The sequence below is a fragment of the Zosterops lateralis genome, assembly GCF_965231275.1.
Source record: "Zosterops lateralis genome assembly, chromosome: 13".
NCBI lineage: Eukaryota > Metazoa > Chordata > Aves > Passeriformes > Zosteropidae > Zosterops > Zosterops lateralis.
The window spans coordinates 1,834,597-1,967,420 of NC_139773.1; the positions used below are offsets into that span (position 1 = coordinate 1,834,597).

At 55.0% G+C, this 132,824-nt stretch overlaps 14 protein-coding genes, 1 long non-coding RNA gene and 1 pseudogene across 29 annotated transcripts in view; 8 read left to right on the forward strand and 8 right to left on the reverse strand.

Moving 5' to 3' along the window:
• PPCDC (phosphopantothenoylcysteine decarboxylase) overlaps window positions 1-4,256 on the reverse strand; it is a 16,954-nt gene extending 12,698 nt beyond the window's left edge. For all 3 annotated transcript variants that reach the window (XM_083871004.1, XM_083871006.1, XM_083871005.1), the window contains exons 1-2: window positions 4,049-4,256; window positions 2,304-2,468 (exon numbers count right to left, since the gene is read on the reverse strand). In XM_083871004.1, coding sequence (XP_083727130.1) covers window positions 2,304-2,456 — 153 coding nt within the window. In that variant the 5' untranslated portion in view covers window positions 2,457-2,468; window positions 4,049-4,256. The remainder of the gene's footprint in view (window positions 1-2,303; window positions 2,469-4,048) is intronic.
• A 957-nt stretch (window positions 4,257-5,213) lies between these two features.
• Window positions 5,214-12,708, reverse strand: SCAMP5 (secretory carrier membrane protein 5). 2 transcript variants are annotated; one of them, XM_083871131.1, is made up of 7 exons: window positions 12,620-12,708; window positions 10,974-11,050; window positions 10,582-10,710; window positions 8,728-8,884; window positions 7,974-8,075; window positions 7,696-7,813; window positions 5,214-7,583 (listed from the first exon to the last, which is right to left on the reverse strand). In XM_083871131.1, exons 2-7 carry the CDS (start codon window positions 10,978-10,980, stop codon window positions 7,389-7,391), a joined length of 708 nt encoding a protein of 235 aa, XP_083727257.1. In that variant the 5' UTR covers window positions 10,981-11,050; window positions 12,620-12,708; the 3' UTR covers window positions 5,214-7,388. The 2 variants fall into 2 exon arrangements, with proteins under 2 accessions (XP_083727257.1, XP_083727258.1); XM_083871132.1 differs by having other exon boundaries at window positions 10,974-11,039; window positions 12,607-12,667.
• A 5,782-nt stretch (window positions 12,709-18,490) lies between these two features.
• Window positions 18,491-19,202, forward strand: RPP25 (ribonuclease P/MRP subunit p25; the record flags this gene model as incomplete). Its single annotated transcript, XM_083870594.1, has 2 exons — window positions 18,491-19,054; window positions 19,143-19,202. The coding sequence occupies 2 exons, from the start codon at window positions 18,491-18,493 to the stop codon at window positions 19,200-19,202; spliced, it is 624 nt and encodes a 207-aa protein (XP_083726720.1).
• A 1,684-nt stretch (window positions 19,203-20,886) lies between these two features.
• On the reverse strand, window positions 20,887-21,664 carry LOC310914814. Its single transcript, XR_014591104.1, has 2 exons — window positions 21,562-21,664; window positions 20,887-21,019 (listed from the first exon to the last, which is right to left on the reverse strand). It is a non-coding gene; the product is annotated as an uncharacterized lncRNA (long non-coding RNA).
• Window positions 21,590-26,503, forward strand: COX5A (cytochrome c oxidase subunit 5A). Its single transcript, XM_083871233.1, has 5 exons — window positions 21,590-21,758; window positions 24,550-24,666; window positions 25,240-25,361; window positions 25,730-25,852; window positions 26,347-26,503. The coding sequence occupies exons 1-4, from the start codon at window positions 21,674-21,676 to the stop codon at window positions 25,841-25,843; spliced, it is 438 nt and encodes a 145-aa protein (XP_083727359.1). The 5' UTR covers window positions 21,590-21,673; the 3' UTR covers window positions 25,844-25,852; window positions 26,347-26,503.
• Window positions 26,504-27,173: 670 nt separating this feature from the next.
• Window positions 27,174-30,679, forward strand: FAM219B (family with sequence similarity 219 member B; the record flags this gene model as incomplete). Its single annotated transcript, XM_083871013.1, has 6 exons — window positions 27,174-27,263; window positions 28,578-28,680; window positions 28,942-29,026; window positions 29,375-29,452; window positions 29,724-29,772; window positions 29,919-30,679. The coding sequence occupies 6 exons, from the start codon at window positions 27,174-27,176 to the stop codon at window positions 30,075-30,077; spliced, it is 564 nt and encodes a 187-aa protein (XP_083727139.1). The 3' UTR covers window positions 30,078-30,679.
• Window positions 30,093-36,693, reverse strand: MPI (mannose phosphate isomerase). Of its 4 annotated transcripts, XM_083871010.1 has the most exons (9): window positions 36,179-36,693; window positions 34,687-35,736; window positions 33,548-33,675; window positions 33,059-33,259; window positions 32,837-32,978; window positions 32,420-32,602; window positions 32,137-32,310; window positions 31,745-31,953; window positions 30,093-31,381 (listed from the first exon to the last, which is right to left on the reverse strand). In XM_083871010.1, exons 4-9 carry the CDS (start codon window positions 33,251-33,253, stop codon window positions 31,163-31,165), a joined length of 1,122 nt encoding a protein of 373 aa, XP_083727136.1. In that variant the 5' UTR covers window positions 33,254-33,259; window positions 33,548-33,675; window positions 34,687-35,736; window positions 36,179-36,693; the 3' UTR covers window positions 30,093-31,162. The 4 variants fall into 4 exon arrangements, with proteins under 4 accessions (XP_083727136.1, XP_083727137.1, XP_083727135.1 ...); XM_083871011.1 differs by lacking the exon at window positions 34,687-35,736; XM_083871009.1 differs by having other exon boundaries at window positions 34,687-36,693.
• On the forward strand, window positions 34,099-47,242 carry SCAMP2 (secretory carrier membrane protein 2). Its single transcript, XM_083871012.1, has 9 exons — window positions 34,099-34,215; window positions 39,066-39,146; window positions 39,650-39,736; window positions 40,733-40,850; window positions 41,499-41,627; window positions 42,058-42,217; window positions 42,700-42,801; window positions 44,755-44,872; window positions 45,923-47,242. Exons 1-9 carry the CDS (start codon window positions 34,159-34,161, stop codon window positions 46,067-46,069), a joined length of 999 nt encoding a protein of 332 aa, XP_083727138.1. The 5' UTR covers window positions 34,099-34,158; the 3' UTR covers window positions 46,070-47,242.
• A 291-nt stretch (window positions 47,243-47,533) lies between these two features.
• ULK3 (unc-51 like kinase 3) lies at window positions 47,534-50,758 on the forward strand. The gene is made up of 16 exons (XM_083870621.1): window positions 47,534-47,660; window positions 47,897-48,037; window positions 48,219-48,339; window positions 48,443-48,547; window positions 48,627-48,770; window positions 48,861-48,943; window positions 49,012-49,167; window positions 49,242-49,347; window positions 49,462-49,502; window positions 49,592-49,694; window positions 49,806-49,870; window positions 49,992-50,070; window positions 50,155-50,195; window positions 50,277-50,324; window positions 50,400-50,454; window positions 50,622-50,758. The coding sequence occupies exons 1-16, from the start codon at window positions 47,559-47,561 to the stop codon at window positions 50,636-50,638; spliced, it is 1,407 nt and encodes a 468-aa protein (XP_083726747.1). The 5' UTR covers window positions 47,534-47,558; the 3' UTR covers window positions 50,639-50,758.
• LOC310914483 lies at window positions 50,648-51,472 on the forward strand (annotated as a pseudogene). The gene has a single exon. The product of its transcript is annotated as an uncharacterized misc_RNA (transcript).
• Window positions 51,473-55,835: 4,363 nt separating this feature from the next.
• On the reverse strand, window positions 55,836-57,894 carry CPLX3 (complexin 3; the record flags this gene model as incomplete). Its single annotated transcript, XM_083870847.1, has 3 exons — window positions 55,836-56,089; window positions 57,317-57,404; window positions 57,734-57,894. 3 exons carry the CDS (start codon window positions 57,892-57,894, stop codon window positions 55,865-55,867), a joined length of 474 nt encoding a protein of 157 aa, XP_083726973.1. The 3' UTR covers window positions 55,836-55,864.
• An 8,537-nt stretch (window positions 57,895-66,431) lies between these two features.
• Window positions 66,432-76,462, reverse strand: CSK (C-terminal Src kinase). The gene is made up of 13 exons (XM_083871263.1): window positions 76,388-76,462; window positions 71,779-71,855; window positions 71,435-71,548; window positions 70,861-70,973; window positions 70,043-70,262; window positions 69,602-69,695; window positions 69,459-69,524; window positions 69,231-69,330; window positions 68,998-69,088; window positions 68,313-68,386; window positions 68,021-68,216; window positions 67,162-67,248; window positions 66,432-67,065 (listed from the first exon to the last, which is right to left on the reverse strand). Exons 2-13 carry the CDS (start codon window positions 71,791-71,793, stop codon window positions 66,883-66,885), a joined length of 1,353 nt encoding a protein of 450 aa, XP_083727389.1. The 5' UTR covers window positions 71,794-71,855; window positions 76,388-76,462; the 3' UTR covers window positions 66,432-66,882.
• Window positions 76,463-83,541: 7,079 nt separating this feature from the next.
• LOC310914720 (cytochrome P450 1A5-like) lies at window positions 83,542-87,772 on the reverse strand. The gene is made up of 7 exons (XM_083871076.1): window positions 87,598-87,772; window positions 86,125-87,000; window positions 85,287-85,413; window positions 84,665-84,754; window positions 84,454-84,577; window positions 84,185-84,271; window positions 83,542-84,043 (listed from the first exon to the last, which is right to left on the reverse strand). The coding sequence occupies exons 2-7, from the start codon at window positions 86,977-86,979 to the stop codon at window positions 83,737-83,739; spliced, it is 1,590 nt and encodes a 529-aa protein (XP_083727202.1). The 5' UTR covers window positions 86,980-87,000; window positions 87,598-87,772; the 3' UTR covers window positions 83,542-83,736.
• A 3,695-nt stretch (window positions 87,773-91,467) lies between these two features.
• On the forward strand, window positions 91,468-97,607 carry LOC310914706 (cytochrome P450 1A4-like). Its single transcript, XM_083871062.1, has 7 exons — window positions 91,468-91,488; window positions 92,635-93,510; window positions 93,693-93,819; window positions 94,080-94,169; window positions 94,257-94,380; window positions 94,844-94,930; window positions 96,434-97,607. Exons 2-7 carry the CDS (start codon window positions 92,656-92,658, stop codon window positions 96,735-96,737), a joined length of 1,587 nt encoding a protein of 528 aa, XP_083727188.1. The 5' UTR covers window positions 91,468-91,488; window positions 92,635-92,655; the 3' UTR covers window positions 96,738-97,607.
• A 767-nt stretch (window positions 97,608-98,374) lies between these two features.
• On the forward strand, window positions 98,375-120,991 carry EDC3 (enhancer of mRNA decapping 3). 6 transcript variants are annotated; one of them, XM_083871081.1, is made up of 7 exons: window positions 98,375-98,404; window positions 101,831-102,033; window positions 103,216-103,529; window positions 107,716-108,051; window positions 113,880-114,033; window positions 115,836-116,053; window positions 117,729-120,991. In XM_083871081.1, exons 2-7 carry the CDS (start codon window positions 101,870-101,872, stop codon window positions 118,061-118,063), a joined length of 1,521 nt encoding a protein of 506 aa, XP_083727207.1. In that variant the 5' UTR covers window positions 98,375-98,404; window positions 101,831-101,869; the 3' UTR covers window positions 118,064-120,991. The 6 variants fall into 6 exon arrangements, with proteins under 6 accessions (XP_083727207.1, XP_083727203.1, XP_083727204.1 ...); XM_083871077.1 differs by lacking the exon at window positions 98,375-98,404 and adding an exon at window positions 98,734-98,797; XM_083871078.1 differs by lacking the exon at window positions 98,375-98,404 and adding an exon at window positions 98,734-98,773.
• A 175-nt stretch (window positions 120,992-121,166) lies between these two features.
• Window positions 121,167-130,089, reverse strand: CLK3 (CDC like kinase 3). 3 transcript variants are annotated; one of them, XM_083871234.1, is made up of 13 exons: window positions 130,034-130,089; window positions 129,636-129,784; window positions 127,221-127,428; window positions 125,217-125,310; window positions 124,885-124,951; window positions 123,882-123,998; window positions 123,428-123,594; window positions 123,218-123,312; window positions 122,763-122,892; window positions 122,472-122,554; window positions 122,096-122,175; window positions 121,919-122,009; window positions 121,167-121,575 (listed from the first exon to the last, which is right to left on the reverse strand). In XM_083871234.1, the coding sequence occupies exons 2-13, from the start codon at window positions 129,782-129,784 to the stop codon at window positions 121,390-121,392; spliced, it is 1,467 nt and encodes a 488-aa protein (XP_083727360.1). In that variant the 5' UTR covers window positions 130,034-130,089; the 3' UTR covers window positions 121,167-121,389. The 3 variants fall into 3 exon arrangements, with proteins under 3 accessions (XP_083727360.1, XP_083727361.1, XP_083727362.1); XM_083871235.1 differs by lacking the exon at window positions 130,034-130,089 and having other exon boundaries at window positions 127,221-127,502; window positions 129,636-129,743; XM_083871236.1 differs by lacking the exon at window positions 130,034-130,089 and having other exon boundaries at window positions 127,221-127,457; window positions 129,636-129,696.
• Between the last annotated feature and the right edge of the window lie 2,735 nt (window positions 130,090-132,824).

A 132,824-nucleotide genomic window follows, 5' to 3' on the forward strand; every position in this document is an offset into this window, starting at 1 on the left:
CTCGTTCTCAGCAAGTCCTTCAAGTCCCCCCAGCTCCACTCGGACGAGGTCAGTGCTCTCAAGATCACTTTAGCCTACACGGTTTATCCTATTTACCTGGCACACCCTCTGTTTGCCTGTGCATATCTCCAACAGCAAAGGCAGTCTGGCCACACTCAAACTCCCTCACTGGAGACAGTTTAGATTAGTTAGAGGTCTTTGGTTTAAGCCAAATCTCCAAAACAAACTTTACCACAAAACTGCTCTCCTGTCTTCAGGCAACACTGCTGGTCTCTGATAGAGGATTCTCCTGGCACAGCCCTTTCTGCTTGGGTAAGGAGGTGCATGTGATTATTTTTTAATGGTTTTCTCAGTTCTGACAGCAAAATCTTTCCAGATAGCCTGAGCACACGAGAATGAGCAGCTCCTCTGTTAAATGGCACCTACAAGCTGAGGCAGAGGCTGCCTGGCAGGCGCACAATGAAGTGACAGGGTGTGATTTAAACCTGAAATCCAGGTGACATCCTAGAGCTCCAAGAGCAAAACATTTTGCCCACCAGAAAGTCTGTCCTCGCCTTTCTTTATCCTAGGATCACAGACTGGTTTGGATTGGAAAGGAAATCAAAGGTGCTCCAGTTCCACCCCCTGCCACAGGCAGGGACACTATCCCAGGGCGCTCCAAGCCGTGTCCAAGGCTGGTCTTGGACACTGCCAGGACAAGTCAAGCAGAAGGCAGTGAGCTGTCACATCCACTGGCACCCTCCAGGAGGTGTTAAACTTTAATGAGCAGCAAAACCACTCTGCCAAGTCATTCACCACAGACCATTTCAGGCAAAACATCAATTTGAACTAACCACTCTGGCTTCAAGCCTGTGACCACATCTCCTCTGGTATCAAAGCCTTTCCTCTGCTCCTGCCCTGCCTCCTTCTTGAAGTTCTGCTCCAGCAGTAAAGAAATCGATGCAACAGCCTGGTGCACGACTCAACAAACTCCATGGGAAAGTTACATCGACTCAGCAGGCCTTGAAATCACAACAGAAATGAGCAAATAACTTTGATTAATAAACTTTTATAAACACCTGGATGTCCCACTTTTGCTTTTTCTGCCTTAAAACCAGTGGCCACAAAGTCTGCAGTGGACGTCACAGACCTCTGGGGCTGTACAGAGAGTTTGAGTCCAGCTGTCTGCAGCTTTTAATTATGAAACAAACACTCGAAGAGAGGCAAAGGGTTTAGGCCACATTCCTACCACAGGTCATCTGCATTCTGCTTGTCACCTGCACAGAAGGATGTCTCAAGCTCCAGAAGCAAAGGAAAATGGACAATAGCCAAGCTAATCCAAGAGGGAGAGGATTAGAAGATCTCTATCTCTGACTCTGGGCTGGTCACACCATTCCTTCATGTCATTTTTCTTTGTCTTTCTTATTTCAGGCTGGGACCTTTGACCTCACTAATCACTTCAGGTCAAGTCATAAATTAACTGAGGCCTCACTTTGCCACACATGCCTCACCTCCAGCACCCTTTCCAGCTTGGCTATCAACACCAACCACATAAATCAGCACCTCCTCTGCCTCTGCTCAATGTACCCACAAGGCACAGCCTCCCAAGTCATCCCAAAGGATATTCATGCAGCAATCTAATCAATAAATCTGCAGATATCAGTACACCCTCTTGCCCCTGCCACTTTTTTCTTTCACTGCTCCAAAATATTTCCTCCATTTCTAAAAACCTAAAAGTTTTCTAGGTTTAACTTCATCCTACAGCAGAAGAGAGCACATTTCCCTCCCTGATCAATCACCAGTGGCCTCTACTGGGCAACTCTGTTACTCCAGACAACAAATAGTAAAAAAATACTACACAAAAACATATAGGAGCTTGTGTTTTCCATTTCTGGTTTTACAAGGTCTGTTTTCCCTTTCTGGATCACATTTGGAAAAGCCACATCCCACCCAGGGAAAACTGCAATAGCCTGGAGATTTCAAGTTTCAGAAGCATCACCCCCTGTCTTCAACCACATCTGAGACTTTGAGTGACAAGGACAAACTCCAGAAAAAAAAACCAAAAAAACCAAAAAAAACCCCAAAAAAACCACACAAAACCAAAAAAAAAAACACACTCAAAGCAAAGACCGTTTCAAGTATGAAATGATAAGGGGAAAAAAAAAAAAAAAACAAAACTAAAAACAGGTGGACTCCTCCTCACAGAAACCTCTGAACTAAAGGGCCCCAAGGAGGAACTTGAAATTTCAGCAGAAGCCACGTGTTCTCTCCTCAAAACAAGGGTAACTCCAACGTGACAAAGCTCCACCACCAGCTTCACTCACCCCAGGGATTTTCAGCAATTCTGCAACGAGCAGGGGTAGCTTGAGGGCAGCCACGCTTCCAGTCACTCCCACCAGCACACGGAACTTTTCCTGGGCCACAGATGAGCTGTTTCCTGCAGGAATGCCTGGATCTGGCAGGGAGTTGGGCTCCATGCTCCAGTTCAACTGTGCAGGCACAGGTAAACGAAGACACTGGGCTAACAGAGCCTCCAAGCACAGCTCCAACCCCACCACATTCCCCAGGGCACGGGTCTATCCTGGACCCTGCAGGGCCCAGAGTCATCCAGAAAGTTGGGATGGCTCTGGGTCCTCCCACAAATGTCACTCATCCCATAAGGATTTCAAGCACCAGCAGAACTTTAGGGGCAGCTTGATGTTTAATTAATTTTTCTGTCGAAGACTGGGAAACAGACTCCTAAAACTTTAGCAGAGAAGCCACAGAAGTGCTCTGGTAAAGTTCATGCCCCCCCAAAATTAAGACTCCCACATGTTGAACACAGTCCAGAATTTAGGACAGATAAATAAATCAGTTTGGGATAAAATTTTACAGCAAGTTCTCTAAAGGCAAACAAACCCCTGCTGAGCTGCTTTCCCTTTGCACTCTCTGGTGATTAATAAATGCACAGAGATGTCTTAATAATTAAAAATGTGGGGCCTCACTTAATGCACAACCATCTTGTTTCTTATTGTGCTCCTAAACATTTACAGCAGCACTAGAAATTATTCCCTAGCAGCTCTAATTCAGGTCTGCTGCTTCCCCCGGCCTCCCTATGCTGCTGCCACACGGATAAAAACCAGAAATTAATGTTTTGGTGGGGAAATTGACACAAGTATCTCAAATATAATCAATTAATTATTAAGTTGCAAAAAGAAAATTCAGTTCTTGAAAAATCACTGCATCAAGTAAAGCTGGTTCCATTTTAGTGATGTCCTTGTTGTTAAAACTCAGCTGCTTAGAATCACTTTGGGTGGAAAAAAGAAGGACACAGGCTGCTCTGATTTTTGGGAGCAACTCAAGAGGTTGGAGAGAGGAATTTCCCAGGATCGCAGCCTGGTTTGGGTTGAAAGGGAAATTAAAGCGACCAAGTCCCACCCCCACCATGGGCAGGGACACCTCCCACTAAAAGCTCAATTTCAGCTTTGCTGATTAGCAAAGGTAATTAAGAGGTGAGGAAATGGAGCAGGACATTGGCTGAGAGATTTTAATGCTACCACCACGATTCACATATTTATCTAATTAAAACCAGATTATTATTAAGTAAAATTATTATCTATTTAAAGCATCCTCAGGAAGTTTCCAATGCACCCACAATTAATTCCACCTAAGCATTCACAAATTAACACCTGGGTATTAAAACGTAAGTTTTTAAGAAGGAAATTTTCAAAATGCTTATAAAATAATGATAAAAATATTAAAATTATAAAACAATGACTAAAATGGTAAAATAATGGTAAATACGGTAAAACAAGGGTAAAAAGGTAAAAAAATTAAATGGTACAAATTTTAAAATAACGGCAAAAATAGCAATATAGTGCTATTTTAAATATAATTTAAATAAAATAATTTTAATAAAATTAACGAAAATAAGTTTATATTTTGAGGTTTTACTAAAAAAAATAAATTTAATCAAACCTTTAATAGTTTTAATAAAATAATGGCAAAGGGTTCTAAAAAAAAAAGCTGTATGGAAAATAATATACGTAGTGTAACGATAACGAAGTGCTGGGCCGCGCTTTCCTCTTACCCAAACACAGCTGTGGGGAAGCAGCCACTAGAAAACAAGCAATTTACCCCTAAAGCCCCTAAGGGTTAATGAAATCGACTATTAATGCGGTAGCGATGCTGAAAACGGCTCCAAGAGGCTGCTCAACAGCAGCGAGAAGCCCCGGGGGCCCCCGGAAGGGAACAAACACCGCTCGGTACCACTCGGGGCACGGCCGGGGGCCTGAGGGGTGCCGGGAACAGGCGCAGAGATGGTGTTGATTGGTGTGTACTGCTCCCGCCCACGACGCTGATTGGTGCGTATTGCTCTCGCCCACAGTGATGATTGGTGCGGCCAGCGCGCGCGGCCGGCGGGAGGAAGGGGTGTCATGGCGGCCCCTCATGGCCCCGTCCCGGTTGATGGCGGCTGTGCCGCCACCCCGGAGGGCTCTGTGCCCTTTTGTGCCCCAGTCGTGCCCACGCGAGGGATCTCGCCACGGGTGGCTTCAGGCTGCTCGGCCCGAATGCTCGTTTCTGGCTCGTGGCAAGGTTTTGGAACGTAACAAAGGCCAAAAAAACTCGGCGTGTGGGAACGGGGCAAGGAGAGTGTCTGAGGGCCCCTCAAGTGACAGGGGTCATATCTGAGCCTAGAAAGTGTTAGAGACCAGGAGTGAAACCTTTCCTACGAGATCCACGGCACCCACACAGAGTTGGCAGGGAAAATGGGTTAAAGGACTATTTATTGTCTGAGGCACAGAGGAGGGGGAATAGCTTCCCGTGCCAGAGGGTAGGGTTAGGGGGATACTGGGAAGGAATTGTGCCCTGGCACAGAGTGCCCAGAGAAGCTGTGGCTACCCCTGTATCCGTGGAAATGTCCAAGGCCAGGTTGGACATTGGGGCTTGGAGCACCCTGGGATAGTGGAAGGTCCCTTCCCACCCAAACCATTCCATGATTATGCCGGCACAGCAGATCTGGGGCAGCAGGTGGTGCCCAGCCCTCTGCAGATCCCATTCAAAAGCAGCAGTTATTTGGACATCCCTCTGATATGGGCTATAATCAAGAGGCAAGGACAGCAAGAGGCAGAGAGCTCTGCCTTTCTGACTGCAGGACAAGGAAGGTGACAGGGAGAGCTCAGGAGAGCACCAGGCGTGTTCTACCCGAGAGGTCTCTTGCCCAGCAGCAGGAGCAGCCCGCCCCCCAGTCTCTCCCACCCCGTGGGCTTCAGGAGCACCACGCTTTGATCACACCCTCATCAGCCCCACCCGCTGAGGGCAGCTCACAAACAACCGAGGTGAGAACAAGGGGTCGGGTTTCCCACCTGGCTGGAGCCACGGGGGCAACATTTCACACAGTCAGGAGACACATCGGAGAGGAGGGTTTGGTGCTGAAGCAATGTCTGTTAGTTACAGCTCGTTACAGTTATAATTATTATTATTATTGATGCATCTTATTGTCAACGCAAGAGGTGAAGTCACTTAATTCATCATTTCTCAGACACGGATGACAGAGCACGTGGTTTGGCAGAGTCAGTTTTAGGCGAGCTAGAAATGGATTGCACAATATTTAAACCTGATTAAGTACATAATAGGCTTAGCAAAGGATTACTTTTCTCCTGACATTTTATACATAAATATATACACACACACACACAGACAGGCATCTTATCAGTAGCTGCATTTTAGTCTGGTCAAGAGACAACTGCCTATTGCAGAATGACTGGAGTGATACCCTTAAAAAGGAAACTAGTCTTGGTGTGCTTTGCTGGAGAAGAGAAGGTCTTTTTTTTTGAGTGATTCTCAGGGGTAGGGGTCACATCCAAGCATCACTGGAGGAATGGAGGGGAGAGGTAAGGGGCTGGGGATTTGCACAGTCCTAGCTGGTGGCACACTGAGCTCCCTCCCTGTGCCAGGCAGGAGATACTGGAGCCAAGGGGATGGATTGGATTCTGTTTGGGCTGCTTTTCGAGGACTTGGAGAAAAAATTGGCTTATTTAAAGTGCATTTAGAGTTGAAAAGCATCTTGGAGAAGTAGCTTTCCCTACTCCTGCCCTGCAGCATCCATCCCATTTATGCTCCCACTCATAATTTTTTCCAGGGTGTGTCAGTCACCTTCCCCAAGAAGTGTTGGTCTGAGCTCAGCTGCCTCCTACTAGGGTGCAGGATCATTATTTAATGTCCAACATCCCCAAACAGGGCAGGGATTTGGGCCTGACAGGGCTTTCTGCACCAGGAAATCACATGGCCACACCTCACCACGCCTTTTAGGGGCGCAGGTGAGCAGCAGTCCTTCCCTCCAGCCTGGAGATTTCCTTAAGAGACTTAAATTAGCACAAACCTCCAAAGCTAACGGGGCCAAATCTTGGCCTGGCTGTTTCCATGAGCAGGGAGACTGCTTGGATGTGCTGGGATACGGGGTGGCAAGATTTGGCCTGCAGCCTTGCCCAAGCGTTGGGCCTCTGAGGAACCCTCTGTCGCTTTTACAGCTGCTTTTTAAAACAGAAGCCTTTAAAAGAACCAGATTCAGGATGCAGAATCTGGAATGGGATGGTTGTATCCCGCAGGGAAAACCTGTCCTTGCTTCCCAACACACACACATGCATACACACACACTGGTCCTCCACGTCAAAGTGTAAACTACTCACTTACAACACCACACACTAAGAGAAGTTGTAGATCCTGAGCCAGGGTGTAGATTAGGAATCTCTTGGCTTCCAGCATATCAACAGCAGGATTGAGGGTTTCTTATATTTTTTCCCTTTTTTTTCTTTTCTTTTCTTTTTTTAATGCTAATTCAGTCAGCCACCTGCTAGTTAAAAAGCAAAAGAAAAAAGGAGAATTCCCAGGATTGCTTGCCCTTGCTGAGACAGTGGCAAGTGGCTGGACACTACCAACTGAAAGAGAAAACTCACACACGTCAAAAACCCGTGGTTCAGGCTTATTCCAAGAGGGAAGATAGATGCTGGTTGCTCTTTTTCCCTTTTTGGGGGCATGGGGGGGCTTTTGGCTGATGAGGTTCTAACGTACACCTATCACCACAGTAATTAAAAAACCACCACTGTACACTATTCCACTGGGAAGAAGAAGACACGTGAATGGACACTGACTATCACGCACAACAAGAGCCCTGCAGGTCAACTCACGGCCTCTTCAGAATGGAAAAAAAAAGGAGAAAAGAAGAGCTCAAGACAAGAAAAACAGAAAAAAAAAAAAAAAAAAGAAAAAAAAGAAAAAAAATCCCAAAGGATCTCGTTACAAATACGGGAAAAGAACCACCATTATGGTACACTCTGACTTTCTGAGACAGCTGCAGAAACTCAGCTCAGGCTTCCTCCTCCCTTTCCCCCCCCCAGCTCTTCCTCCCGAGGACAGAGTCCTGCTGCTGCTCACATCTCATTGGAGTAGGTGTAGTTGGGGGTGGCCGAGTACTGCGTCTCGTGCTGCATCATGGCGCCCTGCGCCGCCCCCATGGCCGCGTTCTGGGCCGCCTGCTGCACGTGGGGATTCTTCCAGGCCCCTGTGGTCCACTCCTCCTGCGCTTTGCTGAAGCTCCCGCCGCTGCCCCGGTAAAACTTGTGCACCTGCGGGGAAAATCCAGAGGGGCTGAGCACCTGTGGCCGGCATGGAGCTCCCGGGGTGGCAGCAAGGGCCACCCAAAGCAGTGTTCTGGAACCTCTGTTTGTCCTGCCCTACCATGGTGAGAGCAATGAAGGAGAAGACTGCCATGGCCGTGAAGAGCACTGTGGGGATCAGCATCACCACAGCTGAGCCCACGTTCGTCCCGAAGAAGGAAATCGCTGCAATCCAGCCACTGCAAGGAGATGGAAACAACTGGTTCATTCACCAGCTCTCCCAAACTGCCAGCAGCCCTCCCAGCTCCTCAAACTGTATTCCCCAAGGAGAGAACCAATAAGGATGCTAAAACACCACAGTGACCACCCCTCTACCCAGCACAGCAGCATTTTCCTTACCAGACCCCCCATCCAGGGATCCCCACTGCCTGGATAATGCTGATCACCAGCTGGGCCATGAAGGTGAAGAAGAAGGCCATGAAGCTGAAGGAACTGTCTGTCCTGCAAGAGAAGGCTCAGTCATACCTGCACCTCCATCCCTCCTGCACTCCAAGGGAAGAGAGATGGTCCTACATATCAGACCTGGCTGTGGTTTAGCAGGAGAGTGATGAAAAACAAAATTAAAGGCAAAAGAGAAACTGTAAAAGGCTGGAGGGTGGTCAAGGGGCACCTGGGAAAGCCACGGGGCCCAGACCCTCCCTATGGCTCAGTCATCTGGGCTTGAGGACATCTGTGTTGGGACACGGCTCTCAGCTCACACCACCCCACATGGGGAATAAATACACCTCTAGTTCTCTAGATTTGGGGACTGACCTCAGCACCATGGGTAATCCATACAAATACCTCAAGGATTTGTGGAAAAATATAAAAAGATGCTTCAGGGATGAGAGAGAAAGTGGCAGCCCAGCTGCATCCTCACCACTGTCCCCCACTGCTGCACAGAGGCACAGGGAAAGTGTCCTTACATCGCCTGATGGGGGGTTTGGCCCCCAGGAAATCCCAAACACTCTGTTTCTGAAGGTTAGAAAGTAAAGCTAAAGGGCTGCACAGAAAGGAATTCCCCCAGTTAGTCAGGCAGTGCCCCAAGCTAAACACTGACCATTTCCAAAGGAAAACAAGGCAAAATAAGCCAGGCTCAGGTGCGACCACTTACTTGAAAGCTTTGTAAATAGGTCTAAACCAGCAGACATAGGAGCAGGGCGTAAAGAGAATGAGCCAGAGAATTGCCAGTCCAAAATTTACAGCTCCGCCGCCTCCAATGAGCCACGCGAGGCAGCCCACAAGGTTCACCGCCAAGGTGATGCTGTTCACTGCAAACACACACACACACAGAGCAGAGTAGCACGGACGCAAGGGGGGCACTGAGACACCAAGGACCCCAACCCCACGGATGTGGCCTCCGAGTCCTGCCCTAGTTGGACTTCCCTTAAATTAAGCTGGGAGCACTTTCCCAGGCTGGCTGGGCCGAAGGGGGTCAGGCCTCAGCTGAGTGTAACAGGAGGAAAATCAATGTATCATTCAGAGCTGTAATTCCCTAAGCAGTTTCAGGGCTCTAAAGATTGGCAGGAGTCACATCCTCCCACTCCTATGGAGCCGGGACACATTTCCACTAACAGAAGGAAACTGGAGGAACTAAGGTGAAGTTTTTTGCTTGCTCCAGATATATCTTTGCTGAAGGAGCTTGTGCAGGAGCTCCCCGAGCACCACGGAGAGCCAAAATCCTGAACTCCTGACCCCGGCCTCACCAGTTCAGGGGGTGACACATTTCCCTCGCCCACCCCTGCTTGGGATCAGGCCACACAAGGGCTCTGACTATGAATCCCAGCTCAGCAGACACAGGACAAAGCAGAGAAGGCTCAGCTGCGTTCTGACGCCTCCGAGTTTGGAGAATGATTCATTATTTCGATGAGAACGAAAGCCCTCCCACTGCCGCTTGCCTGAGAGCTGCAGCTGGCAAGGGAAGGAGCTCAGCTGCCTGGGCTGCCCTAAAGGACATGAAGAGACCTTCCAGCCACTCTGTGCTGGGTGTCTGAGGGGCTGGTGGGGAGAAAATGACCACAGAGGAGCTCCAGAGGCAAAACCCAAGGGACAACAACTGGCTCTGAGAGCTGGTGCTTGTGCTGAGGAGCAAGGACCAAGCTCTGTTACATTAAAAGGAAGAACATCATGGTTGGGATGAGGAGGGAGTTGAACACCTCCAAGACAGCTTCCCCAAGGAAATACAGCTTTTTTCCTCCCATGCCTTAAACAAGCAAACCCTCCTGACATGATGACCCCAGGGTCACTTTCCTGATGGGACACAGCCCCAGGGATGCCAGCCTGGTGCCATGCCAAAAGCAGGAACACACAACCTCTGTGGTGTTTGCTCAGCTCTTCCTAACCTGCCCCTACAACACAAGGCACTCCCTGGGCATTGCTGCTTCCAAAGTTCAGGGGAAATGCCTGATAAGGGAACTAAGTCCTTCTAAAAAGAAATTAAATGCTGGCGCCAGCCTGCCCTGAGCTGTGCACGTTTCCACCTATGTTGGGTGTGACCTGTCTCTCTGGCTCTGCTCCCTGCCCAGGGTTGGTGAAGAAGAGAGATCCAGGATAGTTGGAAGAGCTGGAAGCTGGTGACAGCTCTGTTAGCACAGCACGGCACACAAGAGGCATGCAAGAGGAACAGGCAAGCTCCAGGAAGACTCAAGCTCCGGTTTTGGGGAGCAAACACACCAGCCCTCCAGTCTGAGCGGTCTCCTCCTTACAGCAGGACATCAACATCACCACCAATGACCCTGGGACACTGAGCCAGCTCCACAGCTCCATCCTGGAGGCTGGAAGGGCTGGGATCCATGAGATGCTGCAGCCCACCTCTCATTCCTGAGTATTGACAGGAGACACCAAGGCCTGGAGGGGGAGAAGGGCTTCCCCTGACCTTGCCCTGCCCTTTCAGCTGGCAGCTCCCTGAGGAGCAGCCTTTGGAGAGGCAAACAAATCCTAGTGGAGCCATTTCCACACAGCCACTCACGCATCCAGAGGTAGTAAAGCCGCTTGGCCATGGTCCGGTGCTGCGGCGGGATCTCCGCATCGAAGTCCTGGTAGAAACATGGCTTCAGGGGGATGAATTTGGGCAGGGGAGGGAAGTTGTTCACCTTTTCTGCAAGGAAAAGTTTCACTGGTGTCAGGCACTGCCCAGAGCTCAACAAAAACAGGAGGCTTCCTATATTTAGGAAGAACTGACAAGTTTTACACAGGAGTTAAGGATTTCTCATGGAGACCACCACTAACCCAAAAGGATCAAATTCAGCCCTCACTGGCCACATGGATCCTGCAGCCATGGTCACCCACCACCCCACTGGTGACTAACGAGGTGACATTATGGCCAATAGAGCCCACCATGATCTCCAGAGCCCCTCGTACCTGCCATGCTGACACACGTTCACCCTCTCTGCTCTTCAGGAAAAACACTTGGGAAAAACGTGGGAGCTTTAGCAAAGCTGGAGGAGAATGAGAGAAATAGTTGATTGAAGTGGTCAGGGACCTCTGCAGAAGCCTTTACCTTCCCCCCATTCCAAAACAACTCAAGGACAGCAGTTTGCTTCACTTCTGTGATACTCTGGACTATCACACATCCAGGCTGGCACTTGGCTGGCAGTGTGATAAATCCCAGCTCCTCTGGCTCAGGCTTATGTACCAGTTAAGATAGAAGATTACGAGAGGATCCAGTAATGTGGGGCCTCCCACTCCCAACTGACCTACATCCAGGAGAGGGCCAGGTAGGGCAGCAGGGAAAGGAGGTGGCTGTGGGCAGTTTGAAACCCTCACGTTCATGACCTGGCCCCAAAATGATTCTTTAAAAAAATGTATTATTGTTATTTTTGCTGAATTCCAGCACAGAGGACTACCTGGCTGCCTCGTAGCTGCCATCTCTGCAAGCCCAAGCCAAAAACAAGGCCAAAAAAGGAGCAGGGAAATCAGAGCAGAGAAATCAGCTGGAAAAAAAAATAAATCAGTGGCGATTGTCAATAATGAGTCACTTGAGTGCCTGGCTTAACAGTTACTCATGTCATTTGGCACCTCATTCCAGAGCATGCAGGTGGGAAATTGGGGAGCTCGGCATCCCAGGACCATCCCAGACCATTCCATGCTCAGCTCTATGCCAGGAGGGAAAATTACGACTAATTAAAGTAAAAAATTAAGACCTGAGGTTTTAAATAAAAGCGTGAAGATGGCGTATCCCCCACCTGCCTGCAGGTTTTGGCCTTTCGGAGCTATAGAGGCAGAGCTGGCAGCGGCGAGCACATTTCGAAGGACACGGGGTCCCGGCAGTTGGTGCCTGGCGCTCCCGGGAGGATTCGGGGCGCTCTCTCCAGGGGTCTTTTCGCACCCTCCAGGGCCAAAGACACAGTGAACCCCCAGGGCTCGCCGTCTCCCGACATCGCCGGCAGCCCCCGGATGTGTCCATCCCGCCAGGGCTATAAATACGAGCTCCTCGGGCGCGGTGACGTCCGCCCGGCCGCCCCGACCCACGTGTGCCGGGAGCGGGGACACACAGCCAGGCACCTCCCGGCCCCACACCTGCGCCACCGTGGGGCGAAAACACCGGGACAGCCATAAATCCGGGTGGGGTTTCTTTGCAAAATTAGGACTATGGTGGAGTGGATGGAAAAAGGAGGGGGATCAAATAGGTGAAGGCACCGAAAAGAAACCCCTCTGGTGCGTGGGGTGGGTATGGGGAGGGCAGGCAGGGCTCGGCCTCGCCGTGGATCGCTGCCCGTGCGTTTTCCACGCGTGAAGGGCTGCGTGCCCCACGCATCCCCACCTCAAAGCCGGCGCAGCCTCCCAGCAGCGGCCTTGATCGAGGAGAAGGGCGGCCCCATCCCCGCACGGTCCCCGGTGCACCCACGCGTGTGCAGGGTCACCGCGGCTGCCCCACGCCGCGCATCCCCCCCCGCAAGTGGGATGCAGAGCAGGAGGTCGGTGCAAAGGGCGGTCAGCCCCCTCGGGGGGAGCATCCAGCGCCCTCACCCCGAGGCGTTTCCCCTCTCCACACTCCCGGGACTCACCACGTATCGTGACCCGTGCCGTCCCCTCCGGTTCCCGGCGGGTGGCGGCGGCCGCCCGCCCGCCCGGTGCTGCTCCTGCCGCAGCGACCGCGCTCTCGCGAGACTGAGGCGCCGCCGCGGCCCGGGCTATGGGCAGCGCCGGGATCTCGCGAGAGCGCCCGCCGCTGTCCAGGGTCCTGATGCCGCCGGATGGAGGGGCGGAGCCGAGGGGAAGGGGCGGGGCCATGGAGAAGAGGCGGGGCCTTTACTGGGGGCTCTAAGGGGCTGGGGGTCCCAGGGGGCTGGGAGTGCTCTGTGGGGCTTGGGGGGCTCTGTAAGGCTGGGGGCGCTCTGTGGGACTTGGGGGGCTCTGTAGGGCTGGGGGTTCCATGGGGCTAGGAGTGCTCTGTGGGGCTTGGGGGGCTCTATAGGGCTGGGAGTGCTCTGTGGGGCTTGGGGGGCTCTAAAGGGTTGGGAGTGCTCTGGGTGATGGGGGGGTCTATGGGGCTGGGAGTACTCTGTGGGGCTTGGGGTGCTCTGTAGGGCTGGGAATGCTCTGTGGGGCTTGGGGGGCTCTGTAGGGCTGGGAGTGCTCTGTGGGGCTTGGGGGGCTTTACAGGAATGGGAGCTCTATAGGGCTGGGAGTGCTCTATGGGGCTGGGAGGCTTTACGGGAATAGAGGCTCTGTGGGGCTGCTCTATGGGGCTTGGGAAGCTTTATGGGGATGGAGGTTCTGTGGGGCAGGTGTGCAGTGACTCCTACCCAGGCCATGGCAAGTACTATGTGGGTAGAAGACCACCCTTGGTAGGGCAGAGGCTCTGGGGGACAGCCCCTGGCAGGGCACACAGGCTCCCTCTGTGTCCAGTAGGTAATGGGAAATCAGTGGGTCTCACCAGCAGGGCCAAATTTGGTGTACTTCATGTCCACACCCTGATGTGCTTCATTCTGGGGGCAGTAATTAATTAAGGGCTTGCATGAAGGGCAGAGGATATGTTGATTACTTTTGCCAGCTATGCCAAGGTTGGGATGTAGAGGGCAGGGTAAGTGACTGGACTGATTCACAGACTGGGTTCAAAAGCTCCTAAAAGGCATATAAATCCCAAATCAGCCTAAGAGATCCATAGGCTGTGTCGCTTGTTCTCTGTGTCATCACACAGAGTGCTGTGCACACCAGTTAGTGCTTGAGAGAACATCAGTGAAATGTTGTGAAAATTACTTTATTGGACAACTAAATCCTCCCTTCCCGGGGTCCAGCCTCGAGGGTCATGGAGGGGCAGCAAGGACAACATCCCACTATGGGAAGATGAGAACAGCTGGGCAAGGAAGCAGCAAAATATTGTTACACCAGTGAGCCTCAGTGGCCAAACCGCTTTGGCAGGGGAAGTAAGTGGGGATGTAAGGAAAGAAACCTGGCAGAAATAGGGAAAATGCCTGCTTCACAGATGGTAAAATAAAGGGAAGCAGAAAAACCAGCATGCTGCAGATGACCCATAGCAGGGGGCCCAGCTGTCCACTCCAACCCCTTTCTGGGTGTTGGACCCTGAGCTCTTCCCCACAGACAGCAGGGACCCCTGCACATCCAGCTCCATGCCCTGCCCAGGAGCAGGATGGGCTCATGGATTCCCACTCCTGCCAAGCACTGGGGATGCTCAGTGCCACAGAGAGCTGCTCTGGCTCTGCCTGTGGGCACTGAACACACTGGAGATTTGGGGCTGATTTCTTGTCCTTTATTTCTTACCTTTCCAGCTTTCTCTCACCTAAATTTCCTCCCCACCTGCATCTCTGCTGCCTCAGCACCTTCCCATGCCACTGAGGCTTTGGGAATGGTCACCTACAGGGCTGATCCTTGCCCTCAGCACTACCACATTCCTGACTGTCGGCAGGTGTTCCAATCAGGGATGGTCAGGAATCAAATGGATGCGTGCTCCCCTGCTTCACATGGAATGCCTGGAAAGCCAAGGGATAACAGAGGGAAGAGCCTCACTGCCCACCCCACACTCCCTAAGCAGGGCAGGTTGGGGAGGATGGGCAGGTCCAAAGAAAAGGCTGGATCAAGCAGTAAATTCCCAGCAGGCAATCAGGTTCAAAACCAAGGCAATCAATCCACAGGTCCAGTTTAGTGTCAATCTGTAGGTTAGAGTCCAGACCGGCTGCAGCTGACCCAGAGACCAGTCCTGCAATAGCTGAGACTAGGAGTGAGACCCCTGAATTGAGCTTAAAAAGGGCTCCTGGGCCATGGGGAGGGATGGGTTGGGGTCCCAGGTGGGGTTGGTGAGGAACATTCAGGTTTATTAATGCCCTCAGGGTCCTTACAACACCCTTTGCTTATCATGCCGGAGCTCTGCAAAGGGATTTGTCTTATGAAAGGGATTTTTCCCTTTTTTTCACTGTCAGGCTATTCAAAATGAGGATTATCTTGAGCTCTGTAATTTTCTGCTTACGGGAGGGATAAGAACTCAGCAGAGAGCTGGTACCACCCTAGGATGCTCTGAGGGTTCCTCTGGCTTCCTGACACAGACCCTGCAGCCTGGGCTGCATCCTCAGGGGGCTGTTCCTGGGAAGCAGCAGCTCAAGGACCCTGAAAAGGATGTGGGCAGGGGCTCCCTACAGCTATGGCACCCTGAGGGTCCCTCTGCACCCCTTTTGCCAGGGTTACAATCACCCCTGGCATCATCCCACTGCAACGTGATGAGAGGCTGAGACCTGAGCCGGGCCGATGTGACGCAGAGATGGGCGATGGCACCGACACTTTCCTTGTATCGGATGCTCCCACTTTCCGTCCCCTTCCTGAGCAGGGCTACCTTGGATGTAAGAAAATATGGAGAGGGCAGGTGGAGGACAGGAGCTCAGGTTACTGCTCCTCTCCAGCTGCCCCGATCTCCGTTAGGAATATGTTTCTGGGTTTTTTTCCCCACTTGTCCAGGTTTGGCTGGGCTCTGTGCTGTGTCCAGCAGCCTTCTCCATTCTTGCCACCACCAGCTCTCCTCCTGGCTGCTCTCCCAAATAGCTCTTCCAAGCTCACGCCTCCTGTGGGGTTGGGACCAGGCAAGAGGGTCCCGCAGGGATTTGGAACTACTCTGGCATGGGGTTGGGATGGCACTGGAATGCTCAGAGAGAAACTGTAATGGGAAAAGAGAAGAAGAAACCACTCCTGGGTCCCACCGTAACCAGAGTGGGTGCTCAGGGAGGACAGATGGACAGTACTCAGAGTGTAATTCCTTTACTGTTATTTTTTCATCACTCCTGCCTTTCCCATTTGCTGCTTCTCCATTTTAAAGGACTCTCCATCCTCTTTTCCAGTTTTTGTTTCCCTGATCCCCCATGGCTGGAGCTGTCTATGCCTTTGTCCCCCCATCCCTGCTTTTCCTCTCCCACCCTGCTGAGCTCATTTCAGCTATTCCTTGGCTTGGAGTAACCCATGCACTCTGTTGTCCTCCAACAAATAAGCTGACAGGCTAATGAATAGCTTCAGATGGTAATTAGCAACGGAGTTGCTAATAATGAAGTTCATTTACATTTTAAGCGCTGCAGAGGGAAAATAAGCCCCTGTCATTAATGCCCCCTCTGCTCCCAGCACAGCCTTGGCCTTGGGGGGAACGCACCCTCTGGAAGCCTTTCTATGATTGCACCTCTCCCGCCTCCATTTCGGAGGCTGCGATAAGCAGAGTTCATTAAGCAGCAATGAGAGATGGAGGGGGAGAAGCCGCTGCTGCTTCCATTCATCTGATGGTGGGGAAGCACCACAACGCCATGGAAAATGGGCCACGGGAGGCAGGAGCTGGTTCTGGGTCAGGAAAGAAGGTCTGGATGGCTCAGCCAGCACCAGGGATTCACATGGCTTGCCCAGAGTCCTGGAGCTGTCAGCCTTCTGTGTCCATGTAACCCTCCCAGGCTACCTGGATAATGACCCTGAGGGATTTCTCAGTCACTAAAATCCTTCCCGATTATTTCCCCAGGGGTTTAGCACATTTTGAAGGCAGTAATTTTCCTGAGGGGTTTAATCCATCCCTGTCTGCCCAAGGAAGGAGCCAAGTCCTTCTGCGAGGACTCCACGAAGTGTTATCAAATGGAAAGATGGAGAAATGTCATTGTTTTGTCTTAGAGTGATGAGGAATCCAAGGTGGGAGCATAGGGAATAGGTTTGCTCACTACTGCAGAGCACCAGAAGGGACTTGGGAATGCTCAAAGCCTGGATTTGGTGCTGGGGGTGGGTCTGGGAGCATTGCCTGCCCTGCCTCAGTTTCCTTCTCTGTTTCCAAGGAGCCTCAGGGAGGGTTAGATGGGAAACAATGCTCCCCATCTCCAGGGATCCACTGCTTGTGGATAGAGGGTCCCATCCAACTGCCCACAGACCCACTCAGATCCCAATCCAGTGTCTAGATCAGCGGTGTTACATATCCACTCCCATTTAGGCAGTGGCACCCACAGAAAGCTGCTTTGGGGGACTACAGGGATGTGGAATCCTCCTTGGACAGGAGGTGACAGCCACAGCCTGCCTTCACCTCCATGGACATGACATCGATTTATGTATTTTTTCAAGCCCTGCTAGGAGTGAAACCAATCCAGGGGCCTCCAGAGGCCGATAAGATTTGACTGCAAGTCAATACTCTCATGTCTTTCCACTGTGCAATGATCCCCTGGCCAGCAGGGCGGGAGGGGACAGGCAGGTGACAGGAGCGGGCAGAGGGCCAGCCTGGGGCAGGGACGTCTCCTCTGCTCCGTGACGGGATTGGGGGCAGGAAGGGGACATCTCCTGGCCTGCAGCAGGGATTTCCTGGGATTTGTTGCCAGTACCTGTAATGGTGAGCCCACAGTGGGCAGCTCCACATTGGGGATGTAAAGATGCATCAGGGACAGGGACTGGGAGAGCAGTAGGGAGAGGGAGGGATGGAGAAGGAGGATGAGCAGGAGAGAGAGAAATTGCCCATGAAAACCAGATCTGCCATGGCATCTGCTCCTAGGAGTTTTGGGAATTGAGAGGTTTTCCTGCCGGCAGAGCCGGGGCTGAGGATGTGGGGTGCTGGGGGGAGCAGAGCCCTGGCACACTCAAGGCATGTTCGCCTGCGATGCCATCTGCCAGCCTTGCTCCTGGCTGCGGGTTCCACTGGCTTCTCTCGTAGCTAATAAAGGTCGAGCTCAGAGTCCAAAGTACTTCCCGAAGTACCTGCTGCATCTTTGTGCCATCTCTGAATACAACGTGGCTGGGATTCCGCATCCCTCTGGGAATGCTGCAGGACAGGCAGGCAGGGTGACATTCGCAGTTAGCAGTGGATGTCCTTGGGAGGAACGAGCGCCGACAGAAGGGACCAGGTTCTCTTTAAGGGGGCAGGACTTTGGGAACATTATGAAGGCAAGAGTGAGCTTCTCCCTCTGCCTTCCACTCTCCCCTCCTTCCCTGTTCCGGGACAGAGACCTGGGTTCCTTGCCCTCCCCTTTGCCTGGCAGGGATGCAGGCAGGAGCTGGGTGCTGGGATGGGCGGCTGAGCAGGGGAGGAGGAGGAGGAGGAGGAGGGGAGGAAGGGGAGGGAGAGGGGGAGGATCTGCTAATTACACAGAACAGCTCTGGGGGCTGCTGAAGTCCAGAATGAAGCAAAGAGCAGCAGAAGCGAGTGCTGCAGTGGGAGCGGAGGAGCCCAAGCATCACGGAGAGCTGGAGCCGGCTGTTATCCCTGCTGAGAGCAACTGGGAGCACCCAGGGGATCCTGCAGCTTTGTCTCCCATAGGAGACAGCCTCTGGCACTGCCACCAAGCCCACTGCCAGCCCCCGGAGAGCCGAGGGGAAGAGGCTGGTGGTTGCAGGACACAGGGCTGGGCTGGAGGGCAGCAAGGTCAGCCCTGTTATGGTCTCGAGGGGCTAGGAGCCCGTGTGGATACACCGGGAAGAGGTGAAGGATGGCTGCCAAAGGAGGGAGAGCCAAGCCCGTTGCTCAGTCGAGGATGGAGAACTTCCGAAAGGTGAGGACCTCGGAGGAGGAGATGCCATTGCCCTTCCCAGACCTGCCCCCAGATGTGGTGGAGATGAAAGTGAAGGAGGGCAGCAAGATCAGGAACCTGATGAACTTTGCCATGGCCCAGATGGAGCTAAAGGGCAGGCGACAGATTGTGTTCAGCGGCTGCGGCAGGGGGGTCACCAAGACCATCACCTGCGTGGAGATCATGAAGCGCAAGCTGGGAGGGCTCCACCAGGTCACCAAGGTATGCTACAAAACTGTGCTGGAGGTTTGGGAGAACAAGGACCCACCGCCCGATGGCCCCCCACAGAACCTGACTGTCCACAAGAACATCCCCTCCATCTGCATCCTGCTCTCCCGAGACCCTCTGGATCCCAATCAGACAGGATACCAGCCCCCAGAGCCCCGGCATGAGGCGGGAGAAGACACATCGGGATGCTCCACCAAGGGGCTGAAGCGGTCGCTGCCACCCCCCTGCGAGGAGCTGCTGCCCAAGAAGCTACAGGTACAGGTGTCTGACAGCCCCAGGGGCTCAGGGACCACCACTGGCCAGCTGGACCACTGACCCCAATGTCTCTCACCCCACAGGCCAGGTATTGAGGCAAGAACATCCACTCATTCCAGGGTCACTGGTGGGCTGCAGCCTCCCCTGACCTGTCCCTATTTGCTGCTCCTTGACCCCTGTGGATGGGGGTCCCCAGATTTGGCGAGAGGGTTAAATGGTTAAATCCACCATTTCTTGGTTATGGATTGAAGCAGGTGAGGATGTGGGAGACGGAGCTGGTGACCTCTAATTCAGCCACCCAGGGACACTGTGACCACCAGCCACATCCTGCAGCGACTCCCACGGAGCCAGAGCAGCCGAGGGGTGCCCAGACCACCACCACTGCTCTCCACTGCAATGCCTCATCCATCAGGAGAGATGGGTTTGCCCCAAGCTTGTTGGAATAAAACCTTCGTTATCAAACCCGCTGCTGAGGAGCTGTCAGAGTTATTAATGCCAGGCTCAGCATCCTGTGGGGCTGTGATTCATCCCAAAAAAACACCCAAACAAGCACGGGGGTTGCTCCCTCCCCACACCCACAGAGGCAAGCACTGCACTGTGCTGCCTGCCTGTGGGACAGCACAAGGAAATAAAACAACCTGCATCGGATACTCTGGTCTGGAGTCGGGGGAAACCATGGTGTGGGGAGCTGGGGGCAATGGAAGTGTTGGGCAGGGGGTTATTGTGACTGGATGCAGTGCCCAGCACAGGATGAGGAGGTTTTGGGGTCATGCCTTGGCTGCAGAGTGCTTTGGACCAAAACCCCTGCTACTTCCAGGGGGTAAAGAGAAATGAATGGAAAATAAAAGCTCTCTAGAAATAGTTGAGATAGATCTGTGGGAAAATGGGGGGATTATCTTGGCTGCTGGTGATGGCGAGGAGCAGCACAGTGAAGGCTGCTGCCAACTCAGAACAAGGGGATCCCAGCCAAATTCTGTCCCTTGGAAGAACGGGATTGGGGTCTCCTGTGCTGGCACAGCAGCACCTGGCAAAGCCCCAGTTCCAGTGGGGACAGCGGAGATTTGAGGGATGGGTTATGGGATCCCAAACCCTGGTTCCCTCTGCCCAGCGCCAGGGGCACTGCGGGATGACATAATTGGTATTAAGGAGCAAACCCTTCCCAAAATCCACGTGTGAGGGATTTTCTGGCTGCAGCTGCCTTATCTCCCTGCTCACTCCTGCTCTACAGGGACAGTCAGCATTCCCTCTTTGTCAAGGACTTGCTTGGCTGCGAGCAGGAATGAAAGGAGAGGAGGAGGAGGAATGGGAAGCAGGGTCTGTTTTGTGAGGCAGTGACCTTGTTATCTCTCTCAGCAGGCAGCTGCTCCTCGGGCCAGAGGCTTGTCTTTATCTGCCCTGATGCAGATTGATTCCCTTCACTTGAACATTAATTTCCAACTGTTTCTTTTATGTTAATTTTTTTTTTTTTTTTTTTGCGGATTTGGGGCTGGGAAAGCTTTGGCCTCTGTCCCATCCAGCTCTTCCCAGTTCCTTTCTCCAGTGCAGACCCCATTCAGGATCAACCTCCATCCCACACAGGAGCATCAGGTACAGGCACTTACCCCAAATGCATTTAAAATCACTAATAAAATTAATGAATAAACTCGTATTTAATAAATTTTATTTATTAATAAACACTCTGATCAAAGCCTGAATAAATCACTCTGATTTATTAATAAACACTCTGATCAGAGCCTGAAGACTGTGGGAGCCACACAGTAGAACACCAATAGCCCTTCACCTTCATGACTGCTACTTCACATTTCTCTGAGCAAGGAAAAAAAGAATAAAAATAACCTCTTTCTCCTTCTTTTATTAACTTGCAACATCTTTTTAATTGATCTCATAGGCAGGTAGTTTCTAATCAGAGAGGCAGCACTGGGGATTTTACCCTCCTTGCTTTGCTGGCTGTGGACTGATGGCTTCCTGCATGAGAAAATAATAAAAAATACTGTAACAACAACAAAAAAATTAAGTATTTAGAACAGGACAATGATACCAGGGGACACGGTGAGTGGAATAATCACGACAGTTTTGTGCGGCCCTGCTGAGACACAGCCCCAGAGACGAGTTTTGGGGCGATTTCGTGCCTGGGTCGGTGCGATGGGGGCTGAGGGCAGCACCCCGCGGTGTGGGGACAGAGAACTTGGGGAGCAGGCGGAGGCGGCAGCTGAGCCGGTCTGAAACCATCCCCCTCACAGTGACCGAGTCGAGCGGGTGCCCATTGACAGGGACGGGGAAGCTGCACTGGGGCTGCAGCAGCCCGAACCCCTCCAAGCCGAATCCAAACCCTCCCGAGGAGCGGCCCGGTGAGCGGAGGAACCGCCACAGCCGCTCCCCTCACGCACAAAATGGCGCCCGGCCCCGCCCCAAGATGGCGGCGGCCCCGCCCCGCCGCGCCCCCAGCCCGTCCTCGCGGCCGCGCCGCCCTCCCGCGCTCTCGGTGCGTTCCCGCCGCGCCGCCGTACCCGCCTGCACGCCCCCGGCCCGCACTTCCGTCCCTCCCTCCCGGTGCGGTGTGGGAGCCAGCGGCGCGCCCCCGGTGCCCGGTGCCGTCTCCCTCATTCACAGCCCACCGCCATGCTTGCCGCCAGCGCCTCTCTCCTCCGCCGCTGCGCCGTCTCCGGCCTCCGCGCTGCCGTCCGCCGGCCCGCCGGCCCAGCAGGTGAGCGGCCGCGCTCGTCTCCGTCCCTCCCGCCGCAGTCCCGCCGCGGTTCGCGCCCGGGTTCCCGGCCCGGCGCGCAGTGAGGCGGCGGGGCCCGGGCCCGGCGCGTCCTTGCGGTGACCCCGCGGCCTACCGCGGGCCGCCCCTGCCGCTCCCGCCGCCGGCATCGGGACCCCCCGCCGGCACCGCCTCGGAGGGCGCCGGGCACCTCCCGGGGGCTGCAGCGGGCGGCGGCGGCGCTTTCCCCGCGGCCCCGCCAAGGTGACATTGAGGGAGGGCGGCGGTGACCTCCGCAGCATCGGGGCGCCCGCAGCCCCCGGCTTCTCCCCTGCTCCGCGCCGGCCCTCGCGCTCCTCATTAACATATAAATTAATTTTATTTATAATATTAACACCTTGTTAACGCTGCAGTTAATAAGGAGAGGAGAAGGACTAGCCCCAGGCAGCGTGGTGTGATGGTGGCCAAGGTGGCAGGGCTGGAAGGCAGAGACTGCAGAGAATGCACTGCCCGTGCATCGCAATGAATGCCTAATTAACTTCTGCACTGCAATTAATACCTAATTAACGGACATTAATAATGCTCGGAGACTTGTGTGTGCCTCTGCTGCGGCATGTGTGAGTTAAACAGCTGCCTTATGGAGCCTGTCTGCGTCTTTTTAAATAATAAGCACAGGATTACTTTGCTGCTGCTCAACACTCTTGGTCTTTTGTTATTTTAAATCCACTAAAAGTCTTCGCTCGCTGTTCCTTTGAGCTGCTGAACCCCGGGTGCTACTGGGCCTCATTTCCCATATGCTCTGTGTTCTTTTCCATGTTCTTCTTTTCCACGGTCTTGTGTTACAAACGCCCCACCTAACGCTGCTGCGACCCCTTTGCAGGGGGTTCTGTCGCTGCAGAACCTTCCCTGTGTAATCCTGGGCTCCTCGTTCTCTGTTTTTCAGTAAATTAATGTTTTTCTTCGTGTGTGTTTTTCTTCTGTGCCTGTTACCGCAGAAAACTGACCAATTCCGGCCCTCATTGAGAAGCTTTCACGTATTTTTGTGTCATATTAGGTGATTTTAGGTTTCTCAGGCTCTTAAAGTGAACGGTTGAGTTCACTTCAAAGCAAAGGTACTTGCCCTTTGGTTCTTTAGTTGGGAATCTCTGCCTGGTTATGTTGGCGTGGCTTGGCTGTCACACACACACGTCATGAGTGTGACAGTGACCTTGATGGACCCCGCTGAAACTCAGAGTCCAATCTGCACATACAGATAGAAACATTAACGTGGACAAGAAACAGAGCAGCAATTGAGAAACACACCCTGGAAATCCAGAGTTTTAATTCTTATGGTCTGTATTTGCCTCCTGAAAAGACTTTAAATTTTGACTTGAAATAGCACTTGAGCTCTTCAATTTAGGCTTTTCTCCAGCTGAGATTTGTGTTTTCTCTGCAGGTTTTTGTTTTTGTTTTTTTTTTTTCCTCCCAGGAAAAATAAGGATTCTCCTTTAATGAGCTGCAACCTGAAGGGTTTTCAGCGTTGTCCTGGGAGCAGGAGCATTTACAGAGCCCTGCTCTTGCTCTCAGCTCAGCTGTGCAGGTGATTCCCTGCAGAAAGCAGGGTCAAAGGTCTGCTCAGGAGCTGGGGAAAGGAGAGGGAATTTCCCTACAGAAGCCAAAAGAGCATTTTAATCCAGTCTTGGCCTGTTGTTTACTTTTCTATAGCTAAAATAAATAAAGCTATTTTCATGCTGCCATTGCATAAACCAGTATTGCAGCTGAAATGTCGGACCAGGTTTAATTCTGTTGAAAAAGCAAATGGCCTGCTAATTGGACTGTCATTAATGAGACCAAAGAGAAGTATATCAGCAAAAATACAACCCAGTTCTGTTGGTTGGTTTGTTTGTTTGCTTTCTTTTAAATAAAACCCTAAAGTTGATCACTGTGAATGGTTCATGCTGTGTTTAAGAAAGAAAAAGTCAGGAGCTAAATTTGACTTCCGTGAAGCAGAGCTTTGATCTCCAAGGTCGTATGGGGTGTGTGACCTCTGCAAATATTACTGGAGTAAGATTAGCAGTGGGGAAAGGAAGCTCCAGGCTTGTGATTCTTCAGTTTAATTCCCTTGGAAAACTGTTCCAACCTTTATGGGGCAAAAAAGACAAGTTCATCCAAAAAAACACAAGCAATTTGTGATAGTGCTGAATAAAGAAATGAATTAATGATCATATCAGACTAATTTATGAATTAACATACAATCTGTTTTTGTGATTAGTTATCAATTATTAATGCAATTGCAAACTTGAGATCCAGGAGTTTTCTCTTGAATAGACTCAGACTGATTATTTTTTTGTAACTCCTCCAACCCTTCCATTGGAAGGAATATCTCTCACACTTTTGCTTTTCAGACCCTCTGTAGGAATTGCATGGAATTTTGTTGGTGAAGGAGGTGCATGTTAAAGCTTTTCAGTCTCACTTGGCTGTAGGAAGAGGGAGCATTCCTGTATTTTACAGAATAGGGAACACCAGAAAACCTCTTAAGGGCTGGTATTCAGAGCTGGTTTTTGTGTGTCTTTCCCCTGCTCTGACCAGTGCTCTGGGATCACTTTGAATTCTGATATGGAAAAAAAGTAGACACTTTGCCACAACATAAACCATGGTTTAATAAGTTATATCCACCCAGGGCTCATCCAGGACTGATCCAGAGTGACTGTAATAAGGGAAATCCATATTTTATGGCTCCTGGCCTCTTGGTCAGGACTAAAGTAATGTTATCTTGCTTTTGCTCCAAGTTTGTTCCTTTTTTTCCTCGATTCAGTTGTGCTTCCTGCCCGCTGCTCCTCTCATGGGTCACAAGAGTCAGATGAAGAATTCGATGCTCGCTGGGTGACGTATTTCAACAAGCCAGATATCGATGCCTGGGAGCTCAGGAAAGGTATGTTAAAGGACAGGGAAACACAACCTGGAGTAAATGGAAGTTTTGTGACAAATAACTTTATTTGGTTTTATGGACTCCCCATCCCTGTAAGTGTCCAAGGCCAAGTTGGACAGGACTTGGAGTGACCTGGTCTAGTGGAAGGTGTCCCTGCCCGTGACAGAATAGTGAGCTAGATGATTTTTGAGGTCCCTTCCAACCCAAACTATTCTATGATTTTAACACCTGGATTGGAGGAAGAGTAACATTTACTCCAAGGAAAGTGTGTCTGAGCTCTACTAAGCTCATTTTTCTTTAGACTTTGGCTTGTCCATAACTCCCTCCAGACTGTTTCTTTGGCTGTCTCCAGTTTGCTGTGGAGTTGCCAAGTTTTATTCAACTTCCCCAATTAGGCCTTAAAAATGTGATTGCATAAGCAGGTAATTGCAGCCAGAGGGATCATTCCAGCAGCACCTGGCTGACAAGGTGCTGGGTTTTTCTGCTGGAGAGGAAGGGAGCAGACAGCAAGGGGTTCCTTTTGAGAGCATGGCAAGCTGGTTCCAAGTTCCCCTTGGTGTTTCCTTGTCTCCACAGGCATAAACACACTGGTGGGCTACGACCTGGTCCCGGAGCCCAAAATCATCGACGCGGCTCTGAGGGCCTGCAGACGGTTAAACGACTTTGCCAGCGCTGTCCGCATCCTGGAGGTTGTAAAGGTGGGTGGGACTGCTCTGTTCCCACTGCTAGAGCCTGGCAGCAGGGCAGTTTCCCCTGGCTTTTTCCTGCTGCAAAGGGAAAGCACACTTCCCTGCTGCCAGCATCGATGGCTCTGTGATGAGCACGAAGCTTCCTGGCTTCTTGAGGGACTGAGAGAAGTCAGTCAGAAAGCTCTCTTGGAAAACACCTGAAACCAGCTCCTTGAAACCTGAAGCCAGCCTTGCCAGGGAGTTAAGAGAAGCCAGGACTTTTATTTCAGCCCTAGAGATCAAGAGCTCTGTTCTGCCACAAGCAAGGGCTGAGGTGGGAGGTTTTGGAGACGTGCGTTGAAGTAACTTCATTCTTTGTTTTTTGGGTTTTTTTTCAGGACAAGGCAGGACCTCACAAGGAAATTTATCCTTACGTTATCCAGGAGCTTAGACCAACTTTGAGTGAACTTGGAATCTCCACTCCAGAGGAACTGGGCCTGGACAAAGCATAAACCTTGTTGGTAAGGTTTGATGTTGCTTCCCAGACTCTTGGCATGGGACTCCTGTATCCCAAACCCCCTGGCAAAGACAGTATAGGCAAGACCTAATGTGCTTTAATCCCAGACTAAAATAAAGTCCTAAATAAAAATCCTTGTGGAAGTGAAGCCTCGTAACTCAGTTTCCTCAGGAGATAACCAGTGTCATATTCTTTTTTAAAATACTATGCTGAGAATAGAGATACTATGTGTCAAACAGCTGCAAATAGTGCTTGATTCTCAATCTTTTAAGTCCCTTTCCTCCTCCTTGCCCTGGGATACAATATCTTGGTGCCAGGGGTCCTCAATCAGCTGTGCTGGAAATGTAGTACCTGCATTTTTGAACTGAGGATGGTTAAACAAGGCTTTGAAGGTAAAAGGAATGAAAATAACTCATTTGGGACCTCATGGAAACTTTGTGGAGGTTCTAGGCTGCTGCTTTAATGGCTTTTTCCCCCACTTGTTATTTTCTATTCCAGGTGCATTACTCAAGCATTTCACTGATGCTACCTGATTGCACATGGTCACCTGGAGAGACAAAGTTTAAATCTTATCTGAAATAACTTCTTCCTTTATTGAGTCACAATGGAAGTGCTGTGAAGTTGGGCCTAATAAAGGAAAAACTGGTTTGACTGATGTAGTACCAGTGCCTCGTGTGGTTATTTCCTGTTACTTTTGTAGGGAAAAAGAAGGAGCAAACCATGAATGTGCTCTTAGTTGTTACTTACTCTGCAAAGCCCGTGTCCAGACTTCCCAAGCACCTGGCTCTGGGAGAGGAAGAGAAGGAGAGCATGAGGATGGTTCGCACAGCTTTGGGGGAGGAGGAGAACGGGGCCTGGGAGGAGGCATTTCTCTGGGGTGATGTCTGGGGGCTCCTGTTTGCAAGGGTCCTGTCCTCACCAGAAGGGGATCTGTTCTGGGGTAGATCCTGTCCCTGTTTTCCGCTCAGCTCTGGCCCAGGCAAGGGTGTGAGAAAGAAAAAACAAACAAACAAACAAAAAAAAACCCCAACAACAACCAGAAGTGGGTGGGAGGAGAAGGGCAATATCTTAATTTTGTTGTTGTTTTCCTCCTAGAAGAGGGGAATTTTCTGGGAAAACGGGAATTTTTCTCCAAAGTGGGCTCAGGGCAGGAGCCGTGCGGGGCAACCCCTGCTGTTGTGTCCCGCGGTCCCGTCCCCGCGGTCCCGTCCCACCGCGCATGCGCGGCAGAGGCGCGCGCCTTTTCCCCGCCTCCTATTGGCTGAGCCCCGGCAGCTCCGCGCTGCCATTGGCGGGCGGACCATGGGGCGGGGCCAGGGGCGGCCATGGCGACGGGCGGCGGCGGAGCCGGGGCAGGTCCCGGTCCCGCTCCCGGTCCCTCTGCGAGCGGAGCCGGCGGCCGGCGGGGCCCGAGGGTACGTGCGATGTACGGGCGTGCTGGGGGCGCGGGGCTGGGCCGTGAGCGTGGGGCTGCGTGGGGTATGTGCATGGGGGTTATGGGGCTGAGGAGAGCGTGAGGCAGTGTGGGGTGGGATAGCGCTGGGGTATGTCCATGGGCGTGTGCACAAGAGTTATGGGGTTGGGGATGTCTGTAGGGCAGTCTGGGATGTGTGCACAGGGGTTATGGGGTTGGGGATGTCTGTAGGGCAGTCTGGGGTGTGTGCACAGGGGTTATGGGGTTGGGGATATCCATGGGGCAGTGTGGGGTGTGTGCACAGGAGTTATGGGGTTGGGGATATCCATGGGGCAGTGTGGGGTGTGTGCACAGGAGTTATGGGGTTGGGGATATCCATGGGGCAGTGTGGGGTGTGTGCACAGGAGTTATGGGGCTGAGGGTTTCCATGGGGCAGTGTGGGGTGTGTGCACAGGGGTTATGGGGCTGAAGGTTTCCATGGGGCAGTATAAGGGCCGTGTGTAGGGCAGTATAGGAGCAATACAGTGGGAGAGTTCATCTTTCAGAGTTGCAGACATGGAGGCAGAGTACTGTATACATTGTATAAATATATAAATAAATGTATGTACACACACACAGAGGTGTATCAGCACAGCATCAGCTGGGCAGGAAGGGGTATGGCACATCTAAGGGGATCTGGGAGGCCACTGCCTGCCTGGTTATTCCCAGGTTAAAGATCTGTCCTGCTAATTCTGGTTTAAGACAGTGAGGCTAATCCTGGCTGTGCTCTCCAATCACTGTCCCAAGTGCTCTGCCTTGTTCCTTTAATTCCATGTCCCTCCTGTGCCAACTCTCTGATTTTCCTTCTTTTCTTCATTATTTCTTGTGTTTGTGGAGGTTTTTTCCTCCCCTTTGCCCTTAGGAGTGTTGGTTCTCCTTCACAATTGGATAAAAGGAGAAACTTGAAAGGCTCAAACTCCAAAAGTAAAATATGCAGTCCTTACATTTGTGTTTGATTAACCTCCCGTAAATCTCCTCCACCACCTTTTCCCAAGTATTACTGCAGCCAGGCTTGCACAGGACCTGATGGTGACTACCTGTGCTTTTTAGCATCACCATTCCCAAATAATCCTTTCATCTGCTAACAGATCTGCTTATCCCTTTTCCTCTCCCTCCTCCTGGGCTGGGGAGGAGGAGCTCTCCCTCCCCAGCTGTCCTGGGGACAGATTTCCCTGCTGACCTTGAGCTCTCAGGAACGATCAGATGCCCTGAGATGACTCTGCTTTACTTCATCCCCATGGAGAGATGCTAAATGCTTCTTTCTACTCTTTTTTAGCTGATTTGGGCTGAAAAGAAGAGGCTGAACAAAGGGACAGATGTGGTGGAGAAAAGGGGTCCATACATCATGAGCAAACCTCCCTCCATTCAGGCCAAGCTGAGTAAGTGATGCTCGATGGACTGCTGAGATTTCAGGTGTCATTTCCACCTCTGTCCCAGAGCTGGAGTTACCAAAAGCCCTTTTATTCCTTGGTGGGATAAAACCTTTATAAAACCCCATTAAAACCCCACAGAGATGCCTTTGGAAAGCATTGAACTGTGCCCATGCTCACCTGCAACCCCTTCCTCACCCATTCCCCAAAAGAATATCCCTTTAGGAGCACTTGGGAATTTTTCTCTCTGTCCCTGTGCTTGGCTTTCAGAGAGGCAGCGGGAGCTGGCAAAGGCAGCGCTGCGAAGGCAGGGGCTGCTGGGGGCACCCACTGCCCCAAAACCAACTCCTAAAAGGTCTGAGCCCCTCTTCCTATTTTCAAAATGTGTTTTTCATTTTTCTTGGGGAAACTGGGAAACTCAGAGGATTAAAAGTAAGAGTTGGGGACCTTGTTCTGCTGGTTCTGTTCAGCCAGGAACACCCAGTACAATAAAATATCCTGCTTTTCTCTTTATTTGGGGGATGATTTGGTGGTATGGATTTCTTTGGGTATCCTGGGGTTTAGCTGGTGGTGGCCCTGGATAGTGCCTGGGCGTGGGTGGGAAGGAGTGGGATTCCTGACCTGGCTGCTCAGCCTGTCAACTCCATGGATGTGTTTCCACATGAAACATCTGTGCTGGTCTCACTCCTCTGTTTTCTGGCAGGACTGTGAAGTTCAACAAGGGCTACACAGCGCTCAGCCAGACAGCTGATGAAAACCTGGTCTCCCTCGACTCAGACAGGTGAATGTCCCAGGATTTTGGGGTAAATATCCCATGATTTTGAGGGAGGGGGTGCTCCCAGATGGCATTTTTGGGGGGTTGATTTTCCTTGTCACTTGTAGAATGTCTCTGATGCCACTGAGCAGCTCAGAACAGCAAAACCCTCCTGTTGTCCCAGATCTCAAGTATCTCTTGGGGTTTCATTGCCAGCTCCTTTCCCCCTCCCGCAGATCCCCCTTATCTGCATCCTAAAGACCCCTTTTCCTGGCCAGCTGTTTCTTTTCCTCCTTAGTGACGGGGAGCCAGGATCCAGGTGTTCCTCAGGATACTCCTCCGCTGAGGCAAGTGTGGGGCTTTGACACTGTAGGGTCCCCACAGGCTCCCTGGTTCCCCTGACCCCTGGAGGCTCTGGCTGGGGGCTGGAAGCATCACCCCACAGAGCGTGGATGTGTGTCCATCCCGCAGAGCCCCACTTTGTCCCCCGCAGCAGGTGACCCAGGACCTGAGCCAGCAGCTGCTGCAGGACGGGTACCACCTCGACGAGGTCCCCGATGATGAAGACCTGGATCTCATCCCCCCAAAACCCGCCGCCTCCTCTTCCTGCCCCTCTTGTTTCGGAGAAAATCTCTCCTGTGTGATCCAGTAACTGCACAAGAACAGGTCAAAATCCAGCACTTTCTTTGTCCTGTGGGATGGCTGGTGGGTGTCTGGGTCCCACGCCAGGACGGTGACACAAGGACTGCACAATGCTGCTCGTAGCAGAGACCAAGTGACCCCAAAAGACTTCTCACACTCAGCAATATCAGGGGGAGGTTGCACAATGACATTTTGGTGACCTGAATGGGGCCTGGCACTTGGCTGGGGTGGGAAGGGAGGACAGGCAGAGCCTGGCACCTCCACAGGAGTATAAAGGGAAGGGTTTGGGAGTTTCTGGGGTTGGAGCTAATGGCTTATTCCCATTCTCCTCAACGCTGCTTTGATGCAGGCGAGGCACAGCCCAGGCCCCCCATCCCAGCTCTGCACAGGGCTTGGATTTGGGGGGGCTGGAGAGCCTCCCTGCTGCAAACCATAAATGCTGCCTTAAACCATGATCCTGCTCTATGACATAGAGGACAATCAGCTTCTTATACAGAAACCTTATTTAAATATTTCATGTCAAGAGACATGAACTGGTTGGGTGGGGGGCATGTTTGTTTGTTTTTGTATTTTACTTGTAAAAGGGAGCACTCAATAAACTGGATCTCAATACTCAGAAATGGTGCTGGTGCTGTGAGGGGGACTCCTGTTTTCCCTCATCACATCTTAGTCCTTTTCCTGAGGAGCAATGGGGGTGGGGGTCACAGCCAGTGTTGGGGGAATGCTGGAGCTGCTCCCAGCCTCTCTGGCCCCCTTCACCACACTGCCCTTCACCAGGGACAAAGTCACCTCTTTATTCACAGCAGCAGAGGCTCTCCTGCTCCACCACCCCCACACGCAGCCCCTTTTTACAGCCAGGGAAGGGTGACACTGGCTGCCATCAGCCAGGCTTGGGAAGAGCCCACCAGAAGCACCAGAAAGCCTCAGCTTGCCCTGCTCTGCACCACAGTCAAGGAGTTGCTCTGTGGAACTGCTCCTTCTATACATCAGGGCTGGTTTTGGGGATTTAATAGGTGGAAGGAAAACTTTCAAGCCTACACCAGTTTCTATCTAGTCAAACATGGAGTGATGTGGAGGAAGTGTCCCAGGCCCTGCTCAGAGGAGGCAGCAGGCTCGGAAGAGCAGCATCCCGTCGGGCGAGGAGAGGTGGAGGGAGATGCTCTCATTGGCCGAAATGAAGAGCACGGAGCCACGGTGCAGGGACATCTCGGAGGCTGCGGCTGTGGAGGTGCCCACGGCTGTCCCTTGGATCACCAGCAAGATGCTGGCAGAGTCCATGGCAGAGATGAGGTACAGCTTGATGGAGGCAGGGATCTGCCAAGGAAAATGTCACTGTGGCTGGAGCCTCCTTCAGCTCTCCTCCTCTCTGGAGAGCTGGAAAGGCGTTGTCCCCATTCCCACCCCTTTGCTGTGCCTGCAGCAGCCCAAGCCCAGGGACCTCTTTTGTCTGAGGACACCCAAGACCTCTCCCTGGTTCTCTCTCTGCTCAGAACTGCTGGAGAAGGTGAACAAGCTCCAAGGCAGAGAGAACAGGGGAGGGATAAAGAGACCAGCAGCTCCTCATTATGCCCAAGCATCCCTCCCTCCTTGCCAGGACACTGATTACAAAGGAGAGCGAGCCCCATCCAGCTGGAGTGTCCCACCTGGTGTCCACATCTCGGATCTGTCATCACTTACCTCTATCCTCATGATGGCAAAGTCTGGCACGGGTGGGTCGTAGAGGTAGACATAGGGATCGAGCTGGCTCTGCGCTGCCGGGAAGATCTTGGAGCTGCTGGGTGCTGGTGTGTAGTTGAGCATCTCACACAGGGTGAGCACATCGATGAACTTGGGGGTGAGCCCGGCGCGCACCGTGTTATCCGAGCACGCCATGATCTCCACGCAGTCTGCAGGGACCAGGCAGCACTGTCAGCCCACCCCAGCCCTTCCTCCTGTCCCCATGGCCAGCCCTTGCAGGATGCTGGGGTAGGAGAGACCCCCGGCCAGCCCTTGCAGGATGCTGGGGTAGGAGAGCCCCCCAGTCCAGCCCTTGCAGGATGCTGGGGTAGGAGAAGCCCCCTGACACTCACCTCCATGCAGGTAGGCATGGGGCTCATTGGCTCCCAGGAACATGGCCTCCCCTGCCTCCAGCCTCACCAGGTTGAGGAAATAAATGGTGAAGCAACCAATGTCCCCCGGGTACTGGGAGTGCAGCCGCAGCAGCAGGTCCCCGTTGCTCCCTGACGTGTCCTTCCCTTCCGCCGCTGTGCGAGAAGAGACCAGGCCTGACGTGGGGAGGGGGCTGGGGGTGCCCAGCCTCTCCCCTAAACACAGCCCCCAGAACCGGTTTGGGATGTCATAGCCAAGACCCACCTTCCTGGGAGATCCTCTTCACCAGCATGTTCAGCTGGTCCACGAAGAACTTCTTCTCGCTCTTCATGAGGCGGGTGAAGCAGACGCGGAGGGCGGCCGAGACCCCGCGGGGGTCGTCGCTCCCGCTGCGCTCCAGCTGCTCCGCGGCCACCTCCCCGATCAGGGCCCGGAGCTCGGGGACATCTGCAGGGCCAGCCCTGGTCAGAGCCAGTCCCCTGGCCCAGGGGAGCACAGTCACCATCCCCACACCAAATCCCATCCCTAGGGAGCACTGCCCTCACCCTGAGCTCCATCCTAAGGGACCACAGCCCCCATCCACACCCCAAACCCCAACCCAAGGGAGCACGGCCACCATCCCCACCCTGAACTCCATCCCGTGAGAGGACCATCCCCACCCCAAGGTCTGACCATCCTTACTCTGGAGGAAGGAGACAATCTCCTCCACAGGCCTGAAGCCACACAAGCCCTCGAAGCAGGTGAGGGCGATGGCCATTTCGGGCTTGTGGTTGGCATCGGGATAGTGCTCAGGGAACTGGGCGTGGAGCTTCGCTGCCAGCTCCTGGAGAGAGGGGAAAGGAGCTGGGTGACCTCCCCAGGGACACGGGGTCCGGCTGGACTGCCCATCGGGGCTCTCCCTACCTTGTTGGGGTGCGCCTGGACGGACAGGGCGGTGTTGACCGACAGCACCTTGAACAGGAAGGGGAGGTGTCCCTGGAAGGCGTCCTTCACCTTGGCCCCCAGGCAGGCGGGGTTGTCGGCGATCCACTGGCCCAGGGTCTTTTGGGGGATGCGGTTATCCCGGATGAGGGCATCGCCCCGGGGGTGTGTGCCCATCCACAGCTGCGAGACACCGACAGACAGGTGGCACCCTGAGCCGGGGACGGCTTTGCTAGAGACTGCCCGGCTCCAGAGGTGATCCCGGGCAGCTCCCTCGGGGGCTGAGTCATGCCGGGTTTCCCTCCAAGTCCCCTCCCTGTTCCCAGGGGACATGGGACAGCTGGGGGTCAGCAGCACGTCCTGGTAGGACACAGGACGGTGAGAGCCACGGCCACAGGGTGGGATGAACACATGGATGGACACACAGATGGGACGGAGACACGGACAGAATGGACATACAGACTCACTCACCTCAGCATAGGGCTGGTCGGGCTGGATCTGGACCAGGGGGTCACCACTGGCCACCAGCTTGGCCACCTCGCTCTCCGAGCCCACCTTCCCCCAGGCATAGTTCTGCACCGCGCAGGAGAGGGGGAACACTGCGGGAGGGAAGTCAAGTGTTAGCAGGGCACAGAAAGAACCCCCGAAAATCCTTCCGGACACGCACAAAGCCCCCGGGGCAGTGTGAGAGGGTGTCAGGGAGGGAGAGGACGACGGGCTCGGGAGGGCAGACTGTCTGAGGGGATGATTTTCAATCATGGCACGGCGATTTGGGGGTGCTCGGGCGGGGGGCCCTCCGCCCCCAGGGGGACCCCCGTGGCCGCCCAGGGCCCCCATCCCCGCGGCGGGTGCCCGGTGCCCCGCTCACCCCGGATCTCCGCCATGGCTCGGCCGGGCAGGGCCTGGCCCCCTCTCCCCCCCGCCGGCAAGCGCCACTCTGACGTCACGCGGCCACGCCCATCGGGTTAACCCCGCGCCGGCCGTACGCGCCGCCGTGACGTCACGCGGCTCCTGGTCACGCGGGTGCCCCGGAAGCGCCAGGAGCGGCGGCGGCGGGAGCGGAGCAGGAGCTGATCGCGCCCATGTCGGGCTTCGACACCAACCCGTTCGCCGACCCGGTGGACATCAACCCCTTCCAGGTGGGCACCGGGAGCGGGCGGTCCCCCTGGCGCGGCCCGGCCCGGCCGGGCCCCCTCCGTGCCCCGCACGCCGGGACGTGGCACTGAGTGAAGCGCCGTCGGCCAATGGCGTGGCCGCTCCTCCGCGCCTCGGCCAATCAGAGGGAGGGGGCGGGACCGGCGGGGCGTGAGGCGGCTGCGACCCCCGGCCCTGAGGGCGGCCTGCGACCCCCGGCCCGAATCCCCACCCGGACCGCGGGTCCCCTCCCTGCACCCCCGGCTGCCCGGACCTCAGGGTCCCCTCTCCCTTCTCTGTGTCCCCGTTCCCGAGCCCCCGCGCGGCCGGGGCCGGGGGTCCCGTACCCCGTCCGCAGCTCCCGCCGGTCGCCCGGAGCGCTGTGCCCCACGCCGGGGTCCCTCCCGCTCTGTCCCGGGCCGGGCACCTCCTCACCTCGAGCAGGGCTCTCCCACCGCCCTCTCCCCTCCCCTCACCTCGCCAGGCAGGGCACAGAGGGTTTGCTGCCTCTCGGGATGCACAGCAGCTGGGAATGACTGTTCTGAGGTCTTATTAAATATATTCCATCGCTGGAGCCCTCTCGGCCGTGCTGTGTGGTGGTCTGGTTGTCCGCTGGGTCTCTCTGGATCGGTTTTTAAGGCGCTTCAGCGCTTAAAAGTGAGTTCCCAGGGCAAAGCTGTGGATTTTGTGGCTTGAAGCAGGGGATTCCTGTTAAGGTCACTGAGGACTTGGTCTGTGTTCGCTGGGATTAACCTCTGAAAATTGGGGTCATTTGTGCAGGGAGTTGGCCTGGAACAGCCTCTGGGACGTGGTGCCTGTGCAGTGGTGTGAAAATCAGTGTCTGTGAGCTCAGCCTCACCCCTGCTGCTTGGCTGGGGTGTGAGCCACGGGAAGGAGTGTTTTCCTGACCTTGGATTTCGGGGCTGAGCCAAACAGAAATTGTTGATGAAACTGAGTCTTTTGAGGAATCAGAGCGAAAAAAGATTCTTTCTCCCTCACTTTCATTTTAACATAGTCTTGTGACTCCCAGGAACGGAAAGAGTTGGGACGATTGTGTTCCTCTGATATTTTTTCTGGAGGTGGAATATATTGTTGTTCATGGACATGGGATTTGTTGCTTTGGCTCTGAGGAAATAAAGATTCCTAGAATACAGGACAGTTTGGATTGGAAGGGAGATTAAAGCTCATCCAGTCTCACCCCCTGCCATGGGCAGGGACACTTTCCACTGTCCCAGGTTGCTCCAAGCCGCAGTATCCAACCTGGCCTGGGACACTTCCAGGGATCCAGGAGCAGCCACAACTTCTCTGGGCACCCTGTGCCAGGGCCTGCCCACCCTCACAGGGAGGAATCTCCTAATATCCAGTCTAATCTTTGTCAGTTTGAAGCCATTCCCTGTTGTCCTGTCACTTCAGGCCCTTGTAAAAAGTCCGTCTCCATCTTTCCTGTCATCTCCCTTCAGCTGCTTTGTGCACATTAAAGCTGTCCTGGTATCTGACAGAACAGGGCTGTGCTCACTCTTTATGCACTGTTCAAACAAAAAAAGGTTGAAGGTGATTTCCAGCCAGTAACTCCCATGTCATGCTCACTTCTTAACGAGGATTGACACATGTCCTGCCGTGGATTCCCCTGGGACAGCTCTTTGCAGCTCATCTGGTCCTTGCGGAAGGTTCTGTATCCTCCTCTTGGGACTGCAAGTTTTTGTCTTACTTTTTTTTTTCCCAAGAAAAATCCCCCAGTCCCCAGCAGCTGACTGGGAGGATTTTTTGTCTGCTGCTTCCTGGAGCCTCAAAGCCTCGTTGGTCCTGTTTGAAATGGATTCCCAGCCTGTGGGACAGCCTGTTCCCTGCCAGGGGCTGGATCCTGGTGTTGGCTCCGTGCTGGGGTGACCACGTCCCACTGACACTCCCTGACATGCTCTGGGAGCAGGAGAAGCATCCTTACCCTCCCAGCCCCTGGATCTCTCTTACCACAGCACCGGGGTTGTCCCTCCTTGCTGGAGCTCCCAGTTCAGTGCTTCATCCTCCTCAAATCCTGACGTGACCAGAATGTATGCCTTTTCAGGAGACTTTGTTCAGGATGTTCATTAAGCTTTGTGTAAAATAAGCTGCTTTGGTCCTGTTAAAAATATCTCTGGCTGCTCTGTTACTTATTGTAACCAGTTAATGAGAGATGATTAACTTCCTTCCTTTATCTAGTAACCTGCTGGAAGTGGCAGCTGCCTCCAAAACTTTGATCCAAGCTTCAGACAGAGCTGGAAACTTCCATCCTTTTCAGAGATATCAGTAATAAAATCCTCAGGATTTCTCTCAGTGCATCTTCCAGGCAGTGGCAGCACTCTGGGTCTGCAGGACTGGTTATATTTGGGGAATGCTGTGCCAATAAGTTATTTTGACAACTGTTTAAAGTTCCAGGTGATTCTAGGCTGGGCTCTTTTTCCTTGATCTCATCCAGAGAAGCCTCTCATTTTGTTTCTTTAATCTGTGAGAACAGAAGGAAAAGAAAAAAATAGAATTTCTTGCACAAACCTTTCAGCAGCATGGCAGCAACTCTATTTGCATGAAGCCATATTTGAAAATAGTTTTAATATTTGTGGCAGTGCAGTTTGGTTGAGATGTGGAGTTATTCTGTGCTGCCGGCATCCGAAGCCTGTGAAAAGCAACATCCCACATGCCTAGCACTTGAGGAAGCCGTGGTTGGAAGGACAACAAATGGGATCTGCTCATGGCATCCCACAGGTCAAGCCAATTGTTGATTTATGAGCATGAGCTTTGTGGCTGGACACACTGATTGTGGCTGCAAGAGGTTCTGAGTTAATCTCTCTCTCCTGATCCTTTCCAAGGCTTGTTTCAAGAGGGTCAGCTGCCTTTTGCTGTGTAGCTGGCAGAAAATAACTGTGAAACGTGAAGTTTGTGGGCAGCTCCTCGCTGATCTCTGCATTGCTGGTGCTCGCTCATCCCTCACTGCCTGCCCCAGGCTCACGGAAGCTGCTGCTCGTGTATCACCCTCTGCTTTCCTTCCTGCCCTACCCAGACATGTGCCCAAACACTTCAGCTTTGTTGCAAATTCCCTGCTCTTTGGGTTCCTATTTTAGACACACTTGCACAATAGCAGGCAAGTTAAGCAGAGCTGCTGGGCCTTGGCCTTACAGCCTAATGAAGTGATTTTTTTCAAAGCTGTGCAGTAAGATGAGAGCTTGTTTACCTTGGGAATCAAACTGTGGTGCAACTGAAGCTGTGGTGCTGCCCTCTCTGCCCTTGGAGACCCTCCAGCTTTCTTTCAGGTGCAGATGAGCCAAGGGGAGTAAAATGTGTTTTGCAGTGGTGCTGTAGCATTTCTCCTCATTCCCGAGCACTCCCCTCCCAGCCTGACCACCCAGGTGGGTTATGCTGTTTTCACTTTCCACTTCCCACACCTTGAAGGGAGTTTCTCTTCCTTGTGCAGTTGTTTTCTGCTGGACTTTAGTCCAGCTGGGCTCATGTGCTCTAGAATAAAGTGCAGATGATGTGCAGCACTCTTGTATGAGGGGAAGTGTAAACTTGTGCTGACAGCCCTTACCTCTGCACAACTGAAGCTTCCAGAGGAGTCAGAAGTGAAATAAAAGCATATTTTATCTCCAGTGTGGCAGTCCTGCTGCTTCTTCCCACTTTCTGCAGCCCTTCCTCGCCGGGGAGTTGAACTTCCCTGAGCAGCATCCGAGACTCCGCGGTGCCTCAGCCTGGAGTGATTCACAAACGAGTGTGACCTGTTGGTGGGGAGTGCCTGCCGTGCAGGAGCTGTGGAGTTACTCATTAACAGCTCTGTGTGGATCCTGCTCAGCAGAAGGCTGCGCTAGAATCCCGGGAATGGCTCCAGAGGGATTTTCCTCCCTGCCCCGGCTCCCTCAGCCCCAGCACAGCCTCAGTTCCTTCTCACCCTGTGAAGCACTGAATTGGAAGGGCTGGTCTGGACACACGAGGTGCTGAGGGAGGGAGAAGAAGCCACTTTTTAATTTTCTGACCAACACCCGGCTCTCAGGTTGCCAAGCAGGGGGATTTCTGAGTTCAAAAAGGGCCTTGGAATAACTGGGGAGAGAGTGCTCCAGAGGGCAATGTCTGGCTGCCCAAGAGGAATCTCTGCATGGAAAGGAGGGGGTAGAAAAGAGAATAAAAACAGCTGCCTGCAGTGCAGGTGAGGGGAGAGAGGTGCTCTGAGGTGCAGAGAGCCTGTTTTTAAACATCAGAGGATTTGATGGAGACGAGTGGGAGGTGCTGTGAGTAGAAGTGAGAGCTGTTATGCCAGCAGCATTAAAACCTCCTAAAATAATTGGTGTCACACCTCCAGCTCAGTTTTCCTGAGTGTTTCACTTAATCCAGAGCAATCATTGGCATTTTAGCGTGCTGGCATCTCTCAGCCAGGATCAGCTGTATCTCATTTTGTGTGGCTCTATGCTTGTTTCATGAGGCCCAGCGACATCCTGACTGTGGGTGGGTGAATCCAAATCCCTGGAAATTAGGAATAACTCGCTGTAGGTGAGCAGAAGTAACCTGCACAAAGCATTCCTGTGCCAAAAGCACATTGTGGTTGTTCAGACACCCCTCTTGGCTGAACAGGAGATTCTTTCTGCTCACAATTCTTGCCTTGCTGGTAGTCATCTCCTTGGATATTTAAATTCCATGCCAGCCAGGGCCATCTCCCTGTGGCAGGGATATGTTTCACCCCCTCAAATTCCCAGCTAACAAGCAGATGGAAAGCAGGCAGCATGGGTAAGATGCACCTGATGTTCTTAAAGGCCTTTTCCAAACTGAACAATTCAGTACTGTCAATGATGATACCCCATGTCCAATGCTGATTTACCCATGTGCTCTCTCCCTCCAGGACCCCTCGGTGACACAGCTCACAAACACCAGCCAGAGTGGCTTGGATGAATTCAACCCCTTTTCCGAGAGCTCCCAGCTGGTACGTGCCATGTGTCTTTGTGCTCTGTGTACCTGGTGGTAGTTTTAGTGGTGTAGAAGGTCCATTAATAAGTGCAGCTTAAAAATCCCCGAGGAATTCACAGCTGATTTCCCTGTGGATGTGGCTCATGGCATGCAGGAGCGGGCAATTGCTCCTGCACTGGAGCCATAATAAGCTCCCAGCTGGAGCTCTCCATTCACATGGAACAGCTCCTCTCCAGCTGGCTGCTGACTCCCAGGGAAGCCCCATGAAGTGTGAAGGGGAAGATGGTTTGTGGCAGCACACAGCAGGATTTATTTGCTCCCTGGGCTGGGAGCTGAGCTGCCTTGGCGGCGTCATTGACGGACAGCTGGGAGATCCTCATCCTTATTCCCTGGCTGCTGCTGTGAGCCAGGAAGGAGAAGAAGGGCAGGAAGCTGAGATCTGTGGTTTAAACAATTCACCAAGAGCCAGGAGTGTTTCCCCTGCCGTGTTTTTCCCTGGTTGCCTGTGGTCTCTTGCAGACAAATGCGGCGCGGACGACACCAGCGCAGCCCTCGGGCCACTCGCAGCCAGCTGTGCTGCAGACATCTGTGGAGCCCACGCCACAGGTACAGCCCCTCCCTGCTGCCCTCCCAGCCTCCTCGAGCTCCCAGGGCCTCTGGGAGCACAGGATTCCCTGGGGTGGTGACTGGGAAGCTGCAGGTGATCTTTTCAACTTGCATTTCCAAGTCAGATCTTTATAGGGAATGCACACATACAGTCCTTGTGTCTCCTTCTCTGTCCCTCTGGTGGCAGAGCTTGTGTCCTTTTGGCTCTGGCTTCCCTCTGAAATCCCAGAATGTATCCTGTTAATGCTTTTAGCTTAGCTCTGGTGTCTGATCAGACACGCTTGTCACCCTGATTTTTTAGCCTTCTGATGTTTGCATTTTTGAACTGGAGTTTTCTTACTCATTGTAACATAAACAAAGTAGATTGGTTTTGCATTCTTCTCTGTGATGGACTTCTGGCTTGACCAGTGGGGGTCAGAGAGGTGTCAACCTCATTCCCCAATTGCTGGTCAAAGTCCAAACCCTATTTAAACCCAAAACCCAAAATAAACCTCCTTCTTCTTTCTCATCTCACAACTGGACAGTGTAAGTGTCCTTCTTTTGTGTCTATCAAGTGACACACGCTCAGTGCTAGGAGAATAAATGCAAGTCCCTGACTGCCAGAACCACCTCATCCAAAGACCTGAGGCTGCTGGGAGAGAGAATAATTTCTCAGAATACAAAACAGGTAGAAGAGATCTTTAAGAGGTGTGGTAGGCAGCTGGGAAGGGAAGGGAATTTTCCTGGTAAGCCCAGGAACCCTGCTCACCACTCTGTTGTGAGGTGCTCAGAGCAGTGAAGTGAACTGTGAGGTAGAGCAAGCTGTGGATAAGCTCCTCCTGCAGGCCCTATCTTCCTATGGGATAACTTGATTTTGTCCTCCAGTGGCAGAACCAAGGTGTCTGAGGCTGAGCTTTCATGTCACCCTGTGGCCTGCTTCCTTCTCAGCCTGGCACCTAGTGGTACCACCACAGCCCAGGGCAGGGCTGACCACTCTGCTCTTCGTCCCCTCCTCAGGCAGTGGCTGCAGCAGCACAGGCAGGGCTGCTCCAGCAGCAGGCAGAGCTAGAGAGGAAGGCAGCTGAGCTGGAGAAGAAGGAAAGGGAACTGCAGAGCCACGCAGCCAGCATTGACCGTGAGTACTGACTCCTGCCCAGGGCAGCCTGGATCACTTGGTTTGCCAGGATTTCAGGGAAACTCCCTGTGGCAGCCCTATTGGGACAGGGCATCCCACAGCTTCCAAGATGGGAAGGCAGCTCAGAGGTGGGATGCTGGAGGCCAGCTCTGGTGGGTCCCTGCCCTCAAGCAGCTGCATTTCACCACCAAAAGCTTTCATACACCCATCTGTACCTGTGTAACAGCTGGTGAGTGACACTGCCAAGCTGAGGCTTCTCACTGAGAGCAGCAAAGCTCTTCTTCTCAGCCTCAACACTCTCTTAACCACAGGAACCCAATATTTCCCCCCCTAATTTTGGTTTGAAGTGGCTGAACCTGGGCTTGCAGGGCTGAGTGATGGTGGCTGGGATGGCCCTTTGGCCAGTGCAGGGGAATTCTGCCTTCCTCAAGGGAAAACCCCTGCACACAGCTGCTCTGACAGCAGTTTATCCCATTCCTGCTGTGCTGCCTGCTCAGATGTAGGAACTGCCTGACCCCTGGGCTCTGCCAAGGCTTTGATGCATGAATTAAACAACAACTGGATGGCTGCTTGGAAATTCTGGGGTGGGAATTAGTCTTTCAACAAGAGAAGAGCAAGTGAAGAGCTGCTCCTTCCTCCCTTCCACAGCGAGGCAGAACAACTGGCCTCCTCTCCCCAAGAGATGTCCCATCAAGCCGTGCTTCTATCAGGATTTTTCTGCAGACATCCCAGCTGACTACCAGCGGATATGCAAGATGCTCTATTACTTGTGGATGTGTAAGTAACAGTTTGAACTGCAGTCAGAATGCTTTTTGAGGAGATTCTGTGTAAAAAGCTGAGCTCTGTTGCACAGTAAATGCAGTTGGTGTTGTCTGCAAGGCTAAAATCATGTTCCTCTCCTTTCTTATGAAGATAAATGTGAAGGACCCCAAGTTTATGCTTTGGGAATAGCTCATTCATGACAGAATTTTAATCGTTTGATGGAGGCTTGAACACCTATTTAAGATTTGGCTGTGAGCAGCAGGATCAGATGAGCTTCTTAGCTCAAACTCTGTTTCCCTTCCAAGGGAGGCAGGGAAATTAGATGGCCCAAAGTCACCTTAATTTCTGCAGCTCTCCGTGTGTTCAGTGACAGAGACATTGGGGATACTTTGGAGTTTCCAAGAGCTTACTGATGCTGTTTTTCTCTCTCTCCCACCCCAAACAGTGCATTCCATCACCCTGTTCCTAAACCTGCTCGCTTGCCTGGCGTGGTTCTCAGTAGACAGCAACAGAGGAGTGGACTTTGGTCTCTCGATTCTGTGGTTAATTTTATTCACCCCTTGTGCCTTTCTCTGTTGGTACCGACCAATTTACAAGGCTTTCAGGCAAGTACTGTTTTTTTTTATTGTAACGGGGATGTATCTCTTTGTGGGAGGAGCTTTGGGTTTATCTGTTCCCATCGTGTATTGCCCGCAGGATTTTTCCAGCTCTTTGCATCATTAGATAAACCCAAACCACTATGTCACTATACATATTAGATCTGTCTGATAGAACTTAATTATGGTGATCCTTTTTCATCCTGGAATCCAAGCCTAGGCAGATATAGGGTGCTTTTAATTCATTTTTTATTCCCTTTATTAATTTCTGAGGCACTGTTTGGTACAGTAATGGTAAGCACATTTGTTTGTTGAGGGAACCCCACTGGGCAGAGTGCTGGATTTGCAGTGGACACATTTGGGTGCCCAAATTCCTCTCCTCAGCAGCTCTCCCTGGAGAAAGGAGTTCACTGAAGCTGTTCCTCTCCTCTCAGAGCAGGGACTCAGTGCAGGGATCATGGGTTTCACTCCTGTTGCCATCTCTCCTGCAGGTCTGACAGCTCCTTCAGCTTCTTCGTCTTCTTTTTCATCTTCTTCTGCCAAATAGCAATCTACATCATCCAGGCTGTCGGAATTCCTGGCTGGGGAGACAGGTAAGCTTGGCTTCGCTGCCTGCAGTGTCACAGATCCCTTCTCTCACCAGGGCTGTGACTGGCAGGAGCTTTGGGGCCTGATTCTGACAGCTGCCTGTTCTTCCTGCTGTGGTTTTCCTCTCTCAGCCCATGCACAGCCTTGGCAGGTCCCAGCTGCCTCCCTCCTCTGCTCTTCCCATCCTAATCCCAGTTTGTGAAGGAGTGTGAGAAGGAAAGATGTGAATTACTGGATATTGGGAAGAAATCCTTCCCTATGAGGGAGGTGAGGCCCTGGCACAGGTTGCCTAGAGATGCTGTGGCTGCCCCTGGATCCCTGGAAATGTCCATGGCCAGGTTGGACATTGGAGCTTGGAGCACCCTGGAATAGTGAAAAGTGTCCCCTGGCAGGGGAGTGGAATGTGATGAGTTTTGAGGCCCCTTCCAATCCAAACCATTGTGTGATTCTGTGAGAACTCTTCCGTGCCTCTTCTGCTGCCTTTTCCCTCAGTCAGAACAGATCATATTGATCCTCTATTGTGAAGCAGATCTGCCTTGTTTAAATTGGAGCCTTCCCTGCCAGCAGTGGGGGGCTGGGGGATCTCTGACCTGAAATCTGGGTGCTGCTCAGCCTGATACTGCTGCCACCACCCTGACCCTGTTCCCAAACTCTCCCTGAATTCCTCTGGAGCGTGTGGTTGGTGGGCTGAGATAGAGCGAGGCTAAAAGCCTCTCTGCTTTTCTCAGTGACATTGTCCAGAAGGGTGAGCCTGGGCTTCTGGAGCGAGTCCAGCAGCCTCATGTCAGCAGCTGTGCCCTGCAGGGAGAGCACAGCCTTTCCTTTTGCCTTGCTGCCTTGGCTGCAGCTCCCATTCTGGAGTTAGGGAGCGCAGGGAAAAGGTTAGCAGCCCGTGGTGCTTCTCCCTGGAGGAAGCCTCCAGGTGGGAGCTGCTGTCTATTTCTGCTGCTGCCTGCAGAAGGGCTCGTGGGCAGAGCTGTCCTCGGCCTCCCTGCCACTGCCTGAGTCACGAGGGGTGGGGAGGGGGTTCAGTCTGGCTTGGAGAGGCTGCCTGGAGCTTTCTGCTCCGTTTCCTCCCGCCAGACAGTGCGGATATTTTTGGCTGCAGTGCGTGGTGTGCCTTTCCGCTTCCCTGTGCTGCGAGGAGCGGTGCCACACATGGGATGGGACCTGTTCCCTCCCTCCTGCTGCCACACGGTGTGCTTGGCTGAGCAGTTGGAAAGGTTCCTTTCTCAGCACCCAGGAAGGTGTTCTGAGTGAGGTGTCTTGGTATTTTCAGCCACAGCCAAGTGCTGGTAACTGCTTGAATTCTCCCTGTCCCTTCCCTTCAACAACTCCCAGTGTCTGTAATGTAGAATTGTGGAATCACAGAATGCTTTGGGTTGGAAGAGACCCTAAGGTTCATCTCATCCATGGGCATGACACCTTCCACTATCCCAGATTGCTCCAATCGCTGTCCAGCCTGGCCTGGGACACCTCCAGGGATGGAGCAGCCACAGCTGCTCTGGACAACCTGTGCCAGGGTTTCACCACCACCCTTCCTGCCTCTTCCTCTCGCTCCCGACCCTTACATCCCTGTCAGGGTGACACTTGAGTCCTGGCTCCAGCTGATCTCTTCCAATTTAGCTGTCCCAGCCTATCCTTACCCTACTTGGCTGAATTTTGATAAGGTGTCCATGGAAGTCACTGTTGGCGCCAAGGGTATTGATTTTGCTGCCTGAGAGGAGGGCACAGGGCTGGAATGTGGGTGGGGTGAGTACAATCCTCCTCTAAAAATGCTAATGGAAACTATCCCCAAAACAAGGGTCTGGATGGACTCTGGGCTCCCATTTCCACAGCTGCTTGGTTTTGTACTCCCCTGTAACCTTCCCCTGCAGCACCTGTGGGTGCTTGTCCCCCCGTGCTCCAGCTGTGCAGGAATGCTGTCCCTGCTCACCCCGCTCTCCTCTCCCTGGCAGCGGCTGGATCGCGGCGCTGTCGGAGGTGCACAGGAACCTGGCCGTGGTGGTGATCATGATGGTGGTGGCAGCGTTCTTCACGCTCTGCGCTGTCCTCTCCCTCTTCCTCCTCAAGCAGGTGAGTGCCTGGGGGGCCAGCAGAGCTCAGAGGTTTGACCCCTCCCTTCACCCACTCGAAGGGAATGATGACGGGATGGGAGCACTGGTGGGTCAAGAGGTTTTAATTAAAGTGTTTTTGCTTGTGCTTCCTGCATCGATGCCAAATTTCTTGGACACTCTTGAAGTGGGAAGTAGCCTCCCTTTGGAGTCATAGAATTATGAAATTATTTGGGAAGGGACCTTAGAGTTCATCTTACTCCCTGCCACGGGCAGGGACACTTCCCACTATCTCAGGTTCCTCCAAGCCCCAATGTCCAACCTGGCCTGGAACGTTTCCAGCAATCCAGGGACAGCCATAGTTCCTCTGGGCACCCTGTGCCAGGGCCTCCCCACCCTCACAGAGACAGATTTTTTTCCTGATACCCCATCTAACCCTGTCCTCTAGCAGTTTAAAATCATTGCCCCTTGTCCTGCCCAGAGCTGGCAAAGCAGAGGTGGCTATGGCTCTGTTCAGCATCCAGGGATTTTCAGCCACTGCTCCCACAGGATTATGGGGCTTTTCAAAGCCTGGTGGGATCTCAGTGAGTGTCTTCCCACTGGTTCCTAAACCCAACCCTCCTCCCTTCTCCTGCCTGACAACAGCAGGGCTGGATTTCTGCAGGAACAGCAGAAATGAAGCTTGGGGCAAGGCAAGGACAGGCTGGACTGATCCTGTTTTTATTGGTACTTCCTTATTTTCTCCTGCATTTATTTTGAAGGAAATAACTGATACTGTTGGCACCTTCAGGTCCTGCCCTCCAGTAAATACTGGGTTAAGTCTGAGCCATCACACTGGCGGGAGTTTTGGGTCTGAAACAAGGGATTTTGCTGAGAATTCCACGTTTTTCAGCAAATGAAGGTCTCCTGAAATCTGCAGCATCCCATGCTGGGAGCTATGGAGCCCCTGGCTCCAGCCCATCCTCTCCAGCTGTCAAGGGAGCTGGTTAGCCAAGGCAAAACGAGGTGTGTGCAGCAATCCCACAGCCACAGGCTGATTTCATTCTCTCTCTCCCTCCCCTCTTGTTCCCAGGTGCATTCCCTGTATCGGCGCACAGGAGCCAGCTTCCAAAGGGCCCAGGAGGAGTTTTCCCAAGGCATCCTCACCAACAGGAGCTTCCAGAACGCAGCGGCCGGGGCAGCCTCCTCGGCTGCACAGAGTGCTTTCCGGGGAAACTAACCCTTCCCCGGAAATCCAGCCCTTCCAGGGCTGCCTCCCTCTCACTTCCTCTGCCATCATCTCTCCAACCTTCAGTTATTATTTTTTTTTCTAAAAATGCACTTTTTGGGGGTACCATGTGAGCTCTGTGATGCCAACACTCCTGATGAGAAGAGGGTTCTTTTAGGTTCAGCTGAGCTACGGTTTGGATGATTAGTTTTCCCTGTCTTGTTTTAGGGTGTGGGGAGATGGGGGAAGACATTCTCTGAGGCAAATATTCCTCTCTCCAGGACCTTCCGGGTGTTTGTCTCTTCCTCCCCTTACTCTGTCTGTAGCAGGAAGATGAGGGGAAGCAGATTTTTGATTTTATTCTCTCTCTTCTCTTGGCCTTTGCTACGAAGAATTTGATTATCTGCTGTTTTGGGAGGGTTTTGTAACGTGCATGTAGTTGATGTCGTTAATTTTAAGAACAGAAACTGTACTTTTGGTTTATTACACTCACATGATGCTGTATTTTGACCTCATAACTGCTGGGCTTCCCGAGAGCCAGAATAACGTGGCACGAAGGAAAATCTGGGAGCAGGGGGGAGTGTGTGGGGGTTTGTATTTCCCCTGGTCCCCCCAGGGCACATCCCTTGCTTCCACGAGGATCCTGCAGGTGCCAGCCCCAGGCATGGAGAGGGGAAGAAGGGATCAGTGGAAGCTGAGTCTTCTCAGTGACTTGAAACCAGGCGAAGGACGGGAAAAGGGATTTTGGTTTGGCTCCCAGCTCCAGGTTGGGGCAGCTGAGGATGCCAGGTCACACAGTGCCTGTGACGCCCTTCTCCAACTAACCTTGAATGAGTCTCCAGGGAAAGCTCCTCCATGCCTTCCTCCTCACGAGTTTAATTTTTTTTTAGGTGGGAAGGAACTGTTTTGATGTGTTCAGCTGCATCCCAAGATGGGATGTCTCTTGGGGCGCGGGTGAGGCACAGGGGTGGATGGGGGCAGATTCCCACCTCTCCCTCCTTCAGCCCCGTGTTTTGGCTGTCGGGGAGGGGGTTTCATGCAGATTTGACTTTGTGGTGCCCCTTTGCCAGAGTGGGGCTTGTATTAGACCCCCATCCTGTGCTGGTGAGGGGCGGTGGGGGGGCACTGAGATACAGAAATCGGTGTTTTTACATCCTTTTCCTCCTGTGTTATTGGGTTCCCCCCCCCCCCGTCTGATCTTTTAATGTTTAAAAAAATTAATAATAAAAGATTGTTCATGTGGTCCAGATACGTGGTCCGTGCCGGCGGGAGGGGGCGTGGTCATACTGGGGGCGGGGGATAGGGGCGTGGCCATGCGAGGGGCGGGGCCAAGGTGGACGGATGTATCGGGGGCGTGGCTTGGCTCGCGGTTAAAGGATGTATGGGCGTGGTCTAGTGGGTATGGGGGCGTGTCTATGGGCGTGGCCTGAGCCGTGGCGCGCCGGGAAGGCGGAAGCGGCTCCCGGGCCCCGAGTGCCGGGGCCGGGGGTCCGGAGGGGCCATGGCCGGGGCCGGCTGGGCCCCGCCGCGCCTCGACGAGTTCATTCTCACCGAGCCCCTCGGCTCCGGCACCTACGCCACCGTCTATAAGGCCTACAGGAAGGTAGGGCCGAGCCCGCCGCGGGGTTCGCCTTTTTGCTCCCCAATCTGCCCCCCTCGCTCCCGTGGGACTCCCGTTTTCCACTCCTCCATATGGGGTACCGCCCCTATAGCCGCTGCCTGGCACCGGCCGCCCCCTTGCAGGGTTCCTTCCCTTCCCTCCCCACCCGGCGGGCGGGGGGAGCAGCCCGGGGTGGCTGTGTGCGTGGGGGGCTCCAGCGTTGCCCCCGTCCTCGGCAGAGGGACACGCGTGAGGTGGTGGCCATCAAGTGCGTCAACAAGAGGAGCCTGAACCGAGCATCGGTGGAGAACCTGCTGACAGAGATCGAGATCCTCAAGACCATCCGCCATCCCAACATTGTGGAACTCAAGGACTTCCAGGTGGGCTGGCGGCTTCCCGGGTGGGGGCTCTGAGACAGAAGTACTCTGCCTTGGATCCGTCCCTGCTTCCCAAGGGTGTATCCGTGGGGCTTGGTGCCAGCAACTGGGCAAACTGGTCTGGGTGAACCTGTGTGGGTGGGTCTTGCTGGGGTGGCACTGGTGGGGTCTTATTGCCTGGCAGTGGGACAGTGACCACATCTACCTGATCATGGAGTTCTGCGCCGGGGGGGACCTCTCCCGCTTCATCAGGATGCGCCGGATGCTCCCCGAGAAGGTGGCACGTGTCTTCCTGCAGCAGCTTGGTGAGGACACCCCTCCTGGCTCCCACTCTGCCTCTGGTGGAGACCCTTCCTGAGGGTTTTGGGATGCAGGGCTGTGCCATCACGTGCCCATCCACCCACCCAGCCTGTGCCCTGAAGTTCCTCCACGACCGCAACATCTCCCACCTGGACCTGAAACCGCAGAACATCCTCCTGAGCGCCCCGGAGAACCCCCAGCTGAAGCTGGCAGGTCAGGACAGCTCCCTGGGAGGGGCTGGGAGGGGGCAGCCCCGTTCTCCCTGTGCCCCCACGAGCTCTCTGTCTGGCAGATTTCGGCTTTGCTCAGTACATGTCCCCGTGGGATGAGAAGCACGTGCTGCGCGGCTCCCCGCTCTACATGGCCCCCGAGATGGTGTGCCGGCAGCACTATGACGCCCGCGTTGACCTGTGGTCGGTGGGCGTCATCCTTTACGGTGAGTTTGGCTTTTATTGCCCCGGGAGGCTCTGCTCAGGGCTGGTTCCCCCTCTCCATCTTCCCCCCACCGCTCTTTTTCCCTCCACAGAAGCACTTTTTGGGAAGCCGCCCTTTGCTTCCCATTCCTTCGCCGAGCTGGAGGAGAAGATCCGCAGTGACCGGGCTGTGCAGGTAACGGGTGGGATGGAGCTGGGGGGGTTCCCACAGTGGTCACTGGGCTTAGTCCCTTCCTTCCCCAGCTTCCCAGCCGGCCCCAGCTCTCTCTGGAATGCCGGGATCTCTTGGGACAGCTGCTGGAGAGGGACCCTCAGAAGCGCATCTCCTTCGAGTGCTTCTTCGCCCACCCCTTCGTGGACATGGAGCACATCCCTGGCCCTGAGAGCCTTGGCAAGGCGGTGAGCTGGGGCTGGGGGCTGCTCCATGGGAACAGGGGAGTTCCAAGCCCTGAGACTCCCCTTGCATTCTCCAGACTGACCTGGTGGTGGAGGCGGTAAGGAAGGATCAGGAAGGAGATGCCAAGGCCGCCTTCTCCCTCTACCGCAAAGCCCTGGAGTATTTTGTGCCAGCGCTGCACTGTGAGTCCCCTCAGGGGGTTATGTGGGACCTGGGTGTGTTTTTGGAGGGCAGCACCCCAGGGGAGGCCAATTTTCAGCCCTCCCAGCCCTGTGTCTGGTCGTTCCCCCCCTCAGATGAAACTGATGCTCGGCGCAAAGAAGCCATCCGGGCCAAGGTGAGCAAAAACCCCTGGGGGGGTGGGGGCAGCACCTCCATCCTCTGCACCCCATATTGGGGGTCTCCTCACCCCCAAAATGCCCACAGGTGAGGCAGTACATCTCCCGAGCAGAGGAGCTGAAGGTTTTGGTCACCTCCAGCAACAAGAACCTCCTGGAGAAAGGAAACCCAGCCAGGGAGCTCCTTAAAGGTAGTGATTTCTGAGCATCCCCTGGTGTTGGAGCTGGCAGGGGGCAGTGGTGGGGTTTTGGGCTGAAGGGGGAAGGTTTTGGGCAATCCCCGTAGCCATGTCCCCTTGCAGAGATGGCCAAGGACAAGCCTCGGCTCTGCGCCGCGCTGCAAGTGGCTTCAGCTGCCATCGCTAAGGTGAGGGGTCACCTTTGGGGGTCCCCTCACCCCCCGAGGGAAGGGGAAGGTGCAAACGTGATGGGGGGGAGGGGGCTGCTGGGTGCCCCCAGCCACAGCCAGTCCTTGGGACCTGTTGCAGGAGGAGGAAGGCAGGGATGACAGTGATGCCCTGGAGCTGTACCAGCAGAGCTTGGGGGAGCTGCTGCTGCTGCTGGCCGGTGAGTTGGGACTGTGGCCGGGGTTTTAGGGCAGGGATGGATCCTGCTCCCATCGCTCATCCCATGGCACATTTCCCCCCGCAGCGGAGCCGGCGGGGCGGCGGCGGGAGCTGCTCCATGCGGAGGTGAGTGCCAGCCCTGGGATACCCGGCTGTCCCCGGTGGCCTGGCTCCAGAGGGACTGTGTCCCCTCTCTCTCCCCACCAGATCCAGACCCTGATGGCCCGAGCCGAATACCTGAAGGATCAAATCAAGGTATGATGAATGAGGGGGGCTCCGGAGCATGCTGGGGGAGGATAAAGGCTGGAAAAAACCCCTCTCCCTTGGCAGATGCGGGAGGCACAATCCCTGGGCAAAGAGGCGCTGGCAGAGTCCGTCCGGAGCGGTGAGTCGCCAAGGGCACTTGGGGAATATTCCTCCAGCTGCCACAGGCATGCGGATATCCCTGCCCGTGGCTGATCCCAACCCCGCACAGCCCCGGCTCCCCCCGGCACGGGCCCGTCCCCGCCCGGAGGGGCGGAGCCCGCTGAGTCCCGGTGTGCCCCGGCACAGCCTGTACCTTGCAGTGACTCCCCGGAGCTGCCCAGCGGGACGCTGCTCACCGCCCTGCCAGGAAACGCCCAGACGAGGCTTCTGTCCCCCCCAGCAGGGTGACACTTGGGGGGTCACCCTCGGGCTCCCAGCCCCGGGGGACCTGCGGGGACATCTGCCCCTCTCCCAGGTGCTGGCTCATTTCCCTGCCAGCCCTGCCTGGACCGTCTGCTGCTGCAGCCTCCCCTGCCACAGCGGGCGGGTTATTCCACTCTAATTCCCTCCGCTGGCTGCCACGGGAAGGGTATTTTTATCCTGGCACTGGGCTCTGGCAGGAAATCCCCCCTGCTTTTTTGGCTGGGTGCTTCTTTCACCTCCCAAATTCTGGGGGAGCCCACACGGCTCAGGTCCACAAATCCGGCTGGGAGCTGAGGGTGGACAAGGATGCTCCGCTGTGCCTTCCTTGCCCAGCATCTACCTCTGCATCCACTGCTGCTCGTCCAGCCTCCAGCACCCACTGCACTTGTCCCAGCCCAGCCATACCTCCCTGCCTCTCACTGCTGGAGCACTGGGAATGAGGCTTTTCCTTCCTAAACCTGGAGCGTGACAGGCACTGGCAGCGTCATCAGCGTCATCGTGACCATGAGCAGGGCTCAACAGGGACCGAGCTGGGCATGAGCAGCAATCAATCACCTTCAGGGAGACACTCTCAGCATCCTGCCTGCCCTGCTCCATTCCTCAGGGCCCTGACACCCCCAACACCCAAATCATGTTCCCAGGAATCACTGGTATGGGGTGCTGAGGTTGCTTGTCCCGCAAAACAAGGTATTTGTCTCAAAATCTACTGTATTTCAAGAGAATGTAATTTATTGTCTTTAATAAACTTTAATTTTGATTTCTCCACCTCTTCTGCTCTTGGGTTTGTGATTTAAGCCTAAGAGGTGTCCCCAGGCAGGCCCAGGACCCAGAGCCAGCCTGGGCTCCTGGAGGCATTGAGGAGAGCTGGGGACTCTCATCCCTGTTCCCCCAGGAGCAGAGCTGGGGTGTGCCCTCCTCTGCTCCAGCAGTGCTCTCCCTTCCTGTGCTCCCCAGGGACACGAGGCAGCCAAAGCAAGGTTTGACCTTGTTTTCACTTCCCATCTTTTTATTTTTTTGCGTGTGTGGAAAATACGGAACAGAACAACACGAGCCATTACGTAAAATCCTGTTTTCTCCAATAGATTTTTGTGGCGGGTGAGGAAGGGCCAGGCTGGGCCATGGGGGAAGGCAGACGGGCTGAAGCAAACAACAGGAACATTTTTGGGGTGTCTCATGGACATTCTGATCTGTGACAGCCTCCCCCCAGCTCCTGCCCCTGTGCCGGCTGCTCCCTGCTCAAACCAGTGCAGAGCTTCCCAGGCAGATGCGAATAAGGCACTTTTATATATTTTTATTCTGATCATTATTATTCAGAGCAGAGATTATATCCTGAGGCTTTAAAGTGCTTTCCAAGCCTGTGTCCTCCCCCGGCCCGTGGCGGGCGCGGGGCCGGCGGGGACGGCTGCACCGGCTGGCTGCGGCAGCCGGCGCGGATAATCGCATCTGCCTTCACGCTCGGCCGCCAGCGCCGCACAGCCCCAGCCCAGGGAAGCAGGACGAGGCTCTGGATGCTCCCCTGGGGCTGATGGAGCCCAGCTTTATGTCGGGGTGGATGTGAGTGTCTTTTGCACTGGGGTTTTTGGTGGAGCGCTGCCCAAATGTCACTGGGGGAAGGTGGCACGAAGTGAGCGGTGGCCTCTGGCCTCTGTCACTCAGCTTCACAGGGAGGAGCTGCCTCACTCCAGTCCCATTCATGCCATCACCCAGCCCTTCCAAAGGGCTCTTCCAACCCTCACTGAGTGGTTCTTGGGGCCGGATTGTCACCCAGAGAGGTGTGGAGTGGCAGCTGTGTTGTCACCCTCGTGGTGCCAGCGTGTGGGTTGACGTGAGATCAGACCCGTGATGGGTTGGGGAGAGCTGGGTCAGTGTGTGGAGCCAACCTTGGGCTTTCCCAGGGCTCTTTAATCAGATTAATCCCGATTGTTGGACCAACAGTGGGTGGATGGATGGGCCATCCCTTCCCCTGGCGGCTCACAGGGAGGTTTAATTGCCTGCAAAAAGAAGAAGGGAAATTCCCCAGCCTTCCATGGCAGCTCATTTGTTTCAGCACTTTAACAATTGCTCATTTAATGCTTTATCCATTGGGGAAACCACTCGCTCATCCTACACTCACCACTGGGAAGGAGGAAGATCCTGCGGCTGGCTGAGGAATGGAGGTGGTGCAGGAGGGCAGGAATTTTGTCAATGAAATTTGTGTTATTTGATCAATAAAATTTAGTTTATTTTATTGACAGGATTCCTTACTGCAAACATCTTCCAGCAGCCAGCAATGGCTTGCTTGGGCAAACCCATCCCAATCCCATAGGTGAGGAAATCATATAAAGCCTGTAAAAGAGAGAAAAAAGAGATACATTTTCTGCTTTAATCCACCCTTATTCTTCACGTTTAAGATTTTTCGTCTGTGTGTTGATGCCCGGAGCAGTCGTATGGCATGGAGGCTGCAGGGATGCTCAGGATACGGCAGCAGGAACCGCTGGAAACTGGGATGCATCCCGTGGTGGGCAGGGAAAAGGCAGGAGGGAGCTCTCTGCCCCTGCTGCCCCCATTCCATCTTCTCCTCTTCTATCCTGACCTCTCATCTGCCATCCCAGTCTGTCAACCCTCCAACCCAGTCTGTCATCCCTCCATCCCATCCTCTCCTTCCTCCTTCCCAGCCTCTCCTCTCCCATCCTGACCTCTCATCCCTCCATCCCAGTCTGTCATCCCTCCATTCCATCCTCTCCTCCCTCCATCACATCCTCTCCTCCCTCCTTCCCAGCCTCTCCTCTCTCCATTCCATCCTCTCCTCCCTCCATTCCATCCTCTCCTCCCTCCATCACATCCTCTCCTCCCTCCTTCCCAGCCTCTCATCCCTCTATCCCATCCTCTTCTCTCTCCATCCCAGGCTCTCCTCCCCGCTAAGGCGGCCCCCCAGCGCTGGGAGCAGGGCTGCAGCCTCGGAGGAGCGTCCTCGGAGTTGCCGATGCTTCTCTTTGCCGGGAACGCTTTGCTGAGGCTTAACACGTCGCGGGAGCCGTGCGGGGGGAGCGGGGGCCGCCCGCCTTTTCACATGCCTGGGGGTCATGGAGCCTCCTAAAATAAACCCGCTGAGCTTCACGCGGCCTTTGCGTGGCGGCACGTGGCCGGGAGAGCGCCGAGCACAGCGCAGGGGTCGGGCACGGGGGGCAGGGGACGGGGGGGCCGAGGAATAGGTGCGGGAGAGGATCCCGGCTGGCTGCAGGGGGGATGAACCGCGGGGCCGCATCCCCGGCGCATCCCGCGGCTCCCGCTCCGGCTGGGATCCCGCTCTCCCGTGGGATGAGTGTTGATCTCGCCTTGCCACGGGCCTGGGATTTAATCACCAAGGGCTCGGCTCGGGCCGTGCCTGCTCCCTGCTATCCCTTTCCTGGTGGGGGATTAGATCAGCTCGCGCTGATCCTCATCAGGTATGATCTCCTTCCAGAGCTAAAGCTGCTCCTGCCAATCTCCCCTCTCGTTTCTGCCCGGCTGTGTGGGGCTGGATTGGGGATCTGATGGGAGCAGATGTCCCTGGAGCTGCTGGAGCCTCCTGGCCCCAGGGGCTGGAGAGTTGCGATGATGTGCGTCCCTGCCTGAGCTGCCTCTGTCTGTCTGTCTGCCTGTCCTCTCAGGGATGGACACCCAGGAATACCTGGCCCAGGCACAGGATTATCAGGGAGCAGAAAGGAATCTCTCGGTGCAGAAGCCCCAGCCATGACTTGATCCAGCACCAATACTAATACTAATAAATAATAACAACAACAAGATCCATTTCCCAGCACCCTCTCCTGTGTTTTCCTGGATGACCCATCCTCCCCAGCAAAACCAAACTGCAGTTAATCAGCTCCCACGGGATTTGGAGCGATGAATTCCCAGCCCGAGCCAAGTTTTTCCAGGAAGCCTCACCACGGGAGGCCCCTGCCCCTGGGATGCTGCCAGGGCTGGGAGTCACACCTGCCCTAGCATAGGCTCATCCCTGCAGAGAGTGTCCTTGCTTGGAGCAGTGCTGGACATCCTGCAGTGAGACTGAGAATTCTGAACGTTTTGTATTAAAATTGCCAAAAATCTGCAGGAAAATGAGTATTTTGTTTGCTTTTAAACCCGACCGCTGCCAATGAGCTGCTTGTAGCAGCTTTGGTCCCGAATGTGAGTGCAACCAGGAGAGGTGTTTCTTTGGGATTCTGCTGGCACACAGTTCTCCTTGGAGCTCCTGTCCGTGCCTCGGGAAGAGGCACCCCAAACCCAGGAAAACAGGAAAATTTGAGCAGGAAAACAGAGCCCAGGGAGAAAAATAAATGCATAGACATCTCCTGGTATTTATTCCACCGGTTATAACAGTACCATGGCACGGGGACAGCACAGGAGGTGAGGGACACTCAACCGAGCACGGCACAACTACAGCACGATGGGCGGGAGAACGGGGCGATAGTCCCTCATCGCTTTGTTCTTCTCCTGGAAGGAACAAAGACAGGATCCTATGCCAGGAGAGGGACACCACTGCTCCAGGGAAGGGCTGCTACGGGCTCAGCTCAGCACCAGGGAGGGCTTTTGTTCCTCTCTGGTGTCAATTCGGGCTTCAGCACCCCCCTTCCCACAGGGGTGAGAGGGATCATATGGCAGGTCCTTCCCGGCTGGCTCCTTCAGAGGGGCCCTCAAGGGCACAGGGGTTGGTGTTCCTTGCAGGGATGGGATGTCGTTTCTCGGGTGATGGGTACGGGACGCAGGGAGGGGGGTGTTCCACATCCTGCCTCGTCCTTGCGAGGCAAATCGGAGCCTCTCGGTCGTCTCTAGGAGGCTGAGTGGAAAGGTGGAGGCAGAGCCACAGCGTGTGGCCACCACTCCAAGGTCACTCTCCTTCCCTGCAACTTCCCGGGCTCTGGCGGCGGGCACCCCCTGCCCGGGCACGGGAGGGGTTCGGGAGGGACATGCTGGCTCTTGGCTCTAACCTCAGCCCGGAGAACGGAACGAAAACCACACATCAGGGACATCTGGGTCGGGGGCTCGAGGGGTCACACGGCTCAGGAGGACCCGAGTGACACACGGCAAGGGTGACAACGTCGCTGGGGGCCCCGCTGCAGGCAGCAGCCCCCGCCAGAGCCTGCACTGTATCCCCTCCCTGCTCAGCCCCATCACATCAACGAGCATTTCTCCGCCGATTGCTTCAGGTCCTCTAGCGTGGCCGAAGCTTTGTCCTTCAAGGAATCAAGGTCCAGGTTCTGGATGTTGCTGAGCTGGCCGATAACCGAGTTCTTCTCCTCCTCCTCCTCGTTGTCCTGCTCGATCATCTTGGCCAGCTCCTTGGGCAGCTCCACGTCACCTCCCACCAGCTGGATCTGGTTGTCATCCGTCTCGTTCTGGAACGGGCCGGGAGAGAGTCAGGAGCGGGGATGGAACAGCGGGAAGGGGCATCTGGAAGCGTCACAGGAGGGGCTTTGGGCTCTCTTCCCACTGTAAGCACCATGTGGGGAGGTCCCTGGGGGTGAGGGTGGGATGCAGATCCAGGCTGAGGAGAGCCCGGTCTCGCACAGCGAGAGCCGAGATGGAGCCCACGCACAGCACCAGTGCAAACTGGTTTCCAGCTCGCGTTGCGGGGGGCGAGGCACCTAATTAAGCTGCGCTTATTCTTAACGACTGCTCCCACCGGCGGTGGGGATCAGCTCTGTGCCGGGAGCCGCGGGGAGGCTCGGGATGAGGCAGCCCGGCTGCCAAGCGGGATCAGTAATGAGCAGAAGAAACTTGTCAAAAGATGAGAAGGGACATCAGAAGCACAAGGAGGCAGTGAAAGGATGGTGGGGCCAGATCCAAACAAATCCCAGTTTCCCCAGGGGAATAAAAAAATCTCCATCTCTTTCTTTCTCTGCCTTTTCTGTCTTTTGGCAGGGGGTGAAAGAAACTCTCCAGCTGTTTATTTCCTGGATATAAAGGGGGGTGGGAAGCAAGGGGGAGGTGAATCCGGGCTAGCTGAACAACTCCAAACAATCAGAGCAATCTCACTTGGCTTAGCTGACCCTTTGGAACTAATATTAGCCCGGCTCCAATTTGGAGTATTCACCACTGAGCGACTCTTCCTGAATAAAGGGTGGGTTTGGAGGGAGAAGAGCTTGTGACAATTCCAAGAAAGGCTGAATTATCCCTTGATTAAACTGTTTTTAGTGAATGGTTCATCGTGCGGAAATTCCAGAACTGGAGTTTAGGTGGGAGACGTTTGCCAATAATCTGGGGAGAGGAGCTGGATAATCCAGCTAGAAAGGTGCAACCCTGTCTCCACTCCCGACTCCAGGGAGTCTGGGGTGAAGGTGCTTTTCCCTCACCCAGCTGGATTTAGGGGGCAAAAGCGAGGAAGAGGGGGATCGAGCAAGGCTGGGAGTCCCACTGTCCCAGGCTGGTGGACTGTGGTGCTTGGGGGGAAGGAAAGAGGCCAAAGTTTGGGGAGAAGGATGGTTTTGAGGGGAATTTATTTGCGTTTGGGCTTTGAGGCTCACACCTCAGCCAGTCAAGAAGGTCCTTGTCCCCTGCCCTCCCTCCAGGGCTCCATCCAGAGCTTGGCTCCCCCTGTGCCCCCTTCCCCAGCGCAGCCATACCTTGGGGAGCCTGTACTTGTCTCGGAAGTGGGACCTGACCGTGGCTCTCTCCGCCTTGCGCTGGGCGAACTGGGCATCTCTCTCCATCCTGCGAAGCACACGGGGCACTCACCAACAGCCCGTGCCCCCCATCCCTGTCTGCGCTTCCCCCCAGCCTCCGCATCCCCCATTTTCTCTGAAAAGTCTCGGTTTTCCACAATTTCCTCCCCCCAGCGCAGCCTGAAAAGAGAAAACAATCCCGTCTCCCGGGCGAGGAAGCGGATTAAGGGATTAGGGGGCTCATTAAACCCCCTCACGGTCCTGCCGTCCCCGGCGCCGGCTCCCCTCATCTCCCAGGAACAGGATAGGGAGCCCCCCCTTCCCGCGGGGACCCCGAGGCTCCCGGCGGTGCCGGTGCCCGGTGCCGCCGGCACTCACTTCTCCTCCACCAGCTGCCGCTGATACTCCTCATACTCCTCGCGGGTCATGCCCTGCGCCTCGGCCGGAGACTTCTCGCCCTCGCTCTTCTCCTCGCCGCCCAGGCCGCCCGTGAGGTTCTTCAGCTGCCCCCCCACCATGCTCTTCACCATGAACGCCATGGCCGCGCCGTCGGGGGCCCGGGGGGCCGGGGGGCAGCGCGGCTCTGCAGCCGGGACAGCCGGGGTCACCGGGGGAACGTGGGGATGGGCAATGCCAGGAGACCCCGAGGAACGGGGTTAGGGGTGAGCTGGAGTGCCAGGGAGCCCAGGAATGGTCAGTGCTGGGAGTAGGGAATCACCGGGATGCTGGGAATGGGAGGTGCTGGAGAGCCGGAGTGACTGGTTATGGAGCAGCCGGGGTCAGCGGGGATGAGCTGCTGGGCGGCTGGAGCACCGAGTGCCCGGGGAGCCGGGGCACCGGGCGGGAGGAGAGCCGGGATGAGCCGAGCTGGGCTCCTGGGGAGATGGGGCACCGGGCGGGGGGAGAGCCGGGATGAGCCGAGCTGGGCTCCTGGGGAGATGGGGCACCGGGCGGGGGGAGAGCCGAGATGAGCCGAGCTGGGCTCCTGGGGAGCGGACGCACCGGGTAAGGAGGAGTGGGAACAGGGGAGATGAGCTCCCGGGGAGGAGTCGCGGTCGGCGGAGTGGAGTTCGCGGGGAGCAGGGATATACGGGGTTATGGAGGATGCGGGATCAGCAGAGCCGAGCTCACACAGTACCGAATCCCTGAGGGTCAGCAGAGCTGAATTTCCCGGGAGGCGGAATACCGAGCGATGGGAAGCCGGGGTCAGCAGAGCTGAGTCCCCGGGGAGCTCTGGCGCGGGGGTACGGAGGAGCGGGGCTCAGCGGGGATGAATTCCCGGGATGACGGAGAGCTGAGCTCCCGGGGTGCCAGAGTACCGGCCAGGGACGGGGGAGATGGGTTCCCGGGCACGGGGCACGGGGTTATGGAGGAGATGGGCTCAGAGGAGATGAATTCCCGGGATGACAGAATACCGAATTCCCGAGGAGCCGGGACCAGCGGTCAGCGCAGCGGAGTTCCCTGGCCGGTGGAGTACAGAGTCCCAGGGATGCCGGAGTACTGAGAGATGGAAGAGAGGAGTTCCCGGAAGATGAGTTCCTGGGACAGCGAAGTCCGGAGCTCCAGGGATGCCGGAATACCGAGTTGCTGGGATGTCGGAGTAGCGATTTGCAGGGATGCCGGAATACCGAGCTGCCGGGATGTCGGGGTACGGGATGTCAGAGTACGGGGTGCCGGGATGTCGGGGTACGGGATGTCAGAGTACGGGGTGCCGGAGCTGCCGCCGGGCCGTGCGGGGTCAGCGGGGCCGCGCCGCGGGGCCGCCCATGGCGGAGCGGTCCCGGCCGGGAGCGGAGCGGAGCGGGCGCTGTGGCAGCGGGGCTCGCACAGCTCCGGTGTGTGTGTCCCTGCACGGCGGCGGCGGCACCGCCTCCCCCCGGCCCCGCCGCCCTCCCCCGGGCGGAGCCGCCGCCGTCCCGACCCGCCTCGGACCACCGCGAGTGACGCCACCCCCGCGGGAAGAAGGAGCCCCCAGAGCTCCCCGAGGACACCGCGGTGGATGGAGCCATGGTGGGGGCTGCGGGGAGCCCCTCGGACGCCTTTCCTCCGTGATTCCCGCTGCTTCATCCCACCGAGGAGCAAACCCGCCCCAGTGCCCTTTCTCCCGCTCTATTCCCCGTCCTTCGGGTCTGGCAGGAGGAAAAGCCGGGCTTGACACTCGGAACAAGCCATATGTGCCAGCACCAGTCACAACTGTTGTTTGCTCATCCGTCCAAGGGCTGGTGCCCAAAAGTTCCTTCCTCTTTATCCTGTTAATGATATCCCTGGAAATATTCCCATCTCTGGAAGTGTCCAAGGCCAGGCTGGACAGGGCTTGGAGTACCCTGGGATAGTGGAAGGTGTCCCTGCCTATGACAGGGGGTTGGAGCTTGGAAGAGCTTTAAGGTCCCTTCTGACTCCAGCCGTTCTGGGATTCCGTGATTCCACGATTTCATGATATTAATTAATACTAAAGCTGTTCTCAGCCCCCAGAACACAGGCACGAAAGCCTTGGTCGATCACCTAAATCAGGAGGATGGAGCAGGCACTGATTCTGTTGCATCATTCTCTTGCTCTCTCCAACCCCACTCCCACTCCTGCTCTTCCCTTTGACTGCAGCCGCATTCCAGGCCTTGGGGAGTGAGCAATTAATGGCATCAGCAACGCACCTCCCTTCCAGATGGCCAGCCTGGCTTTAACAGACATTTCTCCCTTTTTTCTTCCCCGCTCATGAAAAACGAGCGTGGATCCAAACCCCAATCCCGGCTTGCGGGAAATCATTTCATTTCCGAAATATAAAGACAATCTTTGCAGATTAAAATAATGGAACAGCTGGGAAGCGACAGAACAAAGTGACAGAGGGAGGGGGGAATCGGCCCAGCTCCTCCCATCCCCCCCATCCAAGGTAAAAATACGTCTCAAGAGGAAAACAGATTAAAAAATAGCCCATTTTTTTCTAGGATAATAATCTGGTCAGCAGCTTGGCAGTGACCGCTGCTCGTAGGGATTGGAACACCCTCTCGGAGGTGACAACAGGGGGGTTGTCCTGGTGAAGGCTGTCCTGGCTGAGCAGAGCCCCCTGATTGATGCCAGCAGTTGCCTTGAGTCCATCCAAAGGTGCAAACGGACGCCGGGACGGGGGAGGTCCCTCCCAGGCGCCTCCGTTTGGCACAACTCCAGCCTCACCCACCGCATCCCCCGGCACGCAGGTGCCCCTGTGCCTTCTGCTCACCCCGAGCCGGCGGCTCAGGAGCCTCAACAGCTTTTTGAAGTGATGATATTTTTTTGCTTTTCACACCTATCTGCAGGCCCCCCTAAGCGCTCTCCCATGGAAAACCCATGGAAAATTAATTTTAACCCACAATGAGCTGCCAGAGCCTGCTGGGAAACAGGCTGGGAGCCCCGGGCTGTCCGCAGATGTCCCGTTGCCAGCAGCGTGGTCACGTTCTGGCTGTCAGTCTGGCTGAAAAGAGGGGCAGGGAGAAGGAGCAGCACCCCCGGTTGTGTCCTTGGGTGCTGGCCCGAGCCTCGTGCGCGCTCAGAGCAGATTTCGGATGTGGCAGGTCCTGGGAGCTTCGCTCACTCCGGATTTCGCTGCGAGCATCCATTAACAAAGAGAGACTGGAAGTCAAGACCGATTTTTTCCAGCTTGGGTTAGATGGGTCAGCTCCCACGGAGCCTCCCTGTCTGAGGAACTAAAGCAAACAGCTCCTGACGAGCAGAAACGCTCGGCCAAGGCAACTAGGTGAAAACAAGCCCGATGTTCTCGGCAGCGCCTTGGATCCCGTCCCTCGTGGCAGGGATGCTCGTTCACCAGCCTGGGCTCTGCAGCCTCTTGCAGTTTTACAGAGATGGAGCAAAAGGCAAAGGAAAGGACCCCCGGAGAGATTTAGCAGCTCTCCCATCCCCTCGGCTTTTACTGGAGGGGCCCGTGTCCCACCTGAAGGCAGAGCTGCGGGGACAATCAGAGAGTGCAGCGAGCTGGGAAATGATTCTTGGGAGGTGGTTGATTTCCCCATTTGCTTTTCCTTGGGCAGCGCAGCTGAACCGCTCCTCATCCCTGAAATATATTCAAGTGAGGATGAGTCATCCTTCCTGCCAGGACTGTAACCTGCCGTAATGAGATGTAAATCCTTGCATGACCTATTATATTAGCTTATGCTATATCACACATCTCCACGGATTAGACGGCAGGGAGATGAGACGTCCCCCCGTCGCAGCCTCAGACAAGACGGTGGAAGTTAAGAGGATCCTCTCTCAGCGTTGACACCTGATTTAAATTGGAAGCAAGCAGCTCCCTCTGCCATGCTGAGAGGGATCATTTCAGCTCTTCTTTCCAGGTAACTGCCTCCAAAGGCACAGTTACCCCAGCCCGTGTTTCAGGAGATGCTCCAGAGATCCCCGAACGGCCCTGGAGTGGCCGCTCTCGGAGCGATCCTGTGGATTGCAGAGGGGAGGGGACGGCTCGGTGACCTCGAGCTGCAAGGCCATGGCAATAAGGCCTGATCCTTGTCAGCCTGAAATCCAGGGAACGTGAACGTTTAAGCCTCCGGAGACCCCGGATAGGTGAGGCAATCCTGGAAAGCCGCGTGTGTGCGCGCCGGAGCCGCGCCGGGCGGGGAACGAGAGGCGTTCCCAAGGCAAGCGGCAGCCCGCTGCCTCTGCTGCTGTGCCGGGGGGAGCCACGGCGGCACTTGGCAGCTGATTGTCACTTCTGCTGATGGGGACAGGCACCGCCACCTCAGGAACCGCCGCGCTGGCTCTGGCCCCGGCGGCAGCGGCAGAGTCACCTTCCCTCTCCCCACCTGCCGATGGGGTGTGCAGTGGGATGGGGACAGGGATACCCTGCTGTGCCCCTCGGGCATGGGGACAAGGCACGGTGACATCTATCCACAGAGTCCCGCTGCTGCGATGGGCCATCACCTCCCAGGAGTTTGAGGGGAAATGTCCTGGAGGAAAACATCCCTTCAGTGGGATCCCGTCAGGGAGATCCTTTACTGGATCACAGTGGGACCAAAGTCCTGCCATGTCACTGGCAGAGGGAATAAGGAAACCTTAGGATAAAGGTGTGGTAAATTATCAAACGAAATGATTTCTGGCATTAACTCGAACAGAACTCCATAAAGCTGGAATTTGCCTTGGCTGAGGAAGACGGACTCCAGGGCAACTTGTTGTGGAAATGAAACCAAAGATGCGTTTCCCTGACCTGCGGAGGCATTCCCATGGAAAGCCTCCCCACTCCTACAGAACCAAGCCTTTGAGTTCCCAAAATCTGATATCGTCTCCACAGGATGAAAAAATCCCAGTGCACCCCTCCTCGCCTTGAGGTGCCCTGGCAGAGCCCCTGAGTGGTCCTAGGGAGGGAAGCCAGGAGTGGGAATGCTGCTGGGGTGTCCCCCACAGTTCCCTCAGAATTCCCTGCTCTCATCTTCATCACTGAGCACGAGGCTGCCCAGACTCACCATTTCTGGGGTTTGGGAGGTTTGGGGTGGGAATGGTCCTGTCATCCAGAGTATCCATCCTGAGGGATGGGGTTTGGGGTGGGAATGGCCACACAAGACACAGAGCCCTGTCCCAAGGGATGGGGGTTTTGTGGTGGGAATGGTCCTGTCATCCAGAACATCCATCCCGAGGGATGGGGATTTGAGATGAGAATGATCACACAGGATACAGAGCCCCCATCCCAAGGGACTGGTTTTTGGGGTGGGAATGGAACTGTCATCCAGAACAACCATCCTGAGGGATGGAGATTTGAGATGAGAGTGGTCCTGTCATCCAGAGCATCCATCCCAAGGGATGGGGGTTTGAGGTGGGAATGGCCCTGTCATACAGGACATACAGCCCCTGTCCCAGGGCACAGAGGGGTTTGGGGTGGGAATGGTCCTGTCATACAGGACATGCAGCCCCTGTCCCAGGGCACAGAGGGGGTTTGGGGTGCCGTGGGTGCTTTGGCAGAAGAGGAGGGGAAGGAGCTCCCAGCACGGAGGCGGGCGGCCGCAATTCCCGTGGGGAGGAGGGGTGCTGTGCGAGGTGAGGAAGAGGGAGGTGCCGGGGGCGGCGGGGGGGCTCCCACGGCGGTGTCTGCACCCGAGCCGTGACACAAATGCGGCCGGACAGACATACAGAGCATGTAAACAGGCACATGGGGAGAGCATGTGCTGCTCCGTGCCGCTGGTGGAGAGCGAGCCCCGAGCAAAGGCACACGCCAGCCCCGACACACACACGGCCACACACACGCAGCGTTCCCACGGGGGATCTTCCCAGCCTGGCCTTCATTTCCTGGAGTGCTCTGAAGAAGGAAAAAAAAAAAACACAAAAAAAGAGAGAGAGAGAGCGAGGAGAGGTGAACGCCACGGAACGGTGATGGGAATGGCTTTGTACATCGCGCTAAAAATAGTCCTTGTGATAAAGTCGATGGTGGAGGGGGAGGAGGAGCCGGCAGCGCACAGATGCCGGCGAGGGATGCCAGGGGTTGGGAAGCCCGTGCTCCGAGGATGGAGCAGAAGGGCCATAATTAGAGCTGGTAATTAGCCCCAGGCAGCGCTGAGAGAACTGAGCCGCTTGTGGGGTACTCATTGTATTCCCACCTCTTGGGATGGAGGCTTTACCACCCGGGGAAATGAGAAGTGAGCGGCTGCTGCAGCTGGAATTGGGGTCCTTTGAAGGGAGATGGGAATTTTGGGGTGTTTAAGGTGAGGAAGGCTCTCTGCAGCTCTGTGAGTAACGAGAAGTCAGAGAGGGTGTGGGAACACAAAGCTTGTGGAAGGAGTCCTGATGGGGAAGGGAGAGGATCTGCAGGAGCAGGGGGAGCCAGGGCAGGTGCTGGAAGGGATAATTCGGCTCAGGAGTCCGTGTGGGGTGCAGGTGATGGGTAGGGATGGAAAAGCAAAAGATGTGTGACTTTGGAGATAGGCAGGTTCCACACACCAAACCCCAGCTCTCTCCAGCCCTGCCCTGGTCCAGCTGGGAGCCCAAACCCTCCACCTGCTGAGCGGGGTGCAGAGGGGAGGCAGTGGAGATGCCAGAACCAAGAGCTGGGTTTTCCAGAGCTTTTTTAAGCACCGTGTCCCTTTCCCTCCTGGTAGGGTGGGGACAGGTCCCCGTGTGGCACAGGAATAGCGCCCTGCCTGCCGCTGCTGCTGAGGGTGATTCACGCCGGGAATTTGAGGCAGGATGGGAGCTGACACAACCGGGCCCAGTGCCCGCCTCACTGCCCAAGGGAGGAGGAGGAGGAGGAGGAGGAGGAAGGGGACATGATGTGAGCCAGCACTCGGGAGCCCTGGGGTGTCACTCAGCCTGTCCCCTCTGCCCACGCTGCTGCTGATGGAGAGAGCCCCAAAATCCCTCAGGACCAACCACTTGGAGGGATCCAGGATGAACAACTCCAGGCCCAAAGGTCCTGCCCACAGCAGCAACCCTCTCTGTGTGGGGAAACTGAGGCTCAGTGGTGGCAGAAGGGTCTGGGCAGGGTTAAATTCCCTGATTTGTAGTGAAGAATGCAATTTCTTCCATCAATTCTCTCAGCATCCTTCAACTACACCCCAGAGGATGCTGAGGCACTGAACACCACCCCTGAGAGCAGGCACAGTCTCAAAAATGGGAAGTGTGATCCCATTTGGAGGAAAAAAAAATCTAAATAATCTAAGATCAAAATAATTTGGGGGTGAGTTTTGCCCCCTTTTTTGATAGCTGGCAGGTGTCCATCCCCAGCAGAAACCCAGGGCAAGGGGAGAGACCTTTCCCTGCTGTCTCCCATCACACGAAGGTTCTGGTACTTCTCGCCATTCCCAAAGCCGTTTCTTGCAGGCTTTGCCTGTAAATGACTTTAATCTTCATAAGCTCAAAAAGTAAAGCTGCTTATCCGGCTGGGCCCTGCTGGAGCACTGGGAGGAACAGGGGGGACGTGGACAAGTGGAGGGGGGTCAGTCCAGGGGAGAGGAAACCCTAGGGAGCTACATCACATCCCCGATCCCTGCCCTGTTCCCCCCGGACATGGGGACACCCCGAGGCCTCAGGAAGCGGCTCAGCAGCACATCTCCCCTCTGCACACTCCATCCTGCACATCCCTGAGCTGTGCCCGTGCCCCACCACTCCTTTTTTCCCCTTTAACCCTGCTCCAAGAGGAATCTGGGTCTCGATCCCGGACCAAAGCAGGCGGAGAGCTCCAGCCCGGGGCTTGCCAAGCAGGCAGCCGGCAGAGCCGACCGGTGCTCCGCGCCTCGTTTAACGCTGAATAATTCCCGGCGGATGAGCAGGAACTATTCTAAACCTGCCAGACGCCACCTCCAGCCGGCTCCCTCCAGGGATTCCACAGGGACAACTTTGGGCTCGGATGCCCGGGACATCGGGGTCTCACGGCATCTTCTTCTTCATGGTTAACTAAAAAATGTAACTTTTGTACTTCGTTTGGGATTCTAAATTACAACACGATGTACAGGATGTGTGTGTTAACAGAGCTCTACGATACCAACAATTCTCACACTTTTTACATTTACAAGTGGCTGGGCCTCGCAGGGAAGGCAGTGAGGTTCAGGAGTCAGCCCCAAACCACATCCCCTGCTGCTCAGAGCATCAGAAAGTAAAGCCTGGACTAAAGCAGAGCTTTGGGATCACTTGGCAGCTTCATCCCTGTCACAACCTTGTTCTCACAGGCATGATGGAGCCAAGTGCTGCCCAGGGTGCCCATCCCCACCTGTCTAGGGAGGAGATGGAGGGGGTCCACCCCCACTTTTTCCCCTGCCAGAGGAGCCCCGGAGCCGCTGGAAACAGAGCGGGGCCGAGGCGGGGTGTGCCGCGTCCGTATGGAATGGTTTTTTTATTACAGTTTTTAATCTCACAGTTGGTAGCATTACATGAGAATAAAGCACTGGACAGGACTGGAAAAAAAGGCCTCTGGAGACAGCATGCAAACATTGCAACGAGTTTAAAGCAAAACAACCCAAAAAAAAAGAAAAGCATCTGGCGGGGACGCGGCCGCGCTCTCCCGACCGGGCGGCGAGTCCAGCATCTCCCCGTCAACCATCACTTCTGTCGCTGGGGGTTTCCTTTTCATGTGTCCATTTCATTGGTTTATTTATTATTATTCTCCTTTGAACAACCTTCTTCTCTCTCTTTTTTTTTTCTTTTTTTTTTTTTTTCTTCTTTTAATTACATTAAAAAATAAGATTCGTACTTTAGTAAAACGCCCAATGCTCAGAGCTGGGCCTTGCTTGAAATAATAAAAAAAAACGATGATAAAAAAAAAACAAAAACAAACAAACCCAAAATAATAAACTCCCCCCAAAACTGAGAAAACAACAAAAAACCACCCACAAAAATAAAAAAAAGAGCGTGGGAGACTGGGAAAAAAACAAACAACCCCAAACCTAGAAAATAAAAATAAAAACTGACAGATTTGGAATTTTGGAAGCAACCGAGGGAATTGGGGGGGGGGGCACACACACCCCCGGGGCTCCCTCCTGGTGTGGTGGTGGGGCAGGGGGACTGCCCACACCCTGGTCCCCCCCCAGTGTGGGTCCCCTGCGGCTGTGGGGTGGCAGAGCCCCCCCTCACAGGTAGAGCTCCTTCTCTTTGATATGCACTAGCTGTTCACGGAGCTGGTGGAAGGACGGCCGGTGGCCGGGGTCCAGGGTCCAGCACTTCTTCATCACCTCGTAGACGACGGCTGGACAACCGTCCGGAGCATCCATCTTATAGCCCTTCTCCACGCGGGGCACCACGTCCTTCAGGGGCTGCGGGAAATCCGGGGTATCAGGGAGGGGCTCCCCACAAAAACAGGGGCTCAGCTGCTCCCAAAATCCAGCCCCCAGGGGGTGCTCATCACTTACAATTCTCGGATAAGGCACTCGCCCGAAGGAGTAGATTTCCCAGAGGAGGATCCCGAAGCTCCACACGTCTGACTTGGTGGAGAATTTCTGCCGGGAGGGAGGGGAGAGAAGCCCTGTGAGCACACTCAGGCAGGGATGGGGGGGCAAGGGATCTTTTCCACCCTCAGGGCAGCTGCTTTTGGGGTCAGACAGTGGGAAGTGGGACTCTGTTGAGACCCTGAGGATTTTAGGCTTTCTGTGCTAAAAGGCACTGACCCTTCAAGAAAGCACTACATTTGAGCTGAGGGGACAGGCTTCTGAAACTGAGTGATGGCACTGGGATTGTGGGTGTGGAGTTTGAATAGAAGTGTGTGATATCACAGGGTGCAAAACTTAGACTTCAAGGCTTTAGTATACAGTAATGTATATAGAGCAAGATGGAGAACTTAGGGTGTAGGCTAAGTTCTTCTTTCACCTTCTTCTTCGTGGGTTTGGGTGGTATTTTGTAATTGGGTGAAAAGGTCCACACTGCGGACCATGGGTAGTTAGTTATTGGGTTAAAAGTAAAAATAATACAGGTGTCATCTCATTATTGGACAAATTATGCTTAAAAGACCTTGGAAAGAGTTAGAGACAGAGTAATTTTCCACCTTGCTAGCTAGAACTCACAACTTGTGAGACTGTACCATCGGTAAGAATTAATAAACAACTAAGTCCAAACATGAGAAAACTGAGCACTGTGCTGTGATTTAATCCCAGCTCTCACAGAAGAAAAGAAGATAAAGACCCCACAGCACTCAGGCACCTTCTCTGGGGAAGCCTGGAATATTCCCCCTTCCTGCAGCTCCCACCACATCCACGCACTCCAAGGCTCACCCACCTTTTCTCTAAGTGCTTCTGGTGCCGTCCACTTGACGGGCAGCTTGCCCGTGTCCTGTGTGGAAGAGGCTTCCTTGGTGAGCCCAAAATCGCTGACCTTGGCGATGTTGTCCTCCGAGACCAGCACGTTCCTCGCTGCCAGGTCCCGGTGCACAAAGTTGTTGGCTTCCAGGTACTCCATGGCTTCACAGACATCTCTGGGAGTGGGGTGGGCAGCACAAGGGAAGTTGGCAGGGTGGCCCCAAAGCACAGGTGGGGTGGGTCAGGGTGGTGGGCGTAGCCTTGGTACTTACAAGGAGAACTTGAGCAGGCAGTCTGCCCCGAGCACCGACCGCCCGCGCGACCGCAGGTAGTCTACTAGGCTGCCCTGCATGCAGGGATGGAGAGAGAGACAGGGTCAGCAGCCTACCTGCTGCCCCCTCCCTCATGGGGCAAAACAAGGGGATGACAGCCTTCCTTTATGGGGCAGAACAAGGGGATGATATCCCTCCTTTATGGGGCAGGACCCAGGGAGGATGTCCCTCCTTTATGGGACAAGACACGTGGAAGATGTCTCTCCTTTATGGGGCAGGACCCAGGGGAGGATGTCCCTCCCGTATGGGACAAGACACAGGGAGGATGTCCCTGTAAGATGGGGCAGGACCAGGGGAGACGTCACTCCTTCACAGAGCAGGATGTGGAGGATGATGTTCCTTTAAGACGGGGCAGGACTCGGAGGTGATGTCCCTTCAAAGGAGGGGCAGGACACAAGGATAATGTCTCTCCCTCACGGGGCAGATCTGGGGATGCTGACCCCCACCCCAGGGAGCCAGCAATGTGACAGGGGACACCGGACATGCCACCTCCAGCCACCACTGTGGTCCCAGCGAGATGCAGCCCACCCTGGCCTGACCCAGGTGTGCCAGGGTGAAGCCCCAGGACCGTGGTGGGGATGAGGGGACAGAGCAGGAGGGCAGGTGGCCAGGGTGGGGGCCTCACCTTGGCCATGTACTCGGTGACGATGTAAAGGCCACTCTTCTCCTCCACAATCACCCCCAGCAGCTGCACCAGGTTGCTGTGTCGGAGCTGCCTGCACAGCACAGGAGGGCTCAGGGCAGGGGTATGGGGACAAGAGGGGCTCCCCTGGGGCACCAGGGAGCCCCCACCCCTGCTCACAGGGACAGGGGTGCCCCCTTCCCTCCTGCTCTCCCCACAGTGAGGGTGACACTCACGTCATGACGGACGCCTCTGCCAGGAAGGCCTGCGCTGTGGCGTCGTTTTTAATGCACTTCACGGCGACTTTGTTCCCCCGGTAATCCCCCAGCATCACGTCTGCAGGCCAGGAGAGACGGGCACAGGAAGCATCCCAGCCTCCTGGGGCCCCACCAGCACCCTGGGGGGGCCACAGAGGAGACCCACCCATATTCAGGGCCACCACGGGCTGGGGACAGTGGGCTCACCTCCGAATTCCCCTTTGCCAATGATCTGTAGCAACTTGAGGTCCTTCATGTTGAGGGCCCAGCCACCTGCATGGGGGAGAAGGGGGCAGTGAAGGGGTGCTGGGAGGGTCCCCAAGGGCCGGGGAAGGGGCACGGCCACTCACTGCGGGAGAACTCGTCCTGCGCTGCCACCGTGCCCTCCATCAGCTTCGGTTTGATGAGGCGGGTGCAGAGCCCGTCTGCGTCCGTGGTGTAATGCTGGGGGGACACGGCGGGGCGTGGGTGACACCCCTGGCCTGTGGCGGGTGACATCCCTGGCGGGGGGCCGGTGACACCCCGGTGTGGGCCGGGTGACATCCCGGCGTGGGGGTCCCGCCCAGGCGGTGCCGGGCTCTGAGGTCCCACCAGGGGGCAGCACGAGGCCACGGATGGCGGTCCTTCTCCCTCCTCCTGGTCCCTCTGTCCCCAGCATCTCCACCCCAGAGCGGCAGCAGAGAAGGAAGAGCACCCACCACCTCCCAAGCTGCAGAAGTGCAGCCCCACAAGCCCCGATGCCCCCGAATGTCCCCGCAGGAGCTGGATGGAGATGCCAGCTGAGGCCTCACCTCCACCAGCTGCATGAGGTTCTCGAAGTAGACCTCCTCGTCGATGCTGAGCTTGCTGGAGGAGTAGATGATGCGGTAGTGCTCCACCTTGCCCTCGCAGCTGACGCACAGGGTGTAGTCCCCGGGGTAGTTGGTGCTCTCCCGCACCAGGAACAGCCCCGTCTCGGGGGGGTACAGCAGCCTCTCCGCCTGCTCCCGTGTGATCTTCCCGTGGAACCACCTGCAGGGGACACAGAGGGTGGGATGAGGGCTGGGCACATGCATGCTGGCTGCACCCCCGTGGGGCTGTGTTTGGATGTGGAGCAGCTTCTGTCCCTGCCTGCATGGGGACAGCGTGCCTGTGCTCTTCCTCGCTGCCCCCACCCACCCCATGACACAGCTCCTTCCATGACATCCTGCTCCCCCCGTCCTGGCCCTCAGCTGGATTCAGCCCCTCGGCACACTCACAGCAGGTTCCACCTGACACTGGGACTCACTGGCAGCTCTGGGATGCAGCAGGAACATCAAACCCACCCATCTCCCATCCGTCCTATACAGACCCCGTTCCAACCTTCCCCTTCCTACCCCAGCCTTGGCTAAAACCAATTTAAAACACAACCCAGCCATCAATCACCTTCCCAGCCCTGCAGGCAGTTCCCAAAGCACTCAGAGCTCTCCCCAGCAGCAAATCCCAATCCCAAATCCGCACTGCTGCCTATTCTGTGCCCTGTGAGGAATGTCCCTTCTGCTGGGACAGGGCTCTGGCCACAGGGATGCTCCAGCCCGAGCCACCTCCCCCTGAATCCACCTTGGCAGAGCATCCCTGGTTGGGTACTCACGGCATGAGGCTAAGCTTGATGCCAGCTTTGACCCCTTCCCTCTTCTGGACGTAGTTAGCAGGAATGATGCCCTCCCGGCCCACCTTGTTCTTCGCCTTGTACCAGTTGGGATCCTGTGGGGATGTCACAATGAGCCCGTGGCCTCTGGGCACAGCTCCATCCCACCCGAGCAGCCCTCTGGGGCTTCCCCAGTCACCCTGGTACCCCCTGGCTGGCTGCAGGAAGGTGGTGCTGGGACCACCAAACCCCAATGCTGGTGGCCCCACAGGGCTCACTGTCACCCCCTTCCCAACCTGATAGGCATCCCAGAGCCCCCAAACCCACAGCCCCTCTTTTCCTTCCCTGGAGTGGAGCCCAGAACCACAGCCTCTCCCATCCCTCCTCCTCTCCCATCCCTCCTCCTCATCCCGGGAGGCTCTCACATTTTGGAGAATCCTTAACTAATGAGGCCATGAGTTAATTAACCAAGCTCATCACCCGATTCCCGCCCAGTGGGGCTGGCAGGACCAGGGGCTGCCACTGGCACGTGTCACAGGGCGCAGGGACAGCGTCCCACGGAGAGGGGACTCCTTACCTTGGTGACAGCGACGATGGTGAGGACGTCTCCTTTGCTGAAGGGCAGGTCCTGCTCGGCGGTACCGTGGAAGTTGTACTTGGCGATACATTCTGTACCGGACGGCCACACGGCCTGGCCAGGAGCAGGGAATGCCATTAGAGCCCTGCCTGACTGTGTCACCCACCCCTGGCACCCACCGACCTCAAGGACCCCCCTTGCAGATGCAAACCCAAATAGGGTCTGTTTATACCAAATGTCCCCACGTCCTTCCCAAGGGCTAGGGCCGCCCCTGGATGGCTCCATCCCTGGCTGGGGGCACACCTGGATGGCTCCATCCCCACCTCTCCTCACCCAGAGCTCACCTGCATCCCTGACATCTTCTCAGGAGGCTGGGAGCTCGAGTCTCACAGGGGGGACACGTCACTTGGTACCATGAGACCTGTGCGGGGGCAAAGGATGGCTGAGAATGGGGCACGGCGAGAACAAGGTGTGAGCATCCCTGAAGGATGCTCCCAGGCCAGGTGAGCATCTCTTCTCCTGCCAAGGACAGGTCCTGCTCGAGGTGCTGCTTCCACAATGTCCCCAAAGAGAGGTGGAAGTGGGAACTCGGGGCCTGCTCAGTCCCCGCAGTCAGGGGCGGGACCAGCACGGAGCTGCTCACCCGGATTAGGAGGCATTTGCACGGATACAGCTTCTTAAGAACCGAGTTTTTGAGTGCAGCATCTGCACCAAGGAAAAACCCAGCATGGCGTGGATGGGTGGAGATGCCCAGAGCAGGGAAGGGAATGGAAATGGCCTCCAGGAGGTCCATCCCACTCCTCTCCCAGGCTACACAGCCAGATCCCTGCTCTCCCTGGTGACCCACATGTGGAAACATCCAGCCCTGAGAGCTTCCCAGGCCTGGGATCCAAAAGAAATAAACCAAAACTACTCCCTGCTGGCTCAAAACCACTGGGACTCTGGAACGTGCAGCTCCTAAAGCCCAGGGGGCCGCACTGCCCGGGGGTGCTGTGCTCTGGGATGGGTGTGTGGGAGGGGAACAAACCCGGCTTTATTCCCGCTGCTCCGGCCCCTGGCAAGGGATGAAGTCAGTGGCCCCAGAATCAAACCAGGCTTTCTTGGGCTAGGGCACTGGGGTCGTGCTGGGCTGGGGGCACAGAGGGAGGACACAGGCACAGCAACCCCCAAAACCCACCCAAACATTCATGAAGTCATCACATCCCTTGGAGTCACCGCCGCCAGAGCCCTGCCGTCAGCAGCTGGGAGTATTTTGGGAAGGAGGAAGTGAAACTGGGGGGCAAGGCCGAGGATTGGAGGAGGAAGCAGATAAGGGGCAGAGCTGCGGGGAGGAAGAGCACGGTGAGAACGTGGCCCTGTTTCCACCACGTGCCCGCAGTGTTCCGGAAAAGGCGTCACGCTGCCACCCAGCACCTTCCTCACCTTTCCCCAGGGTGGGGACACGGCACACAGTGCTCTGGTTTTGGCAGCAGAGAGGAGAAATCGAGGCTTGGGTGTTCACCCCGAGGACAGAGTTTGGGGACCTCAGGGGTTTCCATCACTGCAGTCTTGGGTCGGCTCCTTTCCCAGCCAGCCTCTAACAGGGAAAAGCCTCTGGAGATGGCACCAAACCCAACCTGATGGCCCCTGGGGACACTGCCATGAGTGCCAGCATCCAGGGGAGGGCAGAGCCCGGCAGTGCTGGGCTGGGGAGCACCACCCGGGAGTGCAGCCCCCAGAACATTCCTAGCTCAAACTCCCTGCAGCTCCCAGCTGATTTCTGCTTAAAATTCTGGATTTACACGTAGCACGGAACAAAAATTTCAGCCAGGGGTCTGGATCCCACCAGTCTGAAACGCAGCACCAGAAAACCAGAGAATAAACTCCACTTGCTCAGGCTGTGAAGGGATTTAGCTGAGGCGTAGAAGGAGGTTTAAGGAGGGAATTTCCCATCTCAGGCTTTCAGCCCTGTTCCTCATCCAGCATCCCATGGGGACACCGAGCACAGGCTGGTTCCGGGTATTGCTCAAGGAGAGCTCCGGCCCAAAGCCCTGAGTCAGCGCTTCCCATCGGCCAGGCCTCATCTCCCAGTGTCCAAAATTCAGCACGATGGAGGCTTCACCCGAGGTGTGACCAGCCGTAAAACCCCAGTCAGTGCAAGGGATGCCCAAAGGTTCATCCCACGTTTCCCAGTCCATGCAGGAGCTGAATCCTCCCAGTCCCAAAGGCCGCTTGTTTGGGCTTTCAGCTCATGGATGTCACCAGCATTTATATTTGATAAATGCAGCGAGGATACAAAATTCATAGCCTGCCTTCATAAAGAGAATTTTTTTTCCTTGCTAAAGAGGAAACTGCCTGAGCAAACCCCACCAAGAACACGATCCAGCCAGCCCAGGCTTTTTTTTATCTCCCCGGAACCTGGATATTCATGGCACCGGACTGTGGCATTGTTAAAATTACACACAATAAATTCCCCTCGCAGTTTCAAAGAGGGAGGTGGCTACAACGCCCAGGGGCTGCCCCTCAGGCCAACACAGATCTTCCTCCTCTGAGCCTCATTTTCTTCTCGATCGTTACCTAATTTCTGCCTCAAAGCCGAGACTTTCCGAGGAGGAGGAGGAGGAAACCACACAGGGCAGTCGCCAAGCAGCCCCCCGAAGGCCTCATGTGACAGGCAGCGGTTCCTGTCACCCAGGCCGGGCCCGGCCCCGCGCCTGCCTCCGCTGTCCCGCGCGTCCCTTGGGATGCTGGGCTGGGAGAAGGACCTGGACATGCCGGAGGAGTGGATCCACGGCCTAAAAGCAGCATCCTGTGCCTTCCGGGAAAGCACAGGCATCACCCCTTCTTCTCCTCAAGGAGGATGTGCGGCAGCACATGAAAGAAATTAATAATAATAATTTAAAAAATTAGCTATGGAGCAGTCTGGCTGATTGGGCAGAGTGGAATGGTGGGTTTGGCTGTTTCCAGCCCTGCCAGGCAAGGGTTTGTTCCTTCTGCAAGCTCCCCAGCCCAGAGTTGGGGTTCAGGATGTGCCCCCTCTGCTAAAACCCCTTTTTCCCCAGTGGAGCATCCTCGGAGCTGCTCTGTGCAGGAGCCCTGGAGATGGATCTCATCCCCCCAGGTCCATCCCCATGGCCCTGCTCCCGCATTTCCCTGTGGGAAGGCCGGCCCGGCAGCCAGGAGCTGGGCAAGGTGGGCAGGGCAGGTACAGCCAACACCTCTGATAATCCAAAGGGCACCGGGAAATGAGCTGGGGACAGCATTCCTCTCACTCATCAAAATAAAATCGAGCTGTGCCAGATCCACGGGCAGGTTGGGAGAGGAGTTTGGGAGCCCCAGAGTGAATCTCGCCTGAGGAGCACCATCACCATGGGATGGGGTGGGTGAAAGATGCTGCGTTTCAGTTTCAAACCCAACCACGGAAGGGGCAGCACCTGCCCAGCACCGGGATGACTCTGTTTAAATGAAGTTGGGTTGCTGATGGCACAGAAGCCTCAATCCCAACGGGAACAGGTGTGTGGGCACCATCCACATCCACCTCCTTCCATGCATCCATCTCCCAATGAAGTCCTTTGAAGTTCAAAAAACAAAACAAAAAAAAATCCCAAACCAACCCCAAAAGCAGACAACATCCTCCCTTGCCTCTGAAAGATCTTATCTGCTGTTATTACAACGAACACCCACGATTACTCTAATCGAAAGAAAAATGTTCCTCCTTCATCTCACCCGCCAGCTTGCAGCGTTTTGGAGCTGCTCCCCCAAAGCAGCCCAGCCTGGGTGCCCTGCTGCAAAAAAAAAGGGACAAGGAAGGGGAGCTGCTTCTTTTTCAGGGATTTTAAAATTCTTTTAGAAGACAAAAAGAAGATGCTGCTGGTCAGAGAGTGGGAGGCACTTGGGGGCAGACAGGAGGAGGCCTGGAGAGAAGCTGCTCTCATTGTGGAAATGTTATCCTGGTCCTCCTTTATCCTACAAAAACCTCACCAGGGTGATTTTCCATCATAAATCACCCCAGTACCCCCTTCACGGGTGCTGTCACCTGAGGACAGGGACAGGATGTGGAGTGGGGCATGGAAAGGTTTTTTTGGCAAATGCTCACTCAAAACCGAAAAGCTGGGGGGAGGCAGCAGTCAAAGGGCAAAGAGCCACCCCAAAACTCCCCGGCTCTGCAGGGATTATCCCACGGCTTCATCACTCCCATCCCGCGGATGCTCCTCAAGGGAAACTGGGGATGCTCCCAAAAGCTCCCGCATCCCTCCGGGGACCTCTCCGGACACTCCCTGCCTTGCCAGGATAGAGCCGTGCTCCTGCCTGGGTCCCCTGGGAACGACTCCCTGTCCCGGGAGGAAAGCTGCCATCCTCCTCCTCCCACCCCTCTGATTCTGATTTGCTTTTTTCTTTTCCCCCTGGACTTTTTGCCCTGCGTTTTGATTTTTCGGGGGACTTTTTTTTTTTTTTTCCGCCCGACGGCACAGCCCCTTTCGCTCTCGCTAAACCAACGAGCAACAGCCGCGGCTATAAATAACCCGCCGCCGCCTTATTGCCCGAAAAAAAAAAAAAAAGAAAGAAAAAAAAAAAAAAAAAAAAAAAAAAAAGAAGAGAGAAAAGCAGCCCCAAATTTTCAAACACTCAAACCAACAATGCGCCGCCAAACCCCCCTCCGAACAGCCGTGTGCCCGCGATGTCCCCGAGCCCCCGTTCCCGCGGCCTTTGTACGGGATGGGGATGCGGCGGCAGGGGGAGGTGGGACCCCCGGCGGGGCTCGGGCGCGGCGGGACCCCCGCCCCGCCAAGGGGATGCTGCGGGGTCCCTCGGCGCCTCCCCGCGGGATGGGGAGGGGGGTCCCGGCTCCCCGGGGACCGCGGCGGGCGGGCGCGGCCGTGCCGGGTCACCGGGGGTCAGGCGGGGCCGGACCTCCGCACCCCCCCCCGCCCCATTGTCCGCGCCCCGCTCGCTCGCCGCCCCGCCGGCACTCACCTCCCTCCGGGCCGGGGCTCAGCCCGCCGCCGGCTGCTCCATGCGGCGCCGCCGGGGCCTCCGGGCTCGGCTGGGCCGGCGGGGGGGCGCGGGGGGGCGGAAGGGGCGGGGGAAGCCGGAGCCGCCGCCGCCGCCGGAGCGCGGCGGGGCCCAGCGCGGCGCGGGGAGGGGCGCGGGGGGCGCGGGGCGGGCGGGGCGCGGGGGGTCCCGGGGCGGCGGGGCCGGAGGGACGGACCGAGGGAGGGAGGGAAGGAAGGAGGGACGGAGGGAGCGGCGCCCGGAACCGGAGCGCCCCGAGCGCAGCGCGCATGCGCCGACAGCACCGCGCCGGCGGCGGGGCGGGGGCACCGGGAGGAGCGCGGCGCCACCTGGCGGCCACCGCCGGCAGCGCCACAAACCGGGGACGGCGGGACCGACAGCGGGACCGACAGCGGGGACAGAGGGGACAGTGGGACCGACAGTGGAGACAGCGGAGACAACGGGGGTACCGGTACCCGCACCGCTAACGGGACCCACACCGGGAACGGCAGCGGCAACAGCACTGGGACCCGCACCGGTCCTGGCATCCTCAAAGGCAGCGAGACTGGCACCGGGACAGGTAACGGGACCAGCAGCGCCAATGGGAACGGCAGCGGGACCCGCACCGGGAACAGAAACGGGAGCGGCACCGGGACACGGACCCACATCGCGACCGGGAATGGAACAAACAGCGGCAACGGGACCCGCACCAGCACCGGAACGACACCGGCACCGGGATCCGCACTGGGAACGGGACGGGAACCCGCACCAGGTGCAGCACCGGCACCGGGACCGACTCCCAGTTCTTGCTCGGTGTGTGCTCACACGGGTGCAAAGTAGTACTGAAATGAGGCTAAAATGTCAATAAAATAATAAAAATCGCTACAAAGCTATAGTAAATAACGATATAATGGTCAAATGACAATGAAATAATATAATATAATATAATATAATATAATATAATATAATATAATATAATATAATATAATATCATATCATATCATATCATATCATATCATATCATATCATTAATATAATATAATATAACATAGTATAATAAATATAGTATAATATAGCATAATATAATAAATACAATATATCTTTAAAGTCCTTCCAACCTGGCCCATCCCCCGATTCCGTGGTCCTAGAAAATATTATTATCTGTATTATTATTAATAATAATAACAATAATGCAATAAAATTGCTCAAATAACTAATAATGTATAGCATGACATCACATAAACATATCAGAGAGCATAACATCATATAATGTCATACGACAACATGATATGACATCATAATAAAGAATAAATTGAATTAATAGAATTAATAGGCGATTTTTAGGGTGCCTTCCAACCGACCCATTCCCTGACTCCACGGGAACAGGGAAAGCCGGGAGCAGAACCAGGGAGGTCGCAGCAGCCACGGGAGCGGGATGCAAAGCCCAGCTCATTTTTAGGAAGAGCATCTTTGCTCCAACAGCGCTCGGGAAAAGATCCAGGGATGCCTTACAAGGGTCAGGCAGCCCTTTGCAGCCAGCCCCGAGTTTCCCGCGGGCTCTGGAATGTTCCTTTGGCCTCGGGGAGGTGTGGAAGGGGCTCATCCTGTCCCAGGCTCCTTCTGGGAGGAACTGAAAGCAGCTCGTGCTCCAGACACGCACCCGCGGTCACCAACCCACGCACAGCCCGGTGCGCCCACCCGGCCCTGCAGGCTCACGGCGCTTTTGGGGTCACTGGCAACCAGAATTCCACAGATATCCTCAGCACAGCACCGCTGGAGCCGGGAGACTCCCTCCCCGGGGCTGGGGAGCAGCAGCAGGAGGCCGGTGGGGGAAAAAAATCATGCACCAACCCAGCTCGGTGGGGATCGTGCCCACCCCCAGGTGTTCCCTGTCCACCTGACCTGGGAACAGGGAGATGCTCTGTCATCGGAGTTTCTTCTTCCCCGTGAAGCCCCAGGACCGTCAGCATCCCCAGGAGTGGTTGGAAGGACGGTTTGGGGATTTGGCGGAGGCTGCTCCACGAGGGGACACACGGAGGGGAATCCTCCGGGCACAGCTGCTGCAATGTCCCGGCTGGAATTCTCCACTGGACGGGTCATGGTTTGAGGGTGGCTGGAAGGGAAGGATGGATTCACGGCCAGCGAGGCAGGGATGGACATCTGCCCGCCCTGCGCCAGGAGAGGGGGCCCTTCCGCCGGCTGGAATCGCCACGGAAAGAGAAGATAAAGTGGGGGGGAAATGCAGCAGAGGAGGAGCTGAGGGTGAAATCCCGGCGGGGCGAAGGATGGGAAATCGCCTCCCCTGTCGCTCTGCCGCTTCCCTGCATCCCCGGCTGGCTGGCTGGGTTAGTCCCGGCGGAGCTCGGAGCCTCCGAGGGATCCCGGCAGCGCGGGCGGGAGGAGGAGGCTGGGCAGGGAAAGGGAAGCGCTCCCGCCTGGGATGTACGAGACAGCGCGGGATTCGCAGGCGGTGGCTGGGAACAACAGAGTAAAGTCAGCGTGACAGCTCATTCCAGCCTGCAGAATTCACCTTCCAGCCGGAAAACCCCCGGAGGGAGCCGGGTTCGGCCGGTTCTGCGGCTCCCGGGGCTCCGGGGGCTCTGCGGGATGAGGGATGCTCCGCAGGGGGGTCCGTCTCCGGCAGATCCCCCTCCCCAAATGTCCCTCCCCGCCAAAAGTGTCCCGTCGGCGGTAAAAGCCGGCGCTCCTCGGTGCCACGGGCATGGCCAGCGGTGTGGCGGCTGCCACCGGAGGGCGTTCACGTCCCGAATGCCGGCGGGAGGGGACCCCAGCGCCTCAGTGAATTAGGATCCTGCTCCCGCCACCCCAGTTCTGCTTCTCGGGGGGCCTCTCCCCCCATGCCAGCCCCAAACCCCCCTGGGATGTGCAGAACAGCCTCATTTCAGGGCTGTCCTGGCAGCCCTCGTTCCCAGGATGTTTTTAACTGAAGAGGAGCCGGCTGGGGACGCTGGCTCTCAGCAAGGGGCTTTTCACCTCCGGGGTGGGACCCCCCTCTGCCTGTGTCCCCCACCCTGACAGCACCAGCCCTGCTCTGCCCACCCTGCTGGGGTGCAGGGAGATGATTTTAGGGGTGCGAGAATGGGGCAGACAACTGGGACCTCTTGTTATGGGGTGGGGGGGACATGAGAGCCTGTCCCTCTGTGTGACCCCACCTCCCACTGCTACGCTGCCACCAGGGCCAGCCTTGGGGACATCCAGGGGACAGCCAGCCCTGAATGCATCTCAGCTCTCCTGCAGCCAAGGCAGAGTTTGAGGAGCATCCAGCATCTCAGAGGCTTTTGGCTCACACTGCTGGTGCTTGTGGGACCTGGTGACCCCTGGTGCTCCCATCCCTCAGCCCACGGAAAATCCTGCCAGGGTGGGTGTACAGGCAGGTTTGAGGGGATTCCTGGGAGCCTGGAGCTTTTCCTGAGCAGGGTTCTGTGTGCAGGGAGGAGCTATCTCTCCATCTCTGCTGGGAACAAACTCCGTCCTTGCCCTCTTTCCTGCCCTCTGATTCACAGGTACCTTGTACCTCTGATGGCGTGGGGCAATTGATCAGCCCAAACACAGCCTCATTCCACTGGGAAAAGGGAGGGGAGGATGGCAAGAGGAAAAAGGGTTCACGCTGATCTGAGAGTGCTGCTGGAGCAGAGCCATGTACCAGATTTACTGTGCCCAGCTCCTTTGGGCACTGAACCTGCTCCACCCACAGGTTCAACCTGGATGGAGTGCGGAATCAGCACCTTCCTCAGCCACCAGCTCCAGCACCTGCAGGGGGAATGGGCTACTGAAATAAACGAATCCATATGACTCCAACAGAAGCCATTTATTGTTTACATAAAGCCACAGTTACAGTTCCCAGCACTGCTGTTCACACTTGTAGGAGTTTTTTATCGGCTGTGTCATTTGTCCATCAGACAGGCACACACCCTTCAGGGCACCCAACTGGTCAAGTGTCCATCACCACACCGTGTGTCTTCTATTTGAGTTTTGCATTCCTTGTAGACACTTTCCCAGGCTCTTGCTCATTATTTTTAGACCTGTTGTTGTTCTCGTAGCCTTGATGAATTTTTGTGAATTTTGAAAGACAAGACTGCAGGTGTCTTCTGATCTACAAACGGCTTGGCTGGTACAGGGAATGGCCTGAGTTGTTCAGATACATCACTACAAGCACCCCAGAAGCTGCTCGTGGAGGCTGAGCAGAGATGGTTTTTCCCCCAAAAGGCAGAAACCAGTTCTGCCTTTTGGTTGGACTCTGAACTCCACACTGGTGGAGCCCAACCCCATCCCTGTGGAGATGCAAAGAGAAAGATGGTATTTGTCACCAGTGCTGGGGACAAATAGCCGAAAGTGAGACACAGAAGCATTAATCCCCATGGGGAGATGACTCCTGATAACACATCCCAAACAGCCAAAGGACAGAAATTAGAAATGCAGCATTCACTTTTAGTCAGGAGAGCCATTGGGTGTTAAAGAAACTCCACTTCCATCCAGGAGAGTCAGAAGTGGTTGTCCTGGCCCATTTTGGGGCTAGGGACTGACTTTCCTAGTGAGGAGATGTCAACAGGTTGAGTGCTGGCATCAGGCAGGTGTCTAAGCCAGAGGGAGAGGTTTGTGTCTGCCCAGAGCTTTTCCTGCAGGAATGAGGGTGCTGGGAGCATTTGGAAGGGGAGCTGGAGCCCTGCTGCCATGACTAGACTCATGACTCATTTTAAAACCAACCATAAAAGCAATTTTCCATGGAGTGATCAAAGCTTCCCTGGCTTATCACCACCTCGATTCCAGTAATGAAACCACGGTGCTCACAGACTGCCCGAGGAGGGCCTAATTGAGGAAGGTCATTAGGAGCAGGCAAAGATAGGGGAACAGGAGCCTCTCATCTACTGTGAGCAACTGAGGCTTTCAAGGCAGCAATGATGACAAGGGGAGGCTCAGGCTGGATACCAGGAAAAGGCTCCTCTCCCAGAGGGTGCTGTGCACTGCCCAGGCTCCCCAGGGAACGGGCACGGCCCCAAGGCTGCCAGAGCTGCAGGAGAGCTTGGACAATGTTCTGAGGCACAGGGTGGGATTGCTGGGGTGTGTGTGCAGGGCCAGGGGCTGGACTGATCATCCTTGGGGTCCCTTCCAGCTCAGGAGATTATATTCTATGATTTTATGGACCTCAGCAAGAAAACTGGGGCCTCACCTGGTGTCTGGGCTGTTGGATGGGATGTCCAAGGACAAGGGTTGAGCATGCAGGGATTTCAGACCAAGGTCTCAGGGGTCCCTGCTGCCCTTGCAGAATGCCTGGAAAAGTCTTCCACAGCTCCATGGGATGGTTCCATTGGCATCGAGAGAGGGAGAGGTGCTAAATGTAGGTGGGGAGTTATAAAGTGGCTGTTTTGCCTCCAGCTCCATGAAGAGAAGGGAAGGATAACTTGCCTGCCCATTCCTCTCCCCTCCAACCTCTTCCCTTCCTCTGCTCCATCCTGACACACTGTTGACTTCTTCAGCCATTGATGAATGCATTTTGGGAAGCCCTTTCACCAGCAAGAGGCTGTTCCACACCACTGATGTTAATATTAAGCTGCTTATCTGCCCTAGGGCTATAAAACTCTCATCTGCAAAGAGGGGAAAAAACATTCCCATCTGTTCTTTCTATCTGCTCCCACTTATTGCAGCCTTATCAGCACACCCAGCCAGCCTCCAGGGCACAGGAATCACGCAATGGCTGCAGCAAACGAGGCCTGTGGTCCCACAGCGGGCCCAGTGTCTCCACAGGGCCAAGTCCACCCCACAGGGACAGAATGGCACTGATGACATGACAGTGTGGCACTGGTGACATAACAGCATTGCACTGATGAGTCCCCAGCAGTTCTGCTGCTTTTCTGAGTCACCAGCTTAGGCACTGAGATGCACCTCCAGTGGACGATTCCCTGCAGCAGGGAAATGCTGGCTTTGGGATGTCCCTTGTGGGAAGTGGGATTGGGATTCTGTTGTGTTGATCTGTGGCCTTGTCGTTTTTGGTGGAACTGTTATTTGGCTGGTGCACCTCATGGGTTGTCCTAAAGCATTCTCCCATTTTTTTTCCAAGGCCTCTGATAGCCTGCAGCAGGTCTGGACCTTCACCTCCAGTCCTTTTCTTACGATATTGGGATTATGACATGAGGTGGGGAAGACAAAGCTGCTGTGACACCAACAGCTGCTTCTGCTGCCTCAAAGATTTCGGGTGGCTCTGAGGTTGTGTTACCCCACTGTTCCACCACAAACTGGTGACCAAGCAGGGCCTGAGCACACAGAGTCACTCCTTTTCCCCCAGGTTGGTTTAGCGGGTCTGGACAAGCCGGGATCTCTCTGAAGTCTTGGGCAATTGGCTTCCCTGTTCTCTTCCCCACTGCTCTTTCATCTCTGCCTCTTCTGGGAAGTTTCTGTGCAATGCCTGATGAGCGATTGGCATCTGAGCATTGCAGGAGCTCTGGCTGGAGCCCCACTTCTTGGGGTCTGGGGCTGTGGGGGAAGAATCCTCCCCTGGGAATGGGTGCAGGAGCAGGGCATGCTGCACTGGGGGTTGTGCTTGTCCCCGTGGCACCGCTGCCAGGTGGTGCCTTTGCGTGCAAGCTGGGCAGAAGGAGGCATCTGGCTCTGCTGGCACGGGCTGACTGGCAGCCAATGTAAACTCTTGGGTTTGAGCTGGAGCAATTCCTGGTTCTCACTCTCTTCCTGCCGTGAAAATACCTTTGTTCCAGCCCGGAACAGCAGCAGCTCGGTTTTCTCAGCAGCCACGTCTGAAGGTGTCCTTCCTTGTGTCCTTCCTTATGTCCTTCCTTGTGTCCTTCAGGGCCACCAATGACAACGGTGAAGAAGGCTCAAGTTGCACGAGGGGAGGTTTGGATATTGGGAAAATTTTTTCACCATAAATGTGGTCAGTGGTGGAGTCACCATCCCTCAGGTTGTTAAAACATGTGGCGTGTGGGGACACGGGTTAGTGGTGGCCTTGGCACTGCTGGCCTTGATGATATTAAAGCCTTTTCCAACCTAAACAATCTTTAATTCTGTAATTCTGAAGCACTGGTGGGGGCTGTGGGGTTATGGCGTGGGTTGGCTGTCCTGCATCTATTGAGAGCGATTCCAAAAGGATACAATCCAAGACTGGATGTGGTGGAATAGCCAATATTTAATGGAATATCCAACACTAGAAACACCAGGAAATGAAAAGGGGCAACAGTTGCTACAAAACGAAGGAGATAAAACAAGAGTCCCAGCAGTTTCAGTTTATTCCATCACCCCACAAAGTTGTTGCAGACCCAGCTCTGCTGCAAGGACACCCTGGAGAAGTCTGCTCCCACCGCTCAGCTCCTGCCTGTCATGGGGAAGCGCTGCCTGACCTGGAAGTGCTCACACCTCTTGTGCTTCAGGGACAGTCCATAAAGAGGGGTCATGTTCACCCTGCTGCCCTTGCAGACACTGAACTCCAGCTGCTGGAGTAGAGTGGCCAGGAAGAGGAACACCTGCCACCTGGCGATGTTCTCCCCAATGCACCTCCTCTTCCCCAGCCCAAACAGCAGCACCTTCTCCCCGTCATCTTTGTTCACTTTGGTCCCGTCAGCGCTGAGGAAACGCTCGGGGCTGAAGGTCTCTGGGTTCTTCCAAAGCTTCCTGGAAGGGAGAACATCAGGTGTTGAGATGGTTTCTCCTGGTCATGGGTGTCAGGGGGACACTAGAAGGTGGGAACTGTCAGGAAGAACATCCCTGATGGTTTGCCACCACAGGAAGGTTTGTGCCTCACAAGATACTTACTCATCATGGTTCACTTGCCACTGGTTGACGAACACGCAGCGATCCTTTGGGATGTAGTAGCCATTCAGCACCGTGTCCTTGGTTGTGCTGGGGAGAGAAAAGATGGAGAGCTGGGCAAGTCCAAAGGTTCCTCTGCATCCTCAGGGGCCTGTCAGGCTGATCCTGCAGGGTGTGACCCAAAGGGGTGGTTTTGAGGGGGCAGTTGTGCCCTCACAGGGTGCCTCAAGGCCACCTCGTCCCTGGAGCAGCTCTGCCAGCCCAGCCTGTACCTGTGTGGGATGGTGAAGGGCAGGAAGGAGGAATGCCTGAACATCTCCAGGATAAAGGCCTCCGTGTAGGGCAGCATGCCCCGGTCCGACAGCCGTGGCCGCCTCTCCCGCCCGATGGTCTGGTCTGAGGGAGGTGGACAGTGGGAGGAAGGTCAGGAGCAGGGCTGAGCAGAGAGGTTTGGCCCCAGAGGAATGTGAGTCATGGACTCACCGAGCTCTTCCTGGATCTTCCTCTGGATGTTTGGGTATGTCACAAGGTACATGAGGCTCCAGGAGAGGGCTGTGGTTACGGTGTCGAAGCCTGGGCAAAGAGGATGGATGGGGTGTGGGTAAGCTCAGCACAGCTCCCACCCTGGCCTGCGGGCTGACCATCACACGGGTGACACCCCAGCCTGGGGTGGCTGAGGAGGCTGGGGACACACTGGACATGCAGCAAGGCTTGGGGCTTTATTCTGCCATAATAAATTTTGCTAAAATATCCTGCTCTCTCAACCTGTCCTGCTCCTGAGTTGTGTCAGGTTTGTACAGCTTCTCCAGATTTGGGGGAATTTCCAGAGAAAGATGAATCAGCCCACAGACATCTCCCTCAGCCAGGAAAAGCCACTCTGGTTCGTGAGGCTTGGCTGAGCTATAACCCATGCCCTTCACTTTTCCAGAGCTGATGTCCCAGACTGGCCTCTCGAGGTACCCCCGTAATGTCCAGCGAGCAGGAGAGCCAGTTCGTAGACCCAAACTGGCTGGTGTTGGATAAGAAGGAGGTGTTGGTCAGATAGGAGGAGCTGAAGAAAATCTGAGAGCATCTGCCACAGCTGAGGAAAAGTGGGAGGGGATACCTGCTCCAAAGAGGTCATTCACGAGGTTGACAATCTTCTCCTTGGGGATCTGCATGGCCGTGTTTGTTCCCAGCTTTTTGTCCAGGCACTGCTCGATGAGAGAGTCGGTGATGTCCCGGATGTTGTTCTGAGAGGAAGAGGAGGCAAGGTCAGGGGGCAGGGCTGGCAGAGGGGTGGGTGCTCCTGAGCAGCCCCAGTCAGTGCTGTGGGAGCCCAGGGTCACACAAGCTCTGGGGAGCATCATTCCTCAGTGCCCTATGGAAACAAGGAGAGGGTTCTCCAAGGAACCCGGGCACAGAGCAGGTGTCCAACCACCAGACTGGCCACACCACACAGGGAATGGAGGAGATGCTGAGACACCCATGAAGCTGAGTCTGGGGAGATTCGGGTGAGACATTGGGAAAAGGTTCTTCCCCCAGAGGGTGGTGGGGCTGTCTGTCTAACTGCTGGCTTGTAAAAGGCAGTGATGTAAGATGTGATCATTTAAATGCTGAATTGAAAGTAAATTAAAACTTGGCTAAATGTTTTCCAGCACTAGACCAGGCTCCCCAGGAAATGGGCACAGCCCTGAGGTTGCCAGAGCTCCAGGGGAGTTTGGACAATGCTCCGAGGCACAGGGGTGGTTGTGTGGGACACCCACATTTGGTGGGGTGTCTGTACAGGACTGGGAGCTGGACTGGATAATCTACATGTGAGCCAACTCAGGATATTCCACGATTCTATGATGTTCTCTGAGAAGAAGGTCTGGGGAAAGACAACGGCCATCGCTGCTTGACTGCCAGAACAAAAACACCTCACTGATAGGAGGAGAGCAGAGGAGGGTCCTGCAAGCTCTTACCTTGTCATAGGTGTCGTAGTGCTCCTTGACCCTCTTCTGCAGGAAGCTGAGGAAGTACCTGTTGAACTCTAAAAACAACTTCATGCTGCGGCTGGGGAGGTAGCGGAGCACGGGGATGAAGTCGGCGGGGTTGCCGGCAGCAGTGACATTAATGAAGTCCTCGGTGGAATTCACCAGGCGGAGCAGCTCCTGGTCCTCGTGCTCGTAGCGCTTGCCAAAGCACATGGCACAGATGACGTTGGCCACCGACACCACCAGGTACCGGTAGGGCTCGAACCTCTTCTCCTCCTCCATCACCTGCAGGAATTTGGTGACCAGGTACTCGGCCTCCTTGGAGACGTGCTCCTCCAGCAGGCAGCTGCTCGACGACGTGGGGCTGGGGGCGATGGAGAAGCTCTTCAGGGCGCTCTGGGCCAGCTTCCTGCGAGCCCTCCACACCTCCCCGGAGTCGGGGCTGAACGTCAGGCTCTGACCGTCCGTGACAAAGCGGAAGCTGTAGAGGTCGGGGCGGCCCATGAAGTCCTCTCCTTGCTTGACCAGGGCTTGCCGGATGGTGTCCAGCCCGCTGAGCACCAGCACGGGCCGGCTGCCGATGCGCACCTCCATCACGTCCCCGTAGCGCCGGCTCAGCCGCGTCAGCACCAGGTGCGGGTCCTTGCGCAGCTCCAGCACGTTCCCCAGCACGGGATAACCCCGCGGGCCCGGCGGCCTCCGCAGCCCCTCGGGCACGGGCTGCTGCTGCTGCAGCCACTGCAGCACCGCGAACACCAGGCAGAACACGGCGGCCACCAGCAGCACCTCGGTGGCCGACACCGCGCCGGGGCTCCCCACCAGCGACATCGCAGCCTTCAGCATCGCCGCCGGCACGGAGCGGCCCTGGAGGAGCCAAGCGCGGGCAGGGAAGAGCCGCGGTCAGCGAGGGGCTCAGCGCTGGGGCTGCTCCCGACGCCGCGACACGGAGCGACAGCCCCGAAGCGGCTCCGGGGACGGAGCTGCCCCCGCAGCGCTGGGGGTTTCCAGCGGCACAACTGCAGACCTGGGAGGGCTCCAAACACACCCACCCGTCCCTTACGGGGGACCTCAACTGCCTGAGCCTTCAGTGACACCCCTTCCCCCACAGAAAACCCAAACCCCCGCTGGCCCAGCCATGGCTCCTGCCCAGAGAAGACAGTCTTGTAAAACGAGGCATGGAAAGCTGCAGCTGAGCAAATCCCAGGGAAGCAGGAGAAGAGGAACAGCAGCTCCTACATGAATGTGGTTCCAGGACTACCAAACCCATCAGGAGTTACAGCCAGGAGGATGGACCTGCTGGCCACAGGACTGAGGGATTTGGGGACCGGGGATGCCACAGGGCAGCTCTGTGAGAACACGCAGAGTGAGCAGGAACACCCAAATATGACCTTCCTATATCTATTTATGACCTGGTCCTATGTCTATGTTCAACCCCACCTAAACACACAGGCTGTCTCCTACCTGCAGGTCCTTGGGCTGGGTTTAACTGCTCAGGGCTCCCAGCAGAGATTGGCAGTGGGAGCAGGAGAGAATCCTCCTCTGTGTCTTCAACCTTCTCCTGTCACCTCGTTCTCCTCTGCCTGGTCCTTCTCCTGCCACCTGGAAGGCCACGGCTCTCTAAGCTCACTGCACCGCGGGGTATTTATCCCCCGAGGGACTGGACACAGCAAAAGCCCTTGGGAATAGCTACCCATTAACAAACTGGGCCGAGCCCGGCTGGAGCCTGCCCAAGAAACTAGGGAAGAGCCTTTCTCCCCTCCAACAGGCTCTGGGGCATGGATGGTGTCTCCTCCTCCTGGCCATGGCCCTGCTCAGGGCCCTGCCCTGCTGTGTGCAGGCAGAAGGGGGTCCCTAGGACAGGGAGGGAGAAGGGGGTCTCTAAGCCCTGACTTGCAGGGGATGTAGGACATGTTGTCAACATCGCTTGCCTATGGAATGTGGGTACCAGCAGTTTCCAAAAAAAATTTTTGGGGCTCGCCAGGCTGTTCCCAGCAGCCAGAGAGGGTTATCACCTCCAGGGGCATTCTGGAGGTGCTGGGAGCTGCAGGCTGTGAGCGAGGGGACACGTTTGTGACAAGGCATCCGCAGCCGTCCCCATCCATCCATCCCTGGGGAATCACCCGGCAGGTCCGCTGTCCCGGGAGCGGTGGCGGCGGGATCATCCGGGCCAGGGGCAGAGCCAGGCTCAGGTTAACGATTGGCCAGGTTTGCGTGAGAAGGCGGCTGGCTCGTTTCCCCCGGCTCCTCTGGGGCAAACAGGCAGCGGGGAGCGGGAGGAGTGGCGGGGCAGAGGGGAGGAGGTGAGCCCGGCAGATAGGAGAGGTGAAGGGGCAGCACGGGGCAAGGCTGGAGCACCCGCCAAAACACTGGCTGACACACGACAGGGAAATGCTCGAGCCAGCGGGACTGCTTCTCCAGGCGGGGCGGAATTCAGGGGAATTTGGGAAGTGCAGTTGGGATGAGCAGGAGCTTGAGTGTTTGGCCCGAAAGTTCCTTCAATCTTTGAAAATTCCGGTGGGAATTTGGCCCAGGTAAAAGTTGAGCTAATATTTAATAAAGCCTTTCAACATCTGGTTTAATCGGGCTCGTTAATAGCGATGACGCCGTTCATTAATGTTTGGCAAGAACAGTTACAAAACGCCGGCTGCTAATATTCCTGCTGATAATTCCCAGGAACGCCGCAGCCCTCCCAGCCCCGGCAAGACCCTTGGGAACGCTTTTGGGGGACAGGCTGCAGGAGCAGGGCTTTTCCGGCGGGCTGGATCCTCCCAACCCTGTGGATCGACCCGGACCCATCGCATGGGGTCGGGTTGGTACTAGGGGGGGCTGAGTGACCTGAAACAAGCGTTTCGGACCTTGTGCTGACGCTGAGCCCCCCAACTCCTCATCCATCACTTCTCAGAGCTCTGGAGAAGCTGAGGAGAGGTCCCTTCTTCCACTCCTTCCCGGTGTCTGCCAAGCCCTGCGAGGGCAGGGTGCCTCCTGACGAGAACAGCGTTAAGAGCGGCTGCCTTGCGTGCCAGGCAGCCTCACACCCCAAAAACACCCTCCAAACACCCTCACCCCCGGCCGCCGCCCCTCGCTGAGCCCGCGGGGCCCGGAGCTGCCTGGGGACAGCCCGAGGGACGCTGCTCCTGCTGGGTGTCACTGTCCCCTCCGCGGGTCACCATCCCGTGCGTGCAGGGCCGGGCGGGAGCGGGAGGGTGACGGTGCCCGCAGGCACGCGGGGCACGGCATGAGTGCCACCAGCACGTGCCCGCACACGAGGGACACGGAGCCCGCGGGACACGCAGGGGGTTTGTACCCCCGAGCCTCCCGCACACGGACGCGGCTCTGTGCGTGCAAGGCGCGCGTGTCCCCTGTCCGTGCGGGGACACACCCGCGCGGGTGTGCGGGGACACGGACACGCGCGGGACGGACGTGAGGACGCTGGGACAGACGCGCAGAGCGTTGTGCGAGGTGTTGTACGAGGTGCCTCGGTGCCAGAGACATCCCCGGCCGGGCTCTACGGGCACCCTGACAAGTGTCCCCTGACAAGTGTCCCCTGACAAGTGTCCCCAGCCGCGGGGCGCGTTTGTGACATTTGTGGCCAGCCCTGCGGTGCGGGACACGGCTCGGTGTCGCCTGGCACTAAGAGAGGACATTTCGGGTGGCACGGCTGGGACCTCCCCGCTTTGCGCTCCCCTCTCTCCCTCTCCTCGTGGCTGGAAAGGGCTGCGATGACCGTTTCCTATCGAGGGGACGCAAATGACAGGGGCACTGCTGTCCCCTCGCAGGTGATGCGGCATCCTGTGGCAGAGGGCACCTCTGCTGGCACCGACGATTGTCCCCAGAGCTGGGGACCCCCCACAAGGCCCCCAACTCCCAGCCAGCCGTGGGGGGGAGCTGATCCTGGGCTGCTCCGGCGCCGCTTTGACCCCGGGCCAGGCTCCTGGACGTGAGGCCACCGCCCTGGTCCTTTAAAAACCATTTCCCCTCCCACCCACCCATAGCGTGACTGCGAGTGACCGGGCGGCCCTCCCGGGTCTGGCCGGAGCCCTTTCGCACGCGATGTCCCTAATGCCACCTCTGGGACACCCCGGCGGGGCGGGCCCCCCTGGCTTATCTCCCACCTCGCGGCGGCTGGGCTGGGAACGAGGATGCGGGCGGAGGGGACAGATTCTGGGAGCGGGCCGGTCCCCCTTGTCCTCCCTGGAGGGCAGGACCTGGCCTGTCACCCCTCGGGGACCGGGGCTGGGGGCTGCAAACTCTGCCTGAGCCCCCCTTGGGACACCGAACATCCCCCCCGACGTGCCCCCTCTCCCTCTGGCTGCACCCTCTGCCCCGTGCCAGCCCCACCTCGCCCCTCGCTCGGGTCGCCCTGTCCCCAGGGGACAGAGGTGACAGAGGGCACGGCGGCTTCTCACGCGAACCTGGACAATCTTTAACCGGGCCGGGGCAGCCAGGGCCGTGACCCCCCCGGGGCTGCCCGGCCGCCCACGTCCCCACGGGGACCCTGTGGAGCTGTGGGGTGGTCCCGCGGCCAGAGGAGGGGGCGACAGGCGCGGAGCCGGTGGCGGCCGCTCTGCTCTGCCGGGCACACCGGCGGCGGGACGGGCACGGCCTCCGAGAGGTGCGCGATCGCTCCGGCCCCTCGGAGGGTGTTCCGCGCTCATCCCCCGCGTGTCCGCGGAGTCCCGCGGGGGCTGAATCCCCCGGTGCCCCCCTCCCGGCCCGCGCCGCGCTCCCCGGGGCGGTTTTCCCACGCTCCCGCTGTCCCCGCGGCTCCCGGCACCGCGGATGGCCCGGGCTGCGGGCACCGGGCCGGGGGGCGCGGGCGCGGCCGTACGGAACCCTCCGGGTCTGAGGGGGGGAGGGCGGCCGGGGGGGCCCGGGGGAGTCCTGGGGAGCAGCGGGGCGCGGGACCGGCGCCTTTAAGATCCTGCCCGTAGCGTGACTGGAGTGACCGGGGCGGTGCGGGTTTGCCCAAACATCCCGCCCTCTTCGCACGCGATGTCCGCCCCCGGGTTGGAACCCACGGGCGGCACCGACACCCACCCCCGCACCCCACGGCACGACCTGCCGGGACCCCTCTCCCTCCCTAGCCCTCCCCCCGCCCGCCCCGCGGCCTCCCCTCCGGGGATGCGCTGGGAGCGGGGGTCCCGCAGCCCCGGGGAAGGGGGGCCCGGGGCTGGGGGGGCCTGGGGGGGTCCGGGGAATTCTTGGGGAGTTGGGGGGGGCGGTCACGTGACGGGAGGCGGCCGGGCCAATCAGAGCGCGGGGCAGTGCATATAAAGCAGGAGCGGCGGGGAGCGGGCACCTGCCGCGGGACCGGCCCCTCCCACCGCTCCGCGCCGCTCCCCTCCCGCAGAGGTGAGTACCGGGGAGCCCGGGCCGCCACGGCCGGGGGACGCGGGGCGCTCCCAGCACCCCCTGGATGATGGACAGCCCTGCCGTGGGCTGTCCTCCCTTGCCGACCCCAGCAGCATCCTCCCCCACCTGTTGTAAGGTGGATTTTTGGGGGACCCTCGCGGGTCTTTCCGCTGCCGAGGCCTGGGAAAGGGGTCCCAAGTGGGCTTAATCCGCTGCGGTCCAAGGTCCCCGCAGCCCCCCAGAACGTCCCTCCGCGGGTGTCCTGTGGGGGGCTGCGGCACCCTGCCCAACCCAAGGGAAGGGGGGATTTGACAGCCAACCTCCTCCCAGCCCTGCTCGGGGTTTTCCGAAGGGTTTCGAGCTGTGAGGAGCTGAGGGTTGGACTCGATGGTAGGAGTCCCTTCCAACTTGAGGGGCTCTCTGATTCCGTGGTTTCTGACAGAGCTGGGAGCGGGGTGCGCCCATCCCGCTGGTCCCCGCTGCAGGCTGGGTTATTTTTCGTAGCCGTCAATCTTTGGGACGATTGCTGACACTGCTGTGTTGAGCTCGCTGGTGAGCGGTGACTCGAATCAGGATCAGCTCTCCTCTAGCCAAGTGCTCTGAGAGAGACTTTGAGGAGAAAAGAAAGTTCCCGTGGTTAGAAGAGCACATTTGATTCCCTGGCATGTAGAGAAAAAGTTGGGAGACCTATTCCTTCCCCTCCTGGCTAGCAAAAATCCCGCTTTTTAGTGCGAGGAGTTTCCTAAAGTGGGGCAACTGCGGGGCAGAAATAAAGCCCAGCTCTGCCCCTGTCCCGTCCTGCGCTGTCACTGCTGCAAGTGTCTCAGCCTAGAGACCAGCCCCGGTTCCTAACGCGTCTTTGGTTTATTCCTGAGGGGTCTGCACGCCGGTCTAAGGGTCTGCTGCGGGGAAAGGGGTCTCGCAAAGTGTCTCACGGGTCGGGGTCCCCCGTAAGGGACGGGTGGGTGTGTTTGGAGCCCTCCCAGGTCTGCAGTTGTGCCGCTGGAAACCCCCAGCGCTGCGGGGGCAGCTCCGTCCCCGGAGCCGCTTCGGGGCTGTCGCTCCGTGTCGCGGCGTCGGGAGCAGCCCCAGCGCTGAGCCCCTCGCTGACCGCGGCTCTTCCCTGCCCGCGCTTGGCTCCTCCAGGGCCGCTCCGTGCCGGCGGCGATGCTGAAGGCTGCGATGTCGCTGGTGGGGAGCCCCGGCGCGGTGTCGGCCACCGAGGTGCTGCTGGTGGCCGCCGTGTTCTGCCTGGTGTTCGCGGTGCTGCAGTGGCTGCAGCAGCAGCAGCCCGTGCCCGAGGGGCTGCGGAGGCCGCCGGGCCCGCGGGGTTATCCCGTGCTGGGGAACGTGCTGGAGCTGCGCAAGGACCCGCACCTGGTGCTGACGCGGCTGAGCCGGCGCTACGGGGACGTGATGGAGGTGCGCATCGGCAGCCGGCCCGTGCTGGTGCTCAGCGGGCTGGACACCATCCGGCAAGCCCTGGTCAAGCAAGGAGAGGACTTCATGGGCCGCCCCGACCTCTACAGCTTCCACTACATCTCCAACGGTCAGAGCCTGGCATTCAGCCCCGACTCCGGGGAGGTGTGGAGGGCTCGCAGGAAGCTGGCCCAGAGCGCCCTGAAGAGCTTCTCCATCGCCCCCAGCCCCACGTCGTCGAGCAGCTGCCTGCTGGAGGAGCACGTCTCCAAGGAGGCCGAGTACCTGGTCACCAAATTCCTGCAGGTGATGGAGAAGGAGAAGAAGTTTGATCTTAATCAGTACCTGGTGGTGTCGGTGGCCAACGTCATCTGTGCCATGTGCTTTGGCAAGCGCTACGAGCACGAGGACCAGGAGCTGCTCCGCCTGGTGAACATGGGCAACGAATTTGGGGAGGTGGCTGCGAGTGGCCACCCCGCCGACTTCATCCCCGTGCTCCGCTACCTCCCCAGCCGCACCATGGAGGTCTTCAAGGACGTCAACAGACGCTTCGATCTCTTTGTGCAGAAAATTGTGCAGGAGCATTACAGCAGCTTTGATAAGGTAAGGGCTGGGATGCTCTTGGATGTGGGGAGAGATGCCTGAAACTGTCCCCCTGTAAAGCTCCTTGGAGACCTTTGGGCTGTGGCTGTACCCCCACCGTCCACCCCGAGCCAACACTGTTTGGGGCAGGTTTCCCATCCCTGTGTGTCCGTGGTGTCCCTGAGCCACTGACTCTTCCCCAGGAGCACATCCGGGACGTCACGGACGCGCTGATCGCGCACTGCCAGGAGAAGAGTGTCAGGGAGGACAACCACGTCCAGCTCTCTGATGAGAAAATCATTCACATTGTCAATGACCTCTTTGGGGCAGGTGGGAATGTTTCTGATGGCACTGTTCCATCTTTGTGTTGAATCCCAAAGCTGGAGGCTGGGTGGGGGCATGGAGCTGGATGGGTGGACATGTTGGCCACGTTTGGGTGCGTGGAGCTGCTGCTGGGTGTCCTTTTGAGCAGTGACCAGAGATTTTTGGTGGCAGCTGAAGGGGGAACAAACATCCAGAGCAGTGGAATCTGAAACTACCACTCACCTGTCCTCTAGTGGTAACTAAATGCCTTTTCCACGCCCATCCAGGCTTTGACACCGTGGCAACTGCCCTGTCCTGGGGCTTCATGTACGCTGCCCTGTACCCCGAGGTCCAGAAGAAGATCCAAGAGGAGCTCGGTGAGTCCATGACCCACATTCCTCTGGGGCCAAACCTCTCTGCTCAGCCCTGCTCCTGACCCCTCTCCTGCTGTCCACCTCCCCCAGACCAGACCATCGGGCGGGAGAGGCGGCCACGGCTGTCGGACCGGGGCACACTGCCCTACACGGAGGCCTTTATCCTGGAGATGTTCAGGCATTCCTCCTTCCTGCCCTTCACCATCCCACACAGGTACAGGCTGGGCTGGAGTGGCTGAGGCCTCATTTGGGTTTTTTTTATTTTTTGGAGTGGTTTTCTGGGAGGTACCATTTTGGCAGGGAGCTGATCCCTGTGAGGGGGAAATATTCTGGCTTGTTGCCCTTCTGGGGTTGAATCCTTTGTTTTGAGGGTGGTTTCACCCCACAAACCTCTGGTGGCAGAACGCCCCTGGGTTTATATTTCTTCCCGCCTTGGGAGGAACCACATCACAACTCCTCTGGAACGAGCTGTGAAATGAAACTGGAATTTTTCTGCTGGAAGAAAAGCATAACTGAGGCTATTAAATCTCCCGAATACAATCTGGGGTATTTCCTAGCCAGTCCTACGGGCACAAATAGGGCTTTGAAAATGAAAGCCCTGCAGGACTCACCAGGCTTTGACTTGTCAGGAGCTGTGGGTCTCCTCTAACTTCCCTTTTCACCCATGTTTCCTTCAGCACAACAAAAGCCACGGTGCTGAATGGCTACTACATCCCCAAGGACACCTGTGTGTTCGTCAACCAGTGGCAAGTGAACCACGATGAGTGAGTATTCCAAACCCCCCTGCTCATCTGGGCTGTCATGGGTTCTCTTGGCATTCAGATCACACCAATCCTGGTGACAGAAAATGAGTGATTTGTGTACCAAAAGGCAGATTGGATCAAAAATGGTGTGGGTTTGATGTTAAGCCCTGCTTTGGCTCTCCTGGGCATGGTGCTGGCCCAGTTTGACTTGGCCCCTGGTTCAGCAGCTCCCAGCACCAGGGATTACCTAATTTGTGTGGAAGCTGAGGCTGTTGGATAATCAGGAGTCAGTCGATCCTGCTGCCAAGCAGACCCTGTGATCTGAGCTGACAGCTCGGGATGTGCTCAATGGGAATTGCTCAGTTCCCCTTTCTAAGGGAAAAAAATGTGGTGACGGGATTCAGTTAAGCTCAATGGGCTTGTGTTGTGATTGCTGGTTATCAGCTTTGGGAATGACAGGGGGGCTGGGAACCAGAGCCTTATCCTGCCCCTCCACTGCTTCCTAGCACAGACACTCCAACAGGGAGTAAGCCAAGGCTTGTTACAGGAGGGGTTCCCACATGGGATATTTTGGATCAAAGCTCAAGGTGTTTGTATCCAAATACCCCAAAAGGCTGGAAAACTGCTGATATTCCTCCTGCTCCTGCATGGGTATGGAATGGGAATGCTCCCCTTAGGGCAGAGAGGGTTCCACATATCCAAGCAGAAATTCCCAGCTGAGACAGTGTTAAATCCCGCCTGGCACCTCCCAGCAGCCTCTCTGGGACAGGCTGGGAAGCTCTGCTGAGAGGATTCAAAAAGGGAAAAACCCCATGTCCCCATTTTTCCTGTTTGAAGTGCTGCTGGCTGATCCCAGTGCTGAAGCTGCAGGTTCTCTGGCTGCTGAAATTAAATGGATGGAATTAAATCCATCTCCGGTGTCTTCCCAGGCAAACATAGCCCCAGCCTGGAACAGAGGTTCCAGTGGGCTGAGCTGATGGAGTCTGACATAGACTTGGTGTTTCAGATCAGGGGCAGAGCTTGCCAAGGGTGGATTTGGATGTTGGAGCGAGACAGCTGCAAAGCTTCTCCCTGCAAGGACAGGTTTTGGTCACTGACCTCATTGCAGGGTGTCAACACTGTCACAATGCCCAAGGGCTGGACTTCTCTGCTCTGGAGACACCTCAGAGGCTCTTCCAGGGCTTGAAGGGGCTCCAGGAGAGCTGGAGAGGACAAGGGATGGAAGGACAGGACACAGGGAATGGCTTCCCACTGCCAGAGGGCAGGAATGGATGGGTTATTGGGAAGGAATACTCCTCCCTGTGAAGGTAGTGAGGTTTCCCAGAGCAGCTGTGGCTGCCCCTGGATCCTTGGAAGTGTCCAAGGCCAGGCTGGACAGAACTTGGAGCAGCTTGGGAGGGTGGAAGGTGTCCCAGCCCCTGGCAGGGGGTGGCAATGGAAGAACTTTTAAGTCCCCAAAACACTGGACATTCTTTGGCCCTGTGACCAAACCACCCCCTCAGGAGTGTCCCCTCTCTGCCCCAGGACGCTTTGGAAGGATCCCTCAGCCTTCAGGCCTGAGCGGTTCCTGACCCCCGGGGGGGAGCTGAGCCGGACAGAGGGTGAGAAGGTTCTGGCCTTCGGGCTGGGCAAGCGGCGCTGCCTGGGCGAGACCATCGGCCGCTGGGAGATCTTCCTCTTCCTCACCACGCTGCTGCAGGAGCTGCACTTCAGCCTGAGGCCCGGGGAGCCCGTGGACATCACCCCCCAGTTCGGACTGACCATGAAGTACAAGAAGTGCGAGGCTTTCCAGATCCAGCAGCGGTTTCCTGGGAAAAGCTCTCTGTGAGCTGCTGGAGGGGGCAGCCCTGGGGATTGGACACTTGGCCTCTCGCTGTGCTGCTTCACTGGGGGCTGGTTCCTCTCCTTTGGGCTTTGTGGGGCTCTTCCCAGCCCCTGGAGCCAGCTCCATCACCCCTTCCCACATGGAGAGCCTCTTGGAGGGATCCAGCCTGTGGTGGGGAGGAGGATGCTTGAGGGTGGGATGTCCTCCACCTGCCACGGGCAGCTCCCTCCATCCAAATATGAGTAAAGCTGCAGGTTGCTCTCAGAGGAGCCTGCCCAGCCGTATCCCACGGGCTCTTTCCCAGCTCCTTGTGCCACTGGGAATGGGCAATTCCCGCTGCTGCAGGAAGGCTTTGGGGGCTCCAGCAGTGCCCACCTCGAGGGGATCCATCCTGGGTGCACCCTCACACCTGAATTCCTTGAATGTAAACTCATGGAGTGAATTCCTGAGTGATCCTGATGATTATTTTAAAAAATAAAATAAATCCACCAGCAGTGCCGCTCACAAACTGAGATTTTAAATCAATCCCTATTGTGGAGCCTCCTGAAAAATCTCAAAGGACTGGGAAAAAGGGACAGGGAACTGTAGGACACTCCTGGCTTTCAGACTAACCCTGCCATTGCTGCCTTTCTTAATGTGTTTTTTTTTTTCCTTTGTCAAGCAATAGATTTCTATATCCAGGTTAAGGAGCAAGGGTTTCAGGCTTGCAGGAGGTGCCTTGTGCTGCATTCAGCTTTAGCCAGTGGGAGGGTGAAGCCTCATGGCAAATGGAGCAGCAATTCCTGCCTGTTTGTGCCTGTTTGGAATGCACCCTTGTGCTGGGATGGAAACCGCACTGTATTTCTAACCCAATAAATACTTGTATGAACATTTCTTAAGTCTCTTCCTGATCTTATTCCACTGGGAAATTTTTTTTGAGGGGGAAAAACACCCTATGCCTCTCTGTCATCCTTAAAAATCTGAGTTGGTTTGTTGGATCAGGTTTTTTCTGGTGGGAAATGAGTGGGCTGTGACTCCAGTGGCATTGGGGCAAGATTTCATCCCAAAGAGAGCTGATTCTGGTTCTTCTCCTATGTAAAGTCTCAGCTAGGATAGGCAGAAAGGTGATGCCAAGCTCTGGATCAGTTCAGGGCTTCACTAAAAATTGGGAGCAACTTTCTACCCCTGAAAAAATGGAATCAACCAGGGAACCATCAACTGGAGGGAATGCTTCATCCCCATCTCAGAGCGCCATTAAATATGAAGCTTTACACAATTTCTCTAAAAAAAAAAAAAAAAAGGCAATAAACATTAGATTTCCATGGAAATAACAAGGGACTCTATGGAAAGTTGCTGTCTGCTCACCTCTGAGTGGTCTCCCTGCAGGGATCAGCCCCCCAGGGTTCCCAGCCCTGCTGGAACACGGAGTTATTGTTAATTTTGGTGTCGTGGCATGGAAAGCAGACGTGGAGTGGAGCAGCCTTGAGATGGAACAGAGGGGATGAAGAGGGTGGAGCTGATGGAGGGAGGGGATAGAAAGGTGACAGAGGGGATGGAGATATGATGGAGAGAATGAAGGTGGTGGACTCGATGGAGGGGGTGAAGGGAATGGAAGGGATGAAAAGGTGACAGAGGTGATGGAGGTGTGATGGAGATGATGGAGGGATGGAAGTGTAACACAGGTGATAGAGGTACGATGGAGGGGATGGTGTGCTGGAGGGATGGAGGAACAGAGGTGACAGGTGTGTGACACAGGTGTGTGACACAGGTGTGTGACACAGGTGTGTGACACAGGTGTGTGACACAGGTGTGTGACACAGGTGTGTGACACAGGTGTGTGACACAGGTGTGTGACACAGGTGTGTGACACAGGTGTGTGACACAGGTGTGTGACACAGGTGTGTGACACAGGTGCGTACAGCCCTCGCAGGGCACTGCGCATGCGCACAGGGCGGCTCCCACGCCGTCTCTATGGCCCCGCAGGCGGCCGGAGCGCCGCGCGCGGGGGCCGGGACCGGAAGTGGCGTCACACCGAGCGTCGCCGAGGCGGAGGGGCCGCGGTGAGGCGGGAGCGGCGGCAGCGGGTGAGGGGCACGGGGGAAGGATGGGGACAGCCCGGGGGTTCGGAGGGGCGCGCTGGGCGGGCCTGGTGCCTTCCCGACGGGCTCGGGCTCCCCTGGACTCCCGGGATGCGCGGTCGCGGCGCCAGGCCCTGCCCGGCCTGGACGGGCCGTGGTGGGGAGGTGGGGCCGGGGGAAGGCATGGAGGGGAGAGGTCTGTGGGGCGGCTGTGGTTAACTACGGGCTGCCCGTGCTGACCTCTGGGGGGCCTGTGCTGACCTCTGGGGAGCCGTATTTACTTACGGAGGAGCCTGTGTTTACCTGTTGGGGGGCTTGTGTTTACCTATGAGGAGGCCCTGTGTGTGCCTATGGAGATGCCCTATGGACGTGCCTGTGTTTATCTATGGGGTTGTGTTTGCTTATGGGGGGGTCTTGTGTTTTGGGGTGTCCTGTGTGTACATGGGTGGCCCTGTGTTTATTTTTTGGGCTGTATTTATCCGTGGGGGGTTCCCTGTGTTTATCCATGGGGGATCCCTGTGTTTATCCATGGGGGGGGATCGCTGTGTTTATCCATGGAGGGTTCCCTGTGTTTATCCGTGGGGGGTTCCTTGTGTTTATCCATGGAGGGATCCCTGTGTTTATCCATGGGGGGGGTTCCCTGTGTTTATCCATGGGGGATCCCTGTGTTTATCCATGGGGGGTTTCCCTGTGTTTATCCATGGGGGATCCCTGTGTTTATCCATGGAGGGATCCCTGTGTTTATCCATGGGAGGGATCCCTGTGTTTATCCATGGGGGGGAATCCCTGTGTTTATCCATGGGGGGATCCCTGTGTTTATCCGTGGGGGGATCCCTGTGTTTATCCATGGGGCAGGTTCCCTGTGTTTATCCATGGGGGGGATCCCCTGTTATACCTTGTGAGGTCTCTATGTTTATCTCTGGGGTAGGTTGAATTTACCTGTGGTAGGTCCATGTGTTTACATTTTACAATATTTACAATATTTTTTACAATATATTTTACAATATTTGCAACATTTGAGATCCCTCTGTTTACCTGTGTGGTGCCTGGTGTTTTCCTACAGGGACACAACCTCCACCCAATCCAGCCCCAGGCAGTTTAATTTATATTTGCACTCAAACATAGACATTTATTTATTTATTTATTTATTTATTTTTTAAAATGAAGCTCTTGTTTTTAGAAAAGATCCATGTGAGGTGATGATGTGCACTGACCTCTTTCCCGAGTTTCCTAAGGGAGATTAAAAAGAAAACAGGAAATGGGATGAAGTTCTAGTTTCCCTGTGGGTACCCGGGGATGTGTTATCTGTGTTTTGAGAGTGTTTTGGATCAGCCATCTCCTTGGAATGCAGGCGTTGTCATCGGGGGTTAATATAAACACACAGCCACAGGAAGGAGAGGAGGCTGCTCCTGAGGAGTTTATGGCTTTGTGACCAAATTTAATGTTTTCTTCTCTTTGAAGCATCCTCTGTTTTCAGGTCTGTGAAAGTTGGGGGAAGTAAGATTTTTTTTCCCCCTCATCCAGTTTTTTTATTTCCTTGCATCTTTTTCCAAGAGGCTCAGCTTGCAGAGAATCCTGCTGCCTCTTCCAGAAGTGTGATTTATACATGGATGTTTATTTCCCTGGGCTGTCTCCCATGTTCCTTTGTGCTGCTCACAGTAAATATCAAACGTTCTCCCTCTTTGATTGCAACATGAAAGGCAAATCTATACATTTAGGAGCTTGTCATGTCTCTCGTTCTCCGTGATGCTCATGAGCCTGTCACTGGGAAATCTCAGATCAAAGGAGCTCTTAAGCTGCTTCCAGGAGTGCTGGAAACATCTGTCTAAACAAATTGGAGTTTTTCCTCCCTGGTTCTGACACAACTTGAGTGCTGGGAAGGAGAGCAGCTATTTTTTAATTCATTTATCTAATTGTGGCAGTGATGCTAACGCTGCCTCTGCAGACCATGGATGCTTTTGTCCTGGATTCCAGTTTTTGGGGATTTTCTCCCCCTTCTGCATTTCTCTCTTGTTTAGGGTTCCTCTCCTGCCCTGTATCTCTCTTCCCTTAAAGGTTTTGGTTTTCATTTGAACACGCAGAGATCAATCCTGAATATTCACAGGAGCTGTTCTGCCCCAGTGTCCATCTGCCAAAACTTTAACAAGGGAAATGAAGATAAATTCCCAGCTTGAAATCACAGGGAGTGTTGCCTTTTTCCCAGTGTGGAAATGAAACTTGAGATAATTTTAGTAAGGAGGCAATATAATAGTGGATCTTTATTGGAAGGCCTTCAGGGGTTTGTTTGTTTGTTTCCTTTCCTTTCTTTCTTTCTTTCTTTTTCTTTCTCTTTCTTTCTTTCTTTCTTTCTTTCTTTCTTTCTTTCTTTCTTTCTTTCTTTCTTTCTTTCTTTCTTTCTTTCTTTCTTTCTTTCTTTTTCTTTCTTTCTTTTTCTTTCTTTCTTTCTTTCCTTCCTTCCTTCCTTCCTTCCTTCCTTCCTTCCTTCCTTCCTTCCTTCCTTCCTTCCTTCCTTCCTTCCTTCCTTCCTTCCTTCCTTCCTTCCTTCCTTCCTTCCTTCCTTCCTTCCTTCCTTCCTTCCTTCCTTCCTTCCTTCCTTCCTTCCTTCCTTCCTTCCTTCCTTCCTTCCTTCCTTCCTTCCTTCCTTCCTTCCTTCCTTCCTTCTTTCTTTCTTTCTTTCTTTCTTTCTTTCTTTCTTTCCCCTTCCTTCCTTCCTTCCTTTCTGTGGAAATCTTTCTTATATCACCTCCTTACGAAATGATCTCGAGTTTCATTTCCAGGTTGTGAAAAAGGCAACAGGAGAATATCCACAGGCAGAACGGAACACTGAATATTTCTCTTGGAAACGCCAGCCTTGAATTCAGCCAGTCAAACAAAGATGTGCCCTAGGATGGGGGAAGGCAAAGCCCCATCCAGGGCTTTACACTGTGCCTGGGCTCGTTTGGATGTCATTTCCTGCCCACAAAGGCGAGAGGAGCAGGGCTGGGCGGGAGCCAGGGCCGTGTGTGCCGATGCTGATTCAGGTTGTTGCTCTCATTGCAGCCAGGCCTGTGCTCTCCACAGCAGCTCTGTGCCAGAACCATGGCCACTGACTGGCTGGGCAGCATCGTGTCAATTAACTGTGGAGAGAGCTTGGGAGTCTACCAGGGCAGAGTGTCTGCTGTGGATCAGGTCAGCCAGACCATCTCCCTGACACGGCCCTTCCACAACGGCGTCAAATGCCTCGTGCCAGAAGTCACCTTCAGGTTAGTGCCCAACTTTCCCCCGGTGCCTGGGATGGGTTTTTCTCCCTCAGATGTGACCTCTTTGCCCTGAATGTCCTCGCTGCTGCTGAGTGCCTCTGGTGTTTGTGTTAGTTTGTGTGCAGGAGATTAATTCCTGGCTCGGATCCTGGAGTTGGAGTGGAGTAGTTCAGGTTCGGAGGTTATTTGGGGGTCACACTGTGCATGTATAAAAATACATATTTTATTGTAAATTATTATTTATTATTTTTACTTATATTCTGTTCTGTTGTAGCAGAGGGGGCTGATGTGCTTTTTTAAAAAGCTTTGCCCTCAGCAGTTCTTTCCCACCAGTTCCTGGTTACACTGTGCTTAAAAAATACAAATAAGAGTCACTCCTCACTGCACTTTTTCCTGTTCTCTGGAATGCTATAGTTAAGGCTCTGAGTCACTCGCTTTTCAATAACATTGACTCCACAAAGTCAATATTCTTAATTTATTCTTTTTCCCTTGGATTTTGAAGAGAGACAGAGGGAGAAGAACATAGCCACATCCTGCCAGGGGATGTGGGGAAGTCTCTCTGCTCTCACATTCCACTTGGACAAATGCTGAGTTAAAACTAGAAGAGCCTAATTCCTGATGTATTTCTTGCAGTCAGTGCAAATGGAGGTCTTTATAATCACTCCTTTGTTTTCTTTTGGCTTGTGCCCAGTGCTAGATTAATTTTCTTTATCCTTTTTTTGGTTTGGATATGGAAAGCATTGTCCTTGTCTGAGCATGAACTGCACTAATCTGAGGGTAGCTTTCTGCAGGAATGGATTAAAAGTAATAGTAGCCTCAAGGCTGAGAGCAATTAATTAGCTTGAAACTGTTAAATTAATGCAGATTTCTGCAAAGGTCTGGGCCAGTTTGCTTCCATTTTTTTTTGCTTGTCTGATTCCTGTTTCAACTACAGAACCTTTCAAACAAAATCCAGGTGCAGTGCAGGAATACTGAAGTGGTTATTTTGAAGATTTGCCATTTCAGCTGAACATCTTTATGTCTGTGGAAGTGCCGTGTATGTTTGAGTGCTAAAACCCTGTTATTCCCTTGCTCCTATTGATAACGGCATCAGAACAATCCCATTGGACCATGATGTTTTTCCTCAGGAGTTTTTTTTTTTTTTTTTTTTTTCCTGCTGATTTCCTGCTTTTCTTGTGTCTTCAGGGCAGGTGACATCACTGAGCTGAAGATCCTGGAGATCCCAGGGCCAGGGGACAGCAGGCAATGCGGGGACTCGCAGCAGATGGACACGGCCATGCCGGGCGTGGGCTGCCAGGTGGGGCCCAGCCAGAACGGCACCGGCAAGGTGCTGAAGAAGCCCATGTCCAGCAGTGCCCCCCAGAACATCCCCAGGAGGACAGACATGAAGAGCCAGGACATTGTCATCTCCCCACAGCAGCAGTGCTCCAAGAGCTACATGGATCGGCACATGGAAACACTGAGCCAGTCCAAAGGCTTCCGTCGGAGGCACAATTCCTGTGAGTGAGGGGCTATCCTGGAGCTTTCCTGCTCCAGCATCTTCCCTTTTTCACCTGCTGGAGACCTTCCCTGGCCCACCTGTGGGTTATTTTGAAATAGAACATATTTCTGACCCCATCTGAAAGGTGGTTGTAGTCGGGTGGGGGTTGGTCTCTTTTTCCAGGCAACGACTGACAGAATGAGAGGACACGGTCTTAAATTTGGATTGGATGTTAGGAAAAAGTTTTTTACTGAAAGAGTGATAAAGTACTGGAATTGTCTGCCTGGGGTGGTGGTGGAGTCACCATCCCTGGATGTGTTTAAAAAAAGATTGGATGTGGCACTCAGTGCCGTGATCTAGTTGAGGTGTTAGGGCATGGGTTGGACTTGATGATCCTCTTCCATCTGGGTGGTTCTGTGATTCTGTTTATGTAGAAAATGTGTAATGCCAGTTCAAAAGATTTCCTCGTTTTGCTATGTTTCCTGTTTGAAGATCTCCCAGCTTCCAGCTTTTTCCTCTGAAAGGAGCTGTGAACAAACTGCAGTATTTTTCTCGGGTGAGAGGAAAACAGAGTGGGTTGTAGCAGCATAGTGTTGTGTTTTCAAGGATCCTCGAGGAAAAGTGAAAGAAACATGCAGTGAGACTTTCCCCTACTGCTTTGTCTTTCACTATTTTAAGACCTCCTGAGGCAGCAGTGAGAGTTCAGTATTAAGGGCTTTTTCTTCTGCTTAATTTAACTTCTTGCTTTTTAAATCTCCCCAAGCTTTTCTATTTAAGGCTTCTATACCCATAGCCCATTACAACATCACCCGATTTTTAATTACAAATAGGTTTGGGCTGTGTTGTTAAAAATACAAATTAATTGAGAGTGATGTAAGATAAAATCAGAGCATCCCAAAGTCACACATCCCTTATTTCTGTTTCTCTTGATAAAATCTTCAAAATTGGCTTTGTTAACTTTTTTTTCCTCTCAAAGCCCCCTGAGCTGTCGTCCTTTCCAGACCCTCATTATCCAATTCCTGAAATGTCACTGTATATCCAGCATATTTCCATGAATTAATTGTTGAAACCTCAGTATGCATCCAGCATAATTCCGTGATTTCATTCTTCCCCCCTTGCAAAAGAAAGAAACCAAGGTGGGCCAGGCCAGTTAAACAGGCTGTGTTTTTGGGGAGAATTTCCCAGGCCTCTGGAAGTCTTTCTCCCCCACCAACAGCTGGGATAGTTTTACCCCTCCCAGGCTGTGTGGTAGATTTGGGGTGAGCAGGGAGTGCTTCAACCCACAAAGAACTCATGTTAGGTTTACATGAGCACAGTAGGTCACTTCTACAGACTCTGAGGCAGGTTGTATGAGTTCCTAAGTGTAGATTGTTAGCTTGGGTTAATTTAGGAATACAGGAGGTAGAGAAGGGGTGTCTTAGTGTGTTTGCAGAGTAGGGAGAGCGATGTGTGAGTTTTGGAGTGGGGCTGGAGTTGAGGCTGGCTTTGTGCAGCAGCCCAGGGAAGAATGGGCTGAGATGTCACGCAGAACTCGAGTCCTGCAGCTGAAAAGTGACCTCTTGTTGGCCTGTAGCGTGCCGAGTCAGGGCCAGAATTCCCCTTTGGAGCACTGGTGTGACAGGAATCAATAAACAACAAACACCAGTGCAGGTTTCCCAACAATGGCTCCGCTGCCGTGCTGGCACCGCGCTCGCCGTGCCAGGGCTGGCAGCAAACCCTCCCACAGGGATCTCTCAGGAAGGCAGCCAGCTCGCTAGAGACTTTGTTTGCTTGTGTGCTGTACATGAAAGGGTTGTTATTCCTTAGGAACAAAAAAAAGCCCGGGAAGGATTGTTTATCTTGTGAGGGAGGTGCTTTTCTGCGTGGCACAGAGCTGCCAGTTTGGAGTGGAGCTGCTCTCATGCAGGGCAGAGGCACTGGGAGCTGTAATCCAAAAGCAGCTGGGGCAGGAGATCTGCCTTTCTGCAGCCTGACTTCGCTGTCCTCGCCTTGCTCTTTTTTTTGGCTCTTTTTTTTCCCTGAGCAGAACCAGCTGTCATTTTTTTCCTGTCTAGAAGGCAATGCTTGAAGAGGAACAGCTCCTAACTTTGCTCCCAGCTCATTGGAGGCCTGTGCCATGTTCTGTGTGACTCTGTCTGGGGCCTGTGGGGCAATCAGGGCAGAGCTGTGTGGGTCAGCAGAGCTGGCACCCCTCAGGATGGATCAGAGAGCTGCTCACCACCTTTAGATGAATTGGGCTCCTTGCTCCCATCCTTTGTGGCTGCAGGGAGCTTTGCAGCCATTGTTCTCCAGCTTTCCTGGTGCAGCTCTTTATTCCATCAGCATTCCAGGCTGCTCCTGTCCCACAGGACACACACTCTGAGTTTGGGGGCAGCTGGGGGGAGTTTGGAGCTGTTTGCAGAGGGGTCTGCCAAGGAGTGGGACAGGAGCAGCTTGAGCTGGCCAAACCCCTGACATGGACACGAGGCTGGGTTTGCCTTTGTGGCAGTGCAGGCTCCAGCTGGTCCACCTGAGAGTCTCCTGGCTTCTGCTTGAGCTGCAGTTCCTGAATGATGGGAAATCTCAGGCCCGCTGTGTTTTTATTCCTCATCTTCCTCCTTCAGAGCAGCAGCTGTGGCTGTGATTCCCTTAGCAGTGGCAGTTTCGTTCCAAACCAAATCCTGTCCAACTTTGTGCCACCTTTGGTTTGGGAGCCCTTTATCTGGGACAGAGTGGAAGTTGTTACCAAAAAGCTTTCAAAACCATGCACATAAATGAAATTCTCCCTCCTGGGAAGCCTTACCCTTTCCTCTCTGCTAACTCCTGTTTTGTCAACACAGTGCTGGAATTCTGCTGTCTGTCCTTCCAAGACAAAAGGTGCATTATCATAGTCCCTTTTCATTTGAGAAGGGTTTTTTTCTTAATGGGAAATGGTTATTCTGCAAAGCCTGGCAGATTTGGGATCTTGCTGTGGGGACTGGGAAAACTTTCAGGTTGGTCATTAATCAGTTCTCCAGAAAAGCCAAGCCCCACGCTGTCTGGAATAAATCCTTGCTGAGGCAATGCATGTCTGACTGGGAATAAACCAGGTGCACATCCTCAGCAAGCCACATTTCAGCATGACTGCACTTAGACATGCTGAAACTGGACTTGTGAGGGGACAGGTGACTTGGAGGGTGCTCCTGGAGTTTGTGCCTGTTGCAAATCTTTTGGGATGTTTGAAAGTCTCCTTGGATGGCTTGAAATCCTTTGGTTCTGTGTTATCAAGCAGATTCTCTCAAACTCATTTGTATAAATCCCTCACAAAGGGGATTATTTTGAACAAAAGGAAATGGTTTGGTAGAGCAAGCAGTCTGGCTTGGTAGCTTACTCCATCTGTTGGACACTCTAGGTGATTCCTGTAACTGCAGGAATTGGCCTGAAATGTTTTCTACTAATTGCAAATGTAACACTGGCTACAACAAACAGAATAATATGGCCTGGACCTGAAGAACAAAGGCAGAAATAATCAAGTAAAGGATGTGTTGACCTCGTAATTGTATATTTGCATCAGTGCTTAATCTCCAGCCCCAAGCAGGAGACTTTCATCAGTCTCACTCCAGAGAATTTGGGCTTTCCCGATGACTTGTGATTGGAAAGAAATGTGTTCCAAAATACACTTAAGCTAATGGATAAGGAGGAGATTAAAACAGGAATGAGGTAATGGACTGTGTGTCATATCACAGAAATTACATCAAAGTTGAGGAAAAAGAGATCCTTTATATCCGGGGTTTGAAAGTCTCCCTTAAAGGTCATTAATATGGAAGAAAACACCTACAGCAGTTTCTGAAATTTTGGGGAATTCCAAAGAAGAGCTTGGGTCACTTACCTGCCTGAACATGAGCTCAGGAGAGGAGGAAAACTCCTAGGTAACAGCTGATAACTTTGCCACTGATGTGACACTGGGATTAAATAAAACCTGAAGAAACACCTCTTTTGCTGCTGTGGGCAAGCCTGTCTTTCGAACCTGTCTGGAGGGAAGTCCCTGAAAGTCTCTTTGCTGATGTTGTTGTTGTGTTTTCTGCTGGCTTAGCTGAGTGTGGGTAATGCCAGGGATGAGCTCCACGGCGAGTATCCCTTGAGTGAAGGGACTGTAAGCAGGAGCTCCCCTCTCCCACAAAATGTGCTGAGTAAGTGCATTTTTCCCTTTTAGGACACAATCTCAACTCGCTTTTCTTTTGGCTCAGGGTCATCCAGCAGCCGCCACCCCAACCAGGTGACCCCGAAGAAGAGTGGCCTGAAGAACGGGCAGATGAAGAGCAAGGACGACGAGTGCTTTGGGGATGACATTGACGAAATCCCAGACACTGATTTCGATTTTGAGGGCAACCTGGCCCTCTTTGACAAGGCAGCTGTGTTTGAGGAGATCGAGACTTACGAGAGGAGGAGCGGCACCCGCTCTCGAGGGACCCCCAACGAGAAACCCGCCCGCTACCGGCACGACGAGAACATCCTGGAGTCAGAGCCCATCGTCTACAGGAGGATTGTGGTACCCCAGAACCCTCACAAGGAATTCTGCACGGGTATGCCCCCCTCCCTTCCTCATAAGGACCCCAAATTGCTGCTTTTGGGGGGCACACACGGTGGATTTGTGCTCCGAGGGGTCAGCTCAATGTGGGCGTTGTTCGCGTAAGGTTGGATTTGTGTGTCTGCACACAGCCTTTATTTAAAGTGTTTCTGAGATAAATACTCAGAGAGGGCAGCAAGGGAACTGCTGCTCCAGCAGGGAATGAAGCTGATGGTTGGAAGCTGAGTCCTTGCTTTGATTTCATGGTGAACCCACGTGGACTCCGGAGAGGGACAGAGGAATGGGCTCAGGATTTGTGCTTTCATGGTTTCAGGAGGCTTCCTGTGCTTCTGGTACTCCTTGGGTCGTAGTTCTCCATTTTTGCATGGGTTTAACTATAGTTCATGTGAAAAGAACTTAAGGCACATTTAGCTCCAAATTCCAGGTAACTTTAGTCTCCTTGGGATATCCTGCCTTTGATTTTAAGCACTTGTAAAATGTAGGAGTGAAGGGAATTTGGCATTCCAGGAGCGTTTCTTTTCCGCATCAGAATAAAATCAGATGTCAGCTCTTCTTGCAGGGACTCAAAACAACTGATATTCTGGTGGCCTGAGCAGAAGTGTGAGCAGCTCCTTGGGCTGTCATTCATCCTCTGCCTGGAAATTCCATCTGGGGTGTGAAATGCTTCAGGGGAGAAAGCTGATGGATTTATAATGATTTGCTGCTTTTCAGTTTTGAAAAGTCCTTTTTTTTTAAAATGGTTCTGGTGTATAACAATGTCCTAGTTCTCCATTTCTGTCATTCCTTTTCCTATTGTTCCTTTCTGCTCTTGGGTGAGAGGAAAACAGAGTGGGTTGTAGCAGTATAGTGTTGTGTTCTCAAGGATTCTCAAGGAAAAGTGAAAGAAACGTGCAGTGAGACTTTCTCCCACTGCTTTGTCTTTCACTATTTTAAGACCTCCTGAGGCAGCAGTGAGAGTTCAGTATTAAGGGCTTTTTCTTCTGCTTAATTTAACCTCTTGCTTCCTTAAACCTCCCCAAGCTTTCAGCATCTCTCTGTGGAAGAAGCCACACTGATAACCCGTGTGCTGTGTGAATAAGCACCTCTTCATTTTCCGTGTGGTTTCCTGTCTATCCTGTGGGCTTTTTCAAATTTCCTACTTGTCAATCCATCTTCCAACTGGCTTGTTTGAGAGGAGACAGGGCCTCTGTGGATGTCTAGTCTGAAACAAAAGCTAAGCCACTGTTGGCAGCCAATCTGAGCAGGATGGCTGACAGGGGATTCTAGCAGCAGAATTCCTGGGAGGAAAACTGCCATGCAATGAGCAGCAGTAAATTCAGGGATGGAAACTCAATCCCGTTTGCTGCACTCCCAATCCCTTTGTTTAGCAGCTGGAAGGAGGATGCTGAGCTAAAGGCAGCCTGCCTCTCAGTGGCTCAAGGAGCAGCTGGCATGATGAAATGAGTGCCAGGAGCTCCAAGAGCCTTGATTTTGGATGTGTCTGTGGCAGGATTCTCCTTGCAGAGTTTTCTCTGGTTTCCTAAGGGAAGCTCTCCTTGCAAAAAGCACTTCCTAGTTATGACAAAGCACTTCTTTCTCCTGTTTGTTGTTTTTTTTTACCCTGGGCCAATCTGAGAGATGATTGTGTTAATAGAGCCCTGACTGAGACAGTGATTCTCTGTCTGCTGCAACAGCACAAAACTGATGCTGGAGATTCGCAGGGAGTTCATATCCAGCTCTTGGCACTGTGGGATCCCTGTCTCTGCATCTCTGCCTGCTTTTTTATGCATGGAGGTAGGGAATAACCAGGATGGTGCAGTGGTAAAAGCAAACTGCTGATGTCAGTTTTGAGTCAGTCTTTTTATTTCCCCAAAAGACTAATCTGCAGGACTTCCAGCCTGGGATTTTATTGCTGACTGAAATATCTTGGTGTGTGTAGGATAAACACTTCAGTCCACTGGGATGCTTTTCTGTGAGCTGGTTTTGTGGAGCCAGGTTGTCAAGTAAAACGCTTCTAAAACAACCCTGTATTTTAGAAGTGAGCAGGGAATGAAGAAGGTGGCAATCTGTTCCAACCAAAAGTGAAAACCTGGAGCTAATAGAACTTACAGATGATTGTGGCTGAGTCCATGCCTGGGACTCCACATGTGAATCCCTCCTGAATCATCATAAGTCTTCACTGGTTTGGACTGGCTGCTGTTGATCTGTCCTTTATTTGCTGAGAAATGCAACTGTTTAGGAAAAACTGCCTCCCTGGAAAGGCTGATCCTCGCATGAGGTGTGAGCTGCCTTTTTCTACTTCCAGAGAATTTAAATGTGTGCTGGCTCAGGTCTGTCTCTGTTCCTCCTGCTGACACTGAAACTCCTGTGTTTGAACATCTCTGTGTTTTGGGAGCAGGCCCTTCAGCAAAGCCAACATCGTGCAGGAGTGTTGGAGCTCAGAGGAGTTTGCAGGAGGGTCTGCTCTTCAAACAACCCTTTTTCTTCACAGTAAGGAGGTGGTGACAGCAAACAGGAGCAGGCAGAGCTTTGTGCAGGATCAGAGCTCAGAACCTGGCTGTGCTCTGAGAGGGTGATGCCCATGGTGTGGCTTTTCCTTTGGAGTGCCCTGTCCTTGGCTGACTTTTCTCCTCTTTTAGCTTTTCCAAGGCTGGATGTGAATATTGAATGTGTGAAGCCTTCTGGGCTGCTTTGAGGAGAGTGCAAATGAAGTTTGCTTCAGGAGCAAACAGAGTGGGCCTGGGGCAGAGTCCCTTTGTCCCTCTGGCAGTTTTTTTGCTCAGCTGGAGGGAATTGTGCACTGATGCTGGGAGAGGCTCACGCTGGAAGGTCAGCCAGAACTCTGGTGGGATTTGCTGTAATTAAAAACAATGATGATTAACAAAAGCAGCCCTTAGGGTTGTGTTGTTTGAGGGGCAGTAAATGTGTTCTGATGAGGCTGCAGGCAGGTGGTTCCAGCTGCACCACCAGCAGAAGGCAGCAGGGAGTGTCCTGTGTGCCTGCTCTGGACAGGAGCTCCAGACCAGTGAGACTCACACTGAGAGGCTCTGGACCTGGAATTGGGACCTGGGATTATTCACTGTTAGAGGAAAGAGTTGATGATGGCAAGACAGCTTGCAGGAGATGCTGAGTCTGGTTCTATCTGATCCATTGCTGAGGCTTGCTTGGATTTATTTTAGCAGAGAACTAGAACTTGAGAGCCAAGGGGAAAGGTAGGACCAACACCTGAGTTCCTCTAGCATCAACCCTCTCCTTTTTCCCTGCCACTGCAAGCTTGGGAAACATTTGGGCATCTCAGCAGCATTGCAGGGCTTGTTTGGGGAAAAACTCACAGTTCTTTACCTTCTGGAGAGTTATCTCTGCTCTTCTGCTGGCACAGGATGTTTTTATCCACCCAGTGTCACTCTGCGTGTCACAAAACTGTTCAGTCTGTATCTGCCTTGTGGGTTGTTTTTTTTATTCCCAGGCAGCTGTAAAATACATGTACTTAATATTAAAAGGCCTGGGCTAATTTATTTTATTGCCTTCATTAGCAGACAATAAAGATGCCCTGTCCAACCCAAACATAATTAAAGTTGGCAGGGCTTCAGTTTTGTGGCAGTGGTGTTATTGTTTGTGGGTTTACACGTCGCCTCCTCGACTGCCCTCTGCCAGAGTTTATTTAACTCCCTGGGCCTGCTTTTGATGAGCCAGTCTGACTGGTTGGACCTTGCGTGAGGGCGAAGAAGGGAAGTTCTCCTGGCATTTCAGCCTGCTCCTGAGAGGGAGCAATTAGGACAGGCTGGCGTGCTAAATGCCACTTCATCACTGCCTCCCAGTAACCCCCTCAGATTAACCCACTGGTGGCAGCCAGCCCCTGGTGAATGCAGTTTTCCTAAAGCTGCTGGTTGAGGGAAGGTTGTGGAGGGGACAGGGAAGATCTGTGCTAAATTAGGGGTGCATACACAGTGTAGATTTTCTGCTTTGTCCTTCTAGTTTGAGGGGTCGGTGCAAAATTTAAGCAGGGGATTTGTGGGTGGTTCAGATGGAGCAGAAGTAGAGTTTGGGAGTTCCCTTTTGTGGGAGTCAGCAGATGATGCTGGGAGAGATCCCGACCTTGGGTCACTCATTCCAAATCTTCCCTGAAGCTTGAAAAACAAGCAGCAGTGGCAGAGCAGTGAGTGGCAGAGGGGCATGGGGCAGGGCGTGGCTGCTGGGACAGGCCAGGGGTTGGGTTGTTCCTGCTGGGACTGCAGTGCTCAGGCTGTTATCAGCAGTCTGGCAGGGCTGATAAGGTGTCTGCTGGCCTGGCCCTGCAGCCTGGGAGCGGAGGTGACCTCATTGGGTCAAGTGCTGAGACACCTTGGGCCCTCTCTGTCTGTAAAGGCCTGGCTGCTGAGGCCAGGAGTGAAATCCAGGAGGAGTCAGCAGTGTCTGCTCTGCTGCATTTTGCTGTCCCCCTGCAGGTTTTACCTGATGGTGAAAACCCCAGGATGTGCAAAACCTCCTGTTTCCGCCGGAGCTTGACTCGGTGGTTGGTGACTGGAGCACCCTGGGGAAATACAGCAGCACAAATAATTCCTCACAGCTCAAATCCACACTGCTCTTCTCATTTGCATGTGGCCCTTGGTTGTGAGAGCTGGTTCTCGTTGTGTTTGCTGTGTGCAGAGGAGCCCAGGCCCACGAGGAATGGCTGAGTTTCCTCCTGGGGCGGATGTGTGAGCTGCCTGTGCCCCTCAGAGCGTTTCCACCGGTCCCGTCACATTCCCATGGCTCTCTCCGAGCAGCACAGGCAGCCCCAGCCCAGCTGGGCTGCCAGGAGCACCCAGGGGGCCACTGTCAGCCCCAGTTCAGAGGCAGAGGGGCCAGGGGGAGCGTGAGGGTGACCCAAGGCTGCTGAGCACTGAGGAAGCAGAGAGGAGAGATGCTGATGGAAGGACTGAGTTCACACTTTTTGACCTTGTGTTTCCTGCAGCAGGCACTGCTTTTAATCCTTGATCTTTTTGCCCCATGGTGCCTGACTCCTGTGCACCTCCTCTGCCTGTCTCAGAGTGGGAGCTGGCTGCTGGACTCAGCTGGGATTCCTGGAAGAGAAGGAGCTGAGAGCTTCTCCTGCTGCAGCTGTGCTCCAGCTCTGTGGCCACCCCATAAGGGGATGGCACAGGTTGTGCAGAGAAGCTGCCCCTGGATGCCTGGAAGTGTCCAAGGCCAGGCTGGACAGTTCTCAGCACTTCACAAAACCTCTCTTGTTTCTTTCCTCTTGATCCGAATGCTGGAGCATTTCCCAGCTGGGTAGCCCAGGCTCTCCAAAACACCTGGGAGGTGTTTTTCTGCAGAGTTTATTCTTTGAGCATTTCCCTGCTGCTTCTGTGTGCTGTGATGCAGCTGTTGTGTCTGAAGCAGCCCTTCTGGCATGGGAACACCTACCAGCAAATGTGGGATGGCTGCTTGTTTTGCTGTCATCTGTGGGATTTTGGGGACCGATGTCAGGAAGCATAAAACACCCAGGCTTTTTTTGGCACTTCACAACTGCTCTTCTGACTTTCACAGTGCTCAGGAGCACTTTGTAGTGGGTTAAAGCACTGTTGGCCTGGAGACCATTAAGAAAAACCTTAATATTCCATCTGTAAGTGCCAAAGGCTTTCTCAGCCCTCGTGTTACTAAAATTTCCCGCAGAACTTCAGTGGAAGTGTTATTTTAAGCCAGCAGTTGTGTTTGGCTCTCTCTGCTTCACTGAGAATAATTTGGATTTATTTGGTGGCCTGGGGAGGAACGTGGGCGAGCAGCTAGGGAGCCTTTTCACTGCCACTGTTGGGAGGTGTCTGCATGTCCCCATTTATGCCTGTTTGTGTTTCTGCCCCCCAGACTCGGGGCTGGTGGTGCCCAGCGTGTCCTACGAGCTGCACAAGAAGCTGCTGGCGGTGGCCGAGAAGCACGGGCTGACCCTGGAGAGGAGGCTGGAGATGACAGGGGTGTGTGCCAGCCAGATGGCCCTCAGCCTCCTGGGGGGGCCCAACAGGTACAGCTGGTGCTCTGGGGGGTGGGAAGGGGCTGACAGACCCTCTCAGCTCACTGCTGCCTTCTGCCTCTTGACTCACAAAGCAGAGCCGAGGTTTTCCTTCCCTCTTCCCAGTAAAAAAAAAAAAAAAGAAAAAAAAAAAAAAAAAAAAAAAAAAAAGAAAAAAAATTTGGGAGGAAACTTTTGCATGGGGTTCTTTTGGAAAGTAAATTTAAATGGCCCCTCCCCAGCTGATCTGGGAAAAGAATTTCTTTGGAGAAAAGTGGGAAAAACTGTTTATTATATAAATAAAGTGCTTATAAGCATAGAAATGAATAATATGAAACAACAAAACTTTTTGCTGTTTTGAAGAGAGATAGTAAAACTCAGAGAAGTCTTTGCCATGGGTTAGCTTAGCTTTTTTAGTTTTTTATTAGTTTTAGTTTTTTTGGCACTTGGGAAAGTGTTTTTCAGTCCCCCTGGTGGGCTGCAGGTACAAGATCTTGGTGTCTTTTTGGGTTTTTTAGTTTAGGATAGGTTTAAACCATTTTAAGAAAAAAAGAAAAAAAGAAAACAGTTTAGGGAGCTTTTTTGCCTTTAGTTAACTAAACTAACTAAAAGCGAAAAAAGATCTTTCTGTTCCCAGTTGTTCAGGGGACTGAACTTGGCACAGGTGCTGCCTGAGGTGGATGGAGCCACTGCAGAATATGTGATGAGCTCCTTTCTGCATGAACCTTCCCTTTGCTGTTTTGGCACATGGCCATTTCACAGAGTCAGTAAAAGCAGAAGGCAGCCCATGAGAAGAGCCCTGCATGGATTTTTGCAAGGCTAACTCAGCTTTTCAGGCATGTGCAGCTCCCCTGAGCACATCCTGCTCTTTGGGAGGGCTTTTTGCAGCAGCTTTGGAGTGCACTGGGTGCCTTTTGCTGACTCCTGAAGAGCTCTGCCTCAGCTTCCGTGGCTGTTGGTGTGGGCAGGAGCTGCACCTGTACCTTTGTGCTGCTGATAGCTGCTGCAGATTATTTGCTCTCAAATTGAAAGGTAACCCTTCAGTCTCCATCTGCTTATTCAGGAGGGCTTTAGCAGGACCTGATCTCTTGATGGAGAGCACTAAGTGATGACACACAGGCAGCTGAAATTCTTGCTGCAAGCCCTTATGGCTTCCAGGCCAAATTAACTTTATTGGGCAGTTGGTGAAGCTTAGGGAGTAGAGATAATTTTTCTTCTTTTTTAATTGTGATTCCTCTGACAGGGAAACTCAGCTTGAATTTTTAGCTTTCTTCAGTCCTTGAGACCTTGTGCTCTCAGCTGTGGGTACAGGGAAATCCTGAAGGGAAAGGGAAGAGAAGGCTGGAACAACCTTCAAGTGTCTGAAGGGGCCTACGAGGAAACCACAGAGGGACTCTTCATCAGGAACTTAAAGAGGGGAAAATTAAGTTAAATATTTGAAAGAAATTCTTCCCTGCGAAGGTACTGAAACCCTGGCATAGGTTGCCCAGACCAGCTGTGGCTGCCACATCCCTGGGAGTGTCCAAGGCCAGGTTGGACAGAACTTGGAGCAGCCTATGACAGCCGAAGGTGTCCCTGCCCACATGGGTGACCTTTAGGGTCCCTTCCACCCAAACATATCTGAGATTCTCTGAACGTGCAAGCAGAGCAGCCTCAACACCACAAAAGGATGTGGTTTGCTTCTTGAGAGCGACAGCAGATTTGCAGAACACCTGGCAATTTGCATCTTACTTATTTTTTTTTCCTACTGCAGGAAGAAGGTAGGAGACTTTGGGGTTTACTCACAGCCCCCCTTTTTTTTGGATTTGTTTCAGACTGAACCCCAAGAACGTGCACCAGCGGCCCACGGTGGCTCTGCTCTGTGGCCCCCACGTGAAGGGGGCCCAGGGCATCAGCTGTGGCCGGCACCTCTCCAACCACGACGTCCATGTCATCCTCTTCCTCCCCAACTTTGTCAAGATGCTGGAGTCCATCACCAACGAGCTGAACCTTTTCAGCAAGACACAAGGCCAGCAGGTGTCCAGCGTCAAAGGTGAGCGGCTGAGCAGCGCTGGCTTGTCCACGGAGGAGAAGTTGGTTGGAGGGTTGGCTTCTGCCTGCTGCCCTGGCACCACCTAGTGGCACTGCCGTGCCTGGGTGGCTGCCCAGAGGCTGCAGGGACAGCAGGCACTCAGGGCCTGACAGAGGAGCCCTTGTGCTGCCACAGATGTTTCCGGTGGGAGCAAATCCGGAAGAGCTGCCCTATGGAAATGTTCTGGTAGGATAAGGGACTGCCTTGTTCAGCATGCTGGAGCTGGGAGGGACTGAGTGTCCAGCTGCTGCTGCAAAGCAGGAGCCAGCCCTGCTGAGCCACTTCCAGCAGCTGTCAGGATTCCCCTCTTGGTGTTCCCTAGAATAAACAGCTCCTGGGAGAGTGCTGCCTTCTGCTTGGCACTTCACCAGTTGTTTTCCAAGCTGCTGCATTTGAACTTCTGGGGAGAAACAAAGCTGGGAGTTAGGGCTGTGCTGTGCTGACAGAGCTACTTCCCTATTAGAAAACACTGTTAAAGGTTGGAACAGGTTGCCCAGAGAAGCTGTGGCTGCGCCTGGATCCCTGGAAGTGTCCAAGGGCAGGCTGGATGGGGCTTGGAGCAGCCTGGGATAGTGGAGGTGTCCCTGCCCATGGAAGGTAGCGGGGGAGGGTGATGAGATGAACTTTAAAGTCTCTTCCAACCCAAACCATTCCATGATTTTGCACCAAGAACTTTGTAGTCTATCAGGTGAGGGGGATGCAGCAGGTGAGGGGAATGCATCAGGTGAGAGTGACAGAGCTCAGTGGGGCAGGCAGCAGTGCAGAACAACTGGTGTATTCAAAACCCAGCCTTATTTTCACCTTGTGGCATAGAAAATGGTCCTTTCTGATGGACAGAGAGCTGCAGTGCTCTTCCCCTGGGCTGCCTGGTGAGCTCAGCAGCACTGGGGCTGCTCTTGAGCTGGTCACTGTATGAGGTTTTGTACCTGAAGGGCTGGGGGTGTTCCCAGGGTGCTGAAGAGCTGTTGAGGGTGGGTCTGTGGGTGCAGTAACAGCAGGTAAGGCCAGGCTGTGCAGTGAGGGGAGACCAAACATCAAATCTGCTGGTGGTGCGGCTGGTTCTCAGCCATTGTAGCAGGGTGTTTTTTAGATGCAGGAGCTGCTACCTGTATCCCAATGAGCGTCTCCTGTGGAAAAGCCACTTGGGGGGAATTCAGGCAAAGCAGCCAAGCTCACACATCACACATACCACAGCTAAGCACAACAAAGAGAGGCAAGAAGGGCCTTTATGTGATCAGTTCCAGTGGGGTTTATTTCAGGCTTGGAAGGGAGATCAGGAGCAAAGACGTGGCCACGTGCTGTGCACTGGCCTAAACAGAGGTCAGGAACCAATGGTCTGAGGGCACATCGGTGGTACAAAGAACAGGGCAAAGGTCAGTGACCTACAGGGAAGACAGGGCCAGGCACCAGGGATACCACAACCAATAGGAAAACAGGGAAAGGAGAAACCAGGAGAACCAGGGGCATGGGGAGAGAAGGGGACTGGGGCAGAGCACACTCTTTTCTGAGGCACCATGGGGGAGGTCTTTCAGCCTAGGCAAGGGAGACTCTATGGTAGATCCTTCCAGGGCAGGACCCTGGGAATTTCCCCAAACGATTCCAGGGACTCCACAAGCCATGTCTGTGTTTCTTCCAGACCTCCCAGACACCCCGGTTGACTTAGTGATCAACTGCCTGGATTGTCACGAGAATGCCTTTCTGAGAGACCAGCCTTGGTACAAAGCAGTGGTGGACTGGGCCAACCAGAACCGCGCCCCGGTGCTGAGCATCGACCCGCCCATCAGCGAGATGGAGCTGGGCATCGACGCCAAGTGGTCGCTGGCCCTGGGGCTGCCGCTGCCGCTGGGCGAGCGCGCGGGCCGAGTCTACCTCTGTGACATTGGCATTCCCCAGAAGGTCTTTCAGGAGGTGGGCATCAACTACCACTCGCCCTTCGGCTGCAAATTCGTCATCCCTCTGCACTCCACTTAGAGCCGGTGCAGCCCCGCCCCCGGCTCTGGAGGGAGGGAGGAGGAGCTCTGAAAAACAGAACCCGAGCTGTGCGCTGGAGCCCGGCTGGTCGACTCTGGTGTCGCCTTAAAAAAAAAGGATGTGAAGTTCTGGAGGGGTTCGCCTTCAGGAGGAAACGCTGCGTATTTAAAAAGAGAAAAAAATTGAATAATCGTAAAATGAAATGGGAAAAAAAAAACAAACAAACAAAAACAAAACAAAACAAAACAAAAAAACAAAAAAAAAAAAAAAAAAAAAAAAGGAAGAAGGAGGAGGAGGAGGCGAATCGTTCCTGCAAAACCGTTTTTGTTCTCTCGTGCCATGGGATGAAGGAACGTGCAGGACCATGGTGTCTGTCCCCTGCTGCTGCCCAGCCTTGGCTGGCACGTGGTACAAATAGGGGTGGTTTGGAGGTTTGAGATGTGTTTCTGGTCCTTCTGGTTGGATATTTCCAGCAAGGACGTCCTGGTGGGAACAACACCCCTTGATTGTGTAGAAATCCCTTGTGTCGAGGGAAAATCTCATTTGGTTCCATGTTGTTTTTGACTGCCCCATCCCTGTTTTGTGTTCTGGAAGGCAGCTGTAGCTCCCTCTCCTTCACAGCCCCTCAAGGAGAGGGTTCCCTGTTTGGAAAGCTTGTGTCAGGAGCCAGAGTCTCACACATGCTCTGGAAACATTGATGTCCTTCCTCAGCTAGGCCTTATTGCTTATGTACTGTTGGCTTTTCTTTGTTCACTTTGTGGCCGAAGCCCAGCTCTGTGGGGTGGAAGCCTAGTGTGGCAAAGGACTTTTCCAGGGTCCTCGGGGGGTTTGGGATTGTTTTCTTCTGTTCTTTCTCCATGCTGGCCCAGAAGAGTGGCTGGAGCAGGGCAGGTCAGGGTTGCTCTGGGGTTGTTGGGTGGTGTGTGTTGCAGGTGATGTTTGGGGTAATCTCCCCTGTCCCTCCAGCATCCCTGCTACATTTGGTTTGGGAAGTAGCTCACAGATCTGTTCATTCCCTTTGGAATCAAAGCCTGTGTATGAGGTGGGCTTGTGGATTGGCCTGAGGAAGGGCTTGGCTCCTGTTTGCTGGCAGGAGAGGGTGTGGTGGGAGCTGCTGTGCTCCTGGAGGGCTGTGCCAGAGATATTGGGTGGGATTTCCACCAGAAATCTGCTGTGGTGTTTGACTGCTGTCCCTTGTCTGGACAGAAATGTTTGATTATCCTTTCCTGTGTTCCTTTTGTTGGCCTGGGTGCAGTGGCTGGAGCTACCAGCTGAGGAGCCACCAGCTAGCTGGCTTTGGCAATCAGCTTGGGCACCCACGGTGCTGCCCCCAGAGCCGAGCCAGGGCTGTGCTGCAGCTGCAGGAGGTGCTGCTGTCAGGCCGAGCTGTTCCTGAGGAGGAGCTGGGGCTGTGTGCTGGGAGCTCTGCTGCTCCTCTCACACTTCACCCATCCCCAGGGCACCTCACACAGCCCTGCTCTGGCAGCAGGAGGGCTCCAGGTGCTGCCTCTGTCTGGGGGAGCTGGATCCCTTGGGAGGCTGCAGCACAGGGACCAGGCCAGTGTGGGTCCAGTCCCACTCACCAGATCCATGGACCTGCTTGTGCCCTGAGCTGGGGCTTTAGTCAGGCACTCATCTTTCCTTTCCTCTGTTAGAACAAAGGCCAGGACTATCAAAGGAGGAGGGAAGAGCCTTCCCTGCTTGGAAAGAAGCAATTACTGGGTCCAGCCTGGGAGTGTGGAGCACCGGGAAGGGCCCAGGAGGCTGCTGAGCACCGGGCTCACCCCGAGGGCTGTCCCCCTGCACGTTGCCATATCTACCTCAGCAGGACCAGGGGCTGTGCCCTGGCTGGCTGCAGCCCTGGTTCCCCTCAGCTGCTCTCGGGCACTTGGCAGTGCTGGCCTGAGGGGCTCTGCCCTCCACCCTGGGCACTGGGCCGTGTGCCCCACGGTTCAGCCCCAGCTGCAGTGGTATCCACCAGGCTGTGGTTCTGCCTGGGACAGGACAGCAGTGTGGTGGTTGCTCACAACACAAACACGACATTTCCCTCTGTGTTTTTTTGTTTTTTGGCTGTTTCCTTGGATCTTTACCCGGGAGCAGCAGCAGGTTAAAAAGGTTGTTGCCTGTAGTCAGTGTTAGCTTTAGTCCTCTTATTTTCACTCTCTTTGCTCAAGACACTCAGTAGGAGACTTGCTCTTTCAATTTCTGCTTTCTCTGCAGGTTTTTCCTGCCCTTTCTGGGTTTGCCTGTTGAACTGTATGTAGCTTGTACACACAGAGCAGGGCAGGAATAGCCCAGGGCTGCAGCTGCCCTGCCTGGAAGGCCCTGGAGCAGGTGATGGTGTTTTTGCAGGGATGGAGCTCTGGGAAGCACTGAGGCCATGGTTGTTGTCAGCCTTGAAATGGTTCCCCACGTTGGACTAGAAAATAAAGTGAATGGTGTTGCACCACAGGAGGGTTCAGCCCCTGGTGTAGGGAATGGGATTCCTGACCCCACATCCATGCAGGGCTCAGGGCACAGCAGGCAGTGGGGCCGTGCTCAGTGGCTGCTAGATTTGGTATTTGGCTGTACTTCCCCTCACAGGCAGATGTTTCTTGGCTTCACGCACCTGGAATGTGAGGTTTCAGCTCTTGTGGAGCATTCAGAGACCCAGAACAGGGTCTGGGTGTCCTCACTACCGTCCCCCACGGTACGGTACCAGAGTTAATTCTGAGAAGGGAGCACTAGTGTAGCTGTGTTTGGGATAGTTCCTACCCCCACCTGCCCCAGCAGCACAGGACCTGCTCCTGGGCCTGCTGTGGTGACAGGTGACATCACTGTGCTGTGGCACTGCTTGGTGACCCCATTTGTGACCTGATGTTTGTAATGACCAATTCCTGCCACTGCGGAGGACCATGCCCTGAAATAAAGTGCAACTCTTCATGTGTGCTATTGTGTCCAGCTGTTCATTTGTCTGCTCTCCTTCTAGAACCTTCCTGCTGTGAGAGCAGACACCAGGCCACTCCCCCTCACTGATCCCAGGTGATGTTTCACCATGTCCCTCTTCCTTTGCAGAATAAGCAAAGCTGGGCCAACACAACCCTACACCTGCCTGCAAGGGAAGTATCAAACAATAAGAAACACTTTATTTTAACTTTACAACATATAAATAGACAAATCTGTGCTTTCCAATGGAGCTTTCCTTCCCCCTCCTCTCCCCAGGGTCCTTGTGGCAGTGCCCCAGCCCCTGTGGACTCGGGGAGGAGAGCAGGGCCAAACTGCAGAGGCTGGCGGGATCCATGCCAAGGGATCCATACCAAGGGATCCATCCTAAAGGATCCATCCTGTCATCTGCTCAGGTCCCGGCTGGCGCCGCGCCCGCACAGCATCCGCTCCTCTGCCGAGAGCCCGGCAAAGAAGGGGTGCAGGAGAGCCTCGGAGAACGTGATCCGCTGCGAGGGGTCGAACTCCAGCATCCTCCTCATCAGGTCAAACAGCTGCGCATGCTCCAGGGAGTCGTGCAGCATGTATGTCTGCAGGGGACAGAGCACACTCAGCCACAGGGCCTGGGCCCATCTCAAATGCAGCATCCATCCCCAGGGCAGCCTCCCATCCCAAATGCAGCATCCCTCAGGTTCCCTGATATCCAGGACTCGGGAACCCTTGGCCAAGGCTGCCTCCCATCCAAAATATAGCATCCCCCAGGGCTGTCTCCCATCCCAAATACAGCATTTCCCTCCTTCCCTAATCTCCATCCTGCCCTAGCCAGACCAGGATCACTGCAGGTGAGAGCTGGGACTCCCTACCACGCAGTTACCATGAGAATTCCCATCCCTGAGCCCCCCACCCTGACCCAGGGAAGAGAGTAGCACCTACCCGCAAGGGCTTGCAGTTCTCCTGCACATATCTGCCATCAGACGTGTTCTCATCCCACACCAGGTTGCCATTGTGGAAGTATTTCTGCTTCCTGCACAAGGAATATGGGGATCAGGCAGGAGCTCTCCCTGCCATGCAGGTGGTAGTGCCTGGGTGAGCTCAGGACCAGGCTCTTACCGAGTTTTGTGGACCATGTGAGATGGGAGTGGCCCCAAGATCTTCTCCATCATGACAAGATGCTCACGGTTCTCATGGGTCTGCAAAGGAGCAGAGCAGTGGGGGGTTAGTCAGAGCTTGGGGAGCTGATGACAAAAGGTCTGTCACCTCTGCAGGGACAGGGGAGAAAGGATTCCACCAGGTCCTACCCAACTTTTCATGTTTTGGTTATCCCTTTCTTCAGAGAACAAAAATAATCTAAACCCAGAAATTATCCAAACTCTGTCCTTCCAGCAAGGCACTCCTCAAACCAGCCCTTTTCCAGGGCTCATTTTCACACTCAGCTTCTCATTTTTAGTGCCTGATGTGAAGGGTTCTCAGGGAACAAGAATCCTACCTGGAAGAGCGTGAAGCCACGATAATACTCAAACAGAATGCAGCCAGTGCTCCAGACGTCACATGGCTGTGCCCAGCCCAGCTCTGCAAAGAAAACCAAATTAACTCCGTGCTCCCAACAAACCCCACCACATTTCTCCTTGTTGAAACCACAGAGATTCCACTCAGAGCTTGAAATCTCTGTCCAAGAGCTGGAGTGCTCCCAGGCTGGTTTTCCTCTAGCCAGCATCATCCTGGGGCAACTGCTCCCCTATGCCCCACCCCGAGACTCCCCAAAAGGTGCAGTTCTCACCCAGAATCACTTCTGGGGGCCGGTAGTGCCGAGTGGCCACGATGGTGGTGTGGTGCTCGTGGTCAAAGGTGGCGCTGCCAAAGTCGGCCACACGAATACTCGTGTTCCGGATGGATTTCTGCTCACAGCTCTGCAGGAAAAGCACAGGGCCAGGCTGTGAGGTCTGCACCTCCTCACAGGAATGGAGCTGTGGTGCTCTGAGGGGCTCCGGAGTGCTGGTCTGCACCTCCTCACAGGAATAGAGCTGCGGAGCTCTGAGCTCCATAGAGCAGTGTTACAGAAAATCCCTGAACACTCTGGGCAGCCTTAAGGCTTTTGGAAGCCACAGCAGGAAGAAGAAGCCTGACTTCCAGTTTGTTCCCACTTCACAGGCTCTGAAGGCCTGGACAGAGCAGGGAAGATCCTATTTCTGCAGGGAGGGAAAGGCAGCCAGTGCTCCTTGGGACACAACTCACCTTGTTCTCATTGTACAGAGTGTCAAAATCTGAGTTGACAAACAGGATGTTTTCTGGCTTGAGGTCAGTGTGAGTCAGCTGGTTGTCATGTAGAACTGCACAGAGGGAGGAGAAATAAAAACCTCTCTAAGAACCAGAGAGAAGCACCTGCACAGCTTTGCCCAGCCCAGTGCCAGGGCAGCCCCTCCCAGCCCGCCTGGGGTCACTCACATCTCAGGGCATGGCAGAGCTGGTAGGCCATGTGCCGGATCTGCGGCAGGGGGTACGGCTGGAAGTTGTTCTCCTTCAGGAACTCAAAGGTGTTCTTGCCCAGGAGCTCAAAGGCAATGCACATGTGGCCGTGGAAGTTGAACCAGTCCGACATCAGGACACACAGGCTGTGCAGGGAGAGAGAGGCAGGGGTTCAGCAGCCTCCAGGGTTGCCCAGGACAGCCATTCTGGTGTGTCTGGCCACTTCAGGAGTGGCTGGTGAGCAGAGCTCTGTGCCATCTGGCTCAGGAGCACAGCAGCCCAGGGAGACGCTTCCTGCTTTGGTCAGCCACCTTTGGAGAGAGCTCCCCACTTCCTTTGGGTCAAGGCAGCAGAGGAATGGGACTAGTTTCCCCTCACCACATCCTCAGCCCTGTGTTGCTCAGTGTGCAAGGATGTGGCACTGGGAACTTACAACTTGTTCTCCTTGTCCTTCTCTTTGATTTTCTTCAGGACGTTGATTTCCAGCCTGGCAGCCTCTCGGTATTTCCCAACGTTCTTTATGATTTTCAGTGCCACCTGTGATTTGCCTCTGGAAGGGAGGAGACACAAGGATGAAGCCAAAGAAACAACCTGTGTGCAGAGCCCATGGGGAGAGGCACATGCCATTACTGCAGGCATCATTTGTCCTAACAAAGCTCTGCCAGCCATCAGTGCTGCTTGGGCAGTGGCTAATTGGCAGTGAAAGGTCACTGTCACCCCCAGGGGACACTCCTGACACAACAGTCCCTCAGCTCTCTGTGACTCCAGGGCCACCTCCCTCTCCAGCCATGTGCCAGAGATCCCCAGGGAGGCAGGAGAACCCTGCAGCAAACTGACCCCAGGGCTCGGGACCAGACAAGAGGTCAGAAGGGCACAGGGGTCAAATGTAACCACGGCGGAGGTGAAAGGAGAGAATGGAGAAGTGCCCTGGCAGATTAGGAGGTCACAGGGGGCACCCTTCAGCAGGAACTCACTGCAGCACAACCTTCCACAGCTCGGGCTGGGAGGGTCACTGGGAGGGTCAGGCAGGATATCAAGGAAAAGCTGAACATCAGGGAAAAGCTCTTCCCAGAGGGTGGCATGCACTGCCCAGGCTCCCCAGGGAATGGGCACGGCCCCAGGGCTGCCAGAACTCCAGGACAATGCTCTCAGGGATGCACAGGGTGGGACTGCTGGGGTGTCGTGCAGGGCCAGGAGCTGCACTTGGATGATTCATGTGGGTCCCTTCCAGCTCAGGAAATTCCACGATTCTGTTCTTTGACCCCCTGCTTCCCTTAACACATCAGCCTGGAAATTCAGGAGGGGGCTGGGGTTTGAGCCCGTTGCTCTGAGGAAGGCAGTGACACTGGAAGGTGACAAACTGGGTCCTGTGGAGCCCAGGTGGAGCTGCCACACTTCGTGAGGCTCGAGGGACAGATGCAGGGAGAGGTGCCCACCTGGCGTGGTCCACGCACTCCACCACCTTCCCAAAAGTGCCCTCGCCAAGGCTGCCGACGATCTCATCTAGGAGAGAAAACAGGGGCAGGTGTGAGCCCGGGGGGCTCGGCCAGAGCTGGGCTCCTGCCACTTCACACCAACAAAACGTCCAAGCAAACAAAAGAACTGTCTCTCACTGCTACTCTCTTTAAAACTCAATTGTATACACTCTGCCTCAGGCAAGTTACTGGCCAGTAAATAAAACACTAGAGACCCCTCCAGTACAGGACAGGAGATCTGGGCTAACCCGGGGGTAAAAGTAGAGGTAAAGTTTTACGAAAGGTGGCTGTACATCGCTCTTGAAGCCAATCGCCGATCCTGCACACCAGGTGACCTTCCTTGTCATCTTCCACGCTCCTGCTGCGCTTACTGCTCTGTTGGCTTCTCTGCACTCACCGCCCCCCGGGACGGCAATCAGAGCGGTCATTCAAAGGTTGGAGAGACGACGGGGCCGCCGGTGGGTGGATTTTCCAGATCCCAGCATTTCATAAGGCACACAGCATATATAACGATAGGGATATTGCAAGGGACACGTCAAGACACAAAACTAACTTCAAAACAGAAAAGTCATCAACAGCTACAGGTACGGCAAGAAAACTTCTCTTGTTAGCTATGGCCTCTCGGGCAGGGAAACACCCCGCTCTTCCAGGGTGGGAAGCTGCAGTGGGAATCCTCTGTTCCCCATGGAGGATGCTGCCAGAGACATGGGAGAGGAGGAGGCCTCAGCCAGCAGAACATCACCTCTCCACTGGCAAGTGCTCAGTTTGGACAGGCTGCCCAGTAGAAGCTGCAGTAGCAGTTTTTTCCCTCTCTGCATCCTGCTTTTTGTGCCTCGGGAAATGCAGCTCCAGCTGCCTGGAGCTGTATCCTGCCCTGGCTGGGAACCAGCCCTTCCCCTCCTGAAGGGGAACTTTCTGCCATGCTGATCCTAAATCCACCTGCCCAGCTGGCTGTTCACAGACCTGCTGGGGCACATCGACCTTTTTCAAACTGGGAGAGCTTTAGGAACAGGACAGGTAAATCAATCCCCAGGGAACACTTCAGGCAAGGTCTGAGGTGACATTCACCCCCTGCTACTGGCAACCTTCTACTGGAAAACCAGCCCAATGTTCCTGCAAGGACCCGAGGTCCACAAAGCAAGCTGCCCTAAATTCCTCACCTTGTTCTATTCTGCTTTCAAAATAGTTACAATCCCTGCAGCCAAAGGAATTCACTGCAACCTTGACATTTCCATGCCTGAGTTTCTAGCAGGCTTCTCTAAGCTCTTCTCTCTTGGCCCCCCCCAGCAGCTTCAAAATAATGAGCTAAGATCAAAACTCCAAAAAAAATCAGCTGAAACAGTGGAGAAAGTGGGAGGAGAGCTGGGACAGCTGTGAGGTGTCGGAGGACTGAACTCCTGCCAGCCCAGACCTGTGTGGCATTACCACTGCACACCCCCTGCTCTTCTAGCACAGCTCTGGCTCCCTCAACACTGAAATTCCAGAGTTGCCTGGAAAGGAATTGAAAGGAGGAGCTCAGAAGTTCCCAGCTGTGCACATTATCTGCCAGGATCAGAGCTGCCAGGATCAGATGTGCTAACATTTCAGGTGGGAGGAGAGTGTTCCTTACAGGAGGCAAGAGCTGAAGTGCCCGCTCTGACACCTCACACCACTTCCAGGGTATTCCTGGGACCAGCCCCACCACCCAGCTCCAAACATTCCTGGCTAATCCCTGGAAGGAAGGCTATGTTTCAGGGTGAAGTTTGCAAGAAGCTGAAATCCAAGTGGGAATGGGCAAAGAGGATACATGTGTACCCTCAGAAGGTGGGACTCTCTCTGAGAGCTAATAGGGCTTCAAAACAGCTCTGGAGAGCTGGGCTGACTGATCCCACCTGGAAGGGGATCCAGGCATGAAGCCAAACCAAGGAATGCTGCACACCAAACCCCCCCAGAAGCAGCAGCAGCCACAGGCAGAAGCGAGTCCCTAGCCACGGATTAAAAGTGGAGCCGTACAGATCCCTGGGAGCAGAGCTGGCCCCAGGCCAAGGCTCTCCCTTGTCAGCATCATGTGAGTGCCACTGGAAGCTCTCCCTGATCCCTTCCCCGGCCCTAAAGAACATGGCTTAGTTCCCTCACGGATTAAGGCTACAAGGCCTGGCAAAACCCAACAGCTACGGACGCTCCCCGCTGAGCACGACACAGATTTGGGACTTCACAACAAACACAGAAAACGGGGTTTGAGGTACTCACCCAGAGCGCTCGGAGCTGGAAGGAGGCAAGAACAGTTAAACCCTGAGCTCGCTGTGGATGCTACTCACCGAGGAGGCACTGCTACAAGACCTGCTCCTGCGTCTCCGGCAGTGGTGCTGGTATCTCTTGGGCCGGTGCTGCTCCCTGCCCCGGGAGCGCCGCCAGTTGCGTGGGCGTGTCGGGTAATATTCCTCCCCGAAGGACGGGCTGCGCTCCTCGAACCTGTAGGCATCGCTGTCCCGGCGGCAGCGGCGCTGGTAAGGCATCCTCTCATGACTGCGGCACAAAAACGGCGCCCTTAAAGCCTGCCGGGGCCCAGAGCGAGGGGATTTGGGAATGCGGGAACAGCCCTGCTGAGGATGAGTTGTGGAATCGCGATATCAGGACTCGAGAACTCAAGGCTCAACTCCTGCACGGGGCACCCTAACCATCCCACTCTGTTCAGTGCCTGGTTTGTCCTCTGGAGAAAAGCACCTTTTCCTAAAGTCCACCCCAACGCCCCTGACACAGCTCCCTGCTGTTCCTCCTGTCACTTGTCACCACAGAGAAATCCTCCTGCTCCCACTCCGCTGTGGCAGGAGCTGCAAATCTTTCTACACCTCAGACTGACCACTGAGAAGTTCTAGAGAGAAAACAGCGAGCCATTCCCACATTCTAAGGAGCTGAGGAAAACCACCCTGAGAGCTCCAGCTGGGCTGCCTGCCTTGGTGTGGATCCCCATGCCAAGGCCAGGTTGGACGGGGCTTGGAGCACCCTGGGATAGTGGAAGGTGTCCCTGCCTGTGGCAGGAAGTGGCACTGGATGAGCTTTAAGGTTCCTTCCAACCTCACAACACTCCATGATTCACCTGTGCCACTGCACTCAGGTGTTTGTCACTGTTCCTCCTCCCTCGGGAAGGTGTCTCATTAGTTCTTAACCAAACGAGGAGCAGCAGCAGGGCTCTGGCTGTCACCCCAGGGGGGACAGGAGGTCCCAGGGCACCAAGCCCTCAGTGTGCACACACAGAGCAGCTCCACACATCAGCAAGAACCAGAAGGAAAATCTGTCACCAAGCTCCTGCTCCCAGGACATCAGAGCCAAACTCTGCATCAGAAAGGGCCAGGAGGCCTCAGGCCAAGCTCAGTTGTGTTGGTACTGACACAAAGGTGTCCAACACGACGTGTAGGCACATCAGTGACGAGAGCAGCTCCCTGCTTCTGCCCCCAAAAGATGAGTGCCTTCCCCATGGAGGCTTACTTCACACCCCGTTGAGAAAGGAGCTGTGTTTTAGGTAGAAGATGTTGCAATCTGAAATAAAAGCAGCGCTTTGGCTTCGCTGTGATAACCCCAGGCACGCTCTGGGCCAGGTCGATGCCATCACCCAGCAACGGCTTTGCCAGCCAAGACCTTCAGCCTGGAAATGGAGATCTCTGCTGTTTGCACCTCTCTGCCCTGTCAACAACCAGCTCTGCTGCTGGCAGCTTAATGGGGCACTCAGGGGAGCTCATCCCAGAGTGGGTCAAAATTCCAGACTGTGCCAGGGCAGCTGTGGCTCCTGGTCACTGCTGGAGTACCCAAACACAGCTCCACAGCTCTGTCCAGCACCCACCTAGACACACCTCAGAGTGCTTTAGATGGACACAGAAACCAAAAATAATGACCTGAAGGACTCCAGTACTCAGGTCTCCTCAAAGAGGCTGAGACTGAAGGGACAAGGCTGTTTTCACCCAACAAAAGCCTGCTTTCATCCAAATCTGTTCCAAATTACCCATCAGGTAAAAAAACCAAACAAACAAACAAAAAACAAACAAACAAACAAACAAAAAACACAAAACAAACAAACAAAAAAAAAAAACAGAAAAGCCTCTGCATTTCACAATCCACCTCCTTCAAGTAAACAAAAGCCAGGCTGGAGAGAGAAATTAATCTGGAGAGCATTTCAGGAATTCAAAGATGAGCTCAGCTCCTGTCTGGCTGCACCTGCCCAGTACAACCAGTGGAACCACAGCAGCCCCAGCACCACCAGCCCATTGCAGCCACAGGGCTCCAGCCTCTGTTCCAGAACCCTCCCCTTATCAGAGGCCTCATCCCGCTTCCAGCGCCTAATTGTCCCTGTGGAAACGCTGAACAAAGGGATGATCAAAGGTAAAACCCCGAACGAAAGCAGGAGAGATCAGTTAGCAGGTGGATCCTTTAGCTGGGATCCTTTCTGAGGGAAGGGAGGAGCGTGGTTGCTTTAAATCTGATTTAATCCTGTCAGAGGGAAGCGGGCTGTCAGGAAAGACTTTAATGCCTCCGCGGCATGGAAACGTGATTCCAGGGCAGGCTGTTCCCTCGTTAACATGACAGGGAGAGCGTGGCAGGGAAAGAAGCCACACACACACTCACACAAGTAAGCCCTTCGCTTCCATCCCCGGGTTTTAGGGGTTTAAAGCTGCTCTGCAGCCAGGAGCCGAGCTGCCCACGGGGGTTTTGGGGGCTAACGCTGCCCGCAGCGCTCTCACCTCCTGGACCGAGATCTCCGGGAGAAGTCCCTGCGGGGCGGGTACCGCAGCCTGCCCTCGTACTCCCTGCTCCGCGACCGCCGCCGCTTCCACCGGTGCCCCAGCTCGCCGTCCTGCTCCGGGGACCGGAACCTCCTGCAGTGATGCATCTGCGGGGACAAAGCACGGCGGGCTCAGAGCCCTGGCCTCAGCGCCGCCGCAGCCCGGGGACCGGCCCGGCTGGCCCCGCCCGGGGCTCGGCGCTGCCGGAGCGCTGTGCCCGCGGGGCCGGGGGTTGCGGGGCCGTTACCGGCGGGCCGGCCCGTTCCGCGCCCGCCACCCTCGTGTCCCCGCCCTGTCCCCTGCTGTGTCCCCGCCGCGTCCCCCGGTGTGTCCCCGCCGCGTCCCCCCGGCCTCACCGCCGCCACTGCGGCCGCGCTCGGCGGGTGCGGCCCGGCCCGGCCCGGCCCCTGCGGCCCCGCAGCGCCGCCGCTTCCGCTTCCCGGCCGGGTTAAACCCGCCCTGGGGGACGGGCCGGGGTGAAACCCGCCTCAGAGACAGGCGCGGAGTTAAACCCGCCTCAGAGGGGCGGCACGGGGTTAAACCCGCCTCAGAGACAGGCGCGGAGTTAAACCCGCCTCAGAGGGGCGGCACGGGGTTAAACCCGCCTCAGAGACAGGCGCGGAGTTAAACCCGCCTCAGAGGGGCGGCACGGGGTTAAACCCGCCTCAGAGACAGGCGCGGAGTTAAACCCGCCTCAGAGGAGGCGGCCGAGATGAAACCCTCCTTAGAGGGACGGGCCGGGGTTAAACCCGCCTCAGAGGGACGGCTTGGGGTTAAACCTGGCTGAGAGGGTCGGCACAGGGCTAAACGCACCTCAGAGGGCCGGGCCGGGGTTAAACCCGCCTCAGGGCCGGCACGGGGCGGGCCCGGGCTAAACCCTCCTGAGAGGTCCGGGCCGGGCCGGGGTTAAACGGACTGGAAGGAGTGTGAGAGGTGGTAGCGCTCACCGTCCGCCTCACCCTGTCCCTCCTCACCGCCACCATCCTCACCCTCAGCACGGCTTCCTCCCCGCAGTGGGCAGGGTCAGCCTCACCTTCCCCACAGCCTTCCTCGCCAGGGCCTTCCTCCTCGCCATGGCCTTCCTCACCAGAGTCTGCCCCCAACATGGTCAGCCTCTCCCTCAGCATGGTCTTCTTCCCTTCTTCATCTGCCTCACCGTGGTCTTCCCCACCATGTCATCCTCACCATGAGGACCCCCCAGTGACGACCCTCACCAGGCCTTCCTCCCTGTGCTGACCCTCTCATGGTCTTCTTGCGGTGGCCCACGGACATCAGAGAGAGCTCCACACACATATCATTTCCAACCCTTTATTTACTCATCAGGCACTCATTAGGGCCAGCACTTTTATCCCCAGGTGACATTGGCATCACCGCCCTCCTTGTGGCTCCACTCTGCTGGGGTGGAAGGGGCTGGAGATTCCACCACTGTGGTGGCCACAGGGATCCCAGCTGAGTGACTGTCCCACGTGGCTCCTCCACAGCCAGGGTTCCAGGTGTGGACATGGATGGAGCAGACAGAGCTCCTCTTCTCTCCCACAGGCTGAGGCCACCTCAGATGGGCTCAGTCCCCCCGGAGCCCTTCAGGATGGGCTTGTGCTGACCACCTGTGATCTCCAGCCCTGAAGATGGAGCCTGGACATCTCCTCTGGAGGCTGTGTGGGTGGCCACCTCCCCTGTCGGCAGCTCGGAGCCCCCCTTGGCTCAGTCCCAGTGCCATGTGGCAGGATCACGGTGCGGGCACGGCGGGCTGGATGCGGTGCCAGCGCTCCAACTCCATCGGTGCCTGGCTGCACATGTCCCTCCAGTGCGGCACCCCCAGCCCCACCTGGACACTGCCCAGCATGGAGCCACGGGCATGGAGCCGAGCCTGGGGCAGCACAGGGCACAGGGACACGGCTGGTGGCCTTCCCTCCTCCCCACAGGAGCCGTCCCACCCCAGAACCAGCTCCTGTGGGGGCTGAGCCCGCGGGTGTGGGAGCACAGGTGAGCCAGGTCACCTCCTCAGCCATGGTCACCTCACCTGCATGACAATGAACTCCAAGGCCAGCTCCTGCTGCTGGATGTCCCCAGCGGGGACGTTGAAGAGGAAAGGTGTGTTCCACACGGGGTTGTAGCCACTGACGGACTTGGTCTCCTTGGTGTCGATGATGTGGCCATCATGGTGGAGGTGGACGATGACATAGTGACCTGGGAATGGAGACAGAGCCCTGGAGAGAGGGACACACACCAGGGAGGAAGGCTGGCAGCTCCCAGGTGGTGCCTGGGGGCTGCAGGACCCCCGTGGGGCGCTGTGGAGCTGTGGGGAGAGCACAGAGCTCCTGAGGTTTCACCTGTCCCTCCCTTCTGGAGAGCAGGGACCTCCAAAGTCAGCTCATATCCCTGCCCATATCCCAGAGAGGAGGGAGAGCCAGAGGTGACAACAGCCAGCAGGACAGAAAGCCACATGCTAATTCTGGACCATAAATAAATATATTTCAAGCACTTTGGGGCCATATTGGAGATACCTCGATCTGTATTACGATCTCTCTGCTCATTTTCATCCAGTCATAGAATCACAGAATGTTTTGGATTGGAAGGAACCCCAAAGTTCATCTCATTCCAACCCTCCCCCGTGCTTGGAAGAAAGAAGTTTGAGAGGGAGTAAGAGAAGCAAAAGGAGGGGAAGCCATTCCCCGTGCCCACCTGGACACGTCCTGCTCCCCGTGCCCTACCTGGGGTGCCCGGCACGCGGGACAGCCGGCCCAGGGCCTCTGCCTTGCGCAGCAGCACCTTGACACGCCCGGCCGCAGCCTGGTGCTGCAGCAGCAGCAGGAGCTGGCCCGCGGGCCTGGGGGGTGAGGAGGGCCTGCTGCAGCTCAGGCCGTGGGCACTGTGGTGCTGGAACGGGAGGAGAGAGCAGAACACGCTGTGAAACCTCCTCTGACCTCGCCATGTCCTTCCACCTCTAGCCTCACCCAGCCCTTCCACCTCTGACCTCATCCAATTCTTCCATCTCCAACTTCATCCAGTCCTTCCACCCCTGACTTCACCCAGCCCTTCCAGCCCAGTGATGCTCATCCTCCAGCAGGTCAGGGATGGGGAAGAATGAGAGAACAAGGTGGGTTTGATGCTTGCCATCACTGCAGGGATGGTGCCAGCTCTGTGTTT

Coding starts and splice junctions, on each gene's coding strand:
- SCAMP5 (XM_083871131.1), bottom strand. Junction 8,885..10,581: donor GCTTTACTACCTCTGGATGC/GTGAGTGGCTGT, acceptor GTGTGTTTGCAG/TGAACAGCATCACCTTGGCG. Junction 7,814..7,973: donor ATCCCTGGATGGGGGGTCTG/GTAAGGAAAATG, acceptor ATCTCCTTGCAG/TGGCTGGATTGCAGCGATTT.
- COX5A (XM_083871233.1), top strand. CDS start 21,674: ATGCTTGCCGCCAGCGCCTCTCTCCTCCGCCGCTGCGCCGTCTCCGGC. Junction 21,759..24,549: donor CCGGCCCGCCGGCCCAGCAG/GTGAGCGGCCGC, acceptor TCCTCGATTCAG/TTGTGCTTCCTGCCCGCTGC. Junction 25,362..25,729: donor GCATCCTGGAGGTTGTAAAG/GTGGGTGGGACT, acceptor GTTTTTTTTCAG/GACAAGGCAGGACCTCACAA.
- MPI (XM_083871008.1), bottom strand. Junction 32,603..32,836: donor GATTGTCTCCTTCCTCCAGA/GTAAGGATGGTC, acceptor CTGGCCCTGCAG/ATGTCCCCGAGCTCCGGGCC. Junction 32,311..32,419: donor GAAGAGGATCTCCCAGGAAG/GTGGGTCTTGGC, acceptor CTTCTCGCACAG/CGGCGGAAGGGAAGGACACG.
- SCAMP2 (XM_083871012.1), top strand. CDS start 34,159: ATGTCGGGCTTCGACACCAACCCGTTCGCCGACCCGGTGGACATCAAC. Junction 39,737..40,732: donor CTGTGGAGCCCACGCCACAG/GTACAGCCCCTC, acceptor TCCCCTCCTCAG/GCAGTGGCTGCAGCAGCACA. Junction 44,873..45,922: donor CCCTCTTCCTCCTCAAGCAG/GTGAGTGCCTGG, acceptor TCTTGTTCCCAG/GTGCATTCCCTGTATCGGCG.
- ULK3 (XM_083870621.1), top strand. CDS start 47,559: ATGGCCGGGGCCGGCTGGGCCCCGCCGCGCCTCGACGAGTTCATTCTC. Junction 48,038..48,218: donor TGGAACTCAAGGACTTCCAG/GTGGGCTGGCGG, acceptor ATTGCCTGGCAG/TGGGACAGTGACCACATCTA. Junction 49,503..49,591: donor AAGAAGCCATCCGGGCCAAG/GTGAGCAAAAAC, acceptor AAATGCCCACAG/GTGAGGCAGTACATCTCCCG.
- CSK (XM_083871263.1), bottom strand. Junction 69,089..69,230: donor GCAGAGGCGTCCGTCATGAC/GTGAGTGTCACC, acceptor TGTGCTGTGCAG/GCAGCTCCGACACAGCAACC. Junction 67,066..67,161: donor GAGTGCCTTATCCGAGAATT/GTAAGTGATGAG, acceptor GATTTCCCGCAG/CCCCTGAAGGACGTGGTGCC.
- LOC310914720 (XM_083871076.1), bottom strand. CDS start 86,979: ATGCTGAAGGCTGCGATGTCGCTGGTGGGGAGCCCCGGCGCGGTGTCG. Junction 84,755..85,286: donor GAATGACCTCTTTGGAGCAG/GTATCCCCTCCC, acceptor CTCTTTGCCCAG/GCTTCGACACCGTAACCACA. Junction 84,044..84,184: donor TGGCAAGTGAACCATGATGA/GTAAGTATCTTG, acceptor TCTCCCTTCCAG/GAAGCTTTGGAAGAACCCAG.
- LOC310914706 (XM_083871062.1), top strand. CDS start 92,656: ATGCTGAAGGCTGCGATGTCGCTGGTGGGGAGCCCCGGCGCGGTGTCG. Junction 94,381..94,843: donor CCCTTCACCATCCCACACAG/GTACAGGCTGGG, acceptor TGTTTCCTTCAG/CACAACAAAAGCCACGGTGC. Junction 94,931..96,433: donor TGGCAAGTGAACCACGATGA/GTGAGTATTCCA, acceptor TCTCTGCCCCAG/GACGCTTTGGAAGGATCCCT.
- EDC3 (XM_083871081.1), top strand. CDS start 101,870: ATGGCCACTGACTGGCTGGGCAGCATCGTGTCAATTAACTGTGGAGAG. Junction 103,530..107,715: donor CCGTCGGAGGCACAATTCCT/GTGAGTGAGGGG, acceptor CTTTTGGCTCAG/GGTCATCCAGCAGCCGCCAC. Junction 116,054..117,728: donor GCAGGTGTCCAGCGTCAAAG/GTGAGCGGCTGA, acceptor TGTTTCTTCCAG/ACCTCCCAGACACCCCGGTT.
- CLK3 (XM_083871234.1), bottom strand. CDS start 129,784: ATGCATCACTGCAGGAGGTTCCGGTCCCCGGAGCAGGACGGCGAGCTG. Junction 125,311..127,220: donor CTTGTAGCAGTGCCTCCTCG/GTGAGTAGCATC, acceptor CGGTGAGTGCAG/AGAAGCCAACAGAGCAGTAA. Junction 122,176..122,471: donor GTGGCTTCACGCTCTTCCAG/GTAGGATTCTTG, acceptor GCTCCTTTGCAG/ACCCATGAGAACCGTGAGCA.